Genomic DNA, 144,179 nt, shown 5'->3' on the forward strand with positions numbered 1-144,179 from the left:
AAAATCAGAACAAAAGAAATTGGAGAAAACCAGTTACAATCCATCAGTTCTGTTCTGTGGTCGACTAGCTCCCTGCGTCATTCGTCAAAAGAGACTGATAAATGGGATACAGAATGAATGCCAATAACAATAGAATTTAATCAGCTAGCTAAAAATTTCGCAATGGTTTGAATTCATGACGATACAAATAATACAATTTATTTACTGCCATATTGTATATTGCAAACAAAACGGTATTGTTTCAATAAACTCAAGCAATAGAGGATTCTCACGTTGTTGTGTTCCCACACTGGACTTTTCTTTTACAAGCGCTATAAAATTTTCGATTATTAATTAATGGACAATGAATGCACGATATGGCCATTATCCTTAATAAGGAGTTAAACTTGGAGTTTTTCAATGGCAGTAATAATCAAGGGGCTGGACAATGTTTGATGTAGGTGTACTCAACTTATGCCTCCCGGTTTAGAACTAGCCTCCAGTTCTATATTCATGCCCCTGGATTTACATGACCCTGTTTTTGTTAAATGAAGTGCAATCAGTCGCGTCAATTATGGGGGGATGAGAGGTTTTTATCCCTCTTTCTAGATTTTTTTAACCCTCTCTCTTCTGGGTTTTGAAAAATTCCTGTTTGGTGTATTTTCATTAAAAAGGCCTTTATTTGTTTTTTAAATAATTGGAAAACAACGAAATTGAAAAAACAACAAAGAAAGAGAATATTCACTAGAGTAGGACTATAGTGAAAAATGCTAATAGCGAAAAAAGGCTTGAAAATCAGAACAGAGAAATTGGAGAAAACTTGGTCACCATGAACAAAAAAAAAATATATCTAGAACGAGGAGCATAAGACTTAAGAAGATTCCTGAATGTAGTTTTAAAGCAGAGAAGGGTGAGATTTTAATTGGGGCAGAATTTGTCTCAACTTTCATTTGTTAGTGCAATTATTGTCACTAACCTAACATTACAAAGCATTTGGAACTACACGAAGAGCAGCGTGACGAGATAAAAGTCACAATCAGATGAATAATAAATAATTATAGGCTGATATAGATTTTCTTTTTTTAATTTTATCTAAACAAAAAACAGGTGCATACCTTGTGCATGCAAAGGACAAATCATATTTCTAAATTTAAGCACAGGTATCCGAAGGACGCTTTCAAAAGAGGGCAAGCCTATAACGATTTTTCTGCAACAAGTGGGACAAATGTGCAAAAAGGTATATTTTTGACAAAATCAGTCTTGTTTTTCCGTTAGAGTTACCCAGCCTAGCCGTTTATACATGTTTCGACCTTCTGAGAGAATTAAACAAAAAAACAAGTTTTTTTTTTAATGAAAGTAAGGAGCGACGTTAAAACTTAAAACGAACAGAAATTATTCCGTATATGAAAGGGGCTTTTCCTCCTCAACGCCCAGTTTTTACACTAATGTTTGACTCTTTCTCTTAACTCTACATTTTAAAACAGTAAAAAACTTTAACGTAAAGAGCGGGGCGTTGAGGAGGAAAAGCCCCTTTCATATACGGACTAATTTCTGTTCGTTTTAAGTTTTAATGTCGCTCCTTACTTTCATTTAAAAAACTTGTTTTTTTTTTGTTTAGTATCTGGACGTTTTTGAATTAATGCATTTTTTTATCTTGGCTCTCCGCGCATAAATAATCAAAACAAAATTTGCATATTAATTTTTTTGGGCTAAATGGCTTTTTCATAGTTTTAATCGGAAGATTTTGAGAAAAAAGGAGCGAGAGAGGAGGCCTAGTTGCCCTCCAATTTTTTGATTACTTAAAAATGTAACTATAACTTTTAATTTTTTATGAACGTTTTCATGAGTAAAAAATATACGTAACTTACGAATTAACTTACGTAGCGAATTCCTAAATTCGTATGTTTTTATTGCGTATATGAGGGGGCTCACCGCTGGTCGATACCTTGCTCTTTACTCTAAAGCTTAAATTTCGTCTCAATTCCTTAAGAATGACCCCTGAATCACAAAGGCCGTAGAATAAATAGCTGAAATTACTAAAAATACTTTAGCGTAAAGTGCGAGGTATTACGAGGAGGTAAACCCCTCATATGCGTAATAATTTCTGTTTCTTTTTAAGTTTTAATGCTGCTCCTCACTTTCAATAAAAAAAACTTTTCATATTTATTTTTTCATTGTTTTTTAAATAATGCTAGAAAATCCTGCGCCCCCTCCATTGAAAGTCTCTTCCCCCATGAGAAGTTCCTCCATGGAAAGATTCTCCCAGGTAACCTCCCCCCACCCCCCAAACCAAAAAAAATCCCCCTGTTCCCAGTAACCATTACTATATGTAAACACAGGTCAAAGTTTGTAACTTGCAGCCCCTCCCACGAAGACTGCGGGGGAGTAAGTCGTCCCCAAAGACATAGTTATTAGGTTTTTCGATTATGGTGAATAAAATGGCTATCTCAGAATTTTCATCTAGTGACTTTGGGGAAAAAATGAGCGTGGGAGGGGACCTAGGTGCCCTCCAATTTTTTGGTCACTTAAAAGGGCACTAGAACTTTTAATTTCCGTTAGAATGAGCCCTTTCGCGACATTCTAGAACCAATGAGTCGATACGATCACTCCTGGGAAAAAAAAAACAAACAAATAAACACGCATCCTTGATTTGTCTTCTGGCAAAAAATGTGAAATTCCACATTTTTGTAGATAGGGGCTTGAAACTTCTACATTAAGGTTCTCTGATACGCTGAATCTGATGGTGTGATTTTTGTTAAGATCGTATGAATTTTAGGGGGCATTTCCCCCTATTTTCTAAAATGAGACAAATTTTCTCAGGTTCGTAACTTTTGATGGGTAAGACTGACCTTGATGAGATCTATATATTTAAAATCGGCATTAACATGCGATTCTTTTGATTTAACTATTGGCATCAAAATTCCAATTTTTAGAGTTTTGGTTACTATTGAGCCGGGTCGCTCCTTACTACATTTCGTTACCACGAACTGTTTGATATCAAATAATCCCAAGCTTTAGCAGGTGCAAACGACTGGACATCTATTTGCAGCCTTGAAAAGAGTTCTGATCAGAGATCTTGTACCTGACTCTTGATTCAACTTATTTCTATAGGAAAAAATTTACAGATTTTTTCTTTTGTAAGTAAAAAGGGGCGTTGAAAACTAAAAAGAAGAGAAATTATCAAATGTTTCAAGGCTTCCGCCTCTTCTCAATCACTCACTCTTTATGCAAAGGTTAGACTAGTGCTTCCTCAAAAACATCATTTTAGTGCATACAAATAATAGTGCCTGAACAGTTTGTTGCTGAAAGCAACTCAAATAAATCAGCCCTTCCAGTCTTGAAGTCTTATGATGGAAACGCTAAACTTTTAACTAAAATGTTATGTTGGGTAGTTTGTAGTAATATTAGTAAAGATGATGGGAACAGTGAAGATGTTAAAATTAGAATAGACATGGCTCAGGGTATTTTTTTTACAGTTAAAAAATGTTTGAAAGAATGGGAAGACATCTACAGGCCAAGATTAGAATATTAGAAGCTGCAATGATGAAAATGGTCAAAAATAGCTCTGAAGCTTGGGCGTTCCGAAAAGCGGATAAAGATTTGCTAGATATTTTCCAGAAAAATTGCCTACAAATTGTTCTGGGTATCCGGCTGACATACTCTATTTCAAACAGTAGGCTATACGGAAAGTGCGGTTCAATCCCGCTTTCTAGGGATATAATGAGAGAAAGTTTGAGATGGCTAGGGCACGTTCTGCGGATGAAGGATGACAGATTGCCAAATATTGTGATTTTCTGCCAACCGTTTAGGGCTAAACGGGAAGCAGGCCGTCCCTGATTAGGGTGGGAGGATGCCATGAAGAAAGATTTAAAGGAATTGGGAACTTCCTTAGAGGGTGTAGAGAGGCAGGCTTTGAATAGATTGGGCTGAAGGAGGAGTGTTTGTAGCTGTGTTGCCAAGGCAGCTTGGTGCTGCGATGAGTTTTTAGTAGTAGTAGTATCAGTAGTATTGCATTAAAACACTCATTGCGATCTAAAGTATGGATGTAAAAAAAAGTCACATAAAAGCGGGCGATCGAGGGCCCGACAATCAATTTTTGAAACAAAAATATTTTAAAATAAAAAATAAACGCTGTTGCCCCTTTTTCTCCCTTTAGCTCAGATTTGGGTGTATTCACTAGAAAAACACAGTTTTGCTAGGCGTTACAGGATTGCTCATATGGTAAATAAAAGTTCAAGTAGGGATAAATCCTGTTACGATAAGTTTTCGTGCTTTGGATCAGGTATCCTCCCTTTTTGTAACGATTAAATTTTACTGCTAATTGAAGGTCATCATTTAATTATATAAATTTAGTCTTGGTAAGCAAATTCAGTTGAAGCCTAAAAAAATTACTTATAGGCTGACAAGGAATTGTAAGCCAAGGAAAAGCAAATAAATTTTGTTGAAAGTTAACTTGAAAATTAATTTAACTCCGATCCATTAGAAATAATTATCTTAAAGGGATCAATGTGAAATTACAATCGTTTGTTTTTTCATTCCACTTAACCTCATACCTTAATCCCTTCCCAATATCTTTATGTGTGAATAAGAAATTGGAAATAACAATTGACATATACTGACATTTCTTCGTTAATGTTTTGATAATTTTTCATTTATGAAAGTAAGAAAGGTGCATTTTAATTTTTGCCTGTTTTGAGTTTGACTCACCTATTCATTGTAATTTCTGTTCGTTTCGAGTTTTTCTTGATAGCAATCTGTGGTAGTTTTACGCTTGGAAGATTATTTGACTTAATTCTTGCTCAATCGTGGCTTAATGGAGCTCTTTTCTTTTCTTTGAGAAACTTGCTTGTAGAAAAAGTTTTTTAGATTAATGTTTTTTTCATTTTTGCTCCATGTCTTTTTCATGTCTTTTCCATGTCTTTTTCATGAAAAAAAAATGTTGTATAGCTTTTCAGTTTTCTTCTACAAGAATCCATAGTATGGGTTGCTATTTGTATGTTGGAGAAACTTTCTTAACTATTTCTGATCCTGACACAAACAGTATTTTTTAGTTTAATTTTATAGCTTCTGAAGTTGACCTGAAAAATAAAACTAAAATTCCCAAAAGATTCTATCTATGCTTTTTGACAACCTGGATATACTTACAATCTTTTCATTTATTTAAATTGTAAGAACAGAAGTAGTAATAGTAGCATCCCCAAAAGTTTCAACTTAATACCCCCAGTCGTTCTCAATATATTGCTGATGTGTTTTATTGGCAACCATTTAACACAATGCCTTTTGATTTATTTTAAGAGCAACATTTAGTTTTAAAGTATAATGGATCAATTGTATAATTGTGGGGGATTGACATGTCCAATATCCCTAAGGACAAAGTTGCTGGACCATTATACTATGCTGAACAAAATGGCTGTCTCAAAATTTCGACTGGATGCATTTGGAAAATGAATGGGCTTGAGAGAAGGGCTGCTTGCCCTCCAATCTCTTGTTACTCTTAAAAAGGGCATCAGCGACTCACGCTGTAATTGGAGTGCAAGGGGGAGGACTTCCTCCTTTAAATATCTAGCAAAAACGTTTCAAACAAGAAAAACAAAGTGAAAACTCTTAAAATATATTTTGTTTTCAGCAAAGTGCAAATTATGTTTTGGTCTTGAGAAGGCACGGGGGTTGTCAGCCCTAATCATGTTAATTTTTGCTCGTTTCGAGTTTGACTCAGTTATTTATTGCATGATTTAAATAAACAGAATATCTTTAAAATATTTTAACTGTTTTAACTTTAACAAATTAAAAATTATTAGAACTCCAAGGAATATATATTAGTATATGTTTAATAAACTGACAATCTACAGCCATTCTTTCAGTAAAGTGCAAATTATGTTCCGGTCTTGAGAAGTTATGAGGGTTGCCAAAGACGTAATTTCCAGACCTTTCAACTACACTGAACAAAATGGCTATCTCAAATTTCGAACAGATATGTTTTAGGAATTGATGTGCGTGGGGGGGGGCTTGTTGGCCTCCAATCACTTTTGACTAATAAAGGGGGCACCAGCCCTTTCAATTTCCAATCGAATGGGCCTTTTTTGAAGTTTTTACGACAGCAGATGGTAATCTACAAATTTCTATCATATGTATTATGGCAAAATACGAGGTTTGGAGGGGTGGGGTATGTTCACCTTCTGAATCTCAAAAAGTGCAATATAGCTTCTGATTACCAATCCAACGAGCACCCTCCGAAGTTTATACGATCACCCTTTCTATATATAAATTATAGCCGCCAAGGCTTAATTTATCTTGCCCTGAGGGCTGTGGGGGTTGTCATCCTCAAAGACATAATTTTAAGGTCCTTTCAATCACATTGAACAAAATGACTATCGAAAAATTTCTTCGATAGTCATTCGATAGTCAATGAGGTGTTTTCGAAGTTTGCACGACTACAAATGGTCATCTCCAAATGAAAATCCGATGCGTTTCAGGAAAATACGAGGTGGGGGGATATCCACCCTTGAATCACTCTGAATCTTAAGAAGAACACTAGAACTTCTGATTACCAATTAAATGTGCCCCCTCCAAAGGTTATGCGATCACCCTTTCTATATATACCTTATATTCCCCCAAGGCATAACTTATAACCCTGGCCCAGAGGGCTGTGGGGGGTTTGTCAACCTCAAAGACCTTTCAATTCAAAATAATTTCAAAATGATTTCCTGACCTTTCAATTACGTTGAACAAAATAGCTATCTAAAAATTTTATTGATGTGATACGGGAAATGGTGGGCGTGGGAAGGGGGTTAGTTGCCCTTCAATCACGTTTGACTATTAAAAAGGTGGACATGTCTACTTTTTCATTTTTGAACAGAAAAAGTTTCATTTTTTTTTCATTTTTATTTTCTTCCTAGACTTGTCCCACTTTCATGTACTGTAATTAGGTGGACTTGGTTGGCTACTTAAAACATTTACCGTTTGTTACAAATGTCGAGTTAAAATGATCATCCCAACATGATCTTTATTGGGTTCATCTTCATATTAAATAGTTAATTTTAGTCCATAGAATTAAAATAGCGGTTTCAGGCACGAAGCTTCTTGTTGATATAGAGGTAATAAATGTCAGCCAAATTAGTCAAAACATTTGCGATGCTGCCTTTGTCGGTTTAACACAGTTGAAAAAAAATAACCTAGTTCTTGTAAATTCACAGCTAGAAGAAATTGAGAGATTCCAGAAATGAATGTCCTAGAATTCGGATTAGCAGCTTACTTTTTATTGGTGAGTGTTTACTCTTCTAAGAGGCAAAACTTGCACATGAACACAAAAAAAAATAAAAAAATAAAAAATTTAGGCATCTAAGAAACCATTAAAATAGTTCAGCCATTAAAACAAGCAAACCATTTTTTACCGAAATGAGGTTTTTTTAAAACATCTAATGCACTATTAATGTTTAGTCAGTATTTAGCTTCCAGGTTTTAGTTTCAAGTAGTTTCTTGGTAACAAACTGTGCATAAGAGCGACTCGGCCCAATAGCAACTGATAATCTCAAAAAAAAAAGAAGGAATTTTGATAACAACTAATGAAACAATAGAAGTGGATTTTTCTGCTGATCTTACATATATATATATATATATATATATATATATATATATATATATATATATATATATATATATATATATATATATATATATATATATATATATATATATATATATATATATATATATATATATATATATACTAGCTGTTGGGGTGGCGCTTCGCGCCACCCCAACACCTAGTTGGTGGGGGCGCTTCGCGCCCCCCCCAAGCCCCCCCGCGCGCGTAAGTCGTTACGCGCCATATTAGTTACGCGCCATTGTAGTTGTGTCCCTATGTCCCCCCTGTGATATATATATATATATATATATATATATATATATATATATATATATATATATATATATATATATATATATGTTTTTAACTACGTAAAACTTGCGAATATACAACATTCTTTGCTGTCCCATTGTCTGTGCATATAAATAGATTGTCAGGTTTACCGACTCTTGAACATGCAACATATAATGGTCCATGGGAAAACAATCCGTATTCAGATCTATACCTCATGATTCTAATGATTGCCCTTGAGCTTTGTTGATGGTGATTGCTAATCGACCATTCCCTGAGTCGCCATCGTCATTTATATATCCCCCTGTGCACCCCGGCGTCCCCTTTGTAGTTATGTCCCTGTGTCCCGGTCGTCATTTATATTCCCTGTGTCCCGGTCGTCATTTGTGTCCCGGTGTTCCAGTCTGTGATTTCTCTTTGAGTGTCCCGGGCGTCATTTATATTCCTTGTGTCCCGGTGTCCCGGTCGTCATTTATATCCCCCTGTGCCCCCCGGCGTCCCCATTGTAGTTGTGTCCCTGTGTCCCGGTCGTCATTTATATTCCCTGTGTCCCGGTCGTCATTTGTATCCCGGTGTCCCGGTCTGTATATACATTCGTTTTTTAGTTTTGTTTTTCTCCTTTATTTTTTTCTTTTTTTCTTTTTTTTCTTTTTTAGTTTATTTAGATTTTTAGATTTTTTAGTTTTTTTATTAGTTTTTAGTTTTTTTGTAGTTTTTACCATTTTTTTAGTTTTTTTAGTTTTTTTTTTACTTATGTCCTGGTCGTCATTTATACTCCCTGTGTCCCGGTCGTCATTTGTGTCTCGATGCTTTGTTGATTGCTAATTTATATTATATTTATATTTATAGTTTTTATATTTATTAATATTTTTTTAGTTTTCTTTTTCTCTTATTTTTCAGTTTTTTCCTTTTTTTTAGTTTTTTCTTTTTTAGTTTTTAGTTTTTTTTTGTTTTTTACCTTTTTTTAGTTTTTTTAGTTTTTTTAGTTTTTTAGCTTTTTTAGTTTTTTTATTAGTTTTTAGTTTTTTTTTAGTTTTTGCCTTTTTTTAGTTTTTTCAGTTTTTTTAGTTTTTAGTTTTTTACCTTTTTTTAGTTTTTTTTAGTTTTTTAGCTTTTTTAGTTTTTTTTCTTTTTAGTTTTTTTTGTAGTTTTTACCTTTTTTAGTTTTTTTTCTTCTTTTGTATTAGTGTGAAATAATTCAGACGTCATATGCGGACAAACACGACGTCACTCGACAGACAGACAGACAGACATAACCCACAAACCACTTATTTTTATATATATTTATTCATATTTTTTTAGTTTTCTTTTTCTCTTTTATTTTTCAGTTTTTTCCTTTTTTTTAGTTTTTTTCTTTTTTAGTTTTTAGTTTTTTTTAGTTTTTTACCTTTTTTTAGTTTTTTTTAGTTTTTTTAGTTTTTTAGCTTTTTTAGTTTTTTTATTAGTTTTTATTTTTTTGTAGTTTTTGCCTTTTTTTATTTTTTTCAGTTTTTTTTTAGTTATTAGATTTGTACCTTTTTTTAGTTTTTTTTAGTTTTTTAGCTTTTTTAGTTTTTTTTTCTTTTTAGTTTTTTTTGTAGTTTTTACCTTTTTTAGTTTTTTTCTTCTTTTGTATTAGTGTGAAATAATTCAGACGTCATATGCGAACAAACATGACGTCACCTGATCCACAGATCCACAGACAACTTATTTTTATATACATAGATATATATAAATAATGAGAAAATTTACTGGATTTTTCAAACAGGACGAAACACACCCAAAAATTCAAGGGATCCTAATGAAAGATACACCGTCAGACTCAGCATATCGTAATGACCTTGTAAATGTGTTTCATATAATTAAAGGAGTGGATGATGTTGATCCAAATTTTTTTTTTTTTTTTATTTAGCCATTATCACTCTACTCGTCAGCATGATTATAAATTATATCCCCCAAAACCACTGGAAAATATTGGTCAATTATCTTTCGTTAGTAGAGTTGCCAGACCATGGAATGGTTTGCCTTTGGAGGTTGTCGAGGCAGAGAGTGTTCAAATTTTTAAGAGTGCATTAGTAAATACGCCTTTTTATTTAGACGCTCTTGTTGTGTAGTTTCGCGTTATTTAGAAGTTTTTGCTGTTTAGTTTGTCGTTGCCAATTTACTTTAGATTATTATTATGATTTTGTGTTTTTGCGACAAGCATTGATGCTTACCGCTATTCGTAATAATAAATAAATAAAAATAAATATCAGAAAACTCTACTATAAAGGTTCAAGGACCTATTTACAAATGTAGAATTTTGTATATTTGACCAAAAAAAGATGACGGATGTGTCTTTGTTTAATATTTTATCTCGTGGGGATTGCATCAAACGAATGGTCCCAGAAAATCGGAAGAGGGCTTTTAACTAAAGCCCTCTACAAATTTGTAGCACTACAAAGTTGTAGTGCCCTCTATGAGTGACCGAAAAGATTGGAGGATAACTAAAACCCCTGTCACGCTACGTTTTCCCCAAAGACATCTGATCAAAATTTTGAGGTAGCCTTTTTGTTCAGTATAGTTGAAAACTCCAGTAACTATGTCTGTGGGGATGACACAACCCCCACAGCCCCTGGTGAAAGGTTTGTGAGTTATGAAGTTTACCTATTTTTTATATGTGGAAAGTGTTATTGAGAAATATACGGAGCTTTTTCAGGGGTAAATGACCATGGGGGATTTTCCATGGTGAGAATTTTCAAAGGGGAAAGTTTTTTTGAGGAAAGTTTTCCGTGAGCAGGATATTTTATCGGGAAGAATTTACCAGAATTCATATACAAAATTATTTTTATTTGTTTGACTTTCTTAGGTGACTGAATATAACATGTATAGCTGTCCCGGGGGAAATTTTGGATGGGGCGATTTTTCGCGGTAGACCACTGTTGTTTCTACTGCTGCCTGCAATTGCGACTACTTGCAACTGGCACTGCAAATGTAACTGCTAGTGACTGTGCCTACTTGTGACTGTTACTGCGACTAAGGCCACTTGCAATAACGACTGTGACTACTTGTGACTGTGACTTTTTTCGGCTGTGAAAACTTGTGATCGTCACTGCGAATATTTGCGATAGTTAATACGACTAATTTAGACTGCGACTAGTATTGCTATTACTTATGCCATTACGACAGTGACTGCAAATACTACTGAAAATTCTACTATTATAATTAGAATTATTGAACTAAGTCAAAAGAGTTTAACTACATCCTGCTTGTCAAGTGGCTTGGGGCATCCCGGTTGTCAAAAAGGTTTATTTGTAATGTTTAACAAATGGCTGAGGTTATTAAGTTAAAAATTCCAGGAAATGTTGAGGGGTTTTGCACTAAATCAATAGAAATTTTTATGGAATGCAAAGAAGGATGTAAGTCTAAATCAAAAGGCATTATATGCATCCAGGGTGTTAAAACGGCGTATCTTCGATAGTTTATGAACAATCAGGGAAATGTATTAAGCTGAAATATACGGAGAATGTCGAGAGGGGTGTTAAACTTCATCACAACACTACTATGTACATTCCAGCTGTCAAAAGGGCCTATCTGCAATATCTCAAGGTCGATTATCGTATTTTATTAAAACTTTCGGGGAGGGGGTGTTGAACTAAAAAGTTTGTACAATATCTTAAGAACAGTTAAACGTATTAAGGATGTTGAAAATGATTAAAAGACACTATGCTAATCCCGCTTGTCAAAAAAGTCTATCTACAATATTTCAGGAACGGCTAAAGGCATTTAATGGAAACTTTCAGAAAATCTTGATGGGGATGTTGAGATAAATCAAAATACCTAATTAAAGCTAACAGATTAGGATCGGATATTTTAATTTTTAAGCCAGGGACGTGACAAACTTTAGAAATATTAACTACATTGACAAATGTTAAAACTTTGGCAATCAAACTGAACGTTAATTAATTCCGAAAAACTTTCTGAAAAAGAGGTTTTTCAAAAGAAAATAAAAATCCACATTTTATTTAAGATCAATTGAAACAAATCCTATAATAATGCTAGCTTAAAATTACCAAAAATCCCTATTAAAGAGTAAATTAAACCCAAAAGGAACGGAAATTAAAATAAATAATTGTGTCAAACAATAAGGTAACAGATACTGTTATAGATGAATAAATAAGTGTAAAAATGAGAAAAAACGTAAATGAATATTCAGGCCCAACTTAAGGCAAACAAATATTACTACAGACAGAAATTTGGATACTGCCATTTTACCCCTCCCTTAAACATACGATTTCTAAAGCCTATTGCATTATTTCGCTTTACTTTAGACAAAATAAGTTTTTAGCTTATTTTTATGTTATGACACTGAAAAAAAAGTGAAATAAGATCTACTAAGATTTCCGAGAATTAATACAATTATATATTAAATAATCAGTTTAATTCATTACTTCTTTCCAGTTATTAAACAAATAAAAACAAGCTGTTCAACTGAAAGTAAGGATCAACATTAAAACTTTAAAAAACAGAAATCACTCCGTGAATAAAGTGGCTACTAACGGGTCTTGTGTTTGAACAGTCTTTCTTAAAAAAATTATGACACAAATTCAAATTTTAGGGTAAAGAGTGAAGGCTGAGGAAGAAGAAGCCCGCTTCATATACGAAAAAAATTCCGTCCGTTTTGAGTTTTAGTGTAGTTCCTTCCCCTCAATTGAAAAGCCCTATTTTCATTTAATTTCTGAACGTTTTTCAAATTATGCCAGGAATTCCCCCCGCATGTAATATTTTATTTGGAATACTTTCCATGTAAACTTTACTCCCCATGGAAAATTATCACCATGAACCCCCTACATAAAAATTCCCCTCCCCGAAATAAAACAAACCATGTTCACACATTTCCCAATTCCAAATTCTATATGAGAACAATGGGCAAATTGCGTTACTTATAGCTCTTTCCCCAGGGGCTATGTGGGGTCTTCTTATCCCCAAAGACCTTTCAACTATGGTGAATCCGGATGGCCTAAAAATGTTGATTGGATGTCTTTGGGGAAAAATGGTGCAAGGGAGAAGGGCTAGTTGGCCTTCAATCTTTTTAGTCACATAAAATAGGTACTATCAATTTTGATTTCCGAAACCTTTAAAGCAAAATTCTCAGATATATAATGCATATGATGGGGTGATTTTCATTTAGATTGCACTTCGTTTTGTGGGTATTCCTCTCCCCTGTTTTTCGAAAATCAGCAAAATTTCTCAGGCTCGTAGCTTTTCATGGGTAATATTAAATTAAATGAATTATATACATTTTGGATTGACACACAAAGCCAAACCTTTTGATATATCAATTATCATCAAATTTTTGTTTTTAGAGTTTCGGTTACTATTGTACCTACTTGCTCCTTCTTACTGTTCGTTGCCAAGAACTGTTTGATGTTTATTATTATAGAGAACTATTTTTATTTGTTGTCAATATTTTGGAATAGTACATAAAACTCTTCAGAATACATTTAATTTTCAATAAAACACAAATGACGCAATAGGCCTTATATTTCACGGTTAGGGAACGGGGAAGAGGACAGTTTTTAAACTCCTCTTTGTGGTAATTTTGTTTGGTTTAAATATGATTTGGACATTCAATTTCAATTTTACTAGTTTTAGATTTTTTTTTTATTCATCTCCATCAGCATCTGTTATCTTTTATTTTTGATTTGGTCGTTGATTTTAGTTCCTATTCTTTTTGGGTTTCATTTGTGTTTTAATAATGATTTCTGGTAGATGTGTGTTTGAATTATCATAGGACTTCTTTCTGCTTGCCTTAAGTTTAATAAGCCTCGTTACTTATCTTGAAAAACTTAATTATATTAAACCATGACCCAGAAAATGTATGGTAGATTTTAAGTTTTCAAAGTCAAATTACTTTGAAAGCAACTTGGGTTATCTTTTGAGTTTTATATTGAAAACTAACAAATAGAGGATAACATCTATTATGTTCTGAATATATTTCTGGATACAGCAATACTTAGACAAAGCAATGCTTTGTCTAACAAAAAAACTAATGTTGACTTTTAGAGCATAAACAAAGAAATCAGTAACAAAATTAAAAATGCGAGAGGCAGCATAGTTTATGATTTAATGCGTTTATTAAATAAAAAAAAAAATTCAAATGAAAGTAATGAGCAACATTAAAGCTTAAAATGAACAGAAACTATTTCGTATATAACGGGTTTGCCCCCTCCTCAACACATCGCTCTTTACGCTAAAGTTTTTTAAGCACTTATAAAAAAGCCTCTTCTTGTTCTAATTAAACAAGCGTTGTGTTTCAGGAGTCATATTTTAGGAATTGGGACAAAATTGAAACTCTAGCATAAAGAGCGAGGCGTTGAGGTGGGGGCAACTTCCCTCATATACGTAGTAATTTCTGTTTGTTTTATGTTTTAGTGTTGCTCCTTACTTTCATTTGGAAAAAAAAACTTTTTTCTTTAATTTCTGGTCTTTTTTATATAATACCAGGAAATCTGGCTCCACCTCCATGCATATACCCTTCCTACCCACGGATATATCCTTTAGACCATTCAGTCCTGGTGAATAATTACCTCACAATTATTCTTAATACTTCCACGCGTGAGATTGAGTCAGCAAAGAGAAAGCACGACATATGAAGAATTTCGTATAGAAATTGTGGCAAATTCCCGACATGTAAAATTTCTCCTGAAAAATCCAGCCCGTGGAAAATTCTCCAGCAGAAAGTTCACCCCCACCCCTCCCCAAAAAGTGTATGCATACTTCCCAATAAAAAACACTTTACATAAACAATGGGAAATTTTATAACTTAAAGACCTTTCCCCAAGAGCTGTGGAAGGTGTGATGTTATTTCCAAAGACATAGCTATTCTGCTTTTCAGCTATGTTCAGCAAAATGGCTATACCAAAACTTTGGTTGGACGATTTTGGAAAAAACGGGCGTGGGAAGGAGCCTACTTGCCCTCCAATCTTTTCATCACTTAAAAAGGGCACTAGGAACTTTTATTTTCCCTTTGAATGAGCCCTTTCCCGATGTTCTACGACCACTGGATCGATACGATCACCCTGGGAAGAACAAAAACAAAACCAACCAATAAACACGCATCTGTGATTGTTCTTCTGGCGAAAAACACAAAATTCCAGATTTTTGCAGATAGGAGCTTAAAATCAAACCTATAAAGTATGGTTTTCCGATACGCCGAATCTGATGGTGTTATTTCATTAAGATTATACGACCTATAGGGGGTATTTCCCCTTTATTTTCGAAAATCAGGCAAATTTTTACAGGTTCGTAGCCTTTAATGGGTAAGACTAAACATAATGAAACTGATATATTTGGAATCAGCATAATCAACCAATCTTTTGATATATCCATTGGTATCAAAATTTCGTTTTTAAGAGTTCCGGTTACTGTTGAGCCGGGTCGGTCCTTACTTACTAACTGTTCTTTACCACGAATTGTTTGAAAACTGAAGAAGCACAGCAGGGAGTTTGTTGCTTCATCGCAGGGTCTTAAAGATGGTTTCGAAGATAATTTTAGGCAAAGCTTAGAATCTTCTCCCAAAAGTGACTTTGTAGTGGCACGTACAACGATGGTACACGTAATAGGAAATTTCAAGAAGAATTGTTCTAAGGGCACGGATGGGATATATGCAGCTCTCCTAGACCTTGGTAGCACAATGCTAATTTATTACCTATGTTTGTTGTCTCAAATGATTTTTACTATTGGTATTGTGCTTTAATAGTTCCCTGAGAGTTAGCTGCTTCCTGCATCAAAACATGATAAGCCTGCAAATTTATTGAGTTCTTATCGTCACATAACAATTTCAAATATTTTTGCAAGGTTTTTGAGTTACTTACGTGTGATGAAATAAGGAGAAAATGCTATGTACCGTCGTATCAATCTAAAAGGCCTGGGGTGTTTTGTTGCCAGTTTATAAGGGAACTAGACAAGAATCAGTGGCATCCCTGGTCTGTTTTATACGCGGTAATATAAATTTATCATGCAGATTATGCCTAGCCGCACTTGTAGTCGTCTAGAAGAGAATGCTGTGACATTGAGAGATGAATATGCAACGATAGGACTAGGTTTCAACGCTGGCAAATAGAAAGTACTCTTGTTTAATTAAAGTGGATACTCGGATATTTGTGTTACACTCGCAGATCCGACCATCGCAACCAGTGCTTCGTTGACTTACCAAGGATTGCCCGTAGACAGACCCACTCGTGCAACTAGTGCCTTGCTCCTTGTGCATATCAGGAAACGAATGTCAGATGCTTATTGGAGCATTGCTGCAAATAAATTCCGATTTAACCGTCTAATTCATGTGAGACTGTTTAGCACTATTGATCCGCCACATATTATGTATGTCGCGCCGTTTTGGAGAATTGTTATTCGCACAGATATCAAGCAAATTAGATCGTGGTATTACTGTTTTTTAAAATATCTCCTTCGGCTCCCACCCTGAACCCGGAACTCGTTGGTGTCCAATCGTTTTAATATAACTGATCAACATACTGCTGTTTCAACAATATTCTGGACTTCAATGACAAACTGTCACATGAATGGAGCCGCTTCTGGCAGCAATAAGATAACGGCCAAATTAGAAAGTAAATGCATCTGTTTATACTCGCTGTCTTAGAAGTTCTTTTATTCAGGTTTCTGTTGTATGTTTGCTTGTGTTGTATTACCTTGCTTGTGTTGTATTAAGGCTAGGAATAAGTGAAGATAAAAAGGTGCCGCTGGATAACGCAAAGATTAATCATGCGGGCAGCTTAACTTAGCTTGGTAGGGTGGGAGCAGTGAAGATGTTAAAAGTAGAATAGCTAAGGCTCAGGGTGTTTTTTTCACAGTTAAAAAAAGTTTAGAAGAAGAGAAAGATAAGTCTTCAAACCACGATTAGAATATTGGAAGCTACAGTGATGACAGTGGTCAAATATGGCTCTGAAGCATGAGCGCTCCGAAAAGCAGATGAAAATTTACTAGATGTTTTCCAGAGAAATTGCCTACGGATTATTCTGGGTACCCGGCTGACTGACCGTATTTCAAATAGTAGGTTGTACGACAAATGTGGTTCAATCCCGCTTTCTAGGGCTATAATGAAAGAAAGTTTGAGATGGCCAGGCCACGTTCTGCGGATGAAGGATGACAGATTGCCGAAGATTGTCCTTTTTGGACAACGGTCTGGGGCTAGACAAAAAGCAAGTCGTCCTTGTCTGGGTTGGGAGGATGTCATAAATAAAGATTTAAAAGAAATGGGAACTTCCTGGGAGGGTGTAAAGAGGGAGGCCTTGAATAGATTAGGTTGGAGGAGGTGCGTGCGTAGCTGTGTAGGCTTCAGGCGGCTTGGTGCTGCAGTGAGTTATTAGTAGTAGAAGTAATTGTATTTTGTGAAGCGTCTAGTTGTTTTCTTTCGTGTTTTATTATTTTGTTTTCTTTCATTGCTCCGTCTTCTTTTTTTCATGACGGGTTTTCAAATAAATAAATAAATGAAGAGCTACATTAAACCAAAGACAAGCAGGAACAAAGTCATATATTCATTCGGGCTAAAAACGAACATAAATTAAATATTAATCATGAATTGGATCTAGATTGAACAGAAAGTATAATAAATAAAGTCAAATTTAGTACGAACAGAAACTATCACAAACAAAAGCAGGGCTAACAAACAGAACGCCTTCTAAAGAACATAACGACATTGGCTTTTTACTGAAAACATTTCTTTATTTCGAGCCGCGTGTTTTTACTCCCGTCGAAATACCATTTTCCCATGGAAATATCATTGTCTTGATGCCATTGAGTCGTATAAGGGCAATACCATTGGACAATACCAATAACAAGTTTAAACAAATAAAAATATAGAGGAACGGGTATAATACTTTAAACCAAGACAGTGGACAAAAAAAAAATAATCTTTTGGTAATAAAGGAAAAATCCAAATATTTTCGCTTCACATCCGGAAGCCTTTATTAACGAGAAAAATATATATACAAAAAAATATAATAAAGAAATAGCCTAAGTAAAACAAGAACAAAAATAACAACACAAACACTATACGAAAAAGAAAGACGAAAACAGTACTCAGATTTGAAAAGCAATTCAAAAACACGTCAAAGCACAACACTAGGACGTCTTCTATTGTAAACGTAGGCTATATGTCTCAATTACTATTCTGAATGGGACTATTTAAATCAAAATCCAAGATCACCTAACAAAGTTGTTTCTGTTTTGTTTTGCTTATCGTTTAGGTTTGTCCTGCATTTTTAGTTCATTTTCCTATTATTATATTTTAATTGATCCTGAAAGGGTTTGAAAAAGACTGACCCGATTAAGATGACGGCTGTCTTATTGTGGTATTTGCTTGATGGATTTAATATCAAATAGTTGCCATATGGTAGGCGGCATAATTCATTCTAGCTCTGACGTGATAAAGTATTCTTTTAGTCTAATTTTTTGGTAATTTTAAACTATAAAAAAATAAAGAAAATGAGCTAAAAATAGATTTCTTTTAAGTTAGGTCATTATTTATTTGCGGAAAAGAGCAAGACTAGGTAAGTAATAAAAGGAACTGGATACTTAAGTGATCTAAATTATAAATTACTATCCTGTGATAGAATTAAAGTAAATATAAAGTCAAAAAGATAAAATTAAGGTTAAAGAGGTAGAAGACAGAATTTCAATCTGAATAAAAAAGCAGACTTACTTTAAAGCTAACAACGATAGTTTATCATAGGTTAGCCCCTTTCATATTTTTTTCTTTTTCTTTGTGTAGCGTTTATTAGGTTTTTCTCATATTTTGTTATTTCCTAGTAGAGCTATGTGGCGACTTGTTTAATCTAGTTTTATTCCTTGCTTTCCCCTTTTTCGCTGTTGATGAATGTTTTTGGATGTGAACCCGAAAGATTTGGACATTCATTAGACTTTATAAATCTTTCTCCTTTTCTTTTCTTTAAAAGCTTCACTGTTTTAGTTAAAAGTCTTACCTGTGTTTATATTTTATTTTAAATACAAGTTTAGACGCTGCTTTTGTATATTTTCTCTCATGTTGTGTTTATGGAATTTCAAATGTTGTCATTTGTTATAGATTTATTCATGCGTGTCAATACCCCTGGGAGAGCAGAACTTCTCCAGCATTTATCCGTTCTTCGACTGGTTGAAGACTACACCTCCAAATCCTTACAAGTCTACAACAATCAGTTCAGTGCAGTTTATACCCTCAGATGTATATTTGACTAAAAGAGGAAAGAAAAAAGTTAAAAGAGTTAAAAGTAAACAAAGAAAAATTGCTCATAGCAGCTTCGGTGGTGCAGCATCAAATATGCTGCTCAATCCTGTGACTCCTCATGCTAGCACTGCAAAGCCTGAAGAAAATTTTACAGCGACGACAACATCACCTACAGTTGAAAATATTAAAAGTTTCAATGGTTCTAGTTATAATACAACGTACAGCACATTAGAAGGTTATGTTGCAGAATTGATTCCTGATGAGGTTTTAGAATCGCTTACGGAAGTAGTCTTAACAGCAACAACGACAGAACCCTCTTTTATCCATAGGATGGAAACTCGTTTTCCAACAGAACCACGAAATGGCTATGGTGGTGGGTATAACAATCAAAGCTACGGAACTCACTATCTATCAGATTTAGCAGTTTTGTTTCTAGCCCTTATTCCGATTGCTTTGGTACTTGGAGCTGCGGCAGCCTTTGCTTTAAATGGTAAGGAATTTTTTACTTTTTATTAGAATTTTAAGCCGCACTTGAACTCTAACCATGAAGCTAATGCAAATTTTATCGTCCATATTTGTGATACTTTTGTAAGCCTTGCAAGCCCATTAGGGTAATTATCCTGGATTACGTGAATTAAAAAGTGTTCAGGGGCAAGTTTTAGCAAAATTTGCAGACAACAATGGTCTTGGTTATCCAATCAGCTTGCAACTCTTAGGGACTTGTCAAGCCGTTTGATCCGTTGATCTACCCTTTGAATTCAGCTTATCAAACAGTCTTTGACAAATCTCTTTGAACTGTGGACATTCCAGATGCAATCTATAAGTGTACAATTTAAATATAAAAAAAACAAGTTTTTTAACTGAAAGTAAGGAGCGACGTTGAAACTTAAAACGAACAGAAATTACTCCGTATATGAAAGGGGCTGTTCTCTCCTCAACACCCCACTCTTTTCCCTAAAGTTTGACTCTTTCCCACAACTCTAATTTTTAAAACAGTAAAAAACTTTAGCGAAAGAGCCGGGTATTGAGGAGGGAACAGCCCCTTTCATATACGGAGTAATTTCTGTTCGTTTTAAGTTTTAATAGTCGCTCCTTACTTTCAGTTAAAAAAACTTGTTTTTTCATTTATTTTTAGAACGTTTTTGAATTAATGCATGTTTTGATTTTGGCTCTCCGCACATGAATAATTAAAACGAAATTTGCATAATACTTTATTTTTTTGGGCTAAATGGCTTTCTCATAGTGTTATTGAATAGTCTTGAAAAAAAAGGAGCGGTGAAGGAGGCCTAGATACCCTCCATTTTTTTGGCTACTTAAAAAGGCAACTAGAACTTTTAATCTTTTACGAACGTTTTTATTAACAAAAATTATACGTAACTTACGAATTAACTTATGTAACGAACTTCTATATTCGTATGTTTTTACTACGTATATGAGGGGATTCGCCCCCTCGTCAATACCTCGCTCTTACCACTAAAGCTTAAATTTTGTCCCAGTTCTTTAAGAATAACCCCTGAATCACAAAGGCGGTAGAATAAATAGTTGAAATTACTAAAAATACTTTAGCGTAAAAAGCGAGTAATAATTTCTGTTCGTATTAAATTGTAATGCAGCGCCTTACTTTCAGTTGAAAAAACTTTTCAGTTTTATTTTTTCGTTTTTTTAAATGTGCTAGAAAATCCTTCATGGAAATTCTCTTCCCCCATGACAAACTCCTCTATGGAAAGTTTCCCCGCATAACCCCCTCTCCTCAAAACCCCCCAACCGAAAAATCCCCCTGAAAACGTCTGTACACTTCCCAACAACCATTACTATATGTAAACACTGGTCAAAGTTTGTAACTTGGAGCCCCTCTCACGGGGGACTGTGGGGGAGTAAGTCGTCCCCAAAGACATAGTTATTAGATGTTTCGACTATGTTGAATAAAATGGTTCTCATAATTTTGACCCGGTGGCTTTGGAAAAAATGAGCACGGGAGCAGGCCTAGGTGCCCTCCAATATTTTCGGTCATTTAAAAAGGGCACTAGAATATTTTATTTCCGTCAAAATGACCCCTCTAACGACATTCTAGGACCACTGGGTCGATACGATCACCCCTGGGAAACGAAAAAAAACAACAACAAACAAACAAATAAACACGCATCCGTGACCTGTCTTGTGGCAAATAATACAAAATTCCACATTTTTTATGGAACTTTTGTGTTTCCTCCTATTTTCTAAAATAAGGCAAATTTTCTCAGGCTCGTAACTTTTGAAAGGTAAGATTGAACTTGATGAAACTTGTATATTTAAAATCAGCATTAAAATGCGATTATTTTGATTTAACTATTGGAATCAAATTTCTGTTTCTAGAGTTTCGATTACTATTAAGCCGGGTCGCTCCATACTACAGTTCGTTAACACAAACTATTTGAAAAGAGCCGATTTTTTGCCAGTTCGTCTCACATCAACTTGTGATAGGATATATGACGCGTCCTTAGCCGAAAAATGGTTCGTTGAAAAACTACGGACGTATTGTTACTCCTTTCAGCACGCATTTAGTTTCTTATAGCTATTAGAACTGTTATCTTCAACGGGGGGTACATGCCCCACGGGTATGCCAGACGTGTGGGGTATAGCAGTGTTTGAGTGAGACTTAAGTCGGATGGGAAATTTCTCAAATATACTGTCGCTATTCTTTTACTTAAAACATTTAAATTAACTTATAACTATTAGTAGAATGTAGGTGAAGTTCAATAAGTTGTTTGTTTTTCAAGACATTGAAATTGACTTGGTGAAAAATGAAGGGCACTCGTCGATTAGACGAAACATACCCAAGAAGTAAAGTTAGGTTAATCCAAATTCAATATAAGAAAACATGATGATAAAATAATACTTTGGAAATAAGATTATGGAGATCTAACCTAACCCAACACCTAAAATCCTCAATGTATTAAATATTTAGCTAAAATATGGATCCATTGTAGTTTTTCTCCCTAAAAATAAGCAAATAATAACGAATTCTAGACAGGAAAACCGGTTATTGTCGGACGAATTCCAGACATGAAAACCGGTTATTGTCGGATATTACACTGCATTATTCTTGAATTTATTTCGTGTAACAGACCAGTACCAAATTAACTACCTACCATATATTATTAATTTTTTTTTAAATAGAAACAAGGGACAATGTATAAAGGGTGATCGTTAATTGCGAGGGGGCTCATTCTGTTGTAAATTGGTAATCTTATTGTCCCTTTAAATAGTAAAAATAGCTCTCCTACTGTTCTTTTTCACTCGAACCCCTCCCCTAAGGTCGATGGCATTGGATTGAAATTTCCAGATAGCCATTTTTCCCACACTAGTCAAAAGATTCAACAAACACTCCTCTGAAGATGAAATGACTCACTTAGTCGAAGGGGAAAGGACTAAGTTACGAAAGTTGCCTGTTGTTTACGGGTGGGCTTCATAAAGGAAAAGAAGGGGCATATTCGATCCTTGCATTCTAATAGATATCAAACTTTGTTGGTTCGCCCTCAAGGCCAAGAAGATCGTGTTTTCTAATGGAAAACAGGCATTAGGGGATTATAAAACTAACATTAAAAGTGTTTTCTCTGGTCATTTCAAATATTATGGCCAAAGATTCCAGAAATAAGAAGACCCAGGGCAAATGAAAATAGTTCGGGAGCCTGGGCCCCCACAAGATAGGATCTAAAAAGGGGTCAAAAAGCTTTTTTTTGAAAAGCCTGAAATCTCTTCAACTACTTCATACAAGAGAAATCCCATTGCATACGAAGAAAAATAATGATATTCCAAAAAAGGGGCCAAAAAGAGGGCAAAAAGAGTTTTTTTTTCCAACAACTTGAACCTTGCATTGGTAAGCTCTTGGGCAAAGGGAGTCATAATGATAAGAATTTTTGGGGCTGTAGGGGTCATGGACTGTCAATAAATAGGTTCCAAGGAAGGACGGGCTGCTAAATGATTGCCATTATGAGGTATGAAGTTGTTGGTGAAGCAAATTAGAGACCAGCCAATTATTAAGTCATTCTAACACACTAAAACAAAAAATGTTGGTAGTCTGAGTTGTTGTATAATTACTAAAATTTGTGTTTTACCCACGTTAGAAAAGTCAGAGACAGTTTCATATTTTTATTCTTTAAATTTTATTCCTATTCTTTAGAAATAACGTTTTCACACACAAAGTGTCTCTATGTTAGATTAAATAAAAAAAAACAAGTTTTTTTAACTGACAGTAAGGAGCGACATTAAAACTTAAAACGAACAGAAATTACTTCGTATATGAAAGAGGCTGCTTCCTCATCAACGCCCCGCTCTTTACGCTAAAGTTTGACTCTGTCTCTCAATTCTTCTTTTTAAAACAGTAAAATACTTTAGCGTAAAGAGCGAGGCGTTGATGAGGAAGCAGCCTCTTTCATATACGAAGTAATTTTTGTTCGTTTTAAGTTTTAATGTCGCTCCTTACTTTCAGTTAAAAAAACTTGTTTTTTTTATTTAATTTCTGAACGTTTTTGAATCAATGCATGTTTTGATTTTGGCTCTCCGCAGAGGAATAATTAAAACGAAATTTGCATTTTTTTTTTTTTTTTGGCTAAATGGCTTTCTCATAATTTTGATCGAATGATTTTGAGAAAAAAAGAGCGGGGGAGGAAGCCTAATTGCCCTCCGATTTTTTGGTTAATTAAAAAGGCAACTAGAGCTTTTAATTTTTTACGAATATTTTTATTAGTAAAAGATTTACGTAACTTATAAATTAGCTTACGTAAAGAACTTTTGTATTCTCATATTTTTATTACATATATGAGGGGGTTCGCCCCCTTGTCAGATCTTCGCTCTTTACACTAAAGCTTAAATTTCGTTCCAATTCATTAAGAATGACCCCAGAATCACAAAAGCCGTAGAATAAATAGTTGAAATTACTAAAAATACTTAAACGCAAAGAGCGAAGTATTAGGAGGAGGTGAGCCCCTCAAATGGGTAATAATTTCTGTTTGTTTTAAGTTTTAATGTTGTTCCTTACTTCCAGCTGAAAGAACTTTTTCATATTTATTTTTTCATTGTGTTTTTAAAACATGCTAGTAAATCCTGCGCTCCCTTCGTGGAAATTTTCTTCCCCCATGACAAATTATCGATGGAAAGTTTCCCCAGCATATCCCCCTCTTCTCAACCCCTCCCCCAACCAAAAAAATCCTCCTGAAAACGCCTGTACACTTCCCAATAACCATTACTATATGTAAGCATTGGTCAAAGTTTGTAACTTGTTGCCCCTCCCATGGGGACTGTGGGGGAGTAAGTCGTCCCCAAAGACATAGTTACAAGGTTTTTCGACTACGCTGAATAAAATGGCTATCTCAGAATTTTGATCCGTTGACTTTGGTAAAATAATTAGCGTGGGAGGGGGCCTAGGTGCCCTCCAATTTTTTGGTCACTTAAAAAGGGCACTAGAACTTTTCATTTCCGTTAGAATGAGCCCTCTTGCAACATTCTAGGACAACTGGGTCGATACGATCACCCCTGGGAAAAAAAACAAAACAAAAAAACAAATAAACACGCATCCGTGATCTGCCTTCTGGCAAAAAATACAAAATTCCACATTTTTGTAGATAGGAGCTTGAAACTTCTACAGTAGGGTTCTCTGATACGCTGAATCTGATGGTGTGTTTTTCGTTAAGATTCTATGACTTCTAGGGGGCGTTTCGCCCTATTTTCTAAAATAACGCAAATTTTCTCAGGCTCGTAACTTTTGATGGGTATGAATTAACTTGATGAAACTTATATATTTAAAATCAGCATTAAAATGCAATTCTTTTGATGTAGGTATTGGTATCAAAATTCCATTTTTTGGAGTTTTGGTTACTATTGAGCCGGGTCGCTCCTTATTACAGTTCGTTACCACGAACTGTTTGATAATACTTTCAAATTTATCTTTCAAAGCTATTTCCCAGATTTTCCCATAATAATTAGTTTTGCTGGAATGAAGCAGTTGGTAATTGTACAGTTAGAGTCTGCACTCAGTTCTTGATTCTTTATACAGAAATTTTATAAAAATTATTTTATGCCAATTCTTTAATTAGTAGAAAAGTGGTTTTTTTTTATAAGGAGTGTTCAGTCTAACGGTGAAACATTTTAACTATCTGTCTTGGTCCAGTTATTAAGACACATGTCTAGTTTTGGTCAATCTTGGGTTCAATTCTATCTAAGTACGACTAATTTATAATAGATTTCTGCTCTTATTTTCGAAAGATGTAGTTTTTTTCCCTCGTGCTGTAATGTGCTGCTAAGACAGTAGTCGAATTAACTAAGTGATTTTTATTTGTGCATCATTAGAAATATTAAATTAGGCGCTTTTGGGAACCAGAAGATGAATCCCAGATGGAATACGAACAAGTATCTGTTTTAAAGGGAGGTAAGTTCCAACTGATTTCGGGATGGATGTCTAACTGAAAGCAAGGGTTAAATTATATATGACTGTTGAATGATTCAAACACTATACAAGGGAGTTCCATATACGTTCGTTTATGGGAGAGAGGGACCTTCATAGTTTCATACTTTAATTCAACGGGAAACCTATAAATTTATGCATAAATTATGTTCTGCCCAACGAATTCCTTGCCCAAGACACGGGCTGCTAAGAAAGGCTCCTTTGATTTATTTTCTAATGACATTTTCTAAATAAATTTTCCCCATCTATAGATAAATATGTTTTTTTTCAGCATAATTTTTTAAGTCACCAAAACCAAATTTCTGGTTTTTAAACTTTTTTTTCAGTATCGTATAATATCATATTCTTATGAAAGGATGAGTTTTGAAGGTGGTATAGCATTTTTTTGACAGGGAAACGAAAAATATAGGGAAGTCATAAGAAGCTCATTATTCAATGAGTACAGTACCATATGATTGGCTGCAAAAAAGTCCTCTTTTTTATCCAAACAGTAAAAACAAAGAAAGAAAACAAGAGCTAAGAACTCATACAGCACTTGTGACGGGGTCAGAACAGCCAAGAACCAAGAGCTCATATGGCATGAGCTCTAACGAAATTCCAAGAATCAATAGATGGATTTAAAAGGAAAATCAAAGGCTTAATGCCGGCTAGGATTTAAAATAAGAGCTCAGAGACAATAAGAGTTGTAAGCATCAAAATTCATGAAGATCCGATCACCCATTCGTTAAACCTTATTTTTTCTAATTTTTTATCTCCCTCAGCCCCACAGATGATCCAACCGGAGAAAACGACTGTTATCAAGTCAATTTGTACAGGTCCCTGACACGCCTACCAATTTTCATCGTCCTAGCACGTCCAGAAGCACAAAACTCACCAAAGCACTGGACCCCCTAACTCCCCCAAAGAGAGTGGGTCCAGTCCGGTTACATCAATCACGTATCTAAGACATGTCCTTATTCTTTCCACCAAGTTTCATCCCGATCTCTCCACTCTAAGCGTTTCCAAAGATTTACGGTTTTCCCCTCCAAATCTCCCCAATGTCACCGGATCTGATCAGGATTTAGAAGACGAGCTCTGAAGCACAAGATCCTTCTAAATATCAAATTTCATTAAGATAGGATAACCCGTTCGTAAGTTAAACATACCTCATTTTTTCTAACTTTTCCGAATTAACCGTCCCACCCCCCCCCCCCCACACGGTCGAATCGAAAAGAAACTATTTCTAATTTAATCTGGTCTGGTCTCTGATATGCCTGCCAACTTTCGTCGTCCTAGCTTATCTGGAAGTGCCCGAACTATCAAAACTGGGACCGACTGACAGACAGAAATTGCTATTGCTATACGTCACTTGGTAAATATCAACTGCCATAAAAAGAAACATTCAGAAGGTTAAAGTACAAAAAAAATGAGACAGAAGGTTGCAAACAGAGAATATAAATTTATTATGAAATGTAATATTTTTTCTAAATAAAAAAACATAATATTCCGAACCACCTTAGAAGTAGAGCACTTTTAATTTTCTAGAAAAATCGTAGGTGAGAAAGAGGCTGGAATAGAGGGACTCCCATTTTCCATCTTGGGCCCAGGCTTTGTTTCTTTTTACAGAAGTAAAGAACGAACACCTACTTATCTTTTTATTTTTAATATGTGAAATTTAGTCAAATCTGAGAGAAGGAAGGGTTGCTATCTAATTAAACTTTTTCTTATATAAATTCATAAAGAAGTCTGTCTATAAAAGCGTACATGATTTTGGAGTTACGTTTTTCACTTCCTAGCACCACTGGCTAATTACTATTAAAGTTTCTACTTTTGGTTGCGATGGCAAATTATCATTATTACTTTAAATTTCTCTTTAAATTTAATATTTGTTTGCAATAATAGACTCGAGTGCAAAAAGCTCTAACTGTACATCTACTCTCTATTTCAGGATCTCAAACAAGCTCTGGAAGTTCGGGTGGCTCGGGCGGTGGTGGAGGTGGGCAGCAGCAGCAGCAACAGCAACAGCAACAAACTGTTTTTAACTTTCCGTTTGTTTTGAACAACTCAGTATTCCCGTTCATAGCAAATGGTTTTCCAATAACTGCGAACGGGTTCACAAATGTGTTTCCGGGCGGGCTGACGAATGTGTTTCCGAATGGGTTTACAAATGATTTCGGAGGAGCTGTTGTAGTGAATGTCCCTGTTCCAGCTGCTAGGTCACTGGACTCACAGAGCGTATTTGAAAGATCTCACGACGGCGGTACTTAAAACTCTGGAAACGAAATCCATAAAAGCAAGTTGTGCATTGACAGATCCAAAGACAAATCAAGTTTGCACTTTTTATGAAAATATACAGACTTATTTGCAAAATTTTCCTTTGAAGTGGAACGCCAACGTAAATTTCATGTGTTTGCTCCTACCGGAGAGGTAAACACAATGGTACCAATAGTACGTACACATAACATGGTGGCTATGCAACCCGGGTTTCACAAAACTAAATTTACGGAGTTGATGTTTTATTTTACGTACATATTAAATTTCGAATGTTCTGACGTCAAAGATAGTGCAACAGCTTGGGTTTAATTTACGTGATATTACCTTAAATTATCTTAAATGGCGCTTGTCAGCGATGAGGACATGTCCTGTGAACGCCGGTGAACATATGTGATGAACATACTATAAGTTTTTACATTTTGGGTTCTTACTGCCATGGCAAAAGTGCAATTTATCGAGCTAACTGAGTTAATTTGCGAGTAAATTCAGGTTTATTGTTATATTAGTCTTATTTCAAAAATTTACTTATATTCTAAATTAACAGTTTAAAACTTAAACGTTCTAGCCTCTACTGCAAAAATTATTCCATTTTTCTAGTCCTTTTCGTTTTGATTGCCATTATTAGACTAAAAATATCAGGTTCAGAGCGACATCAAAACTTAAATGAACAAAAACTACCATAAATGTAGAAGTCCTGTCGTCACTTCACCTCTTGCTCGTGCTCAACACTGCTCAGAGTTTAACATCCGTGGTTTTTAAAATGCCGTCCACCATTCCTGCTAATGCTGCTACCTAGGTAAGTGAAGCTGTCCACTTGAATGACCTACTCTTACCCACCATGACTGTTTCACATCCACTTATTCCCAGTCTTAGTGACTTAGTCTTCTTAACATCAATTTTCAAACCTATTCGTCTGTCCTGCCCAATCAGAAACTCCAAAGTTCATTTATTTTGCCAACATTTTTATCTGGGATGCTCAAATCGTCAGCATTATCTAAATCTAGAAGAAGTTTGTTTCCCCATTGGATTTCATAGTATCCTATAACCTTTGCTGCGCTCCTTAAGACAAATTCTATCAGAATAGTCTATACAAATTGCGATAGAACACAACTCTGCTTATCTCCTAATTCTATATGAAACCAGCCACCATCCTCATTCCTTACCTCAACCGTATTAATGTGATTCTCGTAGATAGTGCCAATCACTTTAAAGTATTTATTTAATAATATTTATTTGATATCATAGGCAGCGTAATTTTTAGACCAGGACACTTTGTATCAAAGGCGTTGTCGTAGAAACTTCTAAAAAGGCTCATTCAATTGGAAATTGAAAGGGCTAGTGCCCTTTTTAACAGTCAAAAGCAATTGGAGTTCAACCAACCCCCCTCCCTAAGTCACCATTTCCCAAACAATCCAATAAAAATGTTGAGATAGACATCTTGTTGTGCGTAGTTAAAAGGTCCAGATATTATGTCTTTGAGGATGACAACCCGCCACATCCCTCAGAGCAAGGGTTATAAGTTATATCCTGGGGGCATAATTATAACGTTTATATAGAAAGGGTAGTCGTATAAACTTTGGAGGGGGCTCCTTGGATTGGTAATCAGATCGGGGGATTGATCATCCCCCCCCACACACACACTCACACACAACTCGTATTTCCCCGAAATATATCTGATTAAAAATTGAGATGATCATTTGCTGTCGGAAACCAAAATACGTTTTAAATATTTTTCACTTTATTTTTTACTTTCATAAGTAAAAATTATCAAAGCTATAAAGAATAAATCTCATTATATGTCAATTAAAATGACAGTACACGATCATTCTTTTTTTTTCAGTAAAGGGCCAATGTGCTTTGATCTTGAGATCAAAGCACATTTGATCTTTAAGCATGGGGGTTATCAGCCCTACCCTTGTTAAATTTTGATAGTTTTGAGTTTGACTCGGCCATTTATTGTAATTTCTGTTCGTTTTGAGTTTCACTTATTTATTGATAGCGTTTAGTGGTAGTTTTACGCTTGGAAGATTATTTGACTTTGTCTCTGCTCATTTTCGGCTTAATTGAACCCTTTACTTTTCTTTGAGAAACTCTTTCTGTGAAAAAAGTTTTTTGAAGTAATACCATACAAGGATAGGATCTTCGGTAGAGTTCTTTATCGGCTGCATCTGAACACTGTTTCATAATTTGTAAAACTAAAGATTAAAAGAGTCTGTCGACTCAACTGCTTCTCAATTGTTAATATAAGAGTGAAAATTTGGTCAACGCATCCCCTTCCCTTCCGAAAACCAAACTGTTCCTATTTTAAAACTTATCTACAGCATATCTAAGTCTAAAGAGTATCATCGTATTAATTTATATGCTTCCAAAACCAAGCAATAGCCTCTATAGTTACCTCACTCATTCTTATCACGTTTCTTAAAAAAAAAAAAAATCATGGCGGACCAATGGTCTGCGTAGTGCAGGTACCGACCTTCCTGATATCTTTAGTAATTTTATTTATAGGCTCCACTTCACACCTTAGTTAATATTTTAGTGTTTCATCCACTTTCCTCACATTCCTCTTATGATCTTTTTTTTAAATATTTCTTGTACAGGCCTTTCCTCTTCTTTACATAACTTAAAGCATTTTCACTAATATTCCTTGCTTTATTTCTATCTTTCTCCCCTAACACTTCACATACAGCTTCCCAAACAATTTTCTTATAATTATTCCATTTATCTTCTACATTATCAAATTTTAGACTCTCTAGTTTAGTATTCAACTGTTACTGTAAAGTCTTTTTTCCAAATTCTCATCCTGAGATAGAATGATAGAGGATCCCCTCATCCTCTCATCTTTGACTAGATCTTTACTATTATCATCAATAACGTCACTCCTATATAGCCTAGTATCTTGTCTCAATCCGGCCATTCGTCAGTTTCCATAGCATAATCAATAAGGTTAGCCGTCATGCCATCATGTGGATACCATATTAACTTAGGGGCCATTTTATGACCACGGATAAGTTTATATTTTATTAAATACCTATAATAATAAATTATTTTCTTTATTTAATATCATTATAATGACGTTCTGTATAGGTAAAATTGTTTCAAATTGTGAAATACGTACAAAATTGAAGCAATCTAAAATTGTTATTGCTTTCTATATTCCTACACCAAATTCACCTAGGCAAGCATGCTATCTATCTCTATTCACACCGACCTGTGTTGGTAGAATTACTCCCTAATAAAAATACAACATTTCTATTTAAGATCCTGTCTATTTGTTCTTGTTACTGTTAGTAAAATGCATCTGAGTAACTTTTTTCTCCGTCTGTCGGTTCTACAAGGGCATTCTATATCTACATCAACTAGCATTATATTATTTATACCTTCCCAACCTGAACAAGACTTGTTATTGGACATGTTATTTGTCAAGACTTAGAAATTCCTGACGATTCTTGATGTGCTATTTTGACAACATGGATGCACATAGTACTTAACGAGATATGTTTTTTTGACTAGTATTTTCTTTAAATGAATATTTTCTTGAAGCGTACCAAGTATCAAGTTTCACTCTCTCAAAATTTATGGTCATGTGGGGGGAGGGGTGAAGGATTTAGTACGAAGGATATTGGTAACTGAGAAGATTAGAAATTGGCACTAGTGTCGACAAATAAAAAAAAAAAAATGTCCTCTTGCGTTTGGTGTCTCTTTGGCATTTTTATTGCTTCGTGATCCTGTTTCTTTCAGAAACTTTTATCAGAGACAATGTATTGCTGACATTCCGGGGCTTTCGATAATGTTGTTCCTACCCAGACCTTATATCAGTTGTATGTCCTTGCTTGTTCCGGCGTCAATTATTCAGCTATTCCTATATTGCGATATTGGTATAAGAAAGGAGTGAGACAGGGAGGTGTTTTATCTCCTTACATATTTAGATGTGTCCTCGCTACTTGCCTGAAACATGTGTCCCCTACCGTATTTTTCATGATATTGGTTTAAGTTATATTGCATATGCTGAAGATGTCCTAGTTACTTTGTCTCGTCGTGGGTTGACTTAGAATTTCCGTGTGCTTTAATGGTAAATTTTTGTATCTCCATTAAACCTCGGTGTGGCTTCATTACCTTGCTCGGTTAAAGTTAAATGGTCAATTTTCGAAACCTGCTACTAGTTGGTTTTTAACGCATTAAAAATTTCCATTTGTCATACGGCAGGATATTTCCAAATAGAGGCGTTAGAACCGTAACGGTCTAACTTGGCTTTACAATAGTTTTTTTTTTCTCCAGCAGTTTTTTAAAGTTAAATGGCTTTGTGTGTTGTTTTGCCCGTCAATTTTCGAAACCTGCTACTAGTTGGTTTTTAACGCATTAAAAATTTCCATTTGTCATACGGCAGGATATTTCCAAATAGAGGCGTTAGAACCGTAACGGTCTAGCTTGGCTTAACAATAGTTCTGTTCTCCAGCAGTAAATTTCTTATCTGGATTCCACCGTCTACTCAGGAAAAAGGATTTAGAGAGGCTTAGAAGTAGTTACTTTAGATATCGTAAGCATCTTATTTATTTACCCGGCCGTTTCAGAAATAGAACTATCGTATCCCGCTATGATGTTTTTGATGCTTGCGCGCAACTTGCCACTGTGGCATCCAGTATGACTGTGAATTTTAATACTGTTATTTCTGGTTCCGACCCACTAGTTTGCTTTTTCCAATATGATACTGGTTAAGTTGTTTTTACTCTTAGTACTGATATTTTTGTCAATTGTTGGGTGCTGTGTTGTCTTTCTAGTGTGTGTTGTTTTGATTATGATACTGTTGGTCTGCTGTGAAATGTTGAACGCTTTTGATTATGATTATTATATTGTATGATAAGTTTGTTGCGATATTGTTGTTTGAAATTTTTCTATTTTATGTTTCACTACTCCACAGTGTCATTGTCTATTGTTTTTTTGTGGGTTGTAAAAAAATTATAAATAAATGAAAATACTTATCACTAAACCAATTTTATTGACTAAGTCAATTAATCTATTTCCTTTATTGTTAAACTGGAAAAACTTCAAGAATCGCCAACTGCTAAGTAACACTGGTGACACTGGCGGCGTAAATTTAGAAACTAAAATCAATAAAAGCCTCCACACTGATGTACTTGTCTTTTTGTGCATTAAACGAGTAGTATCCCTTCAATTTGTTTAAGGGGACAATTTGTTTAATTGGGCCCGTATCCTGGTGTACTAACCAATCCCTCATATCTCTTCAATGGACACAAGTGGGCCGTACCGCTGTGAACTATTGGAATTAGAAACCCCTCCTATAGGCCCTCCGGATACTATGACAGCTATATCACACCATTCCTACGACACATGGCGTTATCTCAGCTTCCGGCAATAAGAATATTTCCAGGAAACGCATGCCAGCTGTTATTTCTTGGTGAAATGGGTCTTTGGATACAAGTGCCATGTGCTCGATATATTGCGAAAGGCCTCCAGTGACGGATAAATTTGAATGCCAAATTTTTATCCAAAGTCATAGACGGTGTTATTGTTAACTAGAGTTCTAGGTGACGACATGTTTTATTTTCTAGCGACACATTTTATAGCTTCTAAGCCGTTTTTCCATTGATTTTATGAAATTTATGTATGGTATAGAAATCGAACGTGACATTCAAGCTTTCCTATGGTGAAAGAACGACACGTTAGTTGACTGAGCCAATAAGTTATTGATGATATTATGTAACTAGAAATACACTCTAGGCAAAAATGTACTGTTTCTGGTTCACCAGTCAACTGATGTTAAGCGTCACTAAATCTTAACAAGTTAACTGCATAATCGGTTTCTCAATTGGAGCTGGATCAAACAGTTCGTGGTAACAAACTGTAGTAAGGAGCGACCCGGCTCAATAATACCCAAAACTCTAAAAAATGGAATTTTCATACCAATAGCTACACCAAAAGAATCACATTTTAATGCTGATTCTAAATATATAACTTTCATCAAGTTTGTGTCCTACCCATCAAAAGTTACGAGCCTGAGAAAATTTGCGTTTTTTAGAAAATAGGGGGAAACACCCCCTAAAAGTCATAGAATCTTAATGAAAATCACACCATCACATTCAGCGTATCAGAGAACCCTACTGTAGAAGTTTCAAGCTCCTATCTACAAGAATGTGGAATTTTGTATTTTTTGCCAGAAGGCAGATCACGGATGCGTGTTTATTTGTTTGTTTGTTTTTTGTTGTTGTTTTTTTTCCCAGGGGTGATCGTACAGACTCAGTTGTCCTAGAATATTGCGAGAGGGATTATTCTAACGGAAATGAAAAGTTCTAGTGTTCTTTTAAGTGACCAAAAAAATTGGAGGGCACCTAGGCCCCCTCCCACGCTAATTATTTTCCCAAAGTCAACGGATCAAAATTCTGAGATAGCCATTTTATTCAACGTAGTCGACAAACCTTATAACTATGTCTTTGAAGACGACTTACACTCCCAAAGTCCCCGTGGGAGGGGCTACAAGTTACAAACGTTGACCAGGGTTTACATATAGTAATGGTTATTTGAAAGTGTACAGGCGTTTTCAGGAGAATTTTTTGTTTGGGGGGGGGTTGAGAAGAGGAGGATAGGCTGGGGGAAAATTTCTATGAAGGGAGCGCAGGATTTACTAGCATTATTTTAAAAAACAATGAAAAAATAAAAGCTTTTTTTCAGCTGGAAGTAAGGAGCAGCATTAAAACTTAAAACGAACAGAAATTATTACCCATATGAGGGGCTCACCTCCTTCAAATACCTCGCTCTTTACGCCAAAGTATTTTTAGTAATTTCAACTATTTATTCTACGGCTTTTGTGATTCAGTGGTCATTCTTAATTAATTGGGACAAAATTTAAGCTTTAGTGCAAAGAGCGAGGTACTGACAAGGGGGCGAACCCCCTCTTATATGTAATTAAAACATGAGAATACAAAAGTTCTTCACGTAAGCTAATTTATAAGTTACATATATCTTTTACTAATAAAAAGATTCGTAAAAAGTTAAAAGTTTTAGTTGCCTTTTTAATTAATCAAAAATTGGAGGGCAACTAGGCTTCCTCCCCCGCTCTTTTTTCTGAAAATCATTCGATCAAAATTATGAGAAAGCCATTTAGCCAAAAAAAATAAATATGCAAATTTTGTTTTAATTATTCCTCTGCGGAGAGCCAAAATCAAAATATGCATTGATTCAAAAACATTCAGAATTAAATAAAAAAAAACAAGTTTTTTTTAACTGAAAGTAAGGAGCGACATTAAAACTTAAAACGAAAAGAAATTACTTCGTATATGAAAGGGGCTGCTTCCTCATCAACGCCCCGCTCTTTACGCTAAAGTTTTTTACTGTTTTAAAAAGAAGAGTTGAGAGAAAGAGTCGAACTTTAGCGTAAAGAGCGGGGCGTTCATGAGGAAGCAGTCCCTTTCATATACGAAGTAATTTCTGTTCGTTTTAACTTTTAATGTCGCTCCTTACTTTCAGGTAAAAAACTTGTTTTTTTTATTTAATTTATATGGTAAATGCTATCAGTGATTTTTTTTTCCTGGCACCGTTTTTGGCATTATTCTGACAATATTCGTACCACAGTGATTTGAGAGCCTGCTGGACATGCATATTCTTTTGATGGCTAATGAAACTTGTTTCGATCTCCAAGAATTGTAATGACTGCAACCGGCCAGGTATTCCAGGGCCCCACGCCTCCTCACGGGGCCTAATAGCCCCCCCCCCCACCTCTCTCCCATTTTTTAACTTCGAATTTTTTGGGGGGACTTAGATTTTTTATACAGGTTATTTTTTTGGGAACAGAATTTCTTTTACACACAAAAATGCAGTCACACGCATTGGTCACAAATATCATAACCTTCAGTTGAAGCAGAAAGTTTCACTGGAATGTTTTCCATATCGACTCCTTGAACGAAAAGACATGTTTTGAAGTGTTTTACACGGTCATCTACATGCACGTCCCCCTCTCCTCAGTCTCCAACCTCACCTGAGCAAAAAGCACACTGAACTTAGTTACTGGGAGCCCGGAGGTTATGACTTTTGTGAGATTTCATTTACCATATATATCCAACTCCAATTGTGAAATCGATTGCGCAGTTAACTTGTAGGATTTAATGACGCTTAACATCAGTTGGCCACCATCCCAGAAACAATACATTGATTGCCTAGAAGGTACATAATATCTAGGTACATAATATTATCAATGACTTGTTGGCTCAGTCAACTACCATATTGTTCTTTTATCATCGCGTTCAATTCCTACACCAGACATAAATTCCATAAAATCAATAGAAAACGTTTTATAAGCTAAAAACTATGTCGTTGGAAAATAAAAATGTCGTCATCTATAAGTATAATTGAGAATAACACCGTCTATGACTTTGGATAAATATTTGGCATTCAAATGCATCCATCACAGGAGGCCTTACGCAAGATACCGAGTATATGGCGCTTATATCAAAAGGCCCTTTTCATCGAGAAAATAACAGCTGGCAAGCATTTCCTGGAAATATTCTTATCGCCGGAAGCCTAGATGACGCCATGTGTGTTGTAGGAATGATGGAAAATGGCTGTCTTAGCATCCAGAGGGCCTATAGGAGGGGTTTATAACCTAATAGTACATCGAGGTATGGGCCAACTTGTAACCATTGAAGAGATATGAGGGATTGGTAGCTCCAATAGTAAAGCGGTATATGGGCCCGCATAAGCAAATATAAGGAATACGAGGGGTTAGCAACTCCAATAGTACATCGAGGTATGGGTCCGCTTAAACGAATCGAAGGGGTTTGTACCACTTAAACGTTCATTTTTACACAGAACTTGGTGCAACATTTGGAATTTTGTCATATCTTTCGAATTAAAAAATGCTGCTTTTTAAGAATAATAATATTAACTAAATTGTAACGCTTCAAAAAATCAAAACATTTCATTAAAAACATGAATAAATAAAACAGCAACAGAACAAATAAAATGTCTGTTTCGTCTTAGTTATAGCGTCCAAAGCTACATTATCTTCAGGTGGCTTAGTACTACAGTCATCAGCTAATGGTAGTAGCGGCATTACAAAACTACCATTTTATACTCAACAAGGTCATACAGCATCAAAATATTTATATTATTCAACAGTTGGTCGGCAACATGAGCCTTTGCATATAGTGCCCGAAGCCACCTCCTGTCCGAAGCAGGCTATGATTTTTGGGACCTAAGGACCTCTTCGGCCCAAGAAACCCATCCCCAATTCCGTAAAAAGATATATATATATATATATATATATATATATATATATATATATATATATATATATATATATATATATATATATATATATATAACTCCATACACAGAGATGTGCTAAAACTGTTTTAAGATCGCGGTCATTTAGTATTAGTAAATAACTAAATAATATGTAAGTAAACTTAGGATTTTAATTAATTAAGCCAATCTTTAGTTCAATTAAGCATTACAACCATATAAGTAAGGACTTAGAAAAGATACAAGGCCCAGAACACATCGCTTGGGACTTGTTTGTGCTTTAGATCTATTTCTGAAAGTTTCACACAAAGATTGTCCATGTCCATCACGGTTTACTTATGCAACAGAAAGTTTTGAAAGGATTGAAGGCACCACCTCTGCTACTTTTCTAAGGGGTATTAACCTTTCTTTCCCCTTTTTTCATTTCTGGGCATCCACCAAATCCTTGCAAAAGCGTAGGTTTTTAAATTGAACATAGCCACCCTTTTCCCCATTCATAAACTGTATATGCACCTATGCACAAAACTATTTTTGGGAGGAGTTTTTGCTTTATAGGAGGTATCTAATAAACACAAAAACGTAACGTCTTATGCAGAAAAAGTATGATATTTAGTAAAGATCTCAATGTATTAGTGAGAGATGGGATATTTAGGTATCCATGATCATTACAAATTTTGTCAGGACAGAGCTTATGCTTGATATTCACCATCCACATCTCAGCTGAAGTCCAGGAATAGCTGAGATACCAAGTAAAATATGTAGCCATAAGAGCTTATCGAGCGTTACATTAACAAATGAACGGGTGTATATCCTGTGGATGTCATAGGCAGCGTAATAATTTTGCCTAAGCAAAGAAAGATGTTGGCTCAATGCATCATTTACTTTTTGGTTTTTTAGATTGGTTTTCTTTTTTACCAGGGTAATTCGTATACAACGAATTATTTTAGAAAATTCGAAAGAAGGTAATTCGATTTGAAATTGAAAGCTCCAGTTCCCTTTTAAATGGTCAAAAATGGTTGGAGGACAGCCAGCTCCCCCACGCTCATCATTTTCCCAAACATATCCAATCAAAATTTTGAGAAAAACATTTTGCTCAGCATATTTCAAACGTCCAGTAATTATGTATTTGCAGATCACAAACCCGGCCCTCAGGGCTAAAAGTTATACTAGTTGCCCATACGTTTAACTTTTTATGGAAGTTTTTTGTTGCCCCTCAGAACCTGGGGGAAAGGGTTGCAAGTTATGCCCCGAAGGCATGTAAAGTTTTATGGAAGGGGTGGTCGCATAAACTATAGAGGAGGCTCATTTAATTGGAAATTGTAAGTTGTAGTTCCCTTTTAAGAGTCAAAAGTGATGAAGGGAAAAATTTCCCCCTCCCCTGACGCCTTATTTTCCCCAAACATGTCTGATCGAATTTGTGAGATAGTTATTTTTGAATGGTCCAAACATTATAAAAAAAGCCTGCAGGGTTGACACAACCCACTAGAGCTCTTGAGCAAGGGTTGTAAGTTGTACCCTGGGGGCATATACGGTTTTTATGGAATGGGTGGTCGTATGAACCCTAGATTGGGCTCATTTGATTGGAATTGGATGTTATAGTGCGCTTTTTAAGAGTCAAAAGTAATGTAAGGGCAACCAGCCCCCCTCCATACACATTGTTTTCCAAAACAAACATCCAATCAAAATTGGGAGAAATCCACTTTCTTCAGCACTGTTGAAAGGTCTAGTAATTTTGCATCTGGGGATTTCAAATCTCTTACGACCCTCAGTGCAAGGGTTGTAAGTTAGGCAATTCGTTAATTTTTTTTTATCTATAGTATAATGTCACTGAGAAGGGTATGCATGTTTGACTTTTACTTTCCAAAAAGACAAAGGGTATTGAGGTTAGCCTTTCTGAGAACTTGGGGGGAGTGTTGAACTAAATCAAAACACATTAGGTGGGTACGGGTCGTAAAAAGGGCGTAACGCAGGAATGACTCAGTATATTAATTTGACCTTTCAGGAAATGATAACGGAGATGATCAATTTACCAAAAGACAATATTTGAACGCTACTACTACCACAACAACTACCATTTCTACTGCCATCCCTGCTACTACTACTACTACCCAGACCCACTACTACCACTTTGGAACTACTGCTTCTGTAACGAGCACTACCAAGGCTGAGGATACTGAAATAAACATCTGATGGAACGTTTAGGGGAAAGTTGAACTAAATCAAAACATGCTATGCATACACAGATCGCTGATATGGGCGCATCAGCAGTATTTTTGGAACGGCTAACTATATCAAGAGGAAGCTTCTGGGACATCACGAGTGGGGTGTTCAACTAGCCGAAAGGCCACATGTAACTGCTACAACTGCTATCAATGCTGCTGCTACTATTGTTCCTATTACTACCACTACTATTATGATTCTAGTAAAATTAAGGCTACGCGTATGAGGGTGAAAACTTGACGGAATATTCAGGGTAATTTGAACTAAATCAAAATACAATATGTGTGTGAAGATTGTCAAAAGGGTCTAAATCAAGAACGGATTTGGGTATCAAGTAGGAACTTTTAGAGAATGCTTAAAGGCGAAGATGAATTAACGAACAGGTAATACGCGCATGCCACTACTAACAGTACTACTAACCACTCCTTATTTTACTACTACTACTACTGTTAATACTGCTACTGCTACTCCAAATATTACTCCAATTACAAGGACTTGTAAAACTTAGAGTATAGAAATGAAAAGGCATCAAAAGAAAATCAAAAGGGTACATCACCAATATTTTTGGAAGGGCTTACCAAGACAAAGTGAACTTTCGGGAAATGAGGGGGAAGCTCAACTGACCCAAAGGCAACATGTACATGCCACTATTGTTATTCATACTGCAGCTACTACTGTTGCTACTATTACTAATATAATGCTATTACTGCTACCACTTCTTCCACTACCACCACAGTTACGTGATACTAGTAAAATTAAGGCTAAGCCTATGAAGGTGAAAAATTGATAGAATATTGAGTACAAATTTGAGGTAAATCAAAAGACACTATGTACAATCAGGTTGTCAAAAGCGTGTATCTCAAGAATTGATTTGGATATTAAGTTGGAGCTTTCAAAGAAAGCTTAAAGGGGAAGATCAATTGATCAAAAGACAATATGTACACACTTTTACTAGTACTGCTACCACTGCTACATTTACTAGTTCTACTGCTAGTATTACTATTACTCCAACTACTACTTCTATTTTAACTGCTTGTAAGGATCGCTAAGATGCACTCTAAGAGCATTAAGATATCAAATTTCAAGATGTGTATGAATATACAGGTTGTCAAAATTAACATGAGTAGGGCTAACAGCCCCATGCCTTTTCAAGACCAGAACATTATTTGCATTTTACTGAAAAAATAGGTATTAGTTCCATTAGATTCCTTAAAGTCTTAATAATTTTCGATTTATTAAAGTTAAAACATTTAAAATGCATTTAATTTATAGTAAATTATGTTCTGGTCTTGAGTTGCCAAGGGGGTTGTTAGCCTTACTTGTGTTTATTTCTGCTCTTTTTGAGTTTGAGTCTAGCCTCTATTGTAATTTCTGTTCGTCTTGGGTTCCATTTATTTATTGATGGTCATTTGTGGTAGTTTTACGCTTGGTAGATTTTTGATTTTTAATTCTGCTCTTTTTTGGTTTAATGGACGCTGCTTACTTTTCTTTGAAAAAACTTGTTTTGTGAGAATAGATATTGTCCACATAAAACATGCCTGATTTTAAGGCCCAAACAATAGTTTGACATCCTATGTTTGTAGTAGAAAACATTGTATTTTGTAACTTTATTTATGAACTCTTTCAGGATCAAGAACAACAGCAACCGGAACTGGTCAAACCCAAACAAATGCTGGAACTGGCACTGCAAATAATGTCAACAACAATCCAAATAACAACAACAACAACAACAACCAACGATTCCCAGTCATAATTATCAACCTAATTCCAGAAACGACAGAAGCCACTACAACGGAGGCTGAATTTTTTTGATATCTTAGTTGCATGTTCCTTCCTACTTTAATTTTTTAATTTATATTTATTTTTATTTTTATGTAACTACTCTGCAAGGCTATTACTCGTTAAAAATAATAGAAGTGGAGAAACCTTCTCCTGTTTCTTAGAATTGTGTCTGAGTAAAAAAAAATCACTATAGTTTGATGCGTGCTTGTCTTGAATTGAAAATTAATTAAAGTCAAGTAAACTCGAATCATAGCTGAGATCACTTAAATTGAGATAACTCTTTGTTTTGATTCAATAATTTACAAATTTTCAACTAAAAGTAAGGAACAACATTAATACTCATACCGAACAGAAATTATTCTCTATATGAAAATGTTACTCCCTTCTAAGCACCTTGCTCTTCACATTAATGTTTTCAGCACTTTTAAAAAGTTTCATATTCTAGTTAAACGGCCCTTATTTTTCAGGAGTCGTTCTTAAGATTATTGAGCAAACAGTAAGACCTTAGAGTAAAGAGCGAGGTATCAGAAGGGGATAACTCATTCCTATACGAAACAATTCCTGTTCGTTTTGAGTTTTAATGTTGCTCCTACTCTCAGTTGAACAACTTGTTTTATGGCAATTGGTATCTACCAAGTGACATATTGCGATTGCAAATTCTTTTGGTCGGTCGGTCAGTCTGTCGGTCTGTCTGTCCTGGTTTTGCTAGTTTAGGCGCTTTCAGGAAAGCTAGGACGATGAAATTTGGGAGGCGTATCAGGAACCAGACCATTAAATTAGAAATTGTCGTTTCCCCGATTCGATCATCTGGGGGGGGGGGGGTTAAATTGGAAAAATTTGGAAAATAGGTGTTTTTAACTTACGGACAGGTGATCGGATCTTACTGAAATTTTATGTTTGGAAGGATATCGTGTCTCAGAACTCTTATTTTAAAATCCCAACCGGATCCGGTGACAATGGGGGGGGGCCTAAAATCTTGGGAAACGCTTAGAGTGGAGGGATCGGGATGAAACTTGGTGAAAAAATAAGTACAAGTCCTAGATACGTGATTGACATAACCAGAACAGATCTGCTCTCTTTGGGGGAGTTGGAGGTGGGGTCGGGAGGGTTAATACTGAAAAATTAGAAAAAAATGAGGTATTTTTAACTTACAAAGGAGTGATCAGATCTTAATGAAATTTCATATTTAGGAGTTCTTCGTAACTCACATCTCTTATTTTAAATCCGGACCGGATCCAGTGTCATTGGGGGGGGGGGGGGTCGGATTTTTTTGGAAAACGCTTAAAGCGGAGAGATCAGGATGAAACTTGGTGGGAAGAATAAGCACAAGTCCAAGATACCTGAATGACATAACCAGACTGGATCCGCTCTCTTTGGTGGAGTTGGGGGGGGGGGGTAATTTGGAAAAATTAGAAAAAATGAGGTATTTGTAACTTACGAATGGGTGATCAGATCTTAATGAAATTTGATATTTAGAAGGATCTTGTGCTTTAGATCCCATTTAAAATGGGTGATTTTATACGTTCTTCGTATGGAAGAGAGCCGCCTTCCTCGAACAACCTATGAATGGAAGCCAGACGGTAGAAGAAAGAGAGGCCGCCCCAAAAATAAATTGAGACGAACACATGACCGAGATCTGAGGACGGCCGGTACCTCACTAATACCTGAATGGGAAGACGTCATCGCTGCAGCACCAATGCGAGACGAATGGAGAGGCTATGTCGACGTCCTATGTTCCACCGATGGCTCTGGAGGAACTAAGGTCTAAGGTAAGGTGCTTTAGACCTCTCACTAAATCCCTACCCGATCCGGTGACATTGAGGGAGTTGGAGGGGAAACCGGAATTCTTGGAAAGCGTGAAAATCGAGGTATCTTACGAATGGGTGATCGGATCTTAATGAAACTTGATATATAAAAAAATCTTAGGTCTCAGATGCTTCATTTTCAATTCGAATCGAATCCAGGGACATAGAGGTTTGGAGGGGGGAGACAGAAATCTTGGAAACCGGAAATCTTGGAAGAGGCTTAGAGTGGAGATATCGGGATGAAACTTGATGGGAAGAAAAAACACAAGTTATAGATACGTGATTGACATAATTGGAACGGACCCGTTCTCCTTGTTGGAGCTACCAAATACAATATACTGCACCTTGAAATCTTGAACCCCCCCCCAAAAAAAAATTATGAATTACGTTGCAAATATAACAAATTAATTACTAATAATTTCTATAGAGGAAATGGGTCCCTTGGAGGCGAGCTAACGTATTTGAACAAGAAAGAAGCCATGTCTAATTCGAATATGTTCTATAGTGTTTGATTGTGCATAATTTTATTGGACAAAAATTTACATACTATTGAATGCAAAACGCTTCAGACTCTAGAGGCTTTTCAGTTTCAAATTGTGGTCCATGTGAAAATAAGCTGTACTTTACCTCTTTTCTTGTCATACATCCACCATAAGAATATCATGTATCATATATTTTAACACGTCTGTATATAGTAGTATTTTAGTTAATTTCTCATAATCGTACTTAATATATATTTTAATTGTAATGTGTACTAGTCCCCCCCCCACACAAACACACAATACGATCCACAGCCTCTCCTTCACGATAGCTAATGCACTCTTACGCATGATTGAATATATCGTTATGAAATATGAAGTAAATTAGCTTAAATAAAGGAAGTCTCACAATAAATTTCAGAAACATAATTCCGCAGAATGAAGGAGGTATCACTCTACAGCACCTTTATTCGGCTTCAGTTTAAATAAAGAGAGATGAGAAATTCATTCCTTCTACCTCCTTCTCGTATGCCTTTGTATTTTTATCTGAAGTTTCATGGAGATTTAGAGAATTTAGTTGATTACACAATGCCCTTCCTTTATAGTAGATTATGTACAAATATACACTTTTCTTTGTTCTTGTTATTTGTTTTAATTTGTCTTTGTGTTTTAACAGTAAATTTTGCATCAATATTAATTTGAACAGTAAATTGGAGCATGAACTCTAAAATCGTGAGTATTGCGACATTACCTGGTGGCTGATTCAGGATTTGAGGAAGAAATGCAAAAGGATAAAACTTACAACGTAAAGGAGAAAATGGTGGATTATTTAATAGAGAAGCAGGGACTACGGCCTCAATGACAAATGTGTTGTTTCCTTCCACAATATTTTCAAAACGGTCAAGTCAAATAGAGAGCGCTTCAATAAATTTAGATCAATTGACATATTAGAATTTTCTTTAGATAAAATTGTGCCTTTTATCAGGCCAAAATTACTGTTTTGGGGCACCAAATCGCCAGACGTAGCATTTTAAAATTGTGCAATCTGTATAAATTCATGCAAATAAATACCTAGATATAAAAGTCAGTTAGGATCACCAACGTCAAAATTAGGCAGAGAACAGGCATGTGCGCACTAAAGTGCAGAGAAAGGACAATTGAGATAATCGCAAATAATTGCAAATATATTAAAATTTTGGGAGCGCTCATCCCAAAGGCTTTCGGTCGTTTGTTTTCGTACGTACATGCTTGTAGCTTGTTGTTTTTCTTCTTAATGAAGCATAGTTGGAACCTAATATCTAAGTTTTTCAAATTAGCTTGGAAGGCGAGAGACAGTTCAATATGTTTTTCATATTAATGTTTTCTCTATTTAACATATTCTTTCTCAAGTACTAAACACTAGATATAACTCCAAAAATTTATCATGAAATTCGAAACCCCGAATACCTTATGATCCATAGCAACAGGCATACATAGAAAGAAGGGGGAAGGCTTGCTCGGCCGATATGTAGCGATTATTTGTTTCTCAGTAATCATAATTAAAAGTAACTTGCCTGTTCTTTTAATTTTTACAAGTCTTCCCCATGTATGAAAAATATCTTTTTTTCCTTGTTGCACATATATATTTTCTTGTATGTGCTTTTATGGATCAGGGTCATTCTCCCTCAATTAATCTAAAGTATGATAGCAATAAAAAAACAAGAATAGATATATCACAATACATCCAGTATTCTTAATAAGCCCTGACACAAATCAATATGTTTGGAAGATCCAAAAAATCACACGACAACTATTATTAGATTTCCTTGGAAAAAATCTTTTATTCCTCCCTCCTCCATCCCTACTAAACAATTAATCAACAATTATAAAATCCATGTTTATAGGGAGCTTGAGTGAATTCCACACTCATAATCTATAGCCCATCACGTTTCCTGGAACATACCAACAATCACCCAAGCATAAATCTGTTGCTTTTTCTTCGAAGAAACATATAAGGAAAACCCAAACTACTGAGTAGACTTTTTTAATTTTTTATCAAACTAGCGATAATAGGAAAAAGATCAGTGATGATTTGTTAAAACAGTGTAACAGGCAGTAAAATTCTTACCGAAAATCTGCGCCGCTGTTTTATGATTCTGTGCGTATTTGTCAAATCGGCTCTGATTTTGGCTACGTCTATCCTGCCCTTCAACACAAATTTGGTGACGAAACGAGAAAACACCTCTTTGACTAAAATTTTCTTAAAGACTAGAGACCTGTTTAATAAAGTAAATCCCACTATATATCACTTCCTACGTTTTGTTTGGAAATATAGTTTCTTTGGTTAGCTTAAAGGAATAGGCAAACTTTTCTTGTTTTATTAAAGAATGGCTTGTTCTCATTCCCTGTCTAACCCAGTTGAGGAATGATGAGCTTGCTACTGTAGCAAATTTATTATGCTTCCTGAGCTTCTGGGATAGGGAAAGAGTCATTCCTTAATAAAAAAAAGAGAAGTTTGAATGTTCCACTATAGTGAATAAAAGGAAGCATTCTCCCCAATAAAACATAGAACAAAGGGTCAGACACACGGAGATGCTTTCGACGCCGATTTACCAAATCAGCGCCGATGTTTAAAAGAAACTGGCGTCGATTTGAGCTTAAAATTTTTCTATACTGTGTTCCATTGATTATCTGACAAGTAGGATTACTAATCCAGGCGTTTCATGAGGTGCACTTGACGTCAAAGGTTAGTCGGATAGCCACCTGGAACGCTCAGGATTACTTGGTCCGAGGACTTGTACTGTGGATAAGTTGTGTGTAATCAGGTGCATCTCAAGAAACGCTTGGATTAGTGTGCTAACTGCCGGATAAATAACCGGACAAGTAATCAAACGAACGGTTTAAGACAGTCATTGGGAAGAAACTGAAGAAATTAAATTTCAAGGAAGAAGTGAAGAAATAGCCTTAAAATGAAGCTAGGTCAAACATTTCCAGATTTTAAAGCTGATACATCTCATGGACCAATTTCATTTCATGAGTGGATTGGCGATAGGTTAGTATATAAATTTTAGTAGTCTCTTTTGTAGCTAGCAAAAGCCTACAGAATTTCTGGCACAAAGCTTAGAAATCTACAGAAATAGGGTCAATGTTGATATTACCTGAACAATTGTTTTGGGTCATGAAACTATTGTTAATAGATACATTTTGACTTTTGAAAAATCATTTCACTCTTGCAAAACTACCACCAGCTTACCGTTATGGAGTTATTATATATTTGCACATTGGGGGGGTGGGGTTTAAAGCATAGCATATATTAAATACAGCAATGATTAGCTTAAATATTTAATATATGCTATGCTTTACCATCACATCCCTAATGTGTAAATATATAGCCCAAATTTGTTTGAAAACTAGCCTATTACAGATTTGTGATTTCAAATATCCAATCAATGAAAACAGAAATGATTGCAATTCTATATGTATAAATACAAGAATATTTTGGCTGGAATAACTCCACAATGGCGAGTTTATGGTAGTTTTGTAAGAGAGAAAAGATGTTCCAAAAGTCAAAATGCATCTCTTAACAATAGTTTCATGACCCTAAACAATTGTTCAGGTAATATCAATATTGACCCAGAAATAGGCCTAACAGGAATTGCCTATAAATAAATTGGTAAATTTATAGCAAACCATTTAACTGGCTTTTGTATAAAGTGAATATACCACTTGATGCCTTTTTTTATGTTCTTTAAAAATATAATGATTGCTTTTATCTTAAATTGATATTTAAGCTCTTAAAAATGACAAATTTTTTAAAAAAATTTGACAGTTCATATAACTAACCAATAAAGCAAACATACCACTTGATGTCTTTTTTATGTTATTTATGAATATAATAGTTGCTTCTACCAAAAGGTCAAATTTGATTCAAACTTTGATTCAAATCTGGTCAAATTTAATTCAAACTTTATATGAAAGCCAGTTATATGGTTTGCTATAATTTTACCAATATATCAAGCTTATGAAATTGAGCTTAAAAACCTAAAATTAAGATAAAACATTTATTTTCAAAATATAGACAAGCTAAGAAAAGCCTATCATGTATACACTCTTCTAGGCCCTAATAATATAAAGCAAGTTGATATAGTAGCTTTATAACATTTTCCCAGGGTTTACATTAGGCCCTGAAATCCTTACCAAAAGTCTTATTCACTTAATATACCAGAGCTAGTACCAGATAATTTTAAAATCATGGTCACAGGACCATAATTAAGCTACATTAAATCATATATCCATTTAGATAAGGCGGCACTAAACATTCTATAGAAAATATTGCTGGTGACATTTTGAGGCTATGATCTGACATCCTAGTCTAGCCTCCATACAGCTTAGATCCAATCTTCATCAACTTCTTTCTTGGAGATTTCTAGGGCTTGAAATTGGATATGGGCTCTTACAGGCTGTTCCTGGGTGAGACAGAACAGACTGAGAAGAAGTGTTGGTGCTCTTTCCTGTTGCAACAGGGGATTTACAGCTTCCTGTTTGTCCTCTCATAGTAGTTTAGAGGTATAGACAAAAGATTTGACTAAATAGGTCACTTTCCAGCAGCTTATAAGTTGTTATTACATCTCCTCTTTTCCTGCAGTACACTAAAGTAGAGAGTTTCAGTATGGTTGAGACATTCCTTTTAGGTTTTGCCTTTTGGTGCTGAGATAAGCTTTGTTGCTCTTCTTTAAGCAATCCAGTGCCTTCACATCCATCTTATAGGTAGGTGAAGCCAAGATCATGCTAAATTCCAGGTGAGGACATTCCTTGGCTTTATAAAGCTTCATTATCACACATGGCTTCCTAGTGATGAATCTTTGTTTTATGAATTCAAGGCTTGGTTTACTCTTGTCACTTGGGCTTGTATGTGACAATGAAGCTTCAACTCATAGTCAACATTAACCCCAAGGTCCTTCTTCTGATTGATTGCCTTAAGCTGGATATCTATTAAACATATGGTTATTTTTGATTGCTGCAGCAAAGATGTAGGACTTTGCATTTTGAGGCACTGAGCTCAAGACACCAATCTGATGACCATTTGGATAGCTGGTTCAAATCTTCTTACATATTTTACTGGTTTACATCATCTTGAGCTAGTCCTAGGAGCTTGTAATTATTACCTTAAATTACCTTAAATCACAGCTTGGAGTGATATAAGGATTATCCATCCTTGTGATGCTCCATGAGAAAAAAGAATTCGTTTGGTGTAGATTGTGGCTGTTAGATTAGACTCTTGTGGAGGACTCTGCAGCTTCCCAATTGTAAAGGAACTCCTGGCAGAGCCATTCCCTATTAAGGTGGGACTTGAACATGTCAGTTGAAGTAGCAGAAACTGTTTCTTCAGAGAGTTGGTTCCACATATTGATGATTCTTTGGCTGAAGAAGTGGCTTCTATGTCTACTCATGGAATGCTGCATGGAGAGCTTCAAAGAATGTCCTCTAGTACCAGAATGCAAGGGTTGTGCAAAGAGACCATGAAGGGTATTTTTACAGAGGATTTTTTTGGTTAAAATAATGTCACCCCTTTTCTGTTGGTATGTCAGTGTTGGCAGCTTCAAACAATATAGTCTTTCTTTGTATGGAAATTTCTAACCATCTTAGTGGCACAATGCTGGACATCCTCAAGCAACTTCTTATCTTTTTTGAAGAAAGGGGCTGCCAATGACATTCCAACCTCCAGGCATGGATGTACAAGCACCTTATATAACTTCATAAGAACTCTAGGGTGTTGGCTGGAGATGGTTCTTTTTATGATACTGAGGGTTTTATTTGCAGAAGATGAAACAGACTTAGCATGGCTGCTATTGATCTACAATAACCCCAAGATCTCTTTCATCAGAAACAGCAGAAAGGAAGTTGTCTTGAAGGAAATACTTATGATGCTTGTTATGTTTGCCAAAATGGATTACATGACATTTGTCAACATTGAAAGTCAGAAGCCACATGTCAGCCCATCTTCCTAGACTATCAAGATCTGTTTGAATTGATTGCTGTTCAGAGGGAGTAGCCACTTTTCCAACTAGTTTTGAGTCATCAGCATAAAGGGTAATAAGATTTGAAAGAAGGGTGGGTAGTTCATTAACATAAAAGTTGAAAAGTGTTAGTCCAAGAATAGTGCCCTGGGGCACGCCACTTAATACAGTTGTGGGAGAAGAGAAATGAGGAGTTCCTTGCAAATCAAAAACTCTGACACTCTGTGATCTTTCAGAAAGGAAGCCCATAATCCACTGTACAACACCTTCATTGACACCTGCAGCCCTCAATTTGATTATGAGGAATTCATGACAAACTTTGTTGAATGCTCTGGACAGATCAAGAAGAATCATGTCGACAAGAAAACCCTTATCAAGCAGTGTAGTCACTAATTCATATGTTGGGATAAGGTTAGTGTCCACAGATCTACCAGAGCTGAATCCATGTTTTGATGTGGAAAGGATATTATTGACCTCAAGATGTTCAATTAGAGCTTTATTAACAAATCTATCAAGCACCTTAACAACTGCAGAGGTGATGCTTATAGGACAGTAATTTTCTGCTGAGTCTCTTCGTCCCTTTTTATGGATTAGAGTTATATAAGATGTTTTCCAATCACGTGGTAGTTCCCCATTTTGAAGAGATAACCGGAACAGCATGCACAGGGGGTAGCTGAGAGTTATACTTATTTACATCAAGCTTCTCAAGGCTATTGAAAACCATTACTTCACTTACTGACAGATCAGGCATAGGGAAAAGCACTTCATATGATGGAGGATCTGGTGAGGAGCTACCTGAATTTTGGGTAAAGGCAGAAGCAAATTGTGCATTTAGAATGTCAGCCTTATCTATTGGAGATGAGTGTAGTACACTGTGGTCAACAAGGTCAGGAATAGTATGATGATTTGGGTTTTTAGAAGAGACATGTCTCCAAAAAGATTTTGGGTTTAACTTGATCTCAGAAGCTAATTTTTCCTTGTAGGCAGATTTCAGTTTTTTTTTACAGAATCTGTTACACAATTCTGTACTGCCTTATAAAATGACAGGGTCTCCTGGTTCCTCTTCTTCATATACTGTTTCCAAGCCCTTGATTTCTGGTTAATCAGCTTTTTAACTTCCTTAGTGAGGAAGGGAAGTGTTTTGGGCTGTTTCCTAAAAATAACTCTGGAATGTTTCTTTTCAAGAGCAGGAAGAGTTTTTTTTTTGAAATTTAACCATGACTCATTGATGTCACTGGTGATAAGCATTGACCAGTTGGCAGATGAAGTTCCTGCTGTATTGCCTCATAGTCAGTGAAAGTCTGAGGACGAAATTTAGGTCGAGGACGACTATTTAGGGACAACACAGACAGAATAACTAAGTGGTCACTACTAGCAATTGGCGGTAAATAATTATTACAAATGAGGGAATCAGTATCACACAATATGACGAGGTCTAACAGCAAGGGATTCTGACCAGCTCTATAGCGTGTAGGCTTATCAATAGTCTGACAAAGAAAATTATTTGATAGGCAAGATAAAAAAGGTGAGTCTCTACTATCCACTCAATTGCAGGAAAATCAAAATCTCCAGTGATTATTAACTCAAATGAGCTAGGAAGGGATATTGAAGATGTCATTTCAAATGACATCTTCAAATTAGATTCAAATTAAATTATCTGCAAATTAGATTCAAAGAATTGTTCAAGTAGATTGTCAAATTGTAGACATACATGCTGAATAATGCAGGACCTAGGATGGTCCCCTGAGGTACTACACTCTTGACTGGTTATAATTCAGAAAAAAAAACAGCATTGCTCTTGCAGTTGTACATCATTACTCTCTGAGTCCTGCCTGTTAAAAAGGCTTTTATCTAATCTACACTATCTTTGTGCACTTCACATGCCTTTAATTTCAAAATTAATAGTTGGTGTTGAACTTTGTCAAAGACTTTGAACTGGTAAAGCAATATTACATCCACTGGTTGATCAATATCTAAGAGTCTAATCACAAAGTCATATGATTCAATTAGGTTGGTATCAATTGAATGTCCCTTTTGAAAACTATGTTTGGCTTTAACTAAGCAGCTGTTTTTTTTAGGTGGGACACTAGTGCTTTGTCTATGAAAATTAATTTTAAAGTAATTTACATACAACCAATGTGAGACTTATTGGCTAATATGTACTGGCAAGGTCCCTTCTGATTTTTGTGTGTATTGGGTTAATATTAACCAGTTTCTAGCCATTTTGAAGTGAGGAAGTTGAGGGGAGATACTCTCCAAGGTCCATGGTAGGTTATAGTTAAGCCTAACTATAGCCTTAGAAAGACTATGTGGGAGTAGCTGTGGTGCATTTGAGGAGACTGAGGTTTGAATTTACTCTTTAGACTGCTTGTTGTAACTAGCTACAGAACTTCAGTTGTTGTAGAACTTCAATCCAATATTTTTGGGGTAAAAAGACTGTGGGGGGGGGGGCAGAAGTTAGTTGCCTTTTAATCATTTCTTACTTAAAAAGGAACTAGACCTTTCATTTTCGACCAAATAAGCTTCCTTCAAAGTTTGTATGACCATTTCATACATCAAAACTTTTTATGCTCCTGATGCATAACTTTCAACCCTTGCCCGAGGGCTCTGGGGGCTGTATCAACCCTGAAACATCATTATATAATCTTTGGAATTAATTGAACACAGTGGGTATTTCACATTTTTGGGTTGGATACATTTGGTGAAAAGAGGTTGTGGGGGCCTGTTACTCTCTGATCACTTTTGGCTTTTAAAATGGGGAACAAAAAATTTTAATTTAAATAGACCCCTTCCAAAGTTTATGAGACCATTCTTTTCCATAAACCTTTTATATCCCAGGGAATAACTTACAACCCTTGACCCTGGGCTTTTTAGGTATGTGTCAACCTGAAAGGCATTGTTATATGATACATAGACTATTTGGAACAAAGTGGCTATCTCAAAATTTAACTGAATTCATTTGGGTAAGAATGGTGGGGGACTAGTTGAACACCAATCACAATTAATTCTTAAAATGGAACTAGAACTTTCAATTTCTAATCAATTAAGCCCCCTCCAAAGTTTATACAACCACTCATGCCATAAAAACCTTATATGGCCTCAGGGTATATCTTACAACAATTGCCCCTGGGATCTGGGGAGTGTTGTTTCAACCCTGCAGTTTTTGTTATATGATCTTTGGTATATTTTGACCAAAATGACTATCTCTAAAATTTGACGTCATGCATTTGTGGAAAAAGGGTATGGGAGAGATGGCTAGTTACCATCTGATGACTTTTGACTTGATTACCTTTGAAGTTTATATGACCACCTTTTCCATAAAAATGCCTCTGGGACATAACTTGCAACACTTCCCCCCAGACTCTAGGTGATTGTGTGGACCCCAAATTTTTTTTATCTGTCTACTTGACTTTTTTGAACCAGAGGGCTATCTTAAGATTTGAAGTGGAAGCATTTTGAGAAAAGAGAGCAGGGGGGGGGCAAGAACTTTTAATTTTCAATCAAACAAGGCTCCTTGAAAGATTATGTCACCACCCTTCCATAAAAACCTTATAGGCCCCTGGGCATAATTTGTAACACTTCCCCTGGGCTCTGGGGGCTGTGTCCCCCCCCCCCCAGAGTTTTTGTTGTCTAATCTTTGAACTTTTTTGAACAAACTGGCTATCTCAAAATCTTGATCAGATGCATTTGGGGAAGAAACAGCTGGGGGGACAGCTGTTCTCCAATCATTTTTATACTATTAAAAAGGTACTGATCATTTCAGCACTACAACTTCTGATTTCCAATCAAATACCTTAAATTTCATCTTCTAGCAACTAAGGTTGAAGAACCTGTAGATGTTGCCAAGTAACATTAACTTGATATTCATGTCACAGTTCAAGAGAAGATCATCACTATTTACATATATACAAGACAGTTTGGTTTCACTATTGGGTGTCACTAGATGTATTGCTGACTGTGTATATTTGAGGGCTAAAAAAGTGGGTGGCTCAGGTGGTGTAAGCTCTGCAATTTAAACCCACTTGGTAGTGGCCACCCTCCAAACGTATGACTGGCCAGCACCAGCCATTACCTGGACAGTTTAAAGTTGAGACCACAGCACAGCAGCAACTTCAGATGAGCTTGTCAGGTGGTAGAGGGTGACAAGTATATAGTGCCATAACTGAGTGTTCACACCTGATAGACCCTGCTGGAGGTTACTGGTTTGTCCCACTGCATCTTCCATGACTTGCTGCTCCACTAAAGGTTCACAATAGTCTTAAAGCTGTCAACTGGTCTGGCTGACATGGTAGATTTGCTGAGTGAATTTTTCAGTGGAACAACATAATCAGTGAAGAAGTTGAACTTCTCACACATTCTCCTAAATTTTTGATGCAGTTTTTCGAGATTTCTCTGTGTTCTGGTGTATTCACTGTGACCAAAAACAGGGTTAATGGTGTCACTGGTCATCATCTTACATGGGAGGTTTACATCCCTTCTCTTTCTACTGTACATTAGGGTAGGCAGGTCAGACTTTTCTAGTTGTTGCTCATAGGAGATTTGTTATTTGGCAAAAGGGAGCTTGGTTGCTCTATGCTGGACTTTTTCAAGTATTTTCATGTCACATTTAAAGTGCAGGCTGGTAACCAACATGCTGAACTGAAGATTGGACAAACAAGGGCTGTGTAAAGCTTCTTGATAACACTTGGTTGGCAACTTGTCACTGAATGCATGATAAAACCAAGGACCTTGTTTGCCTCAGCTTCTTGGTTCAAATAGTGACTATGAAATTTAAACTTATTGTCAATGGGTATCTTAATATCACACTCTTCCTTGGCACTTTGAATGGGTATATCAGCACCTACAGAGTCAACTATGTTATAATTATGGCAGAGGTTGTTTTGACCAAGATGCAGGACTTTGCATTTGCCTGGGTTGAACTTGAGCATCCAGGTTGTTGCCCACAGACAGAGGTTGTTGATCACCAAAAATAAGGCCATTTTTGGTCATATGCACTATGATTGGATCATTGACTACACCTTTGATAAGTTTTGCCACAACCAAGGTCAGGCTAATACGTCAATAGTTCTCAGGCTAGGTTCTAGATCCTTTCTTCAATATTGGAGTAATTATGACTGTCTGCCAATCTCCAGGTAGGCTACTAGGTCTGAAGGAACAGCTTAAATAGGAAATTGATTGGTTTGGCTGCTATATCTGCAAGTTGTTTAAGGAGCCTGGGATGTATACTGTCTGGGCCTTTAGCTTTGTTGGGGTTTAGTTTACTCAGCCTTTTCTTAATCTTGTCAATTGTGATGTAAATTTTTGGCATTGGATGCTCAACCAACCTGGGGACTGAGCATGGTGGCTTGTCAGGGTCTCTACTGAGAAGTTGGATGCAAATGTGTTGTTCATCAAATTGGCAATATCCTCTGGATCTTCTAGCTTTTTTCCTTCAGGGTTGAGCAGAAATGGAATAGTTTGTCTACTCTTATCTTTAGTAGATACATATCTCCAGAATCTCTTTGAGTCGTCTTTGATGTTCAATGCCATGTTATGTTCATAGTCAGATATGAAGTGCCTAGTCAGTTGCCTCAGTTTATTCCTTGCTCTTGCAAAGTGATCCCAGTAGTGTGTGCATTTGCATTTCTTACACTTCGAAAAAGTGTTCTTATTATGGTTCATAGCCCTTTTAATAGGCTGGTTCAGGCATGGCAGTGTTTTTGGTGCATTCACAAATGAACTTGGAAGTGCATGTCCCCTCAGCCAGGAGCAGAGTGTTCTTAAAATTTTGCCGCGCTAGATCAATGTCTCCCTTGACAATCACTTGGTCCTGTTTCTACTGCCTCTATTATCTCCCTGATTTTGCAGTAGTTGGTGTGAGCTTGTTTAGTAAAATTTTTTGTTCATTGACTAAGCAGCAAGATATGGCAGATGCTCACGTGGTCACTGGCAGCAATGGGAGGGAGGTACTCAGTGTTCACTAACAATCCTGGGCTGTTAGTCATTGTCAAATCTAGTAGGGATGGCATCAGGTTATTCTTATACCAGGCTGGTTGGTCTATTACCAGATATAGGCTATTGCTTCCCATATATTCAACAATTGGGTTACTGACAATAGAGCTTTGTTGATAACCCAAGCCCTCAACCCATTTTAAATCCTGAAGATTCAGGTCTCCAAGAAGAACTAAGCTTTAATTATTATGATTGAATGCTTATTCAGCCAACTGAATTAGAGCTTTGTAAGACATTAAATAGAAAAAAGAACAAGTTTTTATGACACTTGAAATCTATCAAGTTGCATATAGTGATTGCAAATTCTGTTGGTCTGTCCGTCTGTCGGTCCTGGTTTTGCTAGTTTAGGTACTTCCAGATAAGCTAGGACAATGAAATTTGGCAGGCGTATCAGGGACCAGACTAAATTAGAAATAGTCATTTCCCCAATTCGACCATCTGGGGGGGGGGGGCGGTTAATTCAGAAAAATTATAAAAAATTAGGTATTTTTGGTTCAAGGCTCAATCGGATTTAATTAAAATTAAATAAAAAAAAGTTTTTTAAAAGAAAGTAAGGAGCGACATTAAAACTTAAAACGAACAGAAATTACTCCGTATATGAAAGGGGCTTTTCCTTCTCAACGCCCCGCTCTTTACGCTAAAGTTTGACTCTTTCTCTTAACTCTACATTTTAAAACAGTAAAAAAATTTAGCGTAAAGAGCGGGCGTTGAGAAGGAAAAGCCCCTTTCATATACGGAGTAATTTCTGTTCGTTTTAAGTTTTAAGGTTGCTCCTTACTTTCATTTAAAAAACTTGTTTTTTTTTTATTTAATTTCTGAACGTTTTTGAATCAATGCATGTTTTGATTTTGGCTCTCCATAGAGGAATAATTAAAACGAAATTTGTATATTTATTTGTTTTGGCTAAATGGCTTTCTCATAATTTTGATCGAATGATTTCGAGAAAAAAAGAGCGGGGGAGGAAGCCTAGTTGCCCTCCAATTTTCGGTTAATTAAAAAGGCAACTAGAACTTTTAATTTTTTACGAATCTTTATATAAGTAAAAGATATACGTAACTTATAAATTAGCTTACGTAAAGAACTTTTGTATTCTCATGTTTTTATTACATATATGAGGGGGTTCGCCCCCTTGTCAGTACCTCGCTCTTTACACTAAAGCTTAAATTTTGTCCCAATTCATTAAGAAAGACCCCTGAATCACAAAAGCCGCAGAATAAATAGTTGAAATTACTAAAAATACTTTAGCGTAAAGAGCGAGGTATTAGGAGGAGGTGAGCCCCTCATATGGGTAATAATTTCTGTTCATTTTAAGTTTTAATGCTGCTGCTTACTTCCAGCTGAAAAAAAACTCTTTCATATTTATTTTTTCATTGTTTTTTTAAGTAATGCTAGTAAATCTTCCCCCATGACAAATTCCTCGATGGAACGCTCCCCCAGCATATCCCCCTCTTCTCAACCCCTGCCTCCAACCAAAAAATCCTCCTGAAAACGCCTGTACACTTCCCAATAACCATTACTAAATGTAAACACTGGTCAAAGTTTTGAACTTGTAACCCTTCCCACGGGGACTGTGGGGGAGTAAGTCGTCCCCAAAGACATAGTTATAAGGTTTTCGACTACGCTGAATAAAATGGCTATCTCAGAATTTTGATCCGGCGACTTTGGGAAAATAATTAGCGTGGGAGGGGGCCTAGGTGCCCTCCAATTTTTTTGGTCACTTAAAAAGGGCACTAGAACTTTTCATTTCCGTTAGAATGAGCCCTCTCGCAACATTCTAGGACAACTGGGTCGATACGATCACCCCTGGGAAAAAAAACAACAAATAAACACGCATCTGTGATCTGCCTTCTGGCAAAAAATATAAAATTCCACATTTTTGTAGATAGGAGCTTGAAACTTCTACAGTAGGGTTCTCTGATACGCTGAATCTGATGGTGTGATTTTCGATAAGATTCTATGACCTTTAGGGGGTGTTTCCCCCTATTTTCTAAAATAACGCAAATTTTCTCAGGCTCGTAACTTTTGATGGGTAAGACTAAACTTGATGAAACTTATATATTTAAAATCAGCATTAAAATACGATTCTTTTGATGTAGCTATTGGTACCAAGATTCCATTTTTTAGAGTTTTGGTTACTATTGAGCCGGGTCGCTCCTTACTACAGTTCGTTGCCACGAACTGTTTGAAAAGGAAATAACTAATCTTAAAGTACACTGATCTGTGAGAAAACTCACGTTGAGACCCATAATCACGTTGAGACCCGTTACCCATTGAGGCCCATTTTTAAACTTATAAATGACTGATTGGATCTTAATGAAATTTGATATTTAGAAGGATATTGTGTCTCAGAGCTCTTAGCTCAAATCCCGACCGGATCCGGTGGCGTTTAGAGGAGTTGGAGGGGGAAACCTAAAATCTTGAAAAACGCTTAGAGTGGAGAGGATTGGGATGAAACTTGATGGGAAAAATAAGCACGAGTCCTAGATGCATGATTGACATAGCTGGAACAGATCCACTCTCTTTGGGGGAGTTGGGGGGGAGGGTTAATTCTGAAAAATTCGAAAAATGAGGTCTTTAACTTGGAATGGAGTGATCGGATCTTAATGAAATTTCATATTTAGAAGGATCTTGCAACTCAGATCTCTTATTATGAGTTCTGATTGGTTCCAGTGTCATTGGGAGGAGTTGGGGGGAACCAGAAATCTTGGAAAAGGTTAAGAGTGGATAGATCATTGAAACTTGATGGGAAGCATAAGCACAAGTCTAAGATACGTGACTGACATAACTGTACCGGATCTGCTCTCTTTGGGGGAGTTGGGGGGGGAGTAATTTGGAAAAACTAGAAGAAGTGAGGTATTCGTAATTTATGAATGGGTGATCAGATCCTTAATGAAATTTGATATTTAGAAAGATCTTGTGCTTCAGAGCTTTATTTTAAATCCCGACCAGATCCGATGACATTGGGGGGAGTTATAGGGGGAAACCGGAAATCTTGAAAACATGAATATTGAGGTATCTTTATCTTATGAATGGGTGGTTGGATCTTAATGAAACTTGACATATAGACATATATCTTATGTCTCAGATGCTCCTCTTTCAATTTGAATTGGAACCGGGGACATAGGGGGCTGGAGGGGGTAAATAGAAATCTTGGAAAACGCTCAGAGTGGAGAGATCGGGATGAAACTTGATGGGAAGAATAAGCACAAGTTCTAGATACGTGATTGACATAATTGGAACGGGTCTGCTCTCTTTGGGGGATTTGGGAGGGGATTTCCAGTGCTTTGGCGAGTTCGGTGCTTCTGGACGTGCTAGGATGATGAAAATTGGAAGGCATGTCAGGGACCTGCACAAATTGACTTGATAACAGCCGTTTCCCCAATTCGACCATCTGGGGGCTGGAGGGAGAGGAAAAATTAAAAAATAGGTACTTTTAACTTACGAATGGGTGATCGGATCTTAATGAAATTTGATATTTAGAAGGACCTTGTGTCTCAAAGCTCTTATTTTAAATCCCAACCATATCTGATGAAATTGGGGGAGTTGGAGGAGGAAAGAGGAAATCTTGGAAAACATTTAGAGTGGAGAGATCAGGACGAAACTTGGTGGGAAGAATAAGCACAAGTCCTTGATACATGATTGACATAACTGGACTGAATCCAGTCTCTTTGGGGGAGTTGGGGTGGTGATGTTAATTTGGAAAAATTAGAAAAATTGAGGTATTTTTAACTTAAAAACGGGTTACCAAATCTTAATGAAATTTGATATTTAGATGGACATCATGTCTCAGTGCTCTTGTTTTAAATCCTGACCAGATCTGGTGACATTGGGGGAGTTGGAGGGGGAAACCGGAAATCTTGGAAAACGCTTAGAGTGGAGAGATTAGGATGAAACTTCGTGGGTAGAATAAACAATGTCGCAGATACGTGATTGATGTAACCGGACTGGATCCGCTCTCTTTGATGGAGTTAGGGGGGGGGGGGTCAGTGCTTTGGCAAGTTCAGTGCTTCTGGACGTGCTAGGACAATGAAAATTGGTAGGTGTGTCAGGGACTTGCACAAATTGGCTTGATAAAGTCATTTTTCCCGATTCGACGATCTGGGGGACTAAAGGGAGATGAAAAATTAGAAAAAATTAGGTATTTTTAACTTACAAATGGGTGATCGGATCTTAATGAATTTTGATATTTAGAAGGACCTTGTATCTCAGAGCTCTTATTTTGAATCCCGACCGGCATTAAGCCTTTGATTTTCTTTTTAAAAACAATCTATTGGTTCTTAGAATTTTACTAGAGCTCATGTCATATGAGCTCTTGGCTCTTAGCTCTTTTGACCTTGTCACAAGTGCCATGTGAGCTCTTAGCTCTTGTTTTTAACTGCAAGTAAGGAGCGACATTAAATTTAAAACTAACAGAAATTACTCCGTATATGAAGGGGCTGTTCCCTCCTCAACGCTCTGCTCTTTACGCTTATTTTTTTTGACTGTTTTAGAAAGTAGAGTTGAGAGAAAGAGTCAAACTTTAGTCATCCAGTAATAGGACCGCTTGATCAGTAGAGTGACATTTGCGAAATCTGAACTGTAGCTGATATGTCATTTCAAAATGATCAAAAAACACACTATTCTATTATACAGACAACGTTCAATTATTTTAGATAAAGTTGACAGAAGCGATATTGGCCGATAATTTGACGCATTTTTTTTCTCCCCTCCTTTGTAAAGAGCCAATATTCTTGATCTTTTAATGACGAAGGAAACGTCCCGTTTTTTAAATGCCAGGTTTATTATACGACATAAAACACGTGTGATTTGGGGGAATATTTTTTTTAACCGAAATGTCAATGATCCATCAATACCCTCAGGATTATCATTTTTCAAAAGAGTAACTACATTCTTTAATTCTTGTTCAGAAACTGGTGTTAAAAATATTGACTACTCATGTAATGGCGGAAGGAATTTTCTGAAATCATTTTTATTTTGAATGATATTAGCTTCATGAGGGTATTAAGTGACGACAAAAAAAGAAGGAAGTGATACAATAGGGGGCTTATAACAAACACAACACGCAACATTCTTATTATGTATTTTCAATCGAAAGTTAAAAATTCAAATTTCATTTCCTCATATAAGTCATCAAAATCTGTAATTTTTCGCAAATGAATATCATGACGTACATAACACCCGATTCCTCCTTTATTTTTTGATACTCGTGAATCTTCAAAGAAATTATAACCTTGAATTTGGACTGAAGAAGAAAGATTATCATTAAGAAATATTTCACATACCCCAATCATATAAGTCATCACAATCTGTTATTTTTCACGAATGAATATCATGACGTACATAACACCCGATTCCCCCTTTGTTTTTTGATACTTGGGATTTTACAAAGAAATTATAACCTTGAATTTGGACTGAAGAAGAAAGATTATCATTATGAAATGTTTCACACACTCCAATCAACAATACATCATGACAGGGAAGAAACGCCAATAGAAAATCTATTTTACTCGTAATACCACAACAATTCCTAAATATTGTCCAAAATGAACTTCGAGTTGCTACATGATCTATATCATTACCGTTAATGTATTTATTTTGGGGGAGAGCCGCCACAAATTCATCCATATTACCAAAATCCTCTTTCTCTAAGTCATTCACTAGAATTTTTTTAAGGTCAAGCGGATTAGCCTCTAGCATGCCAAGCCTATTCCCAACATCTGTAAATTTAGACATCAATTCTTAGTAGATGAATAATCGCAGGACGTGCCCCCAAGCAGGTCATCATATTTGACCCACTCTTCAGAGTTCAGGTGACGTACTTCTAACCATGGATCCGCTCCCTTTTGTTTGATCCTGGAGGACTCACATTTTCCAACTTCGCGCAGATCTTTAGCCTTAGCAAGAAGGCCGTTCCTGATATCTTTGAGTTTGGGAGGAAGATCAGACACAACGCGAGCTCCCGAACCTTTTAGCTTCCCCACATTACTCATAATTAATTGCACGTCTTTGTCGTTGCTAAGGGAAAGAAAACCTGGTTTTAACGTCATAGTTTTTCGATGAGAAAATAATATCGAGTTTATCCAGTTTCGCCAGCTTCGCATTAATGCTAACTTTGAAGTCCTCAAAATCCTTTTTGCTCACGCTCGCCTTCATTAAATAAATTAATAATTACGATCTAGTTTGAATCACGTTAGATCATTCCTTGCTATCAACAATAATCTGATGCAAAAACAGATTTAGCACGGTTGATTTCAGCGAGATGCTAACACCTTGAATGACCAGCCAGGGAATAACAATTGTCTTACTTTTTATTGAGATTATATCCAAAAAAAGTGTGTGCAGTGCAGTGTTTTCACTTTCTCATTTTTTAAATCCCTAATAAAGAGCTGAAAAATCCCTAGAAATCCCCATCTTCAGTTCCAAAATCCCTAAAAGTCTCCCATTTTCTAGTTACTCCCTCAACCGCTTCTCCCTATCTCATTTTACCCGTACCATTGAAAGGTAACATATTTTGGCTTCTTAGATTGAAGTCTAGCTATCACTACCATAATAGAATGTCTTGTCATGCCGTTTAAAGTGCTTTTTAATCATCAACTAAATACAAATAGCTTCAAATATACTTCAAATAATATTAAGCAAATAGAATAGAAAATGTAATACTGTAATGTAGATTACAGTCGCCTACAAGATGTTTAATACTGTTCAATCGTAACTGGTAAAACGCAATCAGACCTTATCTTCCCCTGATGTGTCTTCAACATTTTTTGTATGGTGGCTGAAGCTTTCACCGTTCTCTTGTGGTGAAGTAACTGATCATCTTCATATTCCACACTTTCTTGAGCCCTTTTCATTCCATATTTTGTTTTTAGAATCTCCCGCAAAGTTAATGTTTTCAATTTATTCTGACGGTCAGTTTTTACTACTTTTACAGCACTGAAAAACCTCTCAACATTGACACTTAAAAATGGAATAGTGGAAATAAATAATACTGCCGGTTTCAGGTTAGGATACAAATTCTGTTCCGGCAGCATTTTTTTTTTCACCAATACCAAACACCAGCAGGTCACGGCATCCATTGTTTTGACGTTTTCAATATCGATGAGGCTCTGCCTCCTCTACTCCTGCTCGGTTTTGGTTTCGTCCCATGGGATCTGTCCATACTTCCTAACAAAAGGTAGCAGAGAGGCAGGCTGAAGTGATTGGGCTGACACTGGGTCAACCATTTCAGCATATTTGTAAATGTCGTCTTCGAAATGGAACCTTTTCTGTATCTGGCCTACTGCTTTGATATGGAACGTCTGTGCAGCTTTGAGAACTACTTCGATTGAATCAGGGGGGACGGCCGTATCTGACCTTGACGTACAGAGGGAATCTTGTCCGTTCGGACGCAAGTAAACGCTTTCAAGGGGAAGTTAAAACTTCCGATTGTTCTCATCGATTTCTAAAGCACTAGTTGATTCCACATAGTCCTTCTGCAGGAAGTTCAATGCTGAGACCAATGTTTTAAGCTTTGTTTATACCCCAAAACTAGAAATATTTTGGTTTCAAGAGCTCAAATTGTGCTTAAATTTGAATTTGCGACAGAAGTAATTGTTATATTTGTAAAGAACTTAAAAAAAAGACATCGAGTGGTATGTTCACTTTATTTGTAAGTCAAAAAAATGAACAACAAAAAATTTACCAATTATATAGTATGAAGGTTCATGATTTTCCCCTGGGTACGTAGGCTTGCCAAAAACACACAATCCATTTATTCCAACATGTGCCATTGTTTTTAACGGCTGTCAAATGGCTGTCAATTTGTTTGTCTGTTAAAAACTAGGGTAATGAAACGGTAAGAGAGGTGTTCGAATATTTATAGCCTAACTCTAATATTCACGTCAGTACTTATAAAGCTGGCTACAAGTTCGAGTTCTAGTTTTTTTTTGATTTTACACAAAAATCGTAAACATCATACAAGTACTGTGGAGAAAAAGAATCGTACATGCAATGCTTGTCAAAAGAATTTACTACAGTAAGACCAACTACGTACCCTATAAAACTATCAAAATATATTATAACTTTATTTATCTGACCTGTAAAAAAATGACATGCACTCTACCAATTAATCTTATGAGAAAACAACCCAAAAATGATAAACCATATGACTTCATTAATCGAGAACAGTCCAAGCTGAAATTATTGTTCGAAGCCCACATCAGCATGGAACTGTTTCAAACAGTTCTTTATTGCAAGTTTGTTACTTAGGAGTCCTGTACATCTCAAAATCTGTGTGGTGTTAAAGTTTTTTAAGCAACTGAAGAAGTTCTTCTCCGTGATTCCAATTTCAATTCGCAAGGAAACAGATCCTAAATCGAAATATCCTGCTTCTCTGATCAAGAAGATGATGATGATGAACAAATTAAAGGAAAACCCCCAAAATTTCCCTAAAAGTCCATGGGAGAGGAAAAAATCCCTAGAAAATCCCCAAATCCCTAAAAAAAACTCTCGCCCCTAAAAGACTTAAAAATCCCCATTTTAGGGGGGAAATCCCCATAGTGGAAACACTGGTGCAGTATGAACTCTCAATCAAGACTGAATAGTATCAATGTACTTGATTGACCAAATTTGGTACACAAATTTTTGACATTTTGTTACACTAATTTTTTTAAGGCGTGTTGGACATTTTATGACTAAAACATGCACATTTTTTGTGCTCTAATGCCAGACAGTCAACAATTATTGTTATTTTTTAACTTGTATGTTATTTTCAGAAGCTACGATTTATCTTCTTTGTCGCTTTTTTCATTGTTTGTTTTATTTTTCTCTTTTTTTTCCTCAAAAGATGGTCAGAGCATACACAGGAAGGAGAGTTCCTCCTGAAACACCATGGACCCTTGTTTATTGATGGTGTTCAAATTCTGACAACTAAAATTGTGCTTCATCATTGCTTTAAATGCCTTTAAGTGCATTAAATATTGTTTTCATTTTTTAGCTGGGCTATCCTGTTCTCGCATCCTGCTGACTATACCCCAGTATGTACTACTGAGCTAACCAGGGTTGCAAAATTAATGCCTGAATTTCAGAAGCGAAATGTTAAAGTGATCGCTTTATCCATTGACTCAACTGAATCACACAAAGGATGGATCAAGGTAATCTGACAAGCATATGTACACAAAATGCATATATCTAAAACGGAGAGTTTAGGAAACTGATAAGTTCCTCCTCCCCCACAGAAAGATCCCCCTACGGAAAAATCCCCCTTCCCCTGTGAAAAATTCTCCCAAAATGGGAAATTGAGCAGCCAAAAAGAAAGTATGACAAATAAAAATAATAAGAAAAGAAGAAATTTTGAAATATTCTAATATTCCAAGATATTGGCAGAATGCCACCATGCAAAAAGTTGGGTAGTATAGTAGTAATGCTACTTGGCAGTTTTCAAATTTGTTGGCAGATGCTGTCTGAAAATACCACTTTTATACATAAAGATACTTTTTGCTCAAAGAATAGCTATCAAAACACAAGTTGTGCTGCTAAAGTGTGGGTAGCTTTTGGAATTCTACTACCGGCAGGATTGGAACTTTTCCTACCTGGCAGAATATATGGTGTAGAAAATTCTGTAGTATTTATTTAAAGATTTTCATTTATTCTTTTTCTTTGTGTTTTTTTGGGTTGAGTTACCATAGCAGCATAAGATAAATATTAGAGAAAATAATTGAAAGTTTGAAATTAGCTGCAATTGTAGAAGAGTTGACTATAATGGAATGGTGTAAAATCGAACAGTTTATGATTGTTTCAAGCGGTTTGTGGAGCAGTTTATTAGAACTATGATGGAAGTGCTCAGATAAACAGGCTGAGACTAAGAAGTACGATTAAATACTGCCCATGGGTTTAGTCGTTTATTGACTCTAGACTTCACGAGCCTAAATGTTAGAGAGAGAGAGAGGGGGGGGGCTGGATTTTATTAACCGTCTGGTCACTTTTATTAAGTGATATTGGTGATATTACTATCAAAATGGCTTCATAAAAAGACATAACTAAACACGCATCTGAGATCTTTTGTCTAAGAAAAGAGAAAATGCAACATTCCACATTTTTGTAGATAGGAGCTTGGCACCTCCATAGAAGGGCTCTAAGATACGAAATATAATGATGCAGTTTTCTTTATGATCACTTGCCTTTTGGGGATGTTTTGTCCATTCTGGGAAAATCAGGCAAATTCTCTCAGGCTCTGGGCATTTGATCTGTAACATTAAACTTAATCAACTTACTATATTTGGAATCAACGTAAAGAAAAACATTTCTTTTGATGCATTATTTTGCTATCGAAATTTCTCTCTTTTAAAGTTTTGGTTACTATTGGTCCAAATCGCTCCTTGTTAACAGTTTGTTACCATAAACTGTATCTACATCAAGCACTGCATATGTATTTTGGAATACAGGTAGAATAATCCAGAATTCGTTCTTTTCCTATTCTTTTTATTTTTTCTCAATTTCCCTTTGGCCGCTCAATTTTACAAGTGGGAAGGACTTTTTGGGGGAAGTATGCTGGACCCTGATAAAACAACAAAGAAACAAGAAAAGTTATTAATAAATAAAATGATGGCAATTTTAGCCCTCCTTTCCTTTTGCACTGAGGACAGCTTGGTGGATCTCTTTGCCAAAATATATGCTTTATCTTTTCACTGTATTCACTAGCTAAAGATCACCTTTTTTTCTTTTTTTCTTAATTATATTTCTTCATTGTTTTATTGTGTGTCTAGTTTGGCACTAAAACAGAAACAAAAACCACTAACTAACGCCATCTAAAACAGCTTGAAAAATCATAAGAAATCGATCTTAAAATCGAAAATGAAATTAGTTGTTGTATGTTATTTCTTCTTACTCTTGCTTAACAATTTGGCGATAATATATGAACAATTTTGGCTAAAGGTCGCAATGGGTGTTTTTGTGTGCATATAGTGTGACACTTGCCAAGTCTTACAGATAGGCTCAATCTTATTCGTTTAATAGTAGAAAAGAAAAGAAAATTGGTATTTAAGAACCTATCTACTTAGATCTGAAGACACTTCGTTAAAATCCTATCAGTAATGAATCAAAACTAAACTCAAGTTAATCTTGTGTTATTCTCCTTACTCGACTCGTTCTGATCCAAAATTTAAGAGCGATGTAAATACGACAAGTAACAAAGGTAAAAAAACAAAATAAAAAAAAACACAGATTGGCACACGATTTAATAATGTCTCTTGACATATATGAAGAGGTATGCCCAGTATAAGAGTCATCCATTTTTCAGTATCTGTCATTTAGCAGTAGCCAGTTCTATGTGTTTTACTCTGAATTGTGAGCAGTTTTGGGAAAATCATTTGTTTATTTTAATGTATAAACAGATCTTTTTGTTTTAATAAGAACCAAAGTAAATTACAAACAGAGGAACATAGAACTTTGACTAAAACTTACAATAAAAACCATAGAAACTTACAAAAGAAACTCACATATACAATAATATAGAATTAAATATATAATAGAAACAAATTAATTAAATATACAAATATAATATACAAATTAATTAAATATAAAATAGAGACTTACAAAAGAAACCATAAGAAGTTTTCTCCCCAAATATTTTTCTTCTAAACGTTAAAATAATAATAAAATTTGATTGAGTCTAATATAGTGTATACTCTCTTGTGAGGATTGGAAACCTACTGAATACTGATTGGTTGTATAGTGGAGAAGTACTTGCTTCTGTTACCAATTCCATAATATCGCGTGATGGTTTTCACATTAATGATTGGCAATTACTTGCCAATTACCAAAAATGCCCCAACTTCAATATTTGGTGACAAGCTTCTGTGAAAAAATACTCAAAAGAAAGAGACGAAAAAGAAAATTTCAGAAATGATAAATAAAATTATTCTACAGACGCCAGGTTGAAAATTCAGGCTAAGGTACCTTTTTTTCATGTTATTTTCACTGATTTCCTTTTGTACACTTCATCTAGTGTTTTTGTTCTTTCATTTGCTTTTGTAGTAAGGTAAGTTTACTTTGATTTTAGGATATACAGTGTTTCGGAAAGACGGCTGGAGATTTTCCATATCCTATCATAGCAGATACTGACCGGTCACTGGGCACCAACCTTGGTATAATTGATCCTGATGAAGTAAATAAAGAAGGCGTGGCTCTAACAGCACGTGCTGTGTTTGTGATCGGTCCAGACAAGAAAATGAAACTGTCAATTTTGTATCCAGCAACAACGGGTCGCAACTTCGAGTAAGCTTTTTTTGTATTAAGTGAATGTTAATGATTAAACAAAATAAACATTTATTCCCTTTAAAGCTTTGACGCAGGTAAATAAACTTGTAAACAAATTTAGTAGATGTATTATGACACAAAAGAAAATAAAGAAATGGAAACTAACAAGTTTTTTCTGTTTTTAATTGAAGCATGAACTGGTTGAATCCAGAAAATAAATGGTGCTCCTTAACTTTTTTTTGTAACAAATTCCAAGCTTAGAAAAAAAAACAGGTAAAATTCTTGGAATCAGCTCATTTTTTGCTCTTATAATTTCAGTGATCCAATTGCTTTGCCCTATGCAACTTCTCCCCAAAACGTCGACATTTTTACGATTTAATTTGCAATTGACCTATTTTTGTATGTGTTTTTTTTTTTTATTTATTTATTTACCCATAGAAAGAATCTGCCGGACTATTCAGTCGAATGAATAAATTTAGATGGGTTCATCTTTTTAATGGTGGCATACATTTAAATCAAAAATGTATACTTTTGAATTAGTTTTGGCAGAGACACCTCTTGTGGAATGTACTTTATTATATATTGTGGATAAAAAAGATAAATTATTTCGTTTAAGTTAGACAATCTGAAGTTGAACTTCGTATGTTCAATTAAAGTTAGTAGTAGCACTGTATAGTAAAAATAGCAGCAAAATATTACCATATTAATATCTGCTTTTCAATATTATTCGTATAACTTGGGATTTTTAATTAAAAAGGTACAAATTACGAGCTTGAATGTAAAGATATATAGTCTTCAAATGCTTTGAGATTTGGACAAAAATGCTTATTTATCTGTTCCATGCCCCATGCCAGGCCTGTGTCTGATAAGAAGGGAGACATGGGGCTCGAATTATCCTTACTCTTCTTTGGAAATGAAAGGAAGTTTTCTGATTTTTTTTAAACTAAACACTACACTCTTGGATCTTGATATTTAGATCACATTTGCATGTCCATCTGAACGGATTACTACTTGCTCGTCCCACATGCTTTTGATAATGAGCCAAATTACAATCATACGATCCCCAGAAACATTCCCAGAAGAAGTATTTCAAAAAATTTCCATTGAAATTTTCCTAACCCATAGTGTATGAATTAAAAGTCCTCTTTCGAAATTTGGGTCAGTATATGCAGGATAGCCATTTTGTAATTTGGTTAATTTAGAAATTAGAGATATTTTAGTTTGGCTTTATGAAATTCCAAGTTTCCCATCAAAACTATTACATAAACATCAAAGCTCACCGCCTGCTAACCTAGAAACGACAAAAGACTTCACTATCGTTTGCTTTTACCACTGGCTGATGAGTGAGTATGAAAGGCAAAAGCCTATACAAGAGAAATAAAGAAAGATAGATTCATACATACAAATATTGCACTACAATGTAAATCATAGTTGTAATTTGAGTTTTGTAATAAATCCGTTCTGAGTTGATTTTCCTCGTAGATCATTAAAATACAGTTTTAGATACCTAATTTCTTTTGTTTTGTCAGTGCATCTGTACAAAACTTAGACGGACCCCTTGAGTCCATGTGGATTTTGGCTGTAAAACCCCTTGTCGATACTGTTAAAACAAAAAGCTATTTCCCAATTCAGTCATACCTAGAATTTTGTAAAGGTATTAGAACTATTTAAACTTGGGTAGGTAGTCGTAAAAATGCTAGTTTCGAAACTAGCAAAATTATATGGTGCGTACTGGTATAGCTCATACTACTTAGTAACATAATGAATTTATTTGGAATCAAAGTCAGTCAATATATTGAGAAGCTATATACGAAATCTTCATCTATTGGATAAAAACATTACCACATCTGTACATAGTAAAAATTGAGATGCATAGAGTAAAAATATGTTTATTTTTGGTTTTATTCTCCTCCACTCTTTCAAAAATACTACCTTACTTGTACATAGTGAAATTTGGGATGCATAGAGTAAAAAAGTGTGTATTTTTTGTTTTTTTCTCCTCCACTCTTTCAAAAATATTACCATACCTGTACATAGTGAAATTTGAGATGCGTAGAGTAAAAATGTGTTTATTTTTTGTTTTATTCTCCTCCACTCTTTCAAAAATACTACCATACCTGTACATGGTGAAATTCGAGATTCATAGTTTAAATATTTGCTCCTTTGCAGTTTTGTTGTCCTCTACTCTTTAAAAAATTAAAAATATCTGGTTACCATATATATATATATATTACTATATACCATTTAAAAAAAATAAGGCCAACACAGCTATGTGCGCTTCTCGTCCATCCCAATCTATTCAAAGCCTCCCTCTATACACCCTCCCAGGAAGTTAACCTTTCCCTTAAATGTTTCTTTATGACATCCTCCCACCCCAACCGTGGAGGACCTGCTTTCCGTTTAGCCCCTAGACGGTTGGCCAAAAAGCATAATCTTCGGCTATCTGTCATCCTTCATCAGCAGAACGTGCCCTAGCCATCTCAACCTTTCTCTTATTATGACCCTAAAAAGTGGAATTGAACCACACTTTTCTGTGTGAGAAATTTCCCAGCAATTTCTGTGGAATATGTCTATCAAATCTTCATCCGCTTTTCGGAGCGCCCATGCTTTAAAGCCGTATTTAAACATTCTGATCACTATAGCTTTCAATATTCTAATCTTGGTGTCCAAACTTATCTTCATATTCTACCGAACTCTTTTACCTGTGAAAAAAAAAAACAAAAAAAAACACCCTGAGCCTTGGCTATTCTACTTTTAACATCTTAACTGCTCCCCTTGTCTTTCCGTGTAATACCACCAAGGTAAGTGAAGCTGTTCACCTAAACAAATTTTTTTTTTTACCCAATGTCACCTTTTAATCTTCACTTCTTCCTATCCTTAGCGACTTACTCTTCTTAACATTAATCTTCAAACCTATCTTAGCACCCTGAACTTGCAAAACCTTTAACAGTTCATTCATTTTGCTCACATTTTCATCTGTGATGCTTAAATCACCAGCATAATCCAAGTCCGGGAGAGTTTTTCTTCTCTGTATGATTCCGTGTTCTCCCATTGTCTTTCCTGTGCTCCTTAAGGCAAATTTTATGAAAATCATCCATATAAGGGGGGATAGGACACAACCCTGCTTAACTCCTGATTTAATACGAAACTAGCTGCTAACCTTATTTCCTACCATACCCGTAGATGTGTTATTCTCGTTTATAGCACCCCTCACTTTAATATATTTGTCTGGTATACCGTACGAGGATAAAACCCTCGCTAAAGCTCTTCTGTCAACAGAGTCGAACGCTTGCTCATAATCAATATAACTGAGGATCTGAGTGTTGAACTTCTTTTTTTTTGATTCAGTATGTGTTAGCACACTTCAATATGTTATATTGTGGGTTTAGTGAATGTTTCGGTATTTTGGCGCTTTAACAGATTTCCTTTTTAAAAGACAATGTTCTTAGAGTTACCTGTAAAAAAAAGAAAGCTAATCGATTTGTAACAAAATTGCTTTCACACTTTGCTAGATCTCTTTTCTTGTGGAACATTATTTTCTTTCTCTTCTAGTGAGATTCTTCGTGTAATTGATTCGCTTCAGTTGACAGCTGTGAAGAAAGTGGCCACTCCTGCAGACTGGAAGGTAATAACTTTTGGTAGGGTAATGTCAAGACTGGTCGATGGCGCTTGTGGAGTGTCCGGTGCCAAAAGACACCATAGCACAAGATCACCTAAAATACAATAAACTGGGGATGAATTTCATAGAGGAGAACACTCAAATTCAATGCAAAACATTCTTTAAAAAAGGGATGTAACTAATTGCAATATTATGAAACACAGGTATGGAATTGCAGTTATCCATGCCTTTCAATTATCTAGTTTTATATTTATGCAGGGTCTGGTATCTGATAATTTCGATTTACCAGGTTTCATTGTTAATCCTTGAAAATCTAGATTCTAAATAAGGTATTAAAAACCATTGATCTCAAATAAATGTATAATAAGAGACAATTTTTCAAATAAGTTGTTTGGGTGTAATCCATGGAAAAGAAAATGTTATTTTTGTAGCTTTGATGATGAAGCATAATCATATTTTATATTCTTTTTTTGTTATTTTCTGATTGTTTACACTTGCCAGGGTTACTTTCCGTACACTGCTCGCCCAGTCTTTTGTTTTCTTGTTTAAGGTTTTACTCTTTTATTTATTTAGTTTATTTCGTATTGAAGAGCGAATTCTTAGCTTCGCTACAACCAACAATTACGAGCCCTACTCTTGGTTGGATGTGTATTATTCTATTGCAGTATTATACTGTATGCACGAGTTGATTAAATAAATTCACTGCAAATAAGGGCGAGCCATAAAATTGTTGTACAATATCTATATAACATATGAATGTGTATTTTGCGCAATGTTTTTCATAAAAAAATAAAATTCTACATAAATTGTCAAAACTTGTGTCACAGCTCTAGACATCCTGACTTCCTGGTGTCTAATTTTCATCAATAATTCTGTTTAAAGAAGAAACCTATTGAGAGTATTATTAATTGATGACCTAATAGTAAAAGAAGCTTTACTTACTTTATTTTACTTTTAACGAGAACTAGACGCTGCCCCGCCTCGCCCGACATCAATAATTTTACCAACAGAACTCTTTCACGAGGCACGGCCAGGTGTAACGGCTTTGACATGGTATAGCCAATCCATGTCCCAGAGCCGACCGAAAGGAGATGTCTCCAAGTGGTTCTAATTAATTTCTTATCATAGCCCCTAATCTTTCTTCTGGCCTCCAGGGCAAGGTTTCCAATTTTGAGCGACTGTGCTTTAATGGTGGACTTAAAGGTGGTCTTCACGGCTTTGACCATGGTCCAGCCGTAAGAACCGTTGTCTCTTTATAGTTTTTGTGACTGGGTGTGGTTGCTTACAGCGCTGACGGAGGCAATCGTGATCAAAGACATCTAAATTTCTATTATTTTGAGCTTTGACAGCCCACGTTTCACATCCATGTAGGAAAGTGCTTCTTGGCAATCACCTCGTAGCTATAACTTTCGTAGTGAAGCTTATGCTTTGAAACTTCCATAGTGTTTTGTTAGCTGATTAAAGCTGGCAGATGCTAGTCGAATACGCTTTTCAGTTTCATTGTCAAATCTCCCCTCCAAGTTGACAAAGGATCGAAAGGTAGATGAATTCTTCAACTTTCTCAATGATTTTGCCGTCCAGGAACATAGAAGGGGGACTTTGAGGATTGGCAGACATCACTTTGTTTCTTGTTGCATCAATTCTTAATCAGACCATTGCAGAGTAGCCTGCAACTTTGTTCAACACTATTTGGGCTTTCAGTGAATCATCCTATGCGAGGGCAATATCATCAGCAACCTGAGTAACAAAAAAAGAAGTAAAAAGTTTAGTAACAAACAACGACAAAGAAAAAAATTGAACGACAAAAAAAGTTTCCCTCTATTAAAAACAAGAATAGACATAATTTCAGCTTTAAAAAAACTCCCTAGAGGATTAAAAAACTTAGCTGTAGATTTGTATCAATCGCCGATGTCTTTTGTTGTAAAAAAGGACTTGGTCAAGTGCCATAGAACTCCATGTGATTGGCGTTTTATTTTTTCCTGATTCTAGTACTTACAGCTTACATAGCAGAAGAAACAATGTATATTCTAGTAAAAGCAAAATTTTATTATCAAACATTGAATTGTGTAATTTTTCCTTCTTTTTTCGTATTTACGCCTTTTTGTGTCACAATGATTGAAAATCATACACTGAGAACAACTTCACTTACTAACTGCTAGCTTTAAAATAGTAGAAAAGGGTCGGCGTGAAATCTGCATTGTCAATCCTCTCAAGATGAAAGCTCGTCTTGCAATACCCAGCAGGGTAAAGGAATCTGGTGGGTTTTATCATATAGATAACGTCAAAGATGAAAGGGATCGCAAAGTGCTATCGGAAAAATAATAATTACCCTTTACATGAATTCACCTTTGTTATCGTTCTAGTCAACATGAAAGTGCCATATAATCTTTTGTATGCTTGAAATTGATACTGGTCTTTTTGAATATAAAGATAGAGGCGAAATCGGCTTTATCCTTGTATAGAGCCTGAATTTATAGCCGGTGCCCGATTTGCTGTGAAGACCCTTTTTTTAAGAAAATAGAAAAATTTGGCTATTGTGTGTCTTGGTATACGGATATCTCATGGTTATCTTAAACCTTTCAATGCATTTTAGATAAAAGGAAACTGAAACTAGTGTCTAAAGTACATTTTCCAATTTTATTTTAAGCTAAGCATTTCCGAAATACGCTTCACTGGAGAGATGTCTCAAAGCCTTTAAGGCTTCAAGACAGGCTTTTACCAGAGGGGGAATTCTCCATCTTAGGTGAAAGTATACCTCGGTCTGTTTGGTTAAAATACCATAGTAATAATTTAGAGGACATTAATAATAAATTATATAATTAGTGTTATTCTTTCGTTTATAAGTTTATGTCTAAAGTTTGTACTTTTAGGGATGATAAATATATTACTATTAATATTAATTGTTCGGAAGTTGACTTTGGATAGGGTGCTGAAATTATATATCCAAAACATCTATGGCCTAGAGGCTACAAGAGAATATATACAGGATGTAGAGAATATGTTGTTGTTACATTCATGTCTACATATATGAAATAGGACTGGAGCATGGTTTGTATGTTCTGTCCACTCTGGTTACTGCTTACAGCAGGTTGCTGTCTAGCATAAAATTGCTTATTTAACTATGCTTTCTTCAATCTAAAACCGTAAAGAAACAGAGAGTTAATCTGTACAAAATCTTGCGATTAAAAAGTTTGTATTCTTTTTAAGGGTTTAATGTTTTCCGTAGGAGGACTAATCAGGTGAAATTTATCCATACGTTATTTTTACTGGCTTTGAATTTCACGTAGAACCAAGTAGATTGTTTTTAAAGTTGGGCTATTGGCTTCTCCTTCTGGCATACACCTAAGGAATAGTGCGACAGGCAACAAGCCATTGAAATTGAAATACGCTACTGTGAAATTTTGCATACTTTTTTATTTTTCAAATAAAAGTAGGCAAAAGAGAATTTTCCAGGCGGAACTGTCTGCAGAAAATTTTTCGTGGGAATTTTCAGAGAGGATAGCATTTTCCAGGAGAGGTGCCATTTTACACGAGAGGGACTTTGCAGGGGGGAAGTTTTGGTTGGGGATACCAACCAAGTATCTTGTCTAGATTGTTTTTAAAGTGGGGCTATTGGCTTCTCCCTAAGGAATAGTGCGACAGACAACAAGCTATTGAAATTGAAATACACTACAGTGAAATTGTAGGAAAGTGACGTGTCTTTTTTTCCAGCCGGGAATGAAATGTATGGTGGTTCCCAGCGTCCCTGACGAAGAATTGCCCAAGATGTTTCCACAAGGTGTGGAAATTATTGATGTTCCATCTAAAAAGAGCTACTTGCGTATGGTGGAAAATCCTTAACTAAATAAACTCTGCACTTGGTAAGCTTATGAATCAATTATTTATTTGGTATTTAGAAGGGAGAAAATACTAGAGCATTGAAGGAGCAAAAAAACTGACAAAGCATGGTTTTGAAATCTACAGATAATGTATTAGACAAATCACCAAAGATAAGAATTGGTAAAGATCAGAAAAAATGAAAAAAGTTCTTTTATGAACGATGCGATTAAATAGACAACTAGCGTAAAAGAAAAGTTTCATGTCGAGAGGAGAGAGCTCCAATTGGGGTTCCAATCGAGAATTAATTCGTGAACTATCGACTTTTTTGCTTCTAAGAATGAATATAAATGTAGCTGAGATTCATGATTTATCCCAATATGTTGTGCCAATTCGAACTTGGGGAAGAGGGGGAGTGTCAACCAAATAAAGTTAGCATAAAATCAAATTGGTGAAGTCAATTTGGGCAATCAATTTGATAAAGTGAATTCAAATTGATGAGGTTAAAATCAAATTGAAAATCAAATGATGAATTAATAAAAAAAAAATGGTAGCTACACACATGCACAAGCAAAAGAAAACTTTTTAAGAATATGAAACAAGTTTTTTTTCTTCTCTTGATTTTTTGTTCTGTGTATGATTTGAGAGAGAATTAATTTATTTAAAACCATTTTCTAAGGTTCTCTCAAAGAGCGGCAGCTCACTTTGTGTTAGATTATACTTTGATCCTCCTGATCTATATTGTCTTGCTGCTCCTCCCCTTGAGAAGAGCTTGAATGAATGAATGTATTTAAGTGATTAAACATTTACAAGTATTTCATTATAGTCTACGAACTAACACTACTGAAAAGAAAATTAGAAAAAAAAGTACTAAATGGTACAATCAAAGATAACAGTCAAATATAAACGTCAGGCCAGTCTTCTAGTGGAATATAAAAACATATTTAAACATTTTCTTATCTCTTTGTCAGAAACTTTTGAACTTGGACAAAATGGGAGATTAATCCCTAAAGGTTGGAGTTCTAGTTCCAAACCGAAATGTTGTAAAAAATAAACAAGGCAAGTAAACAGGAAGTGACTGCAAGTTTCGCTTTCAACTCAGACACATTCTCCACTTCTAACCTTTCCAGTTTTATCTAAGAAATAGTTTAATCTCCAGTATCCAGTTGTAATTTGCGTTAGCTTGTGTGTAATATTCTATTCTAGAAGCAGCTATTAAAGAATAATTTTGTTAACTAGCTCAGACGTTTCTTAGCTCAGACGTTAAAACGATTTTGGCGAATAGCTCAGACGATGAGGCCATGATTAGTGAACTTGAAAACATCGAGGTTTAAAATTGAAGTTAGGGTAGCCCTCTGTCTCTCAATTGTCAAAAACCCTTCAAATGGCACTTATTCATTGGCGGAAATAGTAGGTTAATTATACCAGCTTGTCAGTTTGGTCTCTAGGGCAATCTGAAACGTTTTTTTTTCTGGCAAAAAACTTGTAAAAATATCAGGTAGCTGAAAATATTCTATGGGACTGTTCGAAAACAGGAAAATACATCGAAAAATGGTTGCAATCATCTTATAGGTTATTGTCTTCTGCTCATGATAGTACCGATTTTGTTCTAAAAGCAATATCCTTCGTAGACTACACTTGTGAAAAAGAGCTGGACACTTTCTAAGATTTGTAAGCAATTAGAGGAAATAGAGCAAAATCCTAGCAAACATTTTGTAGCATCTTCAAGAAGCCACGGCCTGATTAAAAGCGGTATCTTCCGCCAATAAATACTTGAGTACTTTTTAAATACAAATTTTCAATTTTAACATGGGATTTTCGAGTTCCATCAGTTCACTTAATCATGGCCTTAAAATGATTTTGGCAATTAGCTCAGACGTTTCTTAGCTCAAACTTTGGTAATTAGCTCAGACGTTTAAACGATTTTGGCAATTAGATCAGACGTTAAAACGATTTTGGCAATTAGCTCAGACGTTTCTAATTATCAGATACGATCTTTAGGTGTGACAGTGACGTTATCCACTTCATACAGTTTATTTTTCGCTTCCTTCTCTTATGCTCTTCTGTCTATCTTCTTTTTCTTCAGCGGTGTTCTTTTACTTTTGTTCCAATCGTACTCAATTGATATTTCGTTTCCAGGTGTTTTCATTGTTTGGTGAATGGTTTGGATTCAAATACCCGTTTATATTCCTTTTTGTGAGCAAATGTGATACACTTTTTCTATTATATCAATAAGTCTGTAAATTATTGTTTTAATTTTTCAAGAAATTTTCGAATCTGTAGTTATGGACGCAGGATAATGTAGTAGTAGCATTAGTAGTAGCCTTATTTTTTACCCACAAGAAGCAAAACAAAATGTGGAGTACAAACCATGATAAAGGAATAGAAAACAGAAAACAAGAAAAATTTCGAAATTCACTACAAGCATATAAAAAAAATTAATTAACCAACTTCAGGAAGAAAAAAAAATGCAAAAGAGTACCATTTTCAGAAATAAAGTTTTCTTAAGTGAAGCTTCATTAAAGCCATTTATTTTAGACGGTATATCAATATGGTGAAACCTGTCAACGGGGTTGGAGGATAGAAGCTTCGGAAAATAACCAGGAGTGAAATATCTTCCAATGGATATCAGTCTTGACAAAAGTGATTTGTATTCGTAGAGCGAGACCTAGAATTAGTAACCGCACCTTTAACAGTAATTCTGATTGGTTGCTAAAAAACTTAAATTCTTGCAATTTCCTGTTTGACAAGTAGTATTACGTATAAAATCCATAAGGCAAGTTATCATATGACTGTAACTAGTTCAATAGATTGACTTCCATGAAATTAATCGGAATCGGGGGGCGTCTTTCGGTTTGGTGCATTAGAGCATGATCATAAGACTTACCTCATTTTCAAAGTTCGTAAAATATTTGTCAAAAAGGACGTAAAAAAATTTGTCATGAGGAATCTCATGAAAATAGGACGTGTGCCTGGTTATTGTAATTTATTCAAGGAAAATTAACGGTTTTACCCCCTCCCCCCCAAGGAAAGCCAAAACGGTGTCTGTTGGGAACAGAGGGTACTGCCGTGGTGGATTTTAAAACAGTACGTTGCCTAAAATCAAAGAGTGTATCTCATGCTGTTTCTGAAAATGATTTTGGTCCACATAATATGTTTGATCTATTGGATTAAGAATCAACTTTTCAAAATTGTAAATGTATGTATATGTCATTGGAAGACAAAAATGTGTTAATACCTTTTGTTTTTCTTATTTGAATTTTTGAAAGAACTGCTAGATCAAAAATATAGCCTATATATATATATAAATATATTCTTTCAGAAATAGTGTTTTTTCAGAAATACACTACCTTTTGTTTTACAAAAAAAAAAATATTTATGAAATGAATTTTTTGACAATGAATTCTCAGTCTCCGTTAAAAATGATTGCTGTATGAATTAGTATCCAGTCTTGAGCTGCCGTGGGTGCATCTTCAGGTTGTATTTCAAATTATAAAGGTATATGTACGTCATTGGAAGACAAAAATGTGTTAATACCTTTTGCGCAAAGACTACTTGACGTAATTTCTTCAGTACGCATATCAACAAAGGCTTTTGATCCAGCAATTCAACGTAGGTATGCTCATGTTTTTCTTATTTGAATTTTTGAAAGAACTGTTAGATCAAAACTATATATATATATATATATATATATATATATATATATATATATATATATATATATATATATATATATATATATTTTTCAGAAATAGTGTTCTTTCAGAAATACACTACCTTTCGTTTTACAAAAAAAAAATATTTATGAAATGAATTTTTTGACAATGAATTCTCAGTCTCCGTTAAAAATGATTGCTGTATGAATTAGTTCTCTCCGTTTTGCTGTACCAAAAGTCGTATATCCATTTTTGTCCTCTATTAAAATTTATAGTTAGTTGCTTCACGCCATTGTACTACCGCAACTAACCTGGCACCATTGATTTTTTTCTTTGACATTGACGAAGTATTATTTTTTGTCCCAACATATGCTTATGGCCAAATACCTACCACTAGACATGAAAGGTAAGATATTGTTGCAGATAAACCTAATTAATGTCATTTATTCCCTGTCCGATGTTGCATTTATCTTCTTTTTTTTACGCTCATTCATCAATAGAATGCACTGAAGATAGCTCTTTCTTTTTAATTGTATGTCCTGTATTAGTTGATGAAATAGTAATCATAAGGACAGCGGCGTTGTTTGGTCAGGAGGGGGGGCAAAGGGGCAGTTGCCGTCCAATAATCTGGAGAGAAAAAAAGAATATATAGCCTATACCCATTAAATCTCCAAATGGAGACCCCTCTTGCCCCCTCCTCCCAAAAAAAAATCCTGGAACTGCCCCTGTATAAGGATTTATACCTTAGGAAGCTTATGCACAAATTGTGGACAGTATGTTTCGTGTTGTCTTAATTCATGTATAAGACGACTAGTAGAGACTCCGCCCTCCTATCATTTTAGCCGTCTTAATTGGTGCAAAGGGTCACGAGGATGTTACACCTCAGGAGGCGATTGTGGAGGCATCGAGTCAACCTAGCATTGTAGCAGTAGACACATAAAATGATTAGGAGAGGTAATGCCTTTTTTCTCCTTCATTGGTTTCTTTGTTAGTAGGCGTAAATGATTAGAAGAAATTACGTCTTTCTATCCTTCTGGAGTAATAGCCATTACGAGTCTTTAACGGGCATTGTCTCAGCTCTAAGATAAATAAGAAATATAAGATGTTTTTTAATGTAAGGATTTTAGTACTTCTCTTCCTTAATGTTACCCAAAAATCAAGTATTTTTATAAATGAAACAGTCTTTGGACAATTCAGACAAGCCATTACATCAATTAAGGCAGCGAATTAGTAGATATAAGACGATTTGAAAAACCCTACTCTGCTTTCGAACCAATCAAGTAACGGTATTGTTTTACCGCCAAAATGAATAAGAGAGACGGAAACATGTTCTATCTTAGCGTTATTAACGCTATTAACTTTGTTCACGTTCATGCCCAAAATTAAGAATTCTTATTACTCGTTATTCGCCGATTGAGACAAGCCACTACACGAATTTAGACGGGGCTTTAGAGTCTCCTAATCAGAAGACATAACCGGATAAGAAAAGACTACACTATCTCTCTTTCTGAACCTGTAAATGCCAAGATGATTTAAGAAAAATAGAAGAGTATTTCGCTTTAGTATTATTGGTGTTATGTGCCTTATTCACGTAATTGCCAAAAAATTAAGAATCTGTTATTTGCCTGTGCCGCCTTAAAGGCGGTCGACATGTGTCGCATAAGTCTGTCTTTTTTGATGGCTAGTGAACGTGTTCCCGATAGAGTGGTCGGCCTGGAATAAAGATTAGTATTGGAATTTAAGTTGCTCATCAGCTTTATCGCATTGGTGAGTGAAGCGGAAAGTGGTGAAATTCTGTATTATATTTTGGTTCTTGACTTACTTGAATTAATTCTCCTTCTGAGTGTGCGTTAGCGTCGAGAGAGCAGACACTGTTCCTCTCCAGTAGACCCAGTCTTGAGCTGCCGTGGGTGCATCTTCAGGTTTTATGCTTGCCTTACTTTGAAAATGATGTAGGCTGTCAGACAATGTTACTCTTAGGCGACCGCGTGATCGTTTCTATCCAGCGACCACAGGGTTAAAATCGTATACGGTGCGACAAAGGGTTTCTTCTGGCATTCGGAAAATGTGCAATACCATCTCAATGTACGTTGCGCAGCTTGCAGGGAGAACGGAACCTACATCGTACGGGACAGGATTAATATTTTGGTTCGACTAACCGAAAAAAATATTAAAACCATCACCCAAATTTTATGGAAATACCCATATTAGAATGTTTGTTACAATCCCAAATGTGACCGCCTCTTACAAAGAAACTGCTAGAAAAAATTTGTGACAAACCAACTTTTAAGTGCCCGGGACTCCAAGATTCCTGTTCTTGTAAATGATTAGTACAGGAACGTTGCATTGCTGATAATGCTATTGATCTTGAGACAAAAAGGCTGTTATCAGGAGTTTTGACCAAATTAGGGATCGCAAAGAGTCTCTTAAGAATAAACATTAACTATATAGCGTAAACCTAGTGCTAAATTTCGAGGAGTAATGGGTCGCGTTTGGCTGCTATATCTAGTTTTACTTTAGCTATTGTATTGATCAAAACGTCTAGCATGTGTGAATTTGGTAAAAATTTTGGTAAGGAAATATTCACGTTTAATTTTTCAGGTTTTGTCGATTGGCCCGACCCAAAATGAATATCTCAAATTTAGTCATATGGTTGTCACTATAATCAAGGCCATATCCGGTGGAGAACCAGTTTTGCCCCCCCCCCATATTATATGCAAAATGCATATAAACAAATTTTTGACGTGTTTTTTAAAGTTTTTTTGTACTCCCCCGAAAAAAATACCACCCCCGAACCCCCCCCCCCCCCACCTCGAAAAAAATCCCTGATACGCCCTTTACTGCAATGAATCGCAAGTTTATACATCTTCCAAAAAAGAGGTCTTTACACACCACCCTTTTCATAATCTGCACCCCACCTGCCCCAATTGTTCCAGGTAGGTTAGAAAAGAATTCTCTTTTCAAGACTTCAGTTTGTTTGAACTGCATTAGCAAATTCATAGTTTTGTCTCTTGAAAAATAAAAAAAGCTCGTGATACGTCCATTGATTTTTTTGTAGCAATATTCTATTGATATTAACTTTTCAGGGAAAAGGCTTCTGTCATTAGACGCAAAATTGAATATCTCAGTGAAAAATGATAGAAATGAAATAGGTTGCTTCTATTTTTAAACTTTAATTTAGTTGGGAGCGACGTTAAATGTAAATATTTTGGTTTTACTCTATCTTCTCATTTTTTAGATTAAAATCAAAACATTTCCAGCTTCTTCATGAATATTCCCGTCAATTTCAAGTCCGAAACGCCCTACGCTATGAAAACGAACTGTTATAACTCAAAAGCTGTCACTTTGCTAAAACTAATTTTTACAGGGAGTGAAAAAACAAAACACCTTTCTTCTTGTTTACCTATTTATAATATATATTTCTTTTTTTTAGGTCTTTTTGCATTTATGCATTATTCTGTATCAAAATCTGTTTATAAGTGTTTCTTTTCCCAAGGGAAGGAGACAGCGTATCTAAAATAACTCTAAGCATATTTCTTTACAATTTCATATACGAGGTTCTTCATGAATATTCCCATGAGAGTTCCCTTTTCTACATGAATATTCCTGTTAGTTTTAACTCCGAACCGTCCAACGCTATGAAAATAGGCCGTGATAATTCAAAAGCTGTCACTTTACTAAATTAATTTATACAGGAGGGCGAAAAAGAAAATCTAATTTCCGGTTGTTTACCTGCTAGTAATATATTTTTATTTGTTTAGAAAGTAGGTCTTTCTTGCGTTGTTTTTTACTATTTTGTATCAAAATCTGTTTAAAAGTTTTTCTAAAGCAACGGAAGGAGACAACATATTTCACAAAAAATTTTAAACGAATTTCTTTAGAACTGCATACATATATCTATATATATATAAAAATAATATATATATATATATATATATATATATATATATATATATATATATATATATATATATATATATATATATATATAAATTACAAACAGGTTTTCAATTTATATCACTGTCCAATCTTTTAAATATTAAATTATAATTAAAAATCATTTGATCAATAGTTTTTGAAAATTTATAAGTTAAAACTGGACTATCGTTATAATTCAAATTAAATATATATATATATATATATATATATATATATATATATATATATATATATATATATATATATATATATACAAATATTTTTGCAAATTCCAGTTTGCTCTTTGCAAAATTTAATCTTCTAACCACCCGTGTCTTTGCGCCTCATTTTTATTTTTGACTCGCTCAGATTCGCGGTGTCGCTTGTCTTCTAACCGCGTGTTTCTTTGCTCTTCATTTTCATTCTTGACTCGCTCAGGTTTTCGTTTTTGCATATCTTCTATCCGCTCCTGTCTTTGTTCTTCATTTTCATTTTTGACACGGTCTAATGATTGTTTTTGCATATCTACTAACCGCCTGTGTCTTTCCTCTTCATTTTTATTTTTCACTCATTCAGATCCTCGTTTTCGCATATCTTCTAACCGCCTTTGTCTTTGCTTTTCATTTTCGATAAGTTTTGATGTTCGCTGTTGCATATCTTCTAACTGCATTTGTCTTTTTTCTTCCTTTTGGATTTTGATTGCTTCCGACAATTTAGCAATGCCCTTTGCTTTAGCGGCCCGTATTGGTCGTCCTGAGATTTAGTGTTGAGACACACACACACACACACATATATATATATATATATATATATATATATATATATATATATATATATATATATATATATATAATGAAAAGAGGAATTACCAATGCAACAGAATTCGCATTAAGTCTTCTGATTTGTTGCATCCGAAAAGTAAAACATCTTTTGAAAATTCAGCCTGCGTAAGATATCGCAACATTGAAATCATATTAAATTCAAGGTCATCAAAGAAAGTTTAATTAAAATAATTGCACATTTGAAGTTCATTTACCGGAAAAATTCTGATATTGTGGCCTCAAACTAAGTGATTAAAACTTTTGAATAGCAAAATAATAAAAACGTGAAAATAAGGAGAAATTTTTGACTGTTTGACTTTCTTTTAAGTAAGCGTAGCAAATCAACAATTCACTTTAGTCTTGAAGTGGTTTAGAATGAAGTGGATTCCTTTATTTATTCTAACTATTTTTCGTGGATATGACTGTGACCAGCATGTAAGAAATGACTAATTTTCTCGTATGTTTGTATATATATATATATATATATATATATATATATAATATATATATATATATATATAATATATATATATATATATATATATATATATATATATATATATATATATATATATATATATATATATATATATATATGTATATATATTCTGACAATATTTTGCATGATTCCACCCCTTCAGCTGAGTCTATTATTGGTTCGAATTCAAACATAATTATCAAACATTTCGTGGTAACGGAGCGACCCGGCTCAATTTTAAACGAAACCCTAAAAAACGGAATTTTTATACCAATAGATATATCAAAAGAATTGGATTTTTATGCTGATTTTAAATATATAAGTTTCATCGAATTACTCGTTCAAAAGTTACGAGCCTGAGAAAATGTGCCATGTTTTGGAAAATAGGGTGAAACACCCCCTAAAAGTCATACAATCCTAACGGAAATCACACAATCGCATTCAACATATCAGAGAACCCTACTGTAGAAGTTTCAAGCTCTTATCTACAAAAATGTGGGACTTAGTATTTTTTGCCAGAAGACCGATTACGGGTGCGTGTTTATTTGTTTATTTGTTGTTGTTTTTTCCCAGGGTGATCGTATCGACCAAGTGGTCGTAGAATGTCGCGAGAGGGCTCATTCTGACGGAAATTAAAAGTTCTAGTGCCCTTTTTAAGAGACCGAAAAATTGGAGGGCACCTAGGCCCCCTCCCACGCTCATTTTTTTCCCAAAGTCAACGGATCAAAATTTTGAGATAGCCATTTTGTTCAACATAGTCGAAAAACATAATAACTGTATCGTTAGGGCTGACTTACTCCACACATTCCCCAGGGGAGGGGCTGCAAGTTACAAACTTTGACCAGCGTTTACATAGAGTAATGATTATTTGGAAGTTTACAGATCTTTTCAGGATGATTTTTGGTTGAGGGGGTTTTTCAGAGGGGGCTACATGGGAGGATATTCTCTTGGAGGAATTTGTCATGGGAGAAGAGAAATTCCGTGAAGGGGGCGCGGGATTTTCCAGCATTATTTAAAAAAAGGAAAATAAATATGAAAAAGTTTTTTTCAACTGAAAGTAAGGACCAGCATTAAAGCTTAAAACAAACAGAGATTATTATGCACATGGGGGGTCCATCTCTTCCTAAATAGCTCGCTCTTTACGCTAAAGTATTTTTAGTAATTCCAACTATTTATTCTGCAGCCTTTGTGATTCAGGGGTTAATCTTAAAGAATTGGGACAAAATTGAAGCTTTAGTGTAAAGAGTTAGGTATTAACGAGAGGGAAAACCCCCTCATATACATAATAAAAATATACGAATATAGAAGTTTGTTACGCAGGTTAATTTGTAAGTTATGCATATTTTTTACTAATAAAAACGTTCGTTAAAAATTAAAAACTCTAGTTGCCTTTTTAAGTAACCGAAAAATTGGAGGGCAGCTAGGCCTCCTCTCCCACTATTTTTCTCAAAATCGTCTGATCAAAACTAAGAGAAAGCCATTTAGCAAAAAAAAAAATAATGCGCAAATTTTGTTTTAATTATTCATTTGCGGAGAGCCAAAATAAAAACATGCATTAATTCAAAAACATTCAGAAATTAATTTAAAAGAAAAACAAGATTTTTTAAATGAAAGTAAGGAGCGACATTAAAACTTAAAACGAACAGAAATTAATCCGTCTATGAAAGGGGCTGTTCCTCCCTCAACGTCCTGCTCTTTACGCTAAAGTTATTTACTGTTTAATAAGGTAGAATTGAGAGAAAGAGTAAAACTTTAGCGTAAAGAGCAAGACGTTGAGGGGGGGAACAGCCCCTTTCATACACGGAGTAATTTCTGTTCGTTTTAAGTTTTAATGTCGCTCCTTACTTTCAGTTTAAAAAAAACTTATTTTTTTATTTAATTGTAGGCAGGAACGCACACAGAGTTTTTTCGGTGGGAGGTCGATCACCGATAGAAAAACTAATTTATTTGGTAAAGGGAATAAAAAATGCACAGAAATTTGGAAAACAGGAATTTCTGGGGGGACTGGCCCCAAGACCTACCCCATGTGTACGTCCCTCTCTGTAGGTCACGGGAGATAAGTTCGAGTTACACACCTTAGTTTTTACTGCATGTTCCATGGAGGTTTTTTGTTTTTTATCAATAATTTATGTGTTGGGATTGGGATGTGTGTTTTGTTACAAACACTAATGGTATCATTTTATTGATTTAAAGCTAGTCTAATTTGGAGTTTTAATTCCCTTTCTAGTCTGCTTGAAGACAGAGGCCTTTCTATTACCGCTAAAAACGTCAATATTTTCCCTTGATGTTAATGATTGAGTTGAATTAATGAACATCTGGATCAATAGTGTGGCCTCGTGGCATCTATTGTCTTGCTATTAAAATTTGCGATTTATCATCAGTTTGCGTTTCTGATTTCGAATACTATGAACTTTTACTTTGTTTTTCAAGTTGTTTAGTAAAACCTTGCCTGCCTTTATATTCAAAATTAAATAAAAAAAACAAGTTTTTTAACTGCAAGTAAGGGGCGACATTAAAACTTAAAACCAACAGAAATTATTCCGTTATATGAAAAGGGGTTGTCCCCTCCTCAACGCCCCGCTCTTTACGCTAAAGTTTGACTCCTTCTCATAGCTCTACTTTTTAAAACAATAAAAAAAACTTTAGCGTAAAGAGCGAGGCGTTGAGAAGTGGACAACCCCTTTCATATACGGAATAATTTCTGTTCGTTTGGAGTTTTAATGTCGCTAAGATTCGGTTCGTTAAGTTTCTTTGACTTTTAGGGGGTGTTTCCCCCTATTTTCTAAAATAAGGCAAGTTTTCTCAGGCTACCACGAACTGTTTAATTAAAGAGTAGCTGTGAATAGCTAAGATTAAAATTGGTAACTTTTAAAGTAAATCTGAGGTTATTCTCTCTACTCATTACCTTTTCCTTTTTTTAAGAAAAAACACCGTGCAAAAGTAACAGTTTCACCCCCTCCCTCGAGAATTATCCGGTTGATTTCAGAGGGTGTAAGAAATGAATTGAAAATAGGCACGTTTTATATCGTCATACCTTTAGGTTCAGTTAAAATACCTGACGTATTTAACTAAACCTAAATTTTACTTGAGAAAACCGAATGTAGCAAAAAAAATATTCTGTTTTTCACAAAACAAATTGTTTTTTTTTAGTATATTTTAAGCATTAAATCTCTATACATGTTTCATTTTTAAATATTTTTTTTTCATTAGTAGACTACTTGTTGAAATTACGGCTCAAATTATACAATATGAATTAAAACTGGTAAAAACTCCTGTAGCCTCTTACTCATCGCAACTAATAAAAGAGAAGCCAGTTTAAGATAATCTAGGTAATCTTGTTTTGAAAATACCCGGCAAACGTAACAGTTTCACCCCCTCGCCCGAGAATTATCAGGTTGATTTCAGAGGGTGAATTGAAAATAGAAATGAATTAAAAATTAAATGAAAAATGAATGAAAAATTAAAAGAAATGAAAAATGAAAAGAAATGAATTGAAAATAAGCAAGTTTATAATCTTCATGACTTTGAAATGCAAAATTAAGTGAAAAATTATGATTATTATTGTTAGGATGTACTGTCACCAGACTTTTAAAGAGATATTGATCTTATGATCATGTTTACAATAGTATTTATAAATACTGGCATTCCGAAGATACTTTCCCTCAAAATTGTGAACTGCTTACAGAGCAAACAAGGATCACAACGTGGTAAACCTAGAAAGTCCAGATGGTTGTAATAAAAGAAAGACAGACCTGGATTGGAAAATCGAAATGAGAGCACATATCAAGATATTTCAGCGCTTGATGAGGGAGGGGATAGGTAAGACTTATTTCTTCTAATAGAAACAGTGAATCCAGATCATGTGGCTTTATTTTGGTTATTGCCTTAGCTCTTGGTCGACAGTTAATAACTTGTTCGTATGATAACCAATCGGTCATGTTGATCTTTTTATACAGCTTTAACCAAAAAAAAGGATTCTTATTTTAATTTAGATAATTATAGAAGCCTAAATTTGAACATTACTCTTCTGGACCTGAACCATTTCAATACTGAACTATCTGTATACGATTCTAGAAGTAAAGTTGAAGGAACAAAATCAGAATTCATTATCTTTTTTGCTGAGAATCCAATATTTATTATCATCACATCCTTTTTAACATAGTTCCAAAACCTAAAAAGTCTGGGAGAGTGGCCTGTTTTAAGGTCTGGGAAAAAGCCTGTTTTAAGGTTTACCCAACAACGCCACTAGCCGATAGGTTTAGTCCCTCTCTTCTCTTTTTTGATGGGTGGGGGAGTAATAGGTTTTTATCAAATTGCTCTTTATTTTTAACAACTTTTATTTCATTTCATCAATGGTATAACATAAAACTCGTTTCTTTCCCACCTTATAACCTGGAGAAGAATTACCTTTTGTATCTTTTAGCCATAAGAATTATTTGCACAACTAATTAAAGAGTGCTAATCACCTAGTAAAGCATGCTTTGAGCAGTATTGGATAGGGTTTGACGCTTAAATAGTATTGGATGCTCAGTCCCATGATTTTGTCAAAAAACGGCTGAGTTTGACCAATTATTTCTGGAAGCAGCTTTTCTTCAAGAAAACGTTTCCTCATCCATGTTGCCCAATAGAACTCGGTATGCTGGCTCCAGAAAAGAGCAGTTATTGTGGAATGCATCATCCAGTTCACTCACTACTATGAATCTAAGAACATCACAGATTTAATTAACATAGGATAATTTAGAGTCCCTTAATTAGTCAATTTCAAAGTTTTGAATTTCCTTTGAAATTGTTTCTCCAATTAACCATTTTTCTCGGCAGATCGGTTCATCATCTTATTTCAGTGATTAAACAAAAAAAAAAAATAGTTTTCTTTAACTTCAAGTAAGGAGATATTAAAACTTAAAACGAACAAAAATTATTCCGTATATTAAAGGGGTTGTCCCCTCCTCAACGCCTCACTCTTTACGCTAAAGTTTGACTCTTTCTCACAACTCTACTTTTTAAAACAATAGAAAACTTTAGCGTAAAGAGCGAGGCGTTGAGGAGGGGAAAACCCCTTTCATATATGGAATCATTTCTGTTCGCTTTAAGCTTTAATATCGCTCCTTACTTTCAGTTAAAAAAATTGTTTTTCTATTTAATTTCAAAACGTTTTTGAATTGATGCATGTTTTGATTTTGGCTCACCGCACATGAATAATTAAAACGAAATTTCTATATTAATTTTTTTTTGATTAAATTCTTTCTCATAGTTTTGATCGGACGATATTAATAAAAAGGGGGAATGGGGGAAGAGGCCTAGTTGCCCTCCAATTTTTGGTTACTTAAAAAGGCAACTAGAACTTTTATTTGTTTTTACGAACGTTTTTATTAGTAACAAATGTACGTAACTTACGAATTAATATACGTAACGAACTTCTATATTTTTATATTCTTATTACGTATATAGGGGGTTTTGTCCCCTCATAAATACCTCGTTCTTTACACTAAAGCTTGAATTTTGTCCCAACTCTTTAAAAATTACACCTGAATCATAAAGGCCGTTGAATAAACAGTTGAGATTACTAAAAATATTTTAGCGTAAAGAGCGAGGTACTGTAGAGGAGACGAACCGTTTATATCCGTAATAATTTCTGTTTGTTTTATGTTTTAATGCTGCTCCTTATTTCCAGCTGAAAGAACTTTCTTTTATCTATTTTCTCATTGTTTTTTTAAATAATGCTAGAAAATCCTGCACACCCTTCATGGAAATTCTCTTCCCTCATAATAAATTCCTCGATGGAAAGATGCTCCCACGTAACCTCCCACCCCCCTCTCATCGCAAAAAAACTCTCTGAAAACTTCTGTACACTTCCCAATAAAAATTACTATATGTAAACAATGGTAAAAGTTTGTAACTTGTAGACCCTCCACCGGGGATTGTGGGGGATTAAGTCGTCCTGAAAGACATAATTATTTGGTTTTTCGACTATGCTGAACAAAATACCCATCTCAAAATTTTGATCCGATGACTTTGGGAAAAAATGAGCGTGGGTGGGGGCCTAGGTGCCCTCTAATTCTTTCATAACTTAAAAAGAGCACTAGAACTTTTAATTTCAGTTGGAATGAGCCCTCTTGCAACATTCTAGGACCACTGGGTTGATACGATCACCCCTGAAAAAAAAACACGCATCCATGATCTGTCTTCTGACAATAAATACAAAATTCCACATTTTTGTAGATCGGAGCTTGAAACTTCTACAATATGGTTCTCTGATACGCTGAGTTAGAGGGTGTTATTTTTGTTAAGATTCTATGACTTTTAGGGGGTATTTCCTCCTATTTTCTAAAATAAGGCAAATTTTCTCAGGCTTGTAACTTTTGATGGCTAAGACTAAGCTTGATGAAACTTATATATTTAAAATCAGCATAAAAATGCAATTCCTTTGACGTAACTATTGGTATCAAAATTCCATGTTTTAGAGATTTGGTTACTATTGAGCCAGGTCGTTCCTTACTACAGTTCGTTACCGCGAACTCTTTGATACCTTTTCCATTTTGATTCAGAAGGAAGCAGCTTCATACAAAGCAATAGAATTTTTTTTTTCGTTTGGAGAAGGCACTGTTCCCTTTCCTAGGCTCGTGTCTAAGCAATACCTAATCGTATGCTTACGAATTTGACATTACTGCAATACTTCCTGCTTGATACTCTTGTGGTTAAATATCATCATCTTAGTACCAGAAAGATATCAAGACTGGTGAGCATGAAAGGTCATGCTCATGCTCTGATGAGCAAGATTTTGTTTCGAGTGAGGTATCTGTTCGGGTAGGGGAACATCCACAAAGAAAACCATTATTTATATTGTATATAAAGCACGAAAATAAATTAAGATTTCTGGCCACTTTGCAGCACTTTATTTATCCTCGGTTGGTCCATAAACTTAAAATATTTATTTTCTACAGTTACTTTGTTCTTTGCACTTCAAATCAACTGATAAAACTATTATTACGGATATTGCACAAGCTGGTTTTGGTGACATCAATTGGACGGGAGCAGGGGGCACTTGCACTCTAGATTTTCCAACCCCCACGCCAGATTTTAAAAACCAATTTTTTTGGGGTATTTCACTGAAAATGCCTTTTATTTGGTATTTTCATTTATATAATTGAAAACGAAACATTTGCCCTCCCCAATAGTTTAAAAAATACATTTTGCCCCCTAAATTTTTGTGAATTAGTACCACTGGCTTGTTTCACAGCCAGTTTTCAGCGACAAGTAGTTGCTACCGAATGGTAAAGTTTTCATGAAACCCTCTATTCTTTCTGACCGACCACAAAACTATAGCTACTGAACGGTGTCAAGGTAGCCGTAGATATTCTGTCAGTATTATCATCCATTTTCATTAATACTATCATTTTATATTTATATTTTTGTTTTTAGATAATTTATAAATTGATTTGTTAAAATGGCTGCACTTAACCACTCAGATTGGGATTTTAGAAGATTGAGGTTTTAGTAGCTGTTGAGTCAGTATTTTCATCGTCTCATCAGTATTTCAATCTTATTCTTCTCATTTATTGAGTTAAGACCGCAGTGCTAAGCGCCGACATTAAACTGACTCAATTTCTTTTTGAGTCCCTGCAAATATTGCGGAAGGACATCAGTAGTATAGTAAATAGGGTTTCTGGACCACCTAATTCATCCATTCAGTTTACATCATTTTCAGTTCATTTCACATCATTTTAACATCAAATATTGCACATTTTGAGCATTTTCCATCCCTAAATTCAAAATGAAAACAGGTCCTTGGAAATCAAATTTGGCCTCATTTTTATACTTTTTGACAATGTGAACACGGGTTCCAGGCACTGTCTAGATCACTCCATTAATTCACCCCCTTTTCAATTGAAATTGCACCATTTTAAATGAAAATATCCAACATTTCCACAATTTCCACAATTTTGAGCTTTAAGATCAAAACAAGTCCTGTGAAATAAGAATTTTAGAAGTTTTTTTTAAAAAGTACTTAAATTATATTCCATTATTCCTATACCACTGATAAAATGTAATAATTTAATATTTAATGGATAGTTCGAAACCAATATCTAAACAAATTATATTACCTTTATTTTTTTCTTTCAATAACCTTTAAAATCATACCTTTATCTAATTTTTAAATTTCTTTTCAAGATCGGCTGCTTTACAATCAAAACGCTTTGGTGCAAATTGGTCAACCGTTTCACCTTTAAAATCAATAATAATAACGATTTTCTTTCCATATTTTGTTGTATCACATTTCATTCCTTTAATCGTGTGTTCCATTCCAATGTCTAAATCTTCTTTCCTGATGGTTCGATTATATTTATTTTTCACATTTATTTCGCTTAAAAGCTTCTTCATTTATTAGCAAATAATTTTATTAAACAAATTTCTTAATCGAAAATGACTTATGTGTTAATTAAAATTTACTATCAATGACCTCCATGATTGCTTTTCTCTCTGAAAATACAACGCAATAAATGTTATATGGATTAGCAGGTACTTGATCTAATAAAAAGACCCAGTTCCCGCAAAATCATATATCCTGATAGTAATCATTATTACAGAAATCATAGACTGCCATTTATATAGGATCTATTGAATTTTAACAAAGAAAATGATTATTCAAACTCAGCGGGTTTTTTTTTGGCAAAATCATGGGACTGAGCATTCAATACTATTTAAGCGTCAAACCCTATCCAATACTATTAAAGGCTTACTGGGTGATTAGCACTCTTTAATTAGTTGTACAAATAATTCTTACGGTTAAAAGACACAAAAGGTAATTCTTTTCCAGGCTGTAAGGTGGGAAACAAACGAGTTTTATATTATATCATTGATGAAATAAAATAAAAGTTGGTAAAAATAACGAGCAATTTGATAAAACCTGTTACTCCCTCACCCATCAAAAAAAGAAAGGAACTATACCTATTGGCTAGTGACGTTATTGAGTAAACCCTAAAACAAGCTGTCTAGACTTTTTAGGTTTTGGAACTATGTCAAAAAGGATGTGATGATAATAAATATTGGATTTTCAGCAAAAAAGATAATGTATTCTGATTTTTTTGCTTCAACTTTACCTCTAGAATTGTATACAGATAGTTAAGTATTGAAATGGTTCAGGTCCAGAAGCGTAGTGTTCAAATTTAGACTTCTATAACTATCTAAATTAAAATAAGGATCCTTTTTCTTCGGTTCAAACTGTATAAAAAAAGTCAACATTTGTATGACCGATTGGCTATCATACGAACAAGTTAATAACTGTCTACCAAGAGCTAAGGCAATAACCAAAATAAAGCCACAAGATCTGGATTCACTGTTTCTCTTAGAAGAGCTAAATTTTACATATCCCCCCCCTCATCAAGTGCTGAAATATATTGGTATGTGGTCTCACTTCGGTTTTCCAATCCAGGTCTGTCTTTCTTTTATTGCGAACTTCTGGCCTCCTAGGTTTACTACTTTTTGATCTTTGTTTGCTCTGTAAGCAGTTTATAATTTTGGGGGGAAGCATCTATTGAATGCCAGTATATATAAATACTATTGTAAACATGATCATAAGATCAATATCTCTCTAAAAGTCTGATGACAGTATATCATAACAATAATAATCATAATTTTCCCCTTAACTTTGCTATTCAAAGGTATGAAGATTATAGACGTACCTATTTTCAATTCATTTCTTTTCATTTTTCATTTATTTTTCATTTTCTTTTTCTTTTCATTTTTATTCATTTTTCGTTCATTTTTCATTTCATTTTTCATTCATTTCTATTTTCATTTAACCCTCTGAAATCAACCTGTTGATTCTTGGGGGGAGGGTGAAACTGTTACGTTTGCTCGGTGTTTTTAAAACAAGATTACCTAGACTATCTTAAACTGGCTTCTCTTTTATTAGTTGCGATGAGTAAGAGGCTACAGGAGTTTTTGGCAGTTTTAATTCATATTGTATAATTTGCGCTGCATTTTCAACAAGTATTAATGAAAAAGATTATTTAATTATGAAATATGTGTAGAAATTTAAAGCTTAAAATATGCTAAAAAACAATTTGTTTTATGAAAAAATAGGATATTTTTTGCTATAATCGGTTTTCTAGAATAGAATTTAGGTTTAGTTAAGATACGTCAGGTATTTTAACTAAACCTAAAGGTATGAAGATTGTAAACGTGCCTATTTTCAATCCTTTTCTTATACCCTCTGAAATCAACCTGGTAATTTTGGGGGGAGGGGGTGAAACTGTTACGTTTGCTTGGTGTTTTTAAAACAAGATTACCTAGACTATCTTAAACTGGCTTCTCTTTTATTTGCTGCGATGAGTAAGAGGTTACAGGAGTGTTTGGCAGTTTTAATTCATATTGCATCATTTGAGCCGTGTTTTCAACAAGTATTAATGAAAAAGATTATTTAATTATGAGATATTTGTAGAATTTTAATGCTCAAAATATGCTAAAAAAAATTGTTCTATGAAAATAGGATATTTTTTTGCTACCATCGGTTTTCTCAAATAAAATTTAGGGTTAGTTAAAATCTGTCAGGTATTTTAACTAAACCTAACGGCATGAAGATTGTAAACGTGCCTATTTTCGATCCATTTCTTACACCCTCTGAAATCGATCTGGTAATTTTTGGGGGAGGGGGTGAAACTGTTGCGTTTGCTTGGTGTTTTTAAAACAAGATTACCTAGATTATCTTAAACTGGCTTCTATTTTATTAGTTACGATGAGTAAGAGGCTACAGGAGTGTTTGGCAGTTTTAAATCATATTGTATAATTTGAGCCGTATTTTCAACAAGTATTAATGATAAAGACTATTTGATTATGAGATATGTGTAGAAATTTAATGCTTAAAATATGTTAAGAAAAACAATTTATTTTATGAAAAATAGAATATTTAAATAGGAGTAATGAATAGGAGTAAGAGGCTACAGGAGTGTTTGGCAGTTTTAATTCATATTGTTTAATTTGAGCCGTATTTCCACCAAGTATTAATGGAAAAGATTACTTAATTATGAGATATGTGTTGAAATTTAATGCTTAAAAAGCACTGAACTTGGCCATTGCACAAATTAGCATGAATGCACAAACATTTTGTTTCAGCTGTGCTAGGGCGTCAGTACTTTGAAAATGTAAAACAGTTGAAATAATCCAGTTTAATAATGAGTCATCAATATAGTTCTGTATTGACTTGGATAAACAATCTCTTAAGGTTGAAAATAATTCTTGCATTTGTTTTATATAATTTCTGTAAAAAAAATTTCTGCTAACGGAATGGGATTATGAAAAAAACAACAGTAAATACAAAATACCCTCTAGCGAAGAAAGGTGCTAGTTTGCGTGAAATTTAACATTTTTAGGCTTTTTGAAACCATTTTTTTTTTTTAATCTGCTTTTTTTCTAGAATGCTGAAATGCAGGGCAGCTCTTTAGAAGGAAGAGGAGACATAGTATCATCTTCTTCTTTAAAGCGTATGGTCAGACAAGTCCTAATTGATGCTTTAGATAGTAGCGATACAGGAGAGTCCAGAACAGGAATGAATAAAACTAGACCAGTTCTTGATTTTACAGGTAAGGGTTTAGTAGTAGTAGTAGTTTATTAACCAAAAGAAATAACACAGACAAAATCAATCGGTAGCACACCAAAAGCGTTGCTCACGAGGGTGTGTCACTAACAAAAAAGAACAAAAAATAGAAGAGAAAAAAAAACAGAAAAAAACAAAAAAACAATGAATTAATCTAAAATGAGCAGAAAGGTGAAACCGTGTACCGAGAAAAAAAAATTACATAAATAATTCATACACAATCAAACAACATAATATCATGATTCCGAAGCAAAAAAGAAAAGAAAAAAAAACAAAAAAAAACAACAATTATTTCCAGTATTAAATCAATCAGTCTCAATCTAATTCAAAGGTATACCTACCAAGAAACCCCACACGCAGTACGGCTTTAAATTGATTAATGGGCTATTCTTTGATACTTGGAACAAGCTTATTCCATAGCTTAGCCCCTCTATTAATATGGAGCATGTATAGCATTAAGCCACCTGAGTATGTTTTCGGTATCATTGCAAATTACAATTTTGCTTGTTCTGTGCCTCCAATAATCACTTAAAGGTTTACAGAGCACTAACATCTTCAAAAATTCCAAACTGCCTCTTTCGCACTATTTATAGTTTATTGTTCGCCTTTTGCTTGCGGTAATTACATGAGAAAACCTTGTCGTGCCTTTGGAACTCAACGGCATTACAGACAGTCTGAAGTAGAGCACCAGGACCTTAATTTTCTATAAGGTAGGTGGGCCAACTTCCTCCTCTAGACCCAAGTTACCCCCCAACTGAAATATAATTTCTACAGAAAAATATTGTCAAAACTAAGATAAGCATGCATAATTATTCAGAGAAACTGGTCAGTTTCTTCAGCATATCTTTGCCTTTATGGTATTATATGGCTTATTTTTCATTTTTCACAGTTATTTTCAATTGATTTGGGAAAACTGGCTCCAACATTGCCCAACTCCCCCCCCCAGCTGGAATTTGACGAAATTCCGCCATTGTAGAGCACACATATTGCCCTTCTTAAAAAGTACGTTTCCTTTTCCATGCTACCCGTTTCAACCATTGAGGATTAGAATAAGTAGAATTAGCCAGTCAAAAGATTGCCATAAACACTTAGTTCACACAGACTGTGAATTTAATTACTACCTTCGATTAAAGAACAAATGACAAGGTGTACGTATAGCTTGAAGTTGCGTTCCCGAAATGGATTAAACATTTGCCTCTTTTCTAAACAATCAAAAATTATACTGTATTAATATATTGACGATAAATGATAATTGTTTGTAGAGTGTAGAGATTCTTGAAGGTGTCTCTCATACAGAGTTTCAGCCTTTGCAGCTGCAGCTGCTACCACTAGCGTTAGCATTGACAACTCATTGCAGTACTAAGTCACTTGGAGCCGCCAAAGCTACAAAAAATCCTCCCCCTATCCACCTATATTCAGAGCTACTCTCTGTACACACACCTCTGACAGTGGTGTCATTTCAATAAACATGGGGGGATAGGGAGAGCATATATTTTTCAAAATCTTGGATTCTTTCGAATTTTCCGATAGAAATGCCAAAAATGGGGTATCTTTCAGAGAAAGAACCAAAAAAGTATTTTTCTAAGTCTAGGGATGAAAATGGATCCGGAGGGCTCCCCCCCCCTACACTTTTGGCTCCACTGGCCTGTGACGCTCCTGTATACTTAATTCAGTTCTTGTGATCTCTACCCCGTCTGTCGGTTTTCAACTGTGAAAAAACCTGTGTAGACCATCTACTTTTTTCACCTTTACTGCATTCATCGTCCATGTTAGTAAAGCAGCCTAGTTCAGTGAAACTGTCGACTTGGCCAATTTTTATGTTGCCAAAACTCACCTCACCCTGAGTCCTCAAAACTTCCAAAAATTAATTCATTTAAACCAGGAAATTCAAATAATTTCTGTTATCTAAATCAAAGCGAACTTCCCTCTATAACACCATATTCTCCCATGTCCTTTGCTGTATTTCTTCGGACAAAGAACGTCATAATAATCCATTTAAATTGGAAAAAAAATTGTCTGAGTTTCTTATTCCTCACAGTACCAACAACTAAACTCGCTTTCTCTTATTCCCAAGCCACATCATGGTCATATCTGTCGATAAAAATAAAAGAACTGCTAAATGTAAGTTTCCATCTTTTCTAGTTTTAAAAATTATGCCTTAAATCGGGACTTTGATTTTTCAGTCAAGATTTTATGCTTGAAAGTTCAACATTGTTCAACTCGAGAAATTCTGAATGACGAAGGTAATCGGCGCTGTAGTCGTGCATAATTTTGATTTTATCAACAAGTTTGACTATAATGTGGTCTGGGCATTAGTTTCACTTACGCTTCTGGATAGCGTAAGTGGCTTTGATGTGCTTATCTAGTATACCATTAAAAGACAGTGCCGTCGTTGAAGCTTTTCAATCTGCTGGACCAAATTTCCATTCATAACTTTTAAACTGAAGCCTAAAAGGAATTGATAATTCAAACACAACTTAACAATCTAAACTTAAAAACTAAGTCAATTTGTCCTTTCCCTTTCTTTAAACAGCGCTATTTTATTCTTAGAACTTTATTTATTTCAATTCTTAGTCTATTTAATTTTATCATGCTAAACAATTTACTTCCTACTGACATCAAGCTAATACCTCTATAATTACTACAGTACGGTTTCTTTCTTGTAAAATGGTTTAATTAATGTTCTCTGGAAATCTGTCGTTTCTTTTGATCAGGAATCATATCCATATGTCCAACTTCATAACCACCATATCTCAAAAACTTATGTACTATAGTATCAGTACCTATATCTTTTTGCATTTTTCAGTCATTTAAAGAGTACCTCTGTCTACTCCTTACTGAACAAATCTTTCTTCACTTTTAAATCATTCAAATATTCGGACTATTTTCCAAGTAAATTTCCACAACCATAATTGCAGCTTAACACACACACAGAATTTTAAGCCCATCACTTCTTAACATTATCTTAATCAATAATTGAAATCATTTCTGTCTTGAATTAGGACTTGTTAAAGCTGACATATTCCTTTAAAGTTCTATATATGTTAAAATGGTATCTTGCTATTATCGTGTGCTGAGAATGGTTTTGCTGAATCTGTTTTTCCGAAATTCCGAGGAAAACGAATTCGAAAATTTTGACATTTATATCTCCGAATGGGCTGTAGCTAGAGAGATGACGTTCTACAGCAATCTCAATTAGACCAATAGAAAGAGATTTTTTTATACAATATAGCGTTTATAACTCAGTTTCGACAAAAACTGTTATTTTCGGCAAAACTCCTCTCAGCATACGTTATGTCGTCTGATTTCATCTTTTTTAGCAGTTTCATTCAAAGCCTCTCTTTTCCCGTTTCCTTAATTCATATTATCAGGGTTTATCCACTTTTCTTGATTTGCTCTTAATCTTGTTAAACATATCACTCAGGAGCTTTTTAATCAAAAAATTCTCTCTTCTACCAGATTCAGGAGTTGCTAATATTCCTAGCTGCCTTTCTAAATTTTCTTCCAAAACGCCCTCTGCTGCTTTACGAATTGTTTTCTTAAAGTTATGCCATTTTTCTCCTATATCACCAAGATTCTAAGCTCTCCAATTACATATCCTGCTGCTGTTAGAACATTTCTCTTAAATTCTTATTCTAAAGTCTATCAACCTCATCAAGTCGCCATTCTAGCTGGGTATTAGCAGCTTTTTGATTAAAGAAATAAGTTTTTTTAAGGTGATATCCTTAAGTTCCCGGGGATCCTCCCGGCGACTTTGAAAAGGACAATCATCCAGTCTTGGCAAAAAAAGTAGAGTAACATTTTTTTTTTGTGTGTGAGGGGGGATATGTTTGATATTTATGTTATTTTCTGTGAAATACTTGGTTCTATGTCCTTATTGGGCTTATATTAGAAAATAAAAATTTGTAAGCATGATAATAATGTTAAAAAAAGAAATAATATAAGTTCATATATTTTGCCGCTGTTTTTTTTTTGCCGGAAGGGGAGAGAAGATTTATGTTACTAAATTGTGATTTAAGTTTCCCAGCACTGTGTTGTATGGCCTTGTTCAGCTTACAATAAATATATCTATCTGTCAAGTCACCATATGTAAGAAGGGTGTCTTAAATTTTGAAACTTTTGTCACAAAAATAAAAGTCAAGGATCTTAATTTGGACAACCTTTGTGGATACTGGGATCATCAAATTTTAAGGTAATAATCATTTTTTTTCTAAGCCTTAGGTATTTGAGCTTTCTTGAAAACGCTTTACAGTTGGTCGTTCACGACATTATACTGAAAGTTCTTGCAAGTATATGCCACTATCTCATCAAATCCTATTATTTGAATTTAAATACATTATTTAGTGCCACAAAGATTTCAATTTCACTGAAAACAAGGAATATTAGTATATATATATATATATATATATATATATATATATATATATATATATATATATATATATATATATATATATATATATATATATATATATATATATATTTATTTTTATTTTATATTTTTTTTTTTTTTAGACAAGTTTGAAGTGGGAGAAAGCTGTTATGATATAGCTATTAATCAAGAGGCACAAGAAAGTGGAGTTTATTTAATACATCCACCAAACTTAATTCAAGGACCCTGGAAGGTTTACTGTGACATGGAATCAGAAGGAGGTGGATGGACTGTAAGCAATTTCTAATTTTCACTTTGTATTAGCCGTGTGATAATTAAATATCTTATGCTCAAAATACAGATTTGAAAGAAATCCTCCAAAGAAACTAAGGTTCTTTGGAAAGGTAAAATTTTAGAACTGACTTTTTTTATTTAGTTTTCTGAACAAAAATTGTTTCCCAAAAGATCTGGTCTTTTTTGGTCACGATTTTGAATTTTTTTGTCAGTATTATCACAAAGCACAACCAAACAGTTCATGGTAACAAAGTGTAATTAAGGAGCGACCCGGCTCGATAATAACCTATACTCTAAGAAAGAGAATTTTTATATCAGTAGATACATCAAAAGTCTCGGATCTTATGCTGATGTCAAATGTATAAGCTTCGTCAAGTTTAGTCTTATGCATCTAAAGCTATGAGCCTGAGAAATTTCTAATTTTCACTTTGTATTAGCCGTGTGATAATTAAATATCTTAAGCTGTCTTAATATCTTAAATTTGTCAAAATACAAATTTGAAAGAAATCCTCCAAAGAAACTAAGGTTCCTTGGAAAGGTAAAATTTTGAATTTGAATTTGAATTTAAATACATTATTTCTAAAACATTATTTAGTGCCACAAAGATTTCAATTTCATTGAAAACAAGGAATTTAATATAAAGCTATGAGCTATGAAACAGTGTCTGGGGTGGAAACCCACAATCCCCTTATGTTTGTCATTTGCATCTTCTTTTGATAGCACCTTTTTAGCTTCCTTATTTATAAAATGAAGTTTTCTTCTTAATATTGAATTTCAAGACTGTTTTAAAATTTAGTAAAAAGGTATGAAATTGTCCAAAGAGATTGTTTATGTAAAACAGAACTTCTACAAAGAAAGTAATCTTGGAAAAAAGAAATGGCGTGATTAGGTATTTCATCGAAAACTACACTGCCTTTCTGTGTTGAACAAATAGAAGTTCAAAAAGAGATAAGTCCTTGTCACTGACTATTAAAAGGACTTATCCCTATTTGAGCTTTTATTTGTTCATGATGGGGTTAGCTGCTACTTTCATTTTGACTGAAATTGATTTGGTGTTGTATCTCTAATTACTTATTTGAGAAAAGCTGGTTAAAATGAGAATTGAAGAATAAATTAATATTAATAATATTTATTAATAATTATATATATAGATAATAAATAATATTAATAATATATTAATAATAATATTTTCTTACAAAAATGCTGCAAAGGCTGCAACGACTGTCAATATCGGTGAACTACATCAAGGTTTACTTCATGAAAGGGTAGAATATAGCATAAAAAGTAATTAAAAGTAAGTAGTCGTATCTAAATCCTTCCAAGAGATAAAATTATTTATTTACGTAAGAAAAGTTTTGAAAAAGCTAGAAACAAATTCAGTATTTATTTGGGAAATATGACAAAAGAAAATTTGATTTTAGTACTTTGTACCTTCTTCTAATCGTTTCTCTAATCTGCTAATTTCTATGTGGTCTGTTTTTAATTTTTTTTCCCCTGACCCAGGGGCAACCCTGATAAAAAGACTATGTTTAGTTATAGATAGGTTTTATGTTAATTAAATTCAGAAAACATTGCTGCAGCAGTCACTGCAACCTAATAAAGAGCGAACTATGTTCCATTCTAGTCGACACATTAAAGGTGCGTTTTTAAAGAAACTGTCTATTGAAAAAGTATTTCGCATACAACAGTTTTGGAAACAGTAAATTTTGTTTTGGGTTAACTGAACAGTATTCTAAGGTTACGACAAATTGTGCTTAGGCACTATAAAAAACGGTCCAAGACCCTCCAAAAATGAAATCAAGTTGATATCGGGAAAGGGCAAGTTGATATCGGGAGAGGGTCTACAACTGAAAGTAAATTTTCTAATTCTCCTTTGAATTACCATATTTATTAAGAGTATTGTCTATTCCAGGTATTTCAGACAAGAGATGATGTGGAGCCACATGAAAATTTTATGAGAGGGTGGGAAGATTATAAAGTCGGATTTGGGGACTTTGACCGGGAATTTTGGCTTGGAAATATTTTGCTGTATGCTTTAACCAATGTCGATAATGAAACTAAGAACGAGCTCATGATCGATCTAGAAGATTGGAGTGGAAATAAAAGATTTGCTCGGTATAGAGGGTTCAGAATTGGCTCTGAAAAAGATCTATATCGTCTTTATCATCATAACCTTTATTTTGGAAACGCAGGTAAGTCCGGTTTTATTACTGATGAAATTATCTTAGGATTAAAGCAATTAGTCCTGACAGAAAACGTAACGACAGGGACCAATAATTATTATAGTAATTTGGCTATTTTGTCTGATTCAGAGTGAAATTCTTTAGACGCCTCCTTTAAAGTTTATAGATCTAGAAAGTTAAATATCAAATTTATTTAAGGGTATTACTGATGACTTTAACTTAGGCTGAAAGTAATTAGTTCTGCAAAAAAACGTAGCGAAAGTGACCTACTTTGATACAGAAATTTGACTATTTTGTCTGATTCAAAACGAATCAGACAATTTTATCTATCCAAAAAGGTAGATTTTTTTTTCACAAATTATGCTAAATACCTATCTAAACATGTGCCAACATACGTTGTTACCAGTGCACAAAAGAGGCTTTTACTCAAATTAGTGACAATTTTACTGGCTGGAGAAAATAATGTTTTGGTTAATGTTGAAATAAAGACAAATCAAGTCATGACCGATGTAAAGATTTTTTTTGTATTATGGGACCTGAACTGTAGCAGCAGAAGCAAAATTTGACTCCTTTGCGAGCTGAGCTTTATTGTTACGTTTATTCTAGCAATACTAGGAGTGTCGAAAATATGAGGTATCAGAAGCTGAAATAGGTATGAAACAAAATCAAATATAACGTTGACTTGATTAAGTTTCGTCAGTGTGTATATAGCTTAGGCTCAACAGAAAAAGGCAATTTTTTTGAACGAAACCGACGTTGTTCTCTTAAATCCGACTGGAATGACTGATTACAAGTGAACTTCTAGTTAGTCTTAATGGAACATTTAACTAACTAAGAAAGATATTTTAGATACCTATATAAAAAATAATCAGTACCATATTCTTCTCAGTGTAGAAAATTTTATTTATTTAAGTGACAATTCTACTGATAAATCAAATATTTGCTGGAATAAAGATATTGATTATGTTATTAAAGGATGTGAAATACAGTTTGTGTTGGTAAATCCGATTCTTATTAGAGTCTAGCGTTAGTGTTGTGCTTAGTCATAGCAGAGCTAAGAGTCAGAAAAATGTCAGTTACCAGAAACGGAATTAGCTATGAAACCACATCGAATATAACCTGTGACTTGATTGAATTTCGCTCAAGTATTTCAATTAGATATCTGAGGTATGAAAAAGGTAAGTACAAGAGCTGATGGGAGTCGATTACGAATATTTATTTCAGTAAAATTTGGTCTTCAGTACCCGAAGCAGTGTTCATTGGGACCTAAAATTGGGGTAACAGTTTACAAATTTTGAAATCCAAAGCCAGAAAACCAAAGGAAATTTGGTATGCTGATTCTGATACCCTATGAAATTTATTAAATCAATAGATGGCAGGCAAGTAGCTTCTCATATAGAAGAAGGTCCCTGTGCTTCTTAAAAACTATATCAGTTAACATATTTTCAAATGGGTTCTTTTTCCGGGTTGAGGGTTAGAAGGCTATGTCCCCTAGCACCACCAATGGGATGGATGACAAAACACAATATGAAGCAACCCAATATCTCTTTTTTCCTCCTTTTTGTAGGAGAATTTTCTCGTCTTGAGTTTTATACTTTTAACATAAAATTTTTCGTCTGTTATCACTTACTTTCAAGTTGATTTTTCTATTCTCACTTGACTCACATTTTTCTTTGACTCACTTTATGCTTATGCTTCATATGTTATTTTTTTATGTTATTTTACCCTGAACGTGAATTCAGCTTTATTAGGTTGAGATAATCGTTCATCAAGAAAGTGTTAGTATATCTTATATGACAATTTTTCATATTATCGCGAATTTCTATTATGCTATCTTTGTTTATACTACTCCTTGACTTATAGAAGGTCTACTCGTGACCTTTTGTACGTTTGTAACCGGCTCAAAATATAGGAAAAATAACTTTTCCTTTAAATTGTTTTACCAGTGAGTCCGATTCAAAGCACTAAAAATATTCGCTTGAGAAAGAGTATACCAGAACATATTTTTAAAAACTTCTGAAAAAATAGAGTAGCCCACATATCAACCTTTTCACAAACACAGCTGGGTGCCATATTTAGTCAACTTGGAGGCAGAATTAAGAATGGTATCACTATACTATTTCTCAAGTTTTGGTAATTCGTAAACATTCGGCAATTCTTTGATAACCCTCGTGCAAATTGGTTCAAAAGTATTCTATACATAGCCAAAATAATGCTTCAATGGTACGTTCTGATATGTTGAATGTTTGTCAGTCAACTGTTCACCGACAACCCTGACGGGAAAACTTACAACCCCAAACCACCTAATTTTTACTTTTTCCTCAGGCATGTAGTGAAAATATTATTGTCTGTCTGTACAATAGCTGGAGATCTTAGGGATAAAAACTGCTGATATTTGATATTCTTCAGTAGGAAGAATTTTTTGATTTCCATATTGGAGACAAGAATGAGATTTCCTCCAAGTTTTACTTCTGCTCGATGTGAACAACCCTTACCCCCCCCCCCCCCTAGTAAGTTAACTTTGTATAGGCCGTTAATTTCAAGAAGTATATTTAGAATAAGTAACTAACTTAAATTCATTTTACAAAAATTTTAAAAACACAGAAACATTAAAAAACTTTTATTCACAATACAAAAACCTTAAATTCTTTAAAAAAATTCTTATTTCTTAAATAATCCCCTTTATTGGCTTGTTAAGGGGGGCGGGGCCCTTCCAGATTGCTCCACTGTAAAACATGAGGGACATCCGTGAAGGGAAAGAGGGACTACTAGAACGTTTCCCTCGAAGCATCCGAGGAAACTGTGTAAAGATTGGGGGCCCTGGTAAAACACTAAGACATGTTGTAAAAAATACTAAAATAGAGGCATTGGTGCCATAATGAGATGGAAGAGAGAGACTTTGGTGTCCCGAAGGTAGGGTTGAAATCACATCTTCCATAGCACACACTTTATCCGCAATACCGCAAATGGCAGTTTTTACAATTTCCATTGTGTAAAGATTAGAGTCCATGGATCGAATGTATTTGTTTTTGCCTTAATAATTTCTTGTTAGAAATAGTGTCTTGGAATTTTTCGGGCGTTAGATCTTAATTAAATATGTCCCAACCCCCCTTTACTGCTCTTTTTAATCCACCACTTGATGTTACAATGCAGTAGTATTTCGGTCCAGCGATGAAAAGCTCCGTAAAATAGTCACAACTCAATTCATTTTTCAATCTTCAAAGCCAATTTTTTTTTGGCTGTTAACTAAATGAGGACAGAGTTTAGGGTCCCAATTTGAAAAATCCATAATCGGGTGGAATAGAGTGGAAATGGGGGAAGTCAAGTCCTTGGCTAGATTTTGTGTCTAAATTTCAGCAAACAAGCTGTCTGTGTCCATGTAACAGAGGTTTAGGCACCTTTCACCATTGGGGGAGGAATAGAAATCTACTAAATGATCCCAGTAAAAAACTCATAATTTTTAGAAATTGAAAGGATTAAAATGCATATCAAGAACAAAAGGACGATCAACTCATCTAATATTGTAAGCTTCTACCTTCGACGTAAGTCACATCAGTAAACTTGAAAATTAATTTAAAACCAAACAAAACTCAAAATCAAATTATTTGGCGATTTCCCAATATTCATGTTTGTAGCTATTGTATAATATTTATTCAAATGTTTTCAAATAGTTAAAATATTATTATAATACTTGAATCAGCCACTTATAAAGAGAGAAGCCCCACCCCCTAAGAAATAAGATTTTACATGATTACCCCACATTTTTCTAATTCATGCGTTTTCATTTTTTAGAGGTAGAGGGCTAACAAGCTTCCACTCCTCTCCTCTCCTCTAAAAAATGCTGCGTACGTTACTTTTTGCGTAAATTTAACTTTCTTCTTCTTCTTCCTGTTTGATTAGCTGGAGTTAGTAATGCATAGAACTGTAGTTTTTGACCCATGCAGCAGCTGAGATTGAACTCCAGGCTCCCTATTACCAATCAGTTTTCATTCTCATTATGCCACCACTGGGCTTGTATGAGAACTTTTGGACCTTATTAACTCACATAAATACATTTTCAGTATGTTTTATTAAGGTCAGAAAACATTTTTCTGACAATATTAGATTCTGATTATTTGTTATATTTTATGGTGCTGTTGAACAGTCTCTCTGACCCGAGAACAGAGTCTCCAGGTATTTTGTTAATTACCAAGCATCTCAGAAACCTTGAAAAAAATTATTAGAGTATCTGTTAGAAATTTTAATTAGTTTCCCATTTTTTTTTTTTTTTTTTTTTTTTTAAGTTAGAAATCTTTATCTAAAAAGCAGAAATATTACCGAAGTAAAAAACCAACAAGCCTAAAGAACTGGGCTGTTCTCTTTTTAATACACCGTCATAAACAATAAACTTTAGATGACAAATGAGGACTACTACAAACATTACTAAGACCTTAAAGCTCTCAGATGGATTAAGGTAAGGTAATTATATAAGATATCATGGTATTTCTATGTAATGCTCTAAACGCTTTAAAATAGATCTTTTTATATTAATCATGACTTAGGAATTGAGTTTTAGGAACAAGCTACATTGATTAAGAAAAAAAGTTATATTAGTTTATTGCTTTGGGGAGACTTATTTGGAATTTCTTCACCTATTATTTAAGCTGCTATTTTATTATGGCCAAATTTAAAGTGCTGAAATCTGTGAAACCTAGTGGTTGTCCTCAGGGCAGTTACGTATGGGAGAACGGGGGCCCCCTCCTACAAATGTTTTTGGTTACTCGGTAAAACAAAAGTAGTCAGTAAAAAAATTTTTCGGTTCAATAAAGACCATAAAAATACTGACATGTCATCTACAGAAATTTCGAACTTGGTCGGTAAGCACAACAGTTTTACAGAGTCCTGCTGTGATTTTACAGATGGTGCCACAATTTTCCATTTGGTTAAATAAACAGCATTAAAATAGTGACATGATATGTACCAAAATCTGAATCTCTGTTGGTAAATGCAGTGGTTTTACCAACTCGTGCTATAATTTTACGTATTGTGTTCGAAACGGATATTATGCTAATTTTTGACAAAAACAGTCGGTAAAATGACCAATCAGTCGGTAAAATCTCTTACTCCTCCTCAAAAATTTTGGCTAGTATTGACACTGGTTATCCTCCAAAGTCCAATATTCAAAAATATACTATCATTTACATGTTCCTATTTTACTTATTTATATGGATTTTTTTTCCGTTTGATATTTTCACCTACTAATCAGAACCTGGCCTACTTTTCTGCGGATAATTTGTCGATGGTTGGCTTTTTTTAAACTTTTAAAACTCTGCATTAATACAAATGTAAACGCCATATTAAAATGAAGCTTTGAAGCATGTGTGTAATTTTAAGTTTGTAAAAAGAATGAAAATCTAGGTTTCACCTGATTAGTTCTTCTGTGGGAAATTTTAAGCCAGCAAAATGAAAGAAAAGTCTGTGGCTCATAAGATCTTATCTTTACTGTCATCAAGTGCAAGCCTTCATTTAAGTACATGTTTGTTGCTGTGCTAATAAACAAAGCAGATATGTTTTTGGAACTTTACTCTCACATTAAAAGTGTCCAACCGTTTTTATGACGATTCTCATTATATTTTCCAAATTATATATAAGTTTTTGTTTATATATGTTTTTTTTTTTTAATATAAGTTATATATTTGTTTTTATCAGAGCACATGTTGTCAGTTTCTTATAGACATTTTCTGGGTAGTTTTTCATGACACTACTACTATTACTAACAACTCACTGCAGTACCAACTCGATTGAGTCCAACACAGCTACGTACGCTTCTCCCCAAACCCAATCTGTCAAAAGCCTCCCTCTTTGCATCCTCCGAAGAAATTATATTAATGATATTCAAATTTAGGTGATTCACTCTACAGTCACAACGGCTTGCCATTTAGCACTTTCGACACAGACAATGACAGACGCGAAGGAACATTTCAAGAAAGAAGTTGTTCTCGGTTATACAAGGTACTTTGTTTCCTATTTACAATCTATCATCGTTAATCTTACCAATGACGAATTTAATTTTGATAATATTTTTATTATATTAGCAATATAAAAACTTCCAATATTTTATTCTTTTCTAAAACGTTCTGATAATGGGCAGTAAAAATTATCGCAGCTGATGCATCCACAGCCTGTAGGTCGTCAAAACGACAAAAACATGCATCTATAAAAAGTTTGAGGATTGTTATTAAAACCATAATTTATTTCTTTAAGGGGGATCCGTTGACTGGACTTTTTTTTTACGAAAAAAAAAAACGTTTGACGTATTACCATCGTGATTTTCCTGCCTGTGATTTCTGATTTTTGCGAAAAAAAGTTTTACCCTCGAAAACTAAAACTTTTGAAATAGGAAAAGAGCCTTTAATCACATTCTTTACCACTAGTTTCTCCTTGGATGAATTTTCGCTAGAGCCTCCTTTCAATTGTTAATAGAACCTTCAATGGGAAGAGAATTTGCATTTATTACCCCTCCTTAAAAACTTATTTTTTCTATGTGTCAAGTATACAGGACGTTAGCCACGATATGCTCTTCGTCTTTTTGGGGCCAGGATTTCTCCCCCTGTTTTTCTAAATTTATCTATGTTCACAAATAAGTTCAAGTTCACAAATAATTTATTAAACAAAATTACTATAAATCATACACTACCTTCGACTGCAAGAAAGCCCAAATGGGTCTGTAAAAGCAGTCAAAGTGATTTCTTACTTCAAATCAACTTCATCTATACTAATTAAAAAAAAAAAAACATACTGTCGTCTCACAACTTCCAATCACTATAACAAACACTTTTTTTCTTTCCTTTTTTTTATTTTCAACGCTGGTCTGTCAAGAAGTGTACCGCACTTTGAATCCCCCCGGGAATCGAATTCCAAACGGTGGGACCCATATGCGTTATTGTAAAACCTGAACGTGTAGTATTTCGCTCTTGGCTTGCCAACACTTCCGCATTTCTTGTATCATGCTCGTGATAAAAAGCATTCCTTTTAAATAAGTCAGAAAACACATTTGGGCCAATATTGTTCAAACACTGATATACAAACGTTCCAATCTGGTAATCTCTAATTTGTCCTACGTTTAAAATACTAAACTTTCGAAAAATAGATTCGGTACTAACAACGCCTCTTTCATACTTATTTATAGCTCTTAAAGCCTTGTTTTGTTGTATATGTACTTAATTAAACGGTATCACTCCCAAAGGTGATATCTAAGATTTTCCACATAATTTTCAAAAACTGTTTGCTGTGCTAGCATGGCAGGGAGTATTAGCAGGAGAATGATAACCCGAAGATTCAAAATGTGGTTGAACGTATATTGCCCTGAAGATCCTGCTCTTGAGAACAGCTCAGAAAATGCTTTTTGGCAAGTACCTGAGCAGCGTTAAAATGTCACTTGTGACCTTTAGGCGTGTCAGCGACCATTTATCCTTTTTTTGTTTTTAATTGTATTGTATTAAATTCTTTTATGGTTTTATGAGCCAGACCTCCTAGCCAACTCTCTATTTTGAAGCTCTTGGTTATTGGTTAGCACTTTTTGTTTGTGTTTTGTTATTTTATCTCTCTACTTATTTTTTGTGTACTTATACATTTACCAAAGCATATTTCCACAATACTTTGGGTAGGAAAAATTATGCCATTATTCTATTCATGAGATAATTTTTACGATTTAATTCGTTTTCTTATCCTGAAAAACATTTAACAGTCCTAGTCATAAGCTTCGATATGCTATATAAAAGAGACATTTACTTTAGCAGATTTTAGAAGTAATGTAAATCAGATGGTAATTGATATATACGATGTCGTTTAAGAATATAAAGGGGAAAAAGCTAAGCTCCAAGTCGAAGCCGTATTTCACTCTTCTGCATTGGTAGACTTATGAACACATCAAAAATATATTGCAGACTGTTGGATTTTGTTGGGATATATGGCCGTCAATTATGGACTCTAGCCTCGGAGATTTCTTTCTTCGTTTAGGTTTGTTTAAAAAACAGAACGTTCGCAGGAAGTTTGGGGAAAATTTATAATCAAAATAGCTTTAAATAGGGACAGTGCCCAATCTTTGTGAAAGAAAGTTTGTTTACAGCTTTGAATGTTGTTGGAATTTTAATTATCCCAAACATCTTTTCGAGATTAAAGAACAAAAAGCAGAATGTTCTTACATTTTTTTATTGTATTTTCAACACAATAAGGTTTGGGGGCGGGGGTAAGATGGGAATAACTAGCGCATAAGCACGGGATCTGCTGCACCGAACACTTATAAAGCTTATAGGACATTCTTCAAAGTAGGCTAATATTTAGAAAAATGCCACTAAAACAGGCCAACATATTTACTCTATATACAAAGTATCCTGTCGTATCCTCCAAAAATTTACATTTAGAGTACTTCTTACAACTGTGTATATCATTTCTATAAGAATGCGGCTCCAGAATGAAAGAAATTATTGAATAGAAATCATTCATTTTTTACAAAAAGGTGCTTTGGTCTGGAGCAGCAAAAACTTTAATCGTTATTTATTTTTCCTCGTGTTCTTCTTCTGAAGCTGTCAGTTTTGTTTTGTCACATGAAAGCAATTCAGCAATTTTGCTCACTGATTTCCTGTTTTTCAGGGTGCGTGGTGGTATGGAAACTGCCACGACTCTAATTTAAACGGCTGGTATTTGGGTGGATCTCATCGATCATTTGCAGATGGCGTCAACTGGTATACATGGACAGGTTATCATTATTCGCTAAAGAAAACAAGAATGAAATTTCGTCCACAGACGCGTGGTCCTATTAGTATTGGTAAAGATACATACATCATTGCTGGAAAAAGTGTACGTTCCATAAAAAACAATTTAGAAATGATTGATGCATTGGAATTGAATAACGATGGAAATACTTTAACAAAGCCATGAAAAAAAAATTGTGAATTCTATCAAGCTTCAATAACCTAGTTCGTGTGCCTTAGATCTGAGGGATTATTTGTTAGGATTAATGATCCCTGATCTTTAATTTTATCTCGACCCTGTTCGTTACTAACAGTTTTTCACAGCAGCCTTTTGTTTCGCCCCCAAAACCCAAATTTTTGAATCAAAATTTGTTTTTAAATTTTTTAATATATATATATATATATATATATATATATATATATATATATATATATATATATATATATATATATAATTTGATGCTAAAGTATAAAAAAGGTTTAATTGTGAACAAAACTTTGAACTGCTTTTGGAGACTAAAAAGATATATATAACAATAAAAAGTAAAGGGCAAATGTAGTTCGAAATTTTTTGATATATGAAAAAAAAAAATCATCTTTATTATCTTTTAATTAAAACATATAAATTTTAAGTCATCCATACTTTGCCGCTTGAAATATAATAAAAAATTTGATCAATAACATTTTATCTGTTAGCAATATTGCTGATGATTGTCACCAGTGAGAGTCATTGTGCACTTTTTCTCATTAGTGGGCTTTAGGGCTCAATTCGGTCTTTTTTTTTTAACTCCAAAAATTTTAGTAGTTGGTAACACTATTTTAGTATCGGTCAGCTAATAATCAGCCAGTAACATAGATGTGGTAATAGTTAAACTTTTTTAATTAGTTGAATAATTTTGCTCATTGTATTTAATTATATTTATTTTTGTATCAAGATTTATTCTATTAAAATATTTGCGTAAAATTTCGATGTACGCTTAGAATAGCTTCCAAGGGGATCTACTCCCGGAACCTATTGGTGCTTTTTTCATATCCTGAAGGTTATTGCGCATATTGAGTTAACCACTGTGACAACATTTACTTAGGTCACAAAAATAGGAAATAGAATAGGATGTTACAATGTTGCCAGAAAACGTGCAAAAGATGTATTATTCTTTTTCTTTGAGGCAATTATTTTAAAAGTAGTTTTTTTTTCTTTCCCTCTAAGCATAAAAGAGTAAATCAAAAATACAACATTAGCATTCGAATTAGAAAGGAAAAACATCTGAGCAGAGTTATATCCAGAACTTTTGTTGGGGGTATTCTTCTCTAGTGGAGAGGACTACAAAATATTAAAAAAAAAAATATCAAAAATTTGTTTATATGCATTTTTGTTATGTTTTTACGAATCGGGCAATTATTTCGGGGACTATGTATGGCTGTGTATTACAAAAAAAAAAGCGTGGGAAGTTTATCTAGTAGAAACAAAAGACTATACAATACTTATCATGGTTACCTCTTTAGGGACAGCGTATTAAACACCGAGACATGGCCCTTAATTACCTGAAAATCTAAGAATGTGTTTTGGAAAAAATTATCATATGAGGATGAATCGTCATTTGAAGCTGATTCAGGAATGGCAGCTGCTAATCTTAACAGTAAAGGTCTATTGTTAAAACAAACCTATGATAATTTCAAAAAATAGCCTAAAATCCCACAAAGTTGTATCATATGAATGAAAGAATGAAAACTGGATCATTGTGATTTTCGTAGTTGAAATCCTGACCTAGGAGAATTACAACCCCCCCCCCATCCTGAGTATTAAAGAAAAAAGGTCTTTTTCGCATCTTCTCCTTTGTTTTTTGTAGCCACCGCTAGATGGATGCTGAAAATAATAGAGAGGGTGTTTGAGAGCTTATTTGGACGGATATCGCTATTTGCCTTTTAATAACCGTTAACCATACTATTATCTGACAATTAAAATACCATTGCGATAAAAGTTATTACCAGAAAAGTAGAATGTGGCAAAAAGTCAAGGTCTGTTAAAATATCGAATAATGTGTTTCTCAAGACTTAATTCTAAGGCTTTTGGGAAGCATTTATAAGTAGATTCTTGAACTTATCTAATCGGTTCCTCTCCAGACATAATTCAGTTAATTTGTTTATTACATGCATAGTTTATAATAAAGAGACTCTTGTACCTCCTCCGACGAGAACCCGAAGTTCTTTATGAGTCGGCTACACGCTTACCAGTACATACATACTAATACTAGTTGTTTACTAATGTAAATCTATACACCACCAGAAAGTTAACACCATCATCAGTTGAGTTCATTTATTTTTAGCCTGAGCTAGAGTGAAGCCCACTAGTGTGAATAGGAATTATATATGTTCGTGCAAACTCGACAGAACTGAATCAGAGGGGTTCTGCTTATATCCTCCAAAAAAACCCCTTGAAAAAAATCCTCTTGTACCTCCTCCGACGAGAGCCCGAAGTTCTGCATGAGTCGGCTACACGCTTACCAGTACACACATACTAATACTAGGTGTTTACTAATGTAAACCTATACACCACCCGAAAGGTAGCGAAGGTTTACACCCCTATCAGTTGATTTCATTCATTTTTAGCCTGAGCTAGAGCGAAGCCTATTAGTGTGCATAGGAATTATACGTGTCTGCGCAAACTCGACACAGAACTAAATCAGAGGGGTTCTGCTTATTACCTCCAAAAACATACCCTCGAAAATTCTCCTTCCCTGAAAAATTCTCCCCAATAGTAAAATTGAACAGCCAAAGGGAATTGAGACAAATGAATAGAACGAAGGGGAGTGTCTAATTGTACATAAGATATTTTGAAGGAGGGGTGGTAGGTCATTCGGTAAGGAGGAGAGGCAGATGCCTCAAAGAGTGCAACTTAATGCCAAAACATCCTAACTCTCATTGGGGCTTCAAATATATAGAATTAGTTCAAGGATGGGGGAGGTGCAAACTGATATCTAGTCCCTCTTGATTTCTGGGAATATTTCTGGTCTAAGCCTTTATTGTGAAACTAAAGAGTAACATTAAACCCAAAAATGTGTAGAATTCATTCTGAATAGAATAGGAACACCCTCCCAGTCATCCCTTCCTCCGTTCTTCGTAGTCGTAAAAACTTCAGATGATGCTAATTCGCTCGGAAGTTGAGAGTTCAATATCTTGTTTTAAAAGTTAAAAGTGATTTTGAGCAATTCTATCAACTGAGAAGCCACCAACAAACCCCTTGTCCTACAAACCATTTTGGATATCTGATTGATATTTTTTACCTATTTTGTTCAGAATGTTTGAAAAAGTAGACTAAGCAATAACAGTTTATAGCTGTTTTCCCAATCTAAGTATCGTGTTGTCTTTTTCTTAGCTATTTTTAGGGGTCATATCCGTTTTATTACATTGAGGGATAGTAGGAGATTAGGAGCACAATATAGGGGGCACAGGGGACAACTCGCCACACCGAGGTTTATCATATTGGCATCTTGATGATTCATCTAATTTAAACACATGCGACCTAATAATGTGGAAATGTTTTCATCAGCTAATTACCATTTCTGCTAAGATTTTTTTTTGCATTAAGATTGGTATTATGTTAATTTCCATGTGTAATTTTCAATTCACATTACTATGTACCCTTTCTAAGCAAAAATTTTGTAAATCATTAGTGTTTGAAAACTGCAGCACCGCCAGTGGTCTTCTGTGGTTAGCAAAAAGTTTTTCGCCTAATCAATTTCGTTTTACTTCCGAATATGTTTTGTTTATTATATTTTGCTCATATTAGCCTATTTTTTATTTTTCTAAGCGAACGGGTGAGATTATAGAACTTCGTCTTGAGCCCCTGACACTCTTGGGGTTTTGTGAACACGTGCCCTAGCTGGCTTTATTTCTCCTTGATGAGATAACCCCCACAGTTGCTGGGGGTAGGACTGTAAGCTGTGCAATTTCCCTTGTAGGTTTATAGTATTTCTTATGAGAAATATACGGGGTTTTTCCGAAGGAATTTTCTGGGGGGGGGATTTTTCATGGGAAGAATTTTCTTGTAAAGTTTCCGGGAGAGTTTTTCGGAAGAAATTTTGAAAAGGGGGAAAAGGGATTTCTTGGCGTTGTTTGAAAAACGGTGAGAGATTATATAAATCAAAAAGTTTTTCAACCCAAAGTAAGAAGAAACACTAAAACGTAAAACGAACGGAAATTATTTCGTGCATAAAGGGGGCTACCTCTTCCGCAACCGTAGCTCTTTACGCTAAAGCTTGACTTTTTGTCACAATTCTTTAAGCAAGACTGCTCAGACACAAGTGGCCCTTGAATATGAATGAAAAGTGTTTTTATAGCACTTTAAGACTTCAGCGTTACGAATGAGGGTTGAGGAAAGGGTGGCTTCCCTTATGTACGGGGTAATTTCTGTCTGTTTTAAGTTTTAATTTGCTCCTTACTTTCAGTTCAAAAAAACGTTTTTTTTTGTTTATTCGCACTAACTTTTTAAAAGACTCACTCATAAAAGCAAGCAAGCAAAGCAAACTTTCGCATGCAAACCGATTAGGGTTCGCGTAGCGCAGGTGCCGATCTCCTGATTCTCAGCCCTCGGCCGGGGTGCAATGCGTGGTTGGGGGCAAGCCATCCGACGCTTTCCCGTGCTTTTCCCTAGATTTGAATGGTATAGAAAGTAAAAGGATTTCTTAATTATAATGCAGCAATCGTTTGAAGGAAAAATATCCAGAACTTGGTAGTTTTTCTCAATGAACTTGCACAGAACACTGTAATAGTTAAATAATTAATTTTGTCATTAATTTTGGAATGAACTCATTCAGCTTGGCATCTAAGAAATATTTGACTCTTGACTGTAAAAAAAAAATTATTTTTTATTTTTTGGTTTTAATCCTTAATTTTCAGGAATGCCTTGAGAATAGCCTTTGTGAGTATAAGAGTTAGCTCTGTGATGCCATAACTACATAAAAACAGAAATTGGGCTTTGCTATGTTCGCTATTTAACAATTTCTTAAAATAATTTTTTGGGAAAACTAAAATAATTATATCCTATTTGGATTTTCCGAAGTGACACTAAATTTAAAAAGAAAAGAAAAAAAAGATCCAGTTACAAGTCTAAGATATTGTTTCGAACCAGACCTCATAAATTAGTTTCGAACGGGTTATGAAGATTTGCAAAAAAATAAATTATGGCAACAATAAAGTAAAAAAAGAGAAAAAGCTTACAAATCACTTTTAACAGTTTCAGCTTACTAATTGAATCCGGAGCTGAAAGAACTAGAGCGAAAATTATAATTTCGCTTTAAAGCCACAGCTTCAAGAGTATCTCGTTGTGCGTGACATAAAAAACATAAATAAAATAAATTAAAACTATTGTTCAAAGAAATATAAATAATCTTAAATTCCTTGACAAAAAAATATATTTTTATAGATAAAAAGAAAACAACTTTCATGGATCGACAAGAAGCGTGGTTTACAAAAAGTAAGAAAGACAATATTAGGACTTGTTGAAACTTTTCTGTGATATGAGCTTTATTTCTTTCAAGAAAGAGATTTAACATCTAACTACAGGGATCACAGAACTACCTATAAAATAGTGCGACTCAAAAAAATTATCCTTATATTTATTGGCTCAAGTTTTTACCCATGAACACAGGAGGACGAATTAGGTTTTAAAAAGACTGGGTTATTTGGCTTTCCTTTCTGACAAAATTAAAGACATAAGCCAATGAAATGAAAGCGCACTTTTTAACACAGAACTAAAGGAACCTAATATCTCTTTTTCTCCTAAATTTAACCATAAAGAAAGATCGATACAACTGCTATTCCATACAGCTTCCAGTAAGTTTTTTTTTTATTTCTGTATATGCGTAAAACCTGTTCAGCCCTATTTATTAAATGGTAAAATCAGTTTACCAATTAAAATTAAGGAATGACATTAATATTTAAAGGGAGAGCTAACCCCTCAACCTTGATTTTACACTAAAGTTTGCTGAGATCTGTACTGAAAGCGTTTACAGTGTAACATATAAAGTTAGTGAGTAATTGCAAATATTTACCGATTGTTTTTCAAAAATTTCCAGTGGACGTTATATTTCGTATAATGAATAGAGGATCAACCCCTCCATTCTTCAGGCTTTGCGAAAAAAAATTGTTCCTTTCTTATTGTCCTACTGTTAGAGCATCCGCTCTTAGAGTGTTCGGGAAGCCGGTCAAACTATATACCAAAGACGAGAGATTAAGAGGAATGCCAGCTTCTATTATTTTACAGAATTTGTCCAAAATATCCTTCAAAATGAGGGTATTTAGGAAAGAAATCCCCCCTCCCCTTATACATTTGTCTGAGGACTAACAGAAAGTTAGAAAGTTTGGACCTAAAAATACACTTTTTGAAGCTTCGAAGCTTCGAAAAAGAGAAAATTCAGAGAGAATTCAGAGAAAATTCTAAGAGAAGCTTCAAAAAAGAGAAAATTCAGAGAATTCAGAGAAAATTCAAAGAGAAGCTTCAAAAAAGAGAGAATTCAGAGAGAATTCAGAGAAAATTCAAAGAGAAGCTTCAAAAAAGAGAAAATTCGGAAGCGTCCCACAAAGAGAAAATTCACTGAACCTCCTCTCTAATATCTGATATGCAACTATACATTAAGGTACATATTTTATGAAGCCTCAAATGAATCAACTCAGTTTAATAAAGCTTAAAAAGTATCGTCTACATTAGCTGTTTATTTTTATGGACCGTATTCGTGTTTAAGAGCCTGTGCGCCACCGTGCAATAATAAGACCCCTAAAGCGGACCAAAATAATCGTTTTAAACCAAAGAATAGCAGATCTTGCCACTTTGCTGGAACGTGGTTTCTTTTGCTACTATGAAAGAGCACTAAAAATATCAGTTTTCAATTTTCAAGGACTACTGGTTTAATCCGATCACCTAAGAAAACAAATGCAGAAAGGAAAACCATCCTTTTCATAAAATATAATAAAATTTGACAATTCTGTAGATAGAGGCATGTAATAGGATTTTGTGTGTAGATATAGGCATGTAATAGAATTTCCTTTGCTACTATGAAAGAGTACTAGAAATATCAGTTTCCAATTTTCAAAGACTACTGGTTTAACTCGATCACCTAAGAAAACAAACACAGAAAAAAAACCCATCCTCTTCATAAAAAAATAATAAAATTTGACAATTCTGTAGATGGAGGCATGCAATACGATTTTGTCAGTAGATAGAAGCATTTAATAGGCATATAATAGGATTTCCTTTGCTACTATGAAAGAGTACTAGAAATATCAGTTTCCAATTTTCAAGGACTATTGGTATAATTTGATAACCTAAGAATACAAATGCAGAAAAAAAGACCGTCCTTTTCATAAAAAATAAAATTTAACAATTCTGTAGATAAAGGCATGTAATAAGGTTTAGTGTGTAAATAAATGCATGTAATAGGCATGCAATAGGATTTCCTTTGGTACTATGAAAAAGTACTAGAGATATCAGTTCCCAATTTTCAAGGACTACTGGTTTAATTCGACCACCTCAGAACAAAAATGCAAAAAAAAAAACAACAACAAACCATTTTTTTCATGTATATATATATATATATATATATATATATATATATATATATATATATATACAGGGTGACTGAAAAAGATGCGTACCCATATTTTATTTGATAAAAAATCTATTTCTTAACGAATGCCTTTTCTGGTGCAGGACGTAAAAGGTGAATCTATGGATGATTGTTTCCAGCTATAGTTGCCCCAAAAATGTCTTGGACAAATCAGCAGAAGATATTCTACCTGCGGACCTATTTTGCGACAAAATCATACCAGAGTGTACAGGTTCAGTTTCGAATACGTTTCTATTGTTGCAACTTTACACCAAAACCAAAGATTGTTAGTTGGGTTACGCAGTTTAGAGAGCATGAGACTACAGTGGACTTATGTTCTAAAACTACAGAGGGAACTTATTCAGGCAGGAAAAAGAGTGCAAATACAGAAAAAAACATTACTGCAGTGAGGGACTACCCTTTCCCTTGCTGTTCAACTAAACGTGTTCAAATAAACGTATGAACACGTCGTAGTAAATCCCTTGTCATTCCGAGTTCTTGTCTGCGTCTAAGCTCTGATTTCCTAGAGCTGCGTCTTTCTGAGTCCGTCACTGCAGCAATGTTTTTTTCTGTCCTTGCACTCTTTTTCTTGCCTGAATAACTTCCCCCTTCGGTTTTAGAACGTAAGTCCACTACAGTCCCATACTCTCTGAACTTCCTAACAAAACTAACAATCGTTGATTTTGGTGGAAACTTGCGACAATGGAAACGTTTTCGAAACTGAATCTGTACACTTTGGTATGATTTTGTCGCAAAATAGGTCCGCAGGTAGAATATCTTCTGCTGATTTGTCCAAGACATTTTTGGGGCAACTATAGCTGGAAACAATCATCCATAGATTCACCTTTTACGTCCTGCACCAGAAAAGGCATTCGTCAAGAAATAGATTTTTTATCAAATAAAATATGGGTACGCATCTTTTTCAGTCACCCCCCTGTATATACATACATATATATGTATATATATGTATATGTATACATTGTATTGCTCCAATGATCCTAGAATATCGGGGAGGGCTCATTTCATCCTACATTAAAAGTCTAGTGTATAAATTTTTGGGATAGGGAGGGGAGGCAAATTTTCTGCTGGAAGTATATTCCACGGGAAGAATTTTTCTTCGGAAGGGAAGTTTCTGGGGGGGGGGTGAATTTTTCAGGGTAAATATTGCACTGGGGGAACTTCAAGGAATTCTATCACAAAATTCTTCTAATTTTTGTTTGTCCACTCAATTTTACATGTGGAGGTGTTAAATGTAATTGCCTGGGGTAAATTTTTTACCAAGACTGAATTGCTTAGAGAAAATATTAGTGGGAGGAGGGATTTTTCTGAGAAGGTCGAGCCAGATTTCCTGGCATTGTTAAAAAACTATCAGAAGTTAAATAAAGAAAACAATTTTTTTGAACTGGAAAAAAAAGGATCAAGATTAAAACTTAAAACGAGCAGAAATTATTACGTATATGAAGAGGGTTGCCCCCTCCTCAACACCTTGTTCTTTACGCTAAAGCTTTATTTTTGCCCAATTCTCTAAGAACCACTCTGAAACAGAACGTCCGTTTAATTAGAACATTAAGAAGTTTTCTTAAAAGCAATAAAAACTGTAGCGTAGAGAGCGAGGTGTTAAGGAGTGGGGTAACACCCCTCATATACGATATAGTTTCTGTTCGTCTCAAGTTTTAATGCTGCTCCTCACTTTCAGTTGAAATATATGTTGTTTCTTCGTTTAATCTTCACAATAAGTCGGCCCTTATATATATATATATATATATATATATATATATATATATATATATATATATATATATATATATATATATATATATATATATATATATATATATATATATATATATATATATATATATATATATATATATATATATATATATATATATATATATCTATATATATAAAAATAAGTTGTCTGTCTGTGGATGTGTGGATCAGGTGACGTCACCTGAAAAAACTGGATCAGGTGACGTCAAAACTGAAAAAACTAAAAAAAGGCAAAAACTACAAAAAAAACTAAAAACTAATAAAAAAAAAGCTAAAAAACTAAAAAAACTATAAAGGTAAAAACCAATAAAAAACTAAAAAAAAAACTGAAAAAACTAAAAAAAGGCAAAAACTACAAAAAAAACTAAAAACTAATAAAAAAAGTAAAAAAGCTAAAAAACTAAAAAAACTAAAAAAACTAAAAAAAGGTAAAAAACTAAATAAAAAGAAAAAAAACTAAAAACTAATAAAAAAACTAAAAAATCTAAAAATCTAAATAAACTAAAAAAGAAAAAAAAAGGAAAAAAATAAAGGAGAAAAACAAAACTAAAAAACGAATGTATATACAGACCGGTACACCGGGATACAAATGACGACCGGGACACAGGGAATATAAATGACGACCGGGACACAGGGACACAACTACAACGGGGACACCGGGGGAAACAGGGGGATATAAATGACGACCGGGACAAAAAAACTAAAAAGAAAAAAAAACTAAAAACTAATAAAAAAACTAAAAAATCTAAAAATCTAAATAAGCTAAAAAAGAAAAAAAAAGGAAAAAAATAAAGGAGAAAAACAAAACTAAAAAACGAATGTATATACAGACCGGGACACCGGGATACAAATGACGACCGGGACACAGGGAATATAAATGACGACCGGGACACAGGGACACAACTACAACGGGGATCTATTTATATGCAAAGACAATGGGACAGCAAAGAATGTTGTATATTCGCAAGTTTTACGTAGTTAAAACCATATATATATATCTATCTATATTCACAGGTGGGACATAGGGACACAACTACAATGGCGCGTAACTATTATGGCGCGTAACGACTTACGCGCGCGGGGGGGCTTGGGGGGGCGCGAAGCGCCCCCACCAACTGGGTGTTGGGGTGGCGCGAAGCTCCACCCCAACAGCTAGTATATATATATATATATATAAGTTGTCTGTGGGTTATGTCTGTCGAGTGACGTCATGTCATCATGTCGTCACGAAGTTAGTTGTCGTCATGTTTGTTATGACGATGACGTCATTAAAGGTATTTAAGAAAATCGTTAAAAGACAAATTTTTAATTGTAAGAAGATCGTGGACGGAAAAATGTTTAATTGTAAAATGACTGAAGAATCTACAATGGCAACAGCCGAGGAAGCTGCTCAAAGAGTCTATGCCAAAAAACTTGCGGCTTTATAGAGGAAGTAAGAAAAAAAAGCGTGCCGAGGAATCACAAGAACAGCAAGAAAACAGGCATATATATAAAAATAAGTTGTCTGTCTGTCTGTCTGTCGATTGACGTCATTATATGACGTCTGAATTATTTCATCATATACCAATTCAAAAACGAATGTTTTCAAGCCGAAGTAGCTGAGTTGGTAAAGCGTTATGTTCCAGGTTCCAGGTCTGAGAGGTTCCAGACTCGAACCTTGGCTTTAGCATTAATACAAAAGAAGAAAAAAAAACTAAAAAGGTAAAAACTACAAAAAACACTAAAAAGAAAATACTAAAAAACTAAAAAAGCTAAAAAAATAAAAAAATAAAAAAGAGGTAAAAAACTAAAAACTAAAAAAAAAAACAAAAAAGGTAAAAACTACAAAAAAAGCTAAAAAGAAAAAAAAAACTAAAAACTAATAAAAAAAACTAAAAAAAAACTAAAAACTGAAAAAGAAAAAAACTAAAGAAAGGAAAAAGACTGAAAAATAAAGGAGAAAAAGAAAACTAAAAACCGGGACACTCAATGAGAAATTACAGACTGGGACACTGGGACACAAATAACGACCGGGAGATATAAATGACGACCGGGACGCTTAAAGAGAAATTACAGACTGGGACACTGGGGCACAAATGACGACAGGGGGATGCCGGGGGCACAGGGGGATATATAAATGACGACGGGGACACAGGGAATGTTCGATTAGCAATCACCATCAACAAAGCTCAAGGGGAATCATTAGAACAATCAGATATAGATCTGAATACGGATTGTTTTTCCCATGGACAATTTTATGTTGCATGTTCAAGAGTCGGTAAACCTGACAATCTATTTATATGCACAGACAATGGGACATCGAAGAATTTTGTATATTCGCAAGTTTTACGTAGTTAAAAACATAGATACATATATCTTTCTATATTCACAGGTGGGACACAGGGACACAACTAAATGGCGCGTAACTAATATGACGCGTAACGACTTACGCGCCCAGGGGGGCTTGGGGAGGGCGCGGAGCGCCCCCACCAATATATATATATACATATACCAATACATATACCAATATATATATATATATATATATATATATATATATATATATATATATATATATATATATATATATATATATATATATAAATAAGTTTTCTGTCTGTGTGTCTGTCTGTGGATCAGGTGACGTCATGTTTCTGTGTTGACTGACGTCATGAAATTAGTTGTCGTCATTTTTGCTTTGACGATGACGTCATTAACGGTATTTAAGACATTTGTTCACGGAAAAATGTTTAATTGTAAAATGACTGAAGAACCTACAATGGCAACAGCCGAGGAAGCTGCTCAAAGAGTTTATGCCAAAAAACTTGCTGCTGATAGAGAAAGTAAGAAAAGAAAGCGTTCCGAGGAATCACAAGAACAGCAAGGAAAAAAGCCCGTTCTTTAGCCGGTTTTGCGGCTAAAGAACGCAAAACCGCGCAGTTAGATGAAAATCCACCTGGACAGCGAGAGTCAAAACATATCAAAACTGAAAATGATAGCGATGATGATTGGGTTTGGGATTTTGACTTGGATAAGGTCATCAATGCCTACCAGATTTAAGTTAAAAAAACAAAGGTTCGTCGATATGTACTTCATAGTGACTCTGAAAAATAAAGAAGAAAAAGAAAACTGAAAAAAGAAAAAAGGTAAAAAACTAAAAAAAAACTAAAAAGAAAAAAACACTCAAAGAGAAATTACAGACCGGGACACAAATGACGACCGAGACAGAGGGAATATAAGTGACGACCGGGAACCTCAAAGAGAAATTACAGACTGGGACACCCGGACACAAATCACGACCGGGACACAGGGAATATAAATGACGACCGGGACACAGGGACACAACTACAACGGGGACGCCGGGGGCACAGGCGGGATATATAAATGACGACCGGGACACAGGGATTGTTCGAATAGAAATTACAGACCGGGACACCGGGACACAAATGACGACCGGGACACAGGGAATATAAATGACGACCGGGACACTCAAAGAGAAATTACAAACTGGGACACCGGGACACAAATGACGACCGGGACACAGGGAATATAAATGACGACCGGGACACAGGGACACATCATTAGAATAATGAGGTATAGATCTGAATACGGATTGTTTTTTCCATGGACAATTATATGTTGCATGTTCAAGAGTCAGTAAACCTGACAATCTATTTATATGCACAGACAATGGGACAGCGAAGAATGTTGTATATTCGCATGTTTTACGTAGTTAAAAACATATGTTTATATCTATCTCTATTCACAGGTGGGACACAGGGACACAACTACAATGGCGCGTAACTAATATGGCGCGTAACGACTTACGCGCGTGGGGGGGCTTGGGGGGGCGCGAAGCGCCCCACCAACTAGGTGTTGGGGTGGCGCGAAGCGCCACCCCAACAGCTAGTATATATATATATATATATATATATATATATATATATATATATATATATATATATATATATATATATATATATATATATATATATATATATATATATATATATATATATATATATATATAATATATATATATATATATATAGATTAAAAATCCTTTTTAAGCGCTCTCCCCCTCTCTTGTTTTCTTCCGTTACAAAATGCCCAATCTATTGAAACCAGCTAACGGATTACAGTTCTACAAAAATTGAAATTTTGAAGGATTTACGGGCTTGGTAAGCCCTGGTTATTTAATAAATCAAATTTTGTTTTTGCTTTCAATATATTATCATACCCAAAGCAGTGAAGCATTCAAGCATTTTATAGACCAATAATTGGCTCGTTAAGTCCTGATTAACAGCTAAAGTTGCATACAACAGGCTAGTTTATTTAAAACATAATGTTTGGTAGATTTATATAGAACTATAAGGAATTTCCGTAGGGTAAAGAGGCTCATAAAAGCAATAGTTTTACCAGAAAGGTTGCCAAAAGGAACCATTAAGAAAATTAATTGTAGCTCACTTTTTGGAAAGGCAGGTTATACCTGACAGGCTAATAATGTTACCGATATATTTAGAACTTTTTGTATTTATAAATTTTGTGAAAATCATTTAATATATTTTTGTAAAATGAGAAACGGGCTTTAGACTAAGGAATTACAGGAAAAGGCATGTTATTAGCTGCTAAGGATCTCACATATTTTACGCTTACATTTAATTCCGTGAAGCATACTGAACAATCATATTTGTCCACCGCAATTTGTTAAGATTCTTCATAGAAGAGGACAGTGAAATATTGATTATATTAATTATTTATTGCCATGTAAAAATGCAGGGGTAAGCAAGCCTATAATCCTAGGTTTTTCTTATTTAGAGTGGGAGATGACATTGTTTATTTGGAATTTGGGATTTTTTAAGATGTGGTTCAAATGTTGGAACCAAGCCTCTACGAAAAAGAAACGTCGGTAACAGAAGGTAGTCTATAGCTCTATCGGTTGAAGTTTTTATCGTTAAATAGAGTAGGACTTAATATAGTTTACTAGGAATTGTAGTCTGAGTTGAGCTTTCCAAAATCGAGGTCCAGATTTGGACTAGAATTTCTCAAAATTACAGTCTATAGACCTGTTGGCTGAAGTTTATTCGTTTTTAACTTCTCTATGCCTCTTCTCTCCTCTAAACCTCTGATTTTCATCTTTTGATGGTCACATATACCTTTTGATTTTTTTTTGTAGTGATAGATTATCATTTTAAAGTCTATTACGATTTCTTCTTCAGTTCTTATTTTGCATTTTTTTCATTTAAAAAGGTTCGTTTTAAAAATCATTGAGTTACTGCTTGAGGCCAATAGAAAAATCTTTTTTTAAGTAAAGTTCTTTATCCAAAGCTGTTTAGCAAAGGTTTGAATAAGCATAGAACCCTGCGGTAAAACAAGAAATAGTAGCCTTTTTGCATATGCTATCTACTTTTCGTTAAGTACACCTAATCTTTTTGTAGATTGAAGTCCTATTATAAAAATAAGCATAAATCTCTGATTTATTTCCGTCTTTACAAGATAATTGACAAGTTTAAAACAGATTCTCACTTTCCAGAAATTTCGGAAGATTTAGAACGAAAGCTAGGTCATTGACAGAATTAAGAATGAACTAAGAGTACTTCTAACTATTACAATTTTTTTCACTCAAAATTTCACAGCAAAATTTACGAGCACGGTTCCTCAAGTAGGTAACAAAATAAAAAGGAAGATGACTAGACTGGTGCAAGTATTCTAATTTATGAACTGTTAAATAGTATTTCTCAACTAGGGGAATCAGGATTGTCATGTTCTTGTTTCGCTTCAGTTGTATCTTGTTTAACTGGTCTTTTATTTCTATATTGAGATCCAATGTATGAAGGCGATTGGTAATAGAAGCCGTTACTCCCTGGCATATGATAGCTTACGCTTTGAGGCACACGAGGCCGAACAAGGTGGTGAATCACAGGTCTAAATTGTGCAGCAGTTGAACGTATGAATGGATTAGCAGCTACAATCCCGTGATTACCTGTAAAATTGAATTTTGTTACCATACTTATCTTAAAGAGTTTTGAAAATATATTTGAGCTCATCATTTTGTTGATATGATTTATTGAGACTTCAGCTGTGCCTAACCGTAAACTTCCCGCTTTTTGTTTAGTGAAAAGCTTCTATGTGTACGGAACATCACACAAATTATATTGTTTTACCTATGAACTGCTATATAATCTGTTGAAAGATATTATTCTGGGTGCCTCTAGAAATATCTCTGTGGTTAGGTTATGGTGGATGCAATGAAGGCGTAAAAAGTAGAACAAAAAAGTCGCAGGTCCATTTTCTACAGCTGAAAAAAATTTGAAAGAATATAAATCTGTGAAATAAAACTAAAATATTTGAAGCTATGGTAACGACAGCTGTCAAGTATAACTCTGAAACGCTTTGCCTGACTCGTAAAAAACACTTTTTTGTTTAGTGAAAAGCTTCTATGTGTACGGTATATCACAAAAATTATATTGCTATACCTATGAACTGTTATATAATCTGTTGAAAGATGTTATTCAGGGTACCTATAGAAATATCTCGGTAGTTAGGTTAAGGTGAATGCAATGAAGGTGTAAAAAGTAAAAAAAAAGTCGCAGGTCCATTTTCTACGACTGAAAAAAGTTTGAAAGAATACAAGTCGGTAAAATAAAACTAAAATATTGAAAGCTATGGTAATGACAGCTGTCAAGTATAGATCTGAAACGCTTTGCCTTCTCGTAAAAACCACTTTTTGTTTAGTGAAAAGCTTCTATGTGTACGGTACATCACGCAAATTATATTGCTTTACCTATGAACTGCTATATAATCTGTTGGAAGCTGTTATTCAAGGTGCTCCTAGAAATATCTCAGTGGTTAGGTCATGGTGGATGAAATAAAGACGTAAAAAGTAAAACAAAAAAGCCGCAGGTCCATTTTCTACGACTGAAAAAGTTTGAAAGAATACAAGTCGGTAAAATAAAACTAAAATATTGAAAGCTATGGTAATGACAGCTGTCAAGTATAGATCTGAAACGCTTTGCCTTCTCGTAAAAACCACTTTTTTGTTTAGTGAAAAGCTTCTATGTGTACGGTGCATCACGCAAATTATATTGCTTTACCTATGAACTGCTATATAATCTGTTGGAAGCTGTTATTCAGGGTGCCCCTAGAAATATCTTAGTGGTTAGGTCATGGTGGATGAAATAAAGACGTAAAAAGTAAAACAAAAAAGTCGCAGGTCCATTTTATACAGCTGAAAAAAGTTTGAAAGAATATAAGTCTGTAAAATAAAATTAAAATATTGGAAGCTATGGTAATGACAGTTGTTAAGTCTCTGAAACGCTTTGCCTGACTCGTAAAAAAAGTAACAAAAATGTATACACATTTTTGATGTGCTTGGTAAATTTTTTTTTTGTAGAACTCCTCGAAAAGATACCCCCCTCCCCCCGAAAAAATCCCTAATACGTCCTTGGAACTATATAGTAAATAATAAGCTATACGAAACATTTGGTTGGATCCCACATTCCAAGGCTATGATGGAAGGAAAATTAAGATTAGTAGGTCAAGCATTAATGATGCAAGATGAAACATGGCCAAAGACTGGGCTTTTCGGCGATCGATTTGTAGCCAAAAAGTATATTTATTGTCTTATCCCCTAATAATTATTGTCATAGATTTTAAGTCCAGTTTCATTAATATAGACTGTTTTAAAAATAATTGTGGTGCTTAAGTAAAAAGTAATAATAATTATAATGGTAATAAAAAGAATTTAATATACACTTACTGATCATATGCTACAATGCCTCCCAAGATAACTTACTTGATGTAGTTGGAAGCATAACATAAAATTAATTATTTAAGTAATAAAATATGCAATAATTCTTAAGGTCCCACTGAAATCATTCTGTTGTGATATGCAGACCGTGAATCTCTTTTTAAGAACCACAGTCTAGGCCGTCCGTATGTCGGGATAAAGATCACAAGCCAATCTAGTAAGCTATAGCTACTTCCAAGAGTAAAAATTCATTAAATGTATTCCAAGTTAGGAGAAATTCTATATGAAAAATGTGGCAGCTACATTTATTTTATTTCATCGTTTTTCTTATTGTTTTCATACAACCTTAGAGCCGATTTTTAAAATGAGCACCTGGAAAAATATATCCACCCGGCGAATGGACAGTTGCTCCATGAACAGGGAGTTGAACAGGTCTTTGAGAGGGTCCTTCCGAATGAAGGTATTGCTGATCTGGTTGTTCATGCCCCTGAACAGGTGTTGAATAAGTTGGAAAAACGACTTGCGGTTGCTGTGGCATGCCATCATTAGGTGGTGCAGAAAAACAAAACATTCCTCCTTGAGGAGTCACACCAACTACAAGAGAAATTAGGTAAGATCGCAGTGATAAAAAATACAAAATTTAAAAAAACAACAAAAACAAACATTAGAATGAATAAAATGCTATTGCGAACATAATTATGACTGTGTTTCAGCTTGTGAGGTGGCTTCAGAAATTTTCCTAGGGAACAAACTTAAGAGGTATCTACAATGGGCGGAACAGGGGTAAAAATAAGTATTTTATCCCCCCCTCCTTCGTAGATTTAGGATAATATAATTTACTATTTTGAAAATATTTAACATTAAAAATCGTATTGGCTGTGAATGACGTAATTCACCATTGATTAAATATTTGAAGAACTAAGTTTTTCTATGAAGATCAATAGTGAATTCAAAATCTATAATGGATCAGATTTAGTTTAGAGTTTTCTTATAGTTTATTTTTTATTCTGTGCTCTTACTTGTGCTAATTAATGTGTTTTTTTTTTGTTTGGATTTTTCGCTCATTTTATTCTTTGTTTGTTTATAGTTGATTTTCCTCTTTCACAGTCATCTCTGCTCATTTAGGTTGTAATGCATTTATAAGTCTAACTTCTGTTCGTTTTAAATATAATATCAACTCTTGTTTTTTATAGCAAAATTCTTTTCAATTAAATCCCCCTTTCTCTTTAATTGACATATTTTTAGTATATAGTAATAGTAGCAGCCTATTGTCGGCTAATAAGTTTTATTAGCAATAGTATTTATTACTAGTAGGAACTAGGTAGAAGCTGTCGTGAAAACAGTTTTAAGTGAAACAGTCGTGAAGCAGTTTCAAAATAATGATTTTTGAAAAGGGGAAAGTACATAGTGATTGTAGGAAAACTCTAATTAGGCACTTCCGTAAAAAAGATGATAAGAGTGAGTGTGGTAATCAAAGTGACATTAGCCTGATTTCTGTAGGAAGCAAATAACTTAGTATGATGATCTTTTTTAGACTAAAAGATGCTGCAAATAAAGTTTTCAGGGAAGAATCGTGTAGTTTTAGGAAAGAGTAGAGGATGGGTGAACCAAATTTTCACTCTTGCATTAATAATTGAGAGGCGGGTGATTCATCAGACCCCTTTAGTCCTCGGTTTTATACATTATGAGGAAACTTTTGATTTAGCCGATATAAGAGCTTTAGAGAAGTTCTTATCCTTGTATGGTTTAAGAGATCATTACAATAAAGTGATTAGTGCTACGTAAGAGAATAATATTGCTGCGATTAAGGTAGGAAATAAAGTTAGTAGATGAATTCGTAATAAGAATTTGAGCAGGGTTGCGTTCTATCTCCATTTACACGGATAATTTTGATAGACGTTGCTCTAAGGAGGACAGCAAAGGCAATGGGACAACACGTAGTCAGATGGGGAAGTAGAACTTTCAAATGGAGATTTTCCTATTGATTGAAGCATTCTAGATGAATATATATATATATATATATATATATATATATATATATATATATAAAAAAAAAAATGATGTTTAGTGGTTTTGGGAGTTCAGGGTGCAAGAATAGGTTTTACAATGAATGTTAAGAACACTAAGTCGTTAAGACAAGATAAGTGGCGGCGAAGAGATGATGTTGTAATGAGAAGGTCAATCAAGTGGACAGCTCCACTTACCTAGGTAGTATTTTAAAAGACGGTGGATTCACTAAATATGTTAAAACCAGAATAACAAAGGCCCAGGGTGTGCTTTCACAGTTGACAAAAGTTCGGAAGAGGTTGAAAAAAGGTTTTGTATTAAATCAGGAAATAAGCAGGGTTGTGTCCTATCCCCATACATACGGATCATTTTGATGGACTTTGTCTTAAGGAGTACAGGAAAGGTAATGTGAGACCTCGGAATCAAATGCGGAAGATACAGTTTCTTCAACTTAGATGAAAGAGTGAGCAAAATAAATGAACTTTTAGAGGTTTTGTGAGTTCAGAATGCTAGGATTGATTTAAAAATTAAGGATAAGAAGACTAAGGCGCTAAGCTAGGAATAACTGAAAATGTAAAGGTGACGGTGGGTAACAAAAAGATCAATCAAGTGGATAGCTTCACTTACGTTGATAGTATTGTCAGCAAAAATAGTGGGTGCCTTAAAGATGTTAAAAGTATAGCCAAGGTTCAGTGTGATTTCTTCATAGTTGAAAAAAGTTAAGTAGAATAGGAAGACAAGTGTTTGAACCAAGATTTCGATATTAGAAGCTACACTGATGACAGTGGTCAAGTGTGGCTCTAAAGCGATGGGTTCAAAAGTTATGCTTCCGAAGGTGTTTAGCGTCTATGGTTCCGAAGGAGGATTTACTAGAGGTTTTCCAGAGAAATTGCCTACGGATTCTTTTGGGTACCCAATTGACTGACCGTATTTCAAATAGTAAGCTGTATAAAAAATACGGTTCAATCCCACTTCCTAGGGATATAATGAGGGAAAAGTTGAGAAGTTTAGAACACTTTCTTCGGATGAAGAATGAAAGATTGCTAAAAATAGTCTTGTCGACCAACCGTCTAGGACCAAACGAAAAGAAGGTCGTTCCTGAATGGGATAAGAGAAGGTCGTAAGAAAAGATTTAAGGGAAATAGGAACTTCTTAGAGGGTGTAAAGGGGGAGGCTTTGAATAGATTCGGATCAAGATGGAGTATGCGTAGTTGTGTTGGCCCCAATCGGCTTGGTGCTGTAATGAGTTTATAAGCAGTAGTAGTAGTAATAGTCGTGAAAAGAACTACCACAGATTGATTTTAGACTTTCGGATTGCAAAATTAGTCTCTGATTTGTAATTTAAGACTTTTGAAATTCATTATTACTAGTTTTTGGAAAAAAATAAAACACTATTTGTGAAACCTGCACTGAATTTTTGCTTTGATTTTGGGCTTCAGCATTGTAGTATTAACGCCAGATTTGTAATCAAAATTTCAGAAACCCCTAAATGCAAATGTTGGGGAAAGTGGTATTCCACTTTTGAAATATGTACTTATTGCGTTTTGATTTAGGTCGTCCAAACTATCATTTTAACTATTTTTAATTTTGGAGATTTATTCCTTCAGAACCATTCTCTAAATTATCAATGACTAATGTTAAGTAGAGTGTTACACCATGTATGTACGCGCAAAGCTGGAGTGATGGAATGATGGAGGAGGCAGGAACCCAAGAACCTCGCTTGGGGCCCTTCAGTCACACAGATTTAGTAATCCTAGTACGAAACTGACTTTAACAAAAAATGTAACACAATTATTGTTTGCACAGGCACCGGAATACCGCTGCCTAAGTAAAGAGCAACGTGGGCACAATGTGTTATTTAATTGTTTCTTTGCTTGTCTTTTTTTTTTTTTTTTTTTTAGAACAGATCACGTTGTATCGAAGAAGGTGCCGCAGGAACTTCAAAAAAGGCTCATTCGATTGAAAACTGAAAGGACTAGTGCACTTTTTTGATAGTCGAAAGTGATTGGAGGGCAACCAACCCCTCTCCCACGCTTACCATTTCCCCAAGCATATCCAATCAAAATTCTGAGATCCCCATTTTGTTCAGCATCGTTAAAAGGTCCAAAAATTAGGTCTTTGAGGATGAAACCCCCCGCCCCCAACAGCACTCAGGGCAAGGGCTTTAAGTTACGCCCTGGGCGCACGTAACATTTTTATAGAAAGTGTGGTCTTATGAACTTCTTAGGGGACTCGTTAAATTAGTAATCAAAAGTTCTAGTGCCCTTTTTACGATTCAAAGTGATCGGAGGGCAAATGACAGCCCCCCCTCCCACACAAACACAACATGTTTTCCCGAAATAAATCTGATAGAAATTTTGCGATGGCTATTTGTTGTTTAGAATCTCCGGAGAGGGCTGGGATACCAGATGTTCTAGTGTCCTTTTTAAGAGTCAGAGTTATTGGGGGAGCCATCCCCAGTAGTAGTTCTCCCTCCCCAATGGATCCAATAGAAATTTGAGGCAGCCATTTGTTCAAAAATAGTCCAAATATCATATAGAAATGCCTTTGAGGTGGATAGAATTCCCCAGAGTCTGGGGTTAGGGGTTGTAAGTTATTCCCCAGAGGCATATAAGGCCTTATGGAAGGGATGGTCGTGGAGCTTTAGAGGAGCCTCATTTGATTGGAAATGTGTAGTTCCAGGTCCCTTTTAAGAGTCAAACATAATGGAGAGCAGCTAGCCCCCCCTGACATCCTCTTTTCCCGAAATGCATTCAATTGAAATTGTTAATTGTATTATTGTATTAATGTTTAATTATTAATTGAGACGGTTAATTGTAGTATTGACAAAAGGAATGGGATATTCTTTACCAGAAACGAACCGAAAAAGAATCAGTTCTTTTTGGGAACTGATACCTCTCTCCTTTTATCAATGATATTGTTTACCACAGACAAAGAAGATATTCCCGTAAAATCAAATATATTTCACAATGTGAGGCTCCTGATATGCCATCAAGTGTAATCTTTATTTGTATAAAAATATATAATCAAATATAATCTCTTCCGTACATCCCAAAAATAACAACAAAATTAAAATATGTTTGCAAAAAAATAATCTGTATGTAGTTTTCAAAATTTTATAATTTTAAAATCTTATCAAGTCCTAGAAATTTCAACTGGATACAATTAGCCATTGCTTTGACATTGCTGATAAGTCCATTTGATAACCTGTATGATCAATACTTCTTGAAATTTTCATCTCAATGCTTTTAGCTTTACAAGTAGTTGCAATAAAAGTATTTTTAGTAGAAGTAGTAGTAGTAAATGTAACAGTAATTGTAAAATTAGCAATAATGTACTTATATTTCCTTTCGGTGAGACGATCTTCCCCATTAAGCATTTACTGAAAGTTCCAACTTAAAACCCAAACCGATTCTTGAGATATATTATTTTGACAATTCGCATGCACAGAGCGTCTTTTGATTTAAATCAAATTTCTCTTCAATACTGTAAGTGGAGTAGTGTTGTAGTAGTCGTGTTGGTAGTTGTACTATAACATGAAAATATTGCCTTTCTCATCATCTCCCTTGTCATCTCCTGAATTTTCCAAATTAATATACTCAGTTGTTCCTATGTTACACCGTTTTGACAATCCGTATACATATAACTTGTTTTGAGTTAATTCAACGCTCCCCTCAACATTTTCTGAAGGGCTCCAATTATTTATGCTCCACTGAAAACAAAATACTTTTTAAATATTTTCAATTTTTTCATAAATAAAAAATATCAAAACTTTAAGGAGTAAATATCAGTATATGTCAATCACACTAACAATCCACGGTTATTTGTTTTGTCTTTTTTTTTTCAGTCAAGCACGAATTATGTTCTGGTCTTAACAAGGAATGGGGTTATCAGTCCTAAGCATAATTTTTGCTCTTTTTGAATTTGACTACTATTTACTGTAATTCCTGTTTGTTTTGAGCTTCATTTATTAATTGGTAGCGGTTTGGTGTAGTTTTATGTTTGGAAGATTATTTGAATTCATTTATGCTCGTTTTTGGCTGAATGGAGCTCTTTGCTTTTCTTTGAAAAACTTGTTTTGAGAAAAAGTTTTTTAAATTAATCTATTTAAAAATATCCATAAAATCTCTGTTTTATATGAGCTACTTGCATATTTTGGAGTCAACATCCTGAGGCTGCACTTCGTGTTTTCTTTTACCTTTTATAGTGGTTTTCATTAAAACATCTAAAAATCTTAGTTTAATTTAATTATTTATTAATTTAAGTCAAATTAATGCAACATTTTTCGTGACGGCGGGGTATTTCAGAGTTACAGAAAATATTTTCTTTTTTAAAACAATTAAGCGTAATAAAATATCCAAGAAGTTGAAATCGTTGCTTTATTTCTGATTGTCTTTGCTATATGTCTAAGAACTAAAATTAACTTGGTCTTGTAAATGTATCTGTAGGATAGTTTTTATGTTTATATTTTAATCACCTTTTTTTAATTCATTCAAATAACTTTTTGGGCGGGGTAAATATTCTTGTAAAAAAGAGACATAGTTTATCAAAATTTAGCCCATAAATGTGTAGGCCAGATTGATAATAGAGGATAATCTGAATAAAAAATGTATTCCAGAAGATACACATGCAGGATCTCAGAGTCCAAAGAAGGAAAGGGTAGGTGGATTTGTCAAAAATTATGCTCATCATATAAAAATGAAAGGAAACTACAGAATCTTTAACAAAAAATTATGAGAAATTAACGGAGGATTTGGGTTTGAAGATCCTTAGGTCTTACAAACTTCAAAAATGACACATTATATCGAAAGATTTAGCGTGAAACAATGGCGTATCCAAGATTTTAGTTCAGAGGAGAGGATCTTTTTGAGGGGATGGGGTTTACGAAAATCTTTACAAAACGTATCAAAAAATTGTTTACAGTAGGACAAAACTCTCGTGGAGTTGGGGCTCCAACCACGTAATACCCCCGTGGATAAGGTCTTGGCTTGAAACCTTATAACCTGAAGAGGCACCAGCTGGGCTGTGGAGTTAGAGCCAACAACTTAAAAGGAATATTACAACTAAAATTAGAATGATCTCGCCAAAAAAAGATTAGGGGATGCATAGATTTTGTGCTTATTTAATACTGATATATTTGAATATAGGTAAATCTGGAGCTATCACAGACAAATCCCTAATTGGCAGCTGTAATCCCTTAAGCTAGTATGGAGAGATGTTTTTGGGGGAATGGGGTAAAAAGTTCTGCATAAGGTCATTTTTTACATAATTTAGCAATCTTAATACATAATATGACAAATTGTGTACTTTATATGCCTTTTGTTGCTTTAAATGAGGGGACGATACCCACCATCTCCCTCTAAGGCTGCCATGATGTTGCTTCAAATAAATACTTTTTATACCTTGTTGAATAGCTCCAAAGGGTTTATCTTCACCAAAAGTTACATAGCCTGACGCAGAGTTCTGTCTAATTTTTTGCACCCCAGGAATAACAAATGCATATCCGGATGAGAAGCCTGTCGTTGGATCAATCAGTCGAACAGATGGGTTGTTTGAGGCAATTGGAACAGTGGGGACTGCTACAAATGTACCACCTTGATGCTTAAAAAGAAAATTAATTATAAGTTGGTTAAAAACGTCTTTTGGTTCTATTTTGACATATTTTTTTCTCGTAAGAGATTGACAAATTGAACACACGGAGTGTGCATATGACAACCGCTTTAAGCTACCCATATTACAGCCAGGCTCATTCAGGGTGGCAAACTTTGTGGATTTTCTAACTTTTTTCCTCTGGGTTGTTGTTCATGAATAAATTTTACTGAATTTCATCTTATATCTCTACTTTGTTTGGTTTTTCCTAGATTTCTAGTCTTTAGGCGTAATTGTAAGCCCCAGAAGTAAAAAAAATGGCACCAGACAAAGCCTCTAAAAGCAAAATACGTAAATTTATCTTTGAATATCTTGACAAGTTAGAAATTTAATTGATGATTTAAATAGCCACCCTTAACATGATCATATATAATTATTTAAAGAGAAGATCAAATAATTCGATGATTAAATAATAATCGCGTGTTTACGTCTGTAGTTTTTTTTCCCCTTCCAATGATGTCTGCCTTATGTAAAACAGTCCACTTGACGAGACCTTTTGTCCAGCAATAAGACCGTTTCGTCTATTTTTTTGATGGCCTCTACTTCGTATGGGCACCATCCTAAGCTGAAGGAGCCTTTAAGGTGCCATTGCTGGCCTTTCAATCAGGGCTTAGGTGTAATAATGACTAATGATTCGGCAAAATATCCCAGTTCCTTAGGGTTGAATCTGCAGAAAACGCTCTGTATAAGCAAAGAAGCCTATATCTATATATATATATATATATATATATATATATATATATATATATATATATATATATATATATATATATATATATATATATATATATATATATATATATATATATATATATATATAATAGAATCAATGCGCTTCAAAAATCCGTCAGCTTAAAATCTTTTCTAAGTGAAGCTAGGGCCACTAAAAGAGCCCGCGAAGTGAGCCCTTAAAGGTTTTTAGTTTTGGAGGCTTAATCCACCAAATATCACTTTGGGATGGTTTTGGTCCTTAAGTCCCATCTACTCAAAACTTTAAATATTTGCTATCAAGAAGACAGAGCTAGCGCTACACTACATTAAAATTTGAGTATTGATTTAAGATCGTGGTTTGTGGACCATTATGGTGTTTTCAAGTTTCTTCTCTATTTTTATCTATATCATCTGTGATGAGCTCGATGAAGTGAAATTCTTGGATCTTGGACTCAGGGGGGAGGTCTCTAAAATGGATTGGTAAATCTTTTTGCAGATTTTATGAATTTAGGTACTGCGCCTTAAACACATATTCCAAAAGGGAGGCCCACATGACAAGGGGGGCGAAGAAAAAATTAACAGGCCAACTGTACGATAAATACGGGGGTAACAGAAGCAAATTTGGACTTTATTGGAGCATCAGAGGAAATCCTGAACCAAAAAACCCTAACTTCCTTTCTGTTTATGTTTTTGAGAGTTTGATGATATAAGTTAACTTATATAGGTCACAAATCACTATTTTAGGGATGACAATCACTTCCAATTTTTTTCATGTGGCAACCTTGGATACAATTGTATTTGTAGAGAGCAATTGTCCGTTTATTTCATTTAATCCTTTATAGAGAATTAGCCTGTGTATAGTTCTGCTGACCGGCTATAATGTTATATCCTGTAAATCGACGAAAAGATAAACGAATGAAATCACCTCGTTATCGGGACTTTTTACGTTGCAGGCCTATTTATCTGTGACAAGAAACACAATTAAAATTCGAAGCGTAACCGCTATATCAGACGTCTTAAATTGATACTTTAAAATATAATGTGCTTTTTCTTTAATTGCTGAGCCATCTGTCCATTTTACCGACTATTAGGTGCATTTGCACTTAATTTTCACACTGTTTAATGTCGCATCCAGCTTAAGAGTAGGGTTTCTAAAAAGAAGGTTGTTGTCTAGACCCTCAACGTGGTGCACAGATTCTCAACGCGGTGCACAGATCCCACCGGTGGGGCATCGTAATATTTTATTGAGTCACGGGCTAGATGTGGACACTCGGCTTTCTATATTTTAGAGCCTTAATTAAAGAAAAAACCATTTTTCATATGAATGGCGTCACATTTAAATGCTATTAAAAAGCTAGAAAGATACATAAGAAAGTATAGCCATAAAAGACACAAGGCTTACACCCTTGTTTGAGCATCTGGGTAATTGTTAAAAAACGAAAGAAAACCATTTAATTTGATTTAAAATTGGACTAATAGAATTTATGATATAGTATTGAACTTTACAAGACAGCATCTATAACATAGGCATAGTGTAACCACTTGCATCATAATATTCATGGGAATAAGTGCTTATATCAACACTTCTCTTAGAGGGAACTTGGGGTCATCCATGCCCCACCTTTAAGAGCCCAATTATTCTTTCATCCCTTAGTACTATGACTATCTTACCTTAAGTCCTGCCATAGGAATGACACATGGAAGGATGACTTATTTATCAACAAATGGACTGACATTATTCTTATACAACCCTAATAAGGACTTATTCCAGATTTGCCTCTCACTCACAGGGAGTATCTGTCTTGGCTTTTGTAACAATTAGCCATGGCTTGATGCCCGCATCTAATTGATTTTAATTCAATCCCAGATTTTGCTTAAAAGTCTAGTGGAAATTTTCCGTCACGCATCAACCCAGAAGCACTACAATTCTTTCATTCCTCAGTTCTATGACTATCTACCTTAGTTCTGCCCTAGGAATGACGCATGGACGGATGATGCATAGACTCATCTATCAACAAATGATCTGACATCATTTTTATACATTTCTAATAAGGACTTATGCCAGATTCACCTCTCACTCACTCGGACTATCTGTCTTGGAATTTTCTACAATGAGCCATGGCTTGATGACCTCAACTTATTGATTTTAGTAAACCGTTTCACCGTTCGGCTGCAAGTCCAGAGGACTTGTTGGTCAATTGTTAATCCTATTACACGGTATTTCACCTTTAGACTACAAGCGGCCAAGCGTGTTAGGCTTAGATGTCACTTGTTTGCCTGCGAGTCCAAGCAAATTCAGTCCAAGACCTTGCATACAAGTCGTGTGGACATTGTGTGTCAGGCATCAGCCCAAAATCAATCCAATTTCTTCATCCCTTAGTTCCATAACTATCTAGCTTAGATCTGCCCTATAATTGACGCATGGACGGGTAATAGATCGATTTATCTATCAACAAATGGTCTTACATCATTTATATGCAACACTAATAAGAGCTTATGCCAGATTTGCCTCTGACTCGCTCGGACTATCTGTCTTGTCTTTTTCTACAATTAGCCATAGCTTGATACCCACACTTACTCGAATTTAATTCAAGATCAATGGACTCTGTCGGCAACCCTCCCCCAAGTTTTGCCCCCCCCCCCCCCGAAAAAAAATGGGACTTGGAATTTTTTCGAACTTAGAGTTTTTTTTGGCTGAGAAATTTTAAGACTCATAATATTTTGGACCAGTCAACATGTTTTTTTAGATTTTTTTTTTTTTATGTGGCTGCCTCCGTGGTACTCTATGGACGGTCATTGACACTACCTGCTGTTTATTATATATTTTATTCAGAATTTCTTGTGCATCGGAATGATAAACACTTGCATCATATTTAAAAAAAGTGAAAATGAAATATTCCAAGAAAGTATATGCGCATGATAAAGTTACCGTTAAGTTGAATACTGACAAAGGCAAATATATGAATTATGAAATAAATATTAGTGATAGCACTATTAGAAAAGCATGCTTGCGTTATAATGACAGTGAGAGATTAGATTTCTTTGGACTACCCAAAAACTTCAACTTTTATGATGGTGCATATGCGAGAGTAGCATTTCCAGAGGAGATAGTACCCAAAGATAATGCAAGCCAGAAACTAATAGTTTACGATTAGAGCCAACTTCTTGCTATTGGTTCAGGTAACACCTTACCTTTAAATGGATCCTATTACCATCTTTTTGGTATTAGCATTCAAATGAAAGCAAAGGAAAAAAGAAATACCTACTGCTGTACTAATGTCATAATGCATTTCTTGTCTATGTGCCAAAACTACAAACTGTGTAAAAACGATGTGGTAATCAAAAGCAGAAAGAGGGCATCAGGAGAAAATATAACAACGAGGTATAAAGATGAATTGATGAAAAAAAAGCGCATGGGAACATTATTGCTACCATTGATTGTATACCAACAGATATAGTCAATGGACCCAATAATACCAATGATTAAGAGTGAGATGCGATTGCAGCTTAAATTATTTCAAAACTCGTATATAACGTCAAAATGGAATGAGTGTCATGTCAATAGAAAATATAATAAGTATTTTATGGAATGGATTTGAAGCATTTATTTTTATTTTCATGATGATGAAAAATACATTTTATTCTTATTTTAATTATCTAAATTTACTTTGTCCTTTAATTCTTAATTAAATAAAAAAACAAGTTTTTTTATCTGAAAGGAAGGAGCGACATGAAAAATTAAAAACAATAGAAATTATTCTGTATATAAAAGGGGCTGTACCCTCCCCAACACCACGCTCTTTACGCTAAAGTTTTTCATTGTTTTAAAAAGTAGAACTATGAAAAAGAGTCAAACTCTAGAGTAAAGAGTGGGGCGTTGAGGAGGAGACAGTCCCTTTCATATAAGGAATAATTTCTGTTCGTTTAAGTTTTAATGTCGCTCCTTACTCTCAGTTAAAAATATCGTTTTCTTATAGTTAATTTCTTAACGTTTTTGAATTAATACAGATTTTGATTTTACCTCATCGTACATGAATGATTAAAACGAAATTTACATATTAATGTTTGCTTTTTTGACTAAATGGCTTTCTCAAAGTTTTGATCGAACAATTTTGAGAAAAAAAGGGGCAGGGAGGGTGCCTAGTTACCCTCCAATTTTTTTGGTTATTTAAAAAGGCCATTAGGACTTTTAATTTATTTAAGAACAATTTTACTAGTAATAAATATACGTAATTTAAGAATTGACTTACGTAACGAATTTCTATATTCATATATTTTTATTACGTATGTGAGGGGGTTTGCCCTTTCGTCAATACCTCTCTCTTTACACTAAAGTTCGAATTTTGTTTAAATTCTCTAAGAATGACCCCCCTGAATCACAAAGGCCGTTTAATTGGAACATGTGGCTGTTTTGAAATTACTAAGAATACTTTAGCGTAAAGAGCAAGGTCTTGAGGAGCGGACGAACCCCTAATATACGTAATAATTTCTGTCCGTTTTAAGTGTTAACGCTACTCCTTATTTTCAGTTGAAAAAACTTCTCTTTTTTATTTACTTTCTCATTATTTTTTAAATAATGCTGGAAAATCTAGTGCCCCCTAAATGAAAATTTGCTTCCCCCATGATTAATTCCTCCAGGTGAAAGATCCTCCACGTAACCCTCTCCCTCCGAACCACAGCCACCAGAAAAAATACCCACTGAAAATGTCTGTATACTTCCCAATAACCAATGCTACATGTTCAAAGTTCATAACTTGCAGCCCTTCTCTCAGGGACTTTGGGGGATTTAGTCTTCCTCATTTTTTTTACTATGTTGAACATAATGGCTAATCCGGCGACTTTAGCAAAATGAGTGTGGGAGGGGGCCTAGTTGCCCTCCAATTTTTTGGTCACTTAAAAAGGGAACTAGAACTTTAATTTCCGTTAGAATAAGTCCTCTCAAAACATGGACCACTGGACCGATACGATTGCCCCTTAAAAAAACAAAAAAACAAAAAAAAAAGCGAATAAAGATGTATCCGAGATCTTTCTTCTGGCAAAAAAATACAAAATTCCAAATTTTTGCAGATAGGAGCTTGAAACCTCTAAAGTTGGGTTTTCTGATACGCTGAATCTTACGGTGATTTTCATTAAAATTCTATGACTTTTAGGGAGCGTTTACCCCTTTTTCTAAAATAGGACAAATTTTCTCAGGCTCATAACTTTTGATGGGTATGATTAAACTTGATGAAACTCTTATATTTAAAATCAGCATTAAAATTTGATTCTTTTGATGTTTGTACTAGTATAAAAATTCCATTTTTTAGAGTTTTGGTTACTAATGAGCCGGGTCACTCCTTGCTACAATTCGTTACCACGAACTGTGTGATTTACTCATTGGTCATATTTATGTAACTATACAAGGAAATTAAACATGTATGCAAACCCTAAAGATATTATCTACAAGACATGAATATTCAATTTTGAGAGAAGGATGTTTCCGCATGCATTTTTTTCCAATGACGATCGGATCAAACCAATGGTAATCTATTATTGAAAAAGATCCATTTGGACGAATATTTAAAATCTAGTGCCATTTCAAACAATGAAAGAGATTTATACCAGAACAAAGTGCTGATTCCAAACTTTTTGTGACGTAAGCAGCGATTTCCGCCCAAACAGAGCCAAAACGTTATCAAGCGAAATTCTAAGAGCTAATAGCCTTCCAGAATCATGGGCCGCACAAAGATATGGTAGACCTATAGTTCTTGAAGCATATATTAAAAATGAATCGTCATTATAAGTCATTCATTAAATAGAACTACCGGCTATAGGTTATCTTATAGTTGCACGCTAGTTATTAGGATATAATCCAGTTTAGTCTCTTAAGCGGATTGGGGTGGTGGTGGTGGTAACTAAAGTATTAAATAATGGTTTTTTTTAAACGAAATTTTAAAACTTGTTAAAAGAGGTGCTTTGGATTAATTAAATGAATATTCAGATGATTGCAGGTTTGACTTCTAACCTCCATTTATAGGGAAGAATATATATGTGGATGGATTCAGATTAAACTATGCTGTATCAGTGCTGAGGAAAACAAAAAACTCCCGTAACAAAACTTTCCCGCATTTCTTGTAGTTTTTTTGTAGCTTTTATTTCCGCTTTTCTTGTAGTTCTTTTTTCTTGTAGATTTGCTTGGCTTATATTGCACATTTTCCCCACATTTCTTGTAGTTTTATTTCTTGACTTATTCTTGAATTTTTTCTTATTCATTTCTTGACTTATTGCAATGCAGTGGTTCGACTTAAATGGAAATAGTGGGGGCTGACAGGGTGGTAGCTTCCCTCATTTTTAGAATAATGCTAGATATGGCAGATAAGCTATTGCAGAAACAATAGCTTATCTTTGATTTTTTTTTTGAAAAGGAAATCCCTTTTCTTGACTTATTGCGATGCAGTGGTTCGAATGAATGGAAATAGTGGGGTCTAACAGGGTGGTAGCTTCCCTCAACTTTAGAATAATGCTAGATATGTCATTAAAAAGGAAAAGAAATTAAATTAAATAACCTAGCTTCCTTCGAATGAATGTAAAGAGCAACAATACCACTTAAAGCCAACGAAAACTATTTTTTATATGAGGGAGTTGTCCCTTCCCCAAATTCCTTAATAAAAGCATTTTCAATGAAATAAATATAATCAGTGGGTAGTTGCAAGGGTTTTATTTACTGATTCAGTATTAAGTAATGAATTAGAGTTCAAAGAGCTAACAGCTAAATAAGTTTCAATTCAATCGGATAAAACAAGGGCTTAAATATCGACAGCTTGCGTAACCGACTAGTTTAACCGCTAGTGTATATAAGTGAATTGCTGTAGCGGTGACGTCAGAATGTTTTAATTGGAGGATTTAGTAAGCAGGAAACACAGGGGAAAAGTGTTAGCTGAATTTTTCTGGCAAACCTAAAGGAGCTGTTTGAAATTGGGGGCCGTAGAAATATGAGAAGAAGCCCCCTTGCGAGTAAGTTTTCGCCTCATGCATTAAAAATTACTTAGCATGTTGTATATTGCAAAATTATTGCTTTTAAAGATGATGATTGATGCTGCAACGCTCGACCGAGCTGTCAAGAAGCTGACCGCGAAAATAGAGGCGAATTTCCAGTCAGTTACGATCTCTAATCAATCACTTTCAGACCAAGTCCGTGGTCTGACTTGCAAGGTCCAGTCGCTATGCACTCAGCTCCGTCAAAAAGACGAAAAAATTAACTGATGAACTTGTGGTTAAATTGGGTGAGCAAAGCCTAGAACTAGGTCGAGTGAATCAGAGGCTTCTACAGCTGAAAGTTAAAGATCGTCGACTTAACCTTGTAGCACACGATCTGGAAAAAGAACGTTCAGGAGAGACTCTCAAAAGGAAAGTGAAAGATATAATTGAAAATTATCTTTAGGTATAAGAGAATATTGTACTTTCTCGGTCATACAGGGTTAACCCCAAACCCAACAGTGTTTCTAGGCGCCCTTTGTCTACTAGTAAACAAGCTTCCCCAGTTAGAATGTCGTTTGCGTCAGAGCATGATGTAAACACAGTTTTAAAACCTGTCGGCAAACTGAAAGGTTCGGGCAGGATATTATGTACTGATTTACCTCCAGCCTTGAACGCCATTGGAGCTGGATTTTTAAATAAAATGAAAACAATCAAGGACTCGAAGCTTATAAATTTTTTCGTCTGCGATAGAAGGGGGCTGAATT

General features: G+C 34.7%; 4 protein-coding genes across 6 annotated transcripts in view; 3 read left to right on the forward strand and 1 right to left on the reverse strand.

Moving 5' to 3' along the window:
* The first annotated feature begins 6,965 nt into the window (after positions 1-6,965).
* On the forward strand, positions 6,966-43,930 carry LOC136041099 (uncharacterized). Of its 2 annotated transcripts, none has more exons than XM_065725653.1 (3): positions 6,966-7,240; positions 18,915-19,545; positions 27,422-32,874. In XM_065725653.1, exons 1-3 carry the CDS (start codon positions 7,199-7,201, stop codon positions 27,739-27,741), a joined length of 993 nt encoding a protein of 330 aa, XP_065581725.1. In that variant the 5' UTR covers positions 6,966-7,198; the 3' UTR covers positions 27,742-32,874. The 2 variants fall into 2 exon arrangements, with proteins under 2 accessions (XP_065581725.1, XP_065581726.1); XM_065725654.1 differs by lacking the exon at positions 27,422-32,874 and adding an exon at positions 40,847-43,930 and having other exon boundaries at positions 6,973-7,240.
* A 2,209-nt stretch (positions 43,931-46,139) lies between these two features.
* LOC136041037 (peroxiredoxin-6-like) lies at positions 46,140-77,185 on the forward strand. Its single transcript, XM_065725567.1, has 6 exons — positions 46,140-46,316; positions 64,247-64,403; positions 67,310-67,524; positions 71,059-71,131; positions 74,837-74,985; positions 77,081-77,185. Exons 1-5 carry the CDS (start codon positions 46,234-46,236, stop codon positions 74,963-74,965), a joined length of 657 nt encoding a protein of 218 aa, XP_065581639.1. The 5' UTR covers positions 46,140-46,233; the 3' UTR covers positions 74,966-74,985; positions 77,081-77,185.
* Positions 77,186-83,634: 6,449 nt separating this feature from the next.
* Positions 83,635-111,952, forward strand: LOC136041087 (techylectin-5A-like). The gene is made up of 6 exons (XM_065725641.1): positions 83,635-83,771; positions 95,228-95,393; positions 99,923-100,071; positions 101,986-102,265; positions 108,141-108,247; positions 110,888-111,952. Exons 1-6 carry the CDS (start codon positions 83,712-83,714, stop codon positions 111,173-111,175), a joined length of 1,050 nt encoding a protein of 349 aa, XP_065581713.1. The 5' UTR covers positions 83,635-83,711; the 3' UTR covers positions 111,176-111,952.
* Positions 111,953-125,800: 13,848 nt separating this feature from the next.
* The window catches only part of LOC136040888 (R3H domain-containing protein 1-like), a 105,699-nt gene continuing 87,320 nt past the window's right edge, over positions 125,801-144,179 (reverse strand). For both annotated transcript variants that reach the window (XM_065725299.1, XM_065725298.1), the window contains exons 12-14: positions 135,501-135,699; positions 128,464-128,685; positions 125,801-126,324 (exon numbers count right to left, since the gene is read on the reverse strand). In XM_065725299.1, the coding sequence (XP_065581371.1) occupies positions 126,080-126,324; positions 128,464-128,685; positions 135,501-135,699 (666 nt within the window). In that variant the 3' untranslated portion in view covers positions 125,801-126,079. The remainder of the gene's footprint in view (positions 126,325-128,463; positions 128,686-135,500; positions 135,700-144,179) is intronic.

This window comes from Artemia franciscana, chromosome 21 (genome assembly GCF_032884065.1).
Source record: "Artemia franciscana chromosome 21, ASM3288406v1, whole genome shotgun sequence".
Taxonomy (NCBI): Eukaryota; Metazoa; Arthropoda; class Branchiopoda; order Anostraca; family Artemiidae; genus Artemia; species Artemia franciscana.

Coding starts and splice junctions, on each gene's coding strand:
- LOC136041099 (XM_065725653.1), top strand. CDS start 7,199: ATGAATGTCCTAGAATTCGGATTAGCAGCTTACTTTTTATTG. Junction 7,241..18,914: donor TAGCAGCTTACTTTTTATTG/GTGAGTGTTTAC, acceptor CATTTGTTATAG/ATTTATTCATGCGTGTCAAT. Junction 19,546..27,421: donor GGCAGCCTTTGCTTTAAATG/GTAAGGAATTTT, acceptor TCTCTATTTCAG/GATCTCAAACAAGCTCTGGA.
- LOC136041037 (XM_065725567.1), top strand. CDS start 46,234: ATGAAGCTAGGTCAAACATTTCCAGATTTTAAAGCTGATACATCTCAT. Junction 46,317..64,246: donor CATGAGTGGATTGGCGATAG/GTTAGTATATAA, acceptor TTCATTTTTTAG/CTGGGCTATCCTGTTCTCGC. Junction 67,525..71,058: donor ACAACGGGTCGCAACTTCGA/GTAAGCTTTTTT, acceptor TTTCTCTTCTAG/TGAGATTCTTCGTGTAATTG.
- LOC136041087 (XM_065725641.1), top strand. CDS start 83,712: ATGAAGTGGATTCCTTTATTTATTCTAACTATTTTTCGTGGATATGAC. Junction 83,772..95,227: donor GATATGACTGTGACCAGCAT/GTAAGAAATGAC, acceptor CTTTTTTTCTAG/AATGCTGAAATGCAGGGCAG. Junction 95,394..99,922: donor ACCAGTTCTTGATTTTACAG/GTAAGGGTTTAG, acceptor TTTTTTTTTTAG/ACAAGTTTGAAGTGGGAGAA.